General features: G+C 32.1%; 18 protein-coding genes, 2 long non-coding RNA genes and 2 other non-coding genes across 36 annotated transcripts; 9 read left to right on the forward strand and 13 right to left on the reverse strand.

Annotated features, from left to right (window-relative positions):
* Positions 1–11540: 11540 nt before the first annotated feature.
* Positions 11541–15167, reverse strand: LOC101246122 (uncharacterized). The gene is made up of 7 exons (XM_004235810.5): positions 15046–15167; positions 14842–14963; positions 14483–14743; positions 13267–14400; positions 13053–13162; positions 12470–12757; positions 11541–11919 (listed from the first exon to the last, which is right to left on the reverse strand). Exons 4-7 carry the CDS (start codon positions 13282–13284, stop codon positions 11874–11876), a joined length of 462 nt encoding a protein of 153 aa, XP_004235858.2. The 5' UTR covers positions 13285–14400; positions 14483–14743; positions 14842–14963; positions 15046–15167; the 3' UTR covers positions 11541–11873.
* Positions 15168–17465: 2298 nt separating this feature from the next.
* LOC101243974 (sucrose nonfermenting 4-like protein) lies at positions 17466–24972 on the forward strand. 3 transcript variants are annotated; one of them, XR_002027163.3, is made up of 14 exons: positions 17466–17875; positions 17979–18066; positions 20197–20379; positions 20530–20664; positions 20754–20813; positions 21566–21655; positions 22275–22409; positions 22661–22802; positions 22907–23083; positions 23601–23685; positions 23781–23850; positions 24287–24383; positions 24471–24586; positions 24724–24972. XR_002027163.3 is itself a non-coding variant. In NM_001328327.1 (14 exon segments), coding segments are annotated over 13 exon segments (1401 nt in total). In that variant the 5' UTR covers positions 17605–17807; the 3' UTR covers positions 24563–24586; positions 24724–24972.
* On the reverse strand, positions 24920–27083 carry LOC104646570 (pentatricopeptide repeat-containing protein At5g61800). The gene has a single exon (XM_010320378.4). It carries the CDS (start codon positions 26621–26623, stop codon positions 25028–25030), a length of 1596 nt encoding a protein of 531 aa, XP_010318680.1. The 5' UTR covers positions 26624–27083; the 3' UTR covers positions 24920–25027.
* Positions 26713–26794, reverse strand: TRNAS-AGA (transfer RNA serine (anticodon AGA)). Its single transcript has one exon. It is a non-coding gene; the product is annotated as a tRNA-Ser (tRNA).
* Positions 27084–30948: 3865 nt separating the features above from the next.
* LOC101244269 (calcium-dependent mitochondrial ATP-magnesium/phosphate carrier protein 2-like) lies at positions 30949–35295 on the reverse strand. Its single transcript, XM_004235804.5, has 5 exons — positions 35118–35295; positions 34279–34810; positions 31740–32525; positions 31562–31652; positions 30949–31461 (listed from the first exon to the last, which is right to left on the reverse strand). Exons 2-5 carry the CDS (start codon positions 34715–34717, stop codon positions 31269–31271), a joined length of 1509 nt encoding a protein of 502 aa, XP_004235852.1. The 5' UTR covers positions 34718–34810; positions 35118–35295; the 3' UTR covers positions 30949–31268.
* Positions 35296–41660: 6365 nt separating this feature from the next.
* On the reverse strand, positions 41661–43311 carry LOC101244566 (uncharacterized). Its single transcript, XM_004235805.5, has 4 exons — positions 43176–43311; positions 42762–43020; positions 42495–42689; positions 41661–42376 (listed from the first exon to the last, which is right to left on the reverse strand). Exons 1-4 carry the CDS (start codon positions 43265–43267, stop codon positions 41981–41983), a joined length of 942 nt encoding a protein of 313 aa, XP_004235853.1. The 5' UTR covers positions 43268–43311; the 3' UTR covers positions 41661–41980.
* An 82-nt stretch (positions 43312–43393) lies between these two features.
* On the forward strand, positions 43394–48740 carry LOC101244854 (succinate dehydrogenase assembly factor 2, mitochondrial). 2 transcript variants are annotated; one of them, XM_069295369.1, is made up of 6 exons: positions 43394–43534; positions 44229–44342; positions 44422–44526; positions 44640–44766; positions 48212–48280; positions 48363–48740. In XM_069295369.1, exons 2-6 carry the CDS (start codon positions 44236–44238, stop codon positions 48507–48509), a joined length of 555 nt encoding a protein of 184 aa, XP_069151470.1. In that variant the 5' UTR covers positions 43394–43534; positions 44229–44235; the 3' UTR covers positions 48510–48740. The 2 variants fall into 2 exon arrangements, with proteins under 2 accessions (XP_069151470.1, XP_004235854.1); XM_004235806.4 differs by lacking the exon at positions 43394–43534 and having other exon boundaries at positions 43898–44342.
* A 226-nt stretch (positions 48741–48966) lies between these two features.
* On the forward strand, positions 48967–50060 carry LOC101245631 (uncharacterized protein At4g14100). Its single transcript, XM_004235809.5, has 2 exons — positions 48967–49456; positions 49732–50060. Exons 1-2 carry the CDS (start codon positions 48967–48969, stop codon positions 49923–49925), a joined length of 684 nt encoding a protein of 227 aa, XP_004235857.2. The 3' UTR covers positions 49926–50060.
* A 1084-nt stretch (positions 50061–51144) lies between these two features.
* On the reverse strand, positions 51145–52982 carry LOC101245339 (uncharacterized). The gene is made up of 4 exons (XM_004235808.5): positions 52489–52982; positions 52030–52088; positions 51486–51603; positions 51145–51400 (listed from the first exon to the last, which is right to left on the reverse strand). Exons 1-4 carry the CDS (start codon positions 52707–52709, stop codon positions 51322–51324), a joined length of 477 nt encoding a protein of 158 aa, XP_004235856.1. The 5' UTR covers positions 52710–52982; the 3' UTR covers positions 51145–51321.
* A 13926-nt stretch (positions 52983–66908) lies between these two features.
* On the forward strand, positions 66909–69010 carry LOC101243690 (uncharacterized). 3 transcript variants are annotated; one of them, XM_026030173.2, is made up of 6 exons: positions 66909–67048; positions 67313–67359; positions 67699–67752; positions 67823–67929; positions 68173–68207; positions 68760–69010. In XM_026030173.2, exons 3-6 carry the CDS (start codon positions 67750–67752, stop codon positions 68825–68827), a joined length of 213 nt encoding a protein of 70 aa, XP_025885958.1. In that variant the 5' UTR covers positions 66909–67048; positions 67313–67359; positions 67699–67749; the 3' UTR covers positions 68828–69010. The 3 variants fall into 3 exon arrangements, with proteins under 3 accessions (XP_025885958.1, XP_004235850.1, XP_019068689.1); XM_004235802.5 differs by lacking the exon at positions 67313–67359; XM_019213144.3 differs by lacking the exons at positions 66909–67048; positions 67313–67359 and adding an exon at positions 67131–67247.
* Positions 69011–70958: 1948 nt separating this feature from the next.
* LOC101268667 (uncharacterized) lies at positions 70959–73379 on the forward strand. The gene is made up of 6 exons (XM_004235801.5): positions 70959–71384; positions 71839–72100; positions 72182–72218; positions 72521–72626; positions 72918–73028; positions 73095–73379. Exons 1-6 carry the CDS (start codon positions 71202–71204, stop codon positions 73209–73211), a joined length of 816 nt encoding a protein of 271 aa, XP_004235849.2. The 5' UTR covers positions 70959–71201; the 3' UTR covers positions 73212–73379.
* Positions 73380–77226: 3847 nt separating this feature from the next.
* FALSIFLORA (FLORICAULA/LEAFY-like protein) lies at positions 77227–79369 on the forward strand. 2 transcript variants are annotated; one of them, XM_019212590.3, is made up of 3 exons: positions 77227–77767; positions 78072–78463; positions 78871–79369. In XM_019212590.3, exons 1-3 carry the CDS (start codon positions 77293–77295, stop codon positions 79243–79245), a joined length of 1242 nt encoding a protein of 413 aa, XP_019068135.2. In that variant the 5' UTR covers positions 77227–77292; the 3' UTR covers positions 79246–79369.
* An 82-nt stretch (positions 79370–79451) lies between these two features.
* Positions 79452–85837, reverse strand: LOC101268375 (glycine--tRNA ligase, mitochondrial 1). The gene is made up of 9 exons (XM_004235800.5): positions 84192–85837; positions 83334–83716; positions 83124–83241; positions 82484–82678; positions 82148–82372; positions 81731–81790; positions 81553–81633; positions 81060–81465; positions 79452–79796 (listed from the first exon to the last, which is right to left on the reverse strand). The coding sequence occupies exons 1-9, from the start codon at positions 84369–84371 to the stop codon at positions 79579–79581; spliced, it is 1866 nt and encodes a 621-aa protein (XP_004235848.2). The 5' UTR covers positions 84372–85837; the 3' UTR covers positions 79452–79578.
* A 1692-nt stretch (positions 85838–87529) lies between these two features.
* LOC109119755 (uncharacterized) lies at positions 87530–96115 on the forward strand. Of its 8 annotated transcripts, none has more exons than XR_011220165.1 (8): positions 87530–87835; positions 89347–89435; positions 89543–89810; positions 91035–91245; positions 91862–92053; positions 92417–92600; positions 95248–95428; positions 95521–96115. It is a non-coding gene; the product is annotated as an uncharacterized lncRNA (long non-coding RNA). The 8 variants fall into 8 exon arrangements; XR_011220166.1 differs by having other exon boundaries at positions 95248–95421; XR_011220169.1 differs by having other exon boundaries at positions 89569–89898; positions 95248–95421.
* A 2814-nt stretch (positions 96116–98929) lies between these two features.
* Positions 98930–102281, forward strand: LOC104646568 (uncharacterized). The gene is made up of 2 exons (XR_002027450.3): positions 98930–99126; positions 101496–102281. It is a non-coding gene; the product is annotated as an uncharacterized lncRNA (long non-coding RNA).
* ERF-D7 (ethylene response factor D.7) lies at positions 100870–102060 on the reverse strand. Its single transcript, XM_004235799.4, has 2 exons — positions 101829–102060; positions 100870–101717 (listed from the first exon to the last, which is right to left on the reverse strand). The coding sequence occupies exons 1-2, from the start codon at positions 102058–102060 to the stop codon at positions 101218–101220; spliced, it is 732 nt and encodes a 243-aa protein (XP_004235847.2). The 3' UTR covers positions 100870–101217.
* A 601-nt stretch (positions 102282–102882) lies between the features above and the next one.
* LOC101267596 (protein BONZAI 1-like) lies at positions 102883–112488 on the reverse strand. 2 transcript variants are annotated; one of them, XR_011220162.1, is made up of 16 exons: positions 112193–112433; positions 109636–109683; positions 108967–109115; positions 108844–108892; positions 107097–107153; positions 106342–106530; positions 106116–106250; positions 105408–105469; positions 105231–105333; positions 105038–105152; positions 104437–104513; positions 104224–104361; positions 103960–104124; positions 103516–103641; positions 103329–103425; positions 102883–103237 (listed from the first exon to the last, which is right to left on the reverse strand). XR_011220162.1 is itself a non-coding variant. In XM_004235798.5 (16 exons), exons 1-16 carry the CDS (start codon positions 112340–112342, stop codon positions 103143–103145), a joined length of 1743 nt encoding a protein of 580 aa, XP_004235846.2. In that variant the 5' UTR covers positions 112343–112488; the 3' UTR covers positions 102883–103142. The 2 variants fall into 2 exon arrangements, 1 of the variants encoding a protein (XP_004235846.2); XM_004235798.5 differs by having other exon boundaries at positions 103516–103629; positions 112193–112488.
* A 2888-nt stretch (positions 112489–115376) lies between these two features.
* LOC101247512 (uncharacterized) lies at positions 115377–120871 on the reverse strand. The gene is made up of 7 exons (XM_010320371.4): positions 120672–120871; positions 119363–119885; positions 119069–119225; positions 118726–118770; positions 118445–118601; positions 116685–117052; positions 115377–115860 (listed from the first exon to the last, which is right to left on the reverse strand). Exons 1-7 carry the CDS (start codon positions 120792–120794, stop codon positions 115533–115535), a joined length of 1701 nt encoding a protein of 566 aa, XP_010318673.2. The 5' UTR covers positions 120795–120871; the 3' UTR covers positions 115377–115532.
* Positions 120872–127865: 6994 nt separating this feature from the next.
* Positions 127866–128019, reverse strand: LOC112941243 (U1 spliceosomal RNA). Its single transcript, XR_011220384.1, has one exon. It is a non-coding gene; the product is annotated as a U1 spliceosomal RNA (small nuclear RNA).
* A 592-nt stretch (positions 128020–128611) lies between these two features.
* LOC101247204 (trihelix transcription factor ASR3-like) lies at positions 128612–129941 on the forward strand. The gene is made up of 2 exons (XM_019213146.3): positions 128612–129392; positions 129544–129941. Exons 1-2 carry the CDS (start codon positions 128678–128680, stop codon positions 129828–129830), a joined length of 1002 nt encoding a protein of 333 aa, XP_019068691.1. The 5' UTR covers positions 128612–128677; the 3' UTR covers positions 129831–129941.
* Positions 129942–130554: 613 nt separating this feature from the next.
* Positions 130555–132511, reverse strand: LOC101267302 (magnesium protoporphyrin IX methyltransferase, chloroplastic). Its single transcript, XM_004235797.5, has 2 exons — positions 131862–132511; positions 130555–131171 (listed from the first exon to the last, which is right to left on the reverse strand). Exons 1-2 carry the CDS (start codon positions 132435–132437, stop codon positions 130764–130766), a joined length of 984 nt encoding a protein of 327 aa, XP_004235845.2. The 5' UTR covers positions 132438–132511; the 3' UTR covers positions 130555–130763.
* Positions 132512–133216: 705 nt separating this feature from the next.
* Positions 133217–139249, reverse strand: LOC101267011 (mRNA cap guanine-N7 methyltransferase 1-like). The gene is made up of 14 exons (XM_004235796.5): positions 139125–139249; positions 138802–138945; positions 137932–138071; positions 137791–137859; positions 137615–137686; positions 136818–136919; positions 136508–136564; positions 135719–135857; positions 135268–135332; positions 135113–135163; positions 134917–134979; positions 134350–134473; positions 134161–134222; positions 133217–133678 (listed from the first exon to the last, which is right to left on the reverse strand). Exons 2-14 carry the CDS (start codon positions 138878–138880, stop codon positions 133580–133582), a joined length of 1122 nt encoding a protein of 373 aa, XP_004235844.1. The 5' UTR covers positions 138881–138945; positions 139125–139249; the 3' UTR covers positions 133217–133579.
* Between the last annotated feature and the right edge of the window lie 1090 nt (positions 139250–140339).

Genomic DNA, 140339 nt, shown 5'->3' on the forward strand with positions numbered 1-140339 from the left:
CAGAACTTAACATTGCTTAACTAGGAAAGCAAGAGTTTTCTGGACTCAAACCCCCAAAGCTGTTATTTAATTAAGCTGCAAAGTAGCAGCATATATTATATGAACAGCCATTGAGGGAGAGAGTTCAGAAAACTCTGGGTTTCCATTAATATCATCTCTTCCATAAATATAATGTGCAGGCTACTCGATATTTATAGGCAAAATTTCTGACCAATTTACTTAAAATAATTAAACAAATATATAATATATGTTTCTAAATCAAGTATACAGTTCTACTGTTCTAGGCATTGTATTTTTGCTGCTTCTTTTTGTTCTTTAGTAAATAAAGTGTTATTGCTTATGAACTTCGAATTAATTACCTAAAAGAAATTACCTCTAATTAATTAAGAAATTTCATGTTAGGTTCCTTCGAAGAACCTATTGCGAAAATTCTACCAAATTAATTATCTCTAAATTAATTAATAAAATGTAATTCCAGGCTTACATTACGTGTCACTGATATGGATTACAATAGACCATACTTTCCCATTCTTCTTGTTTTTTTCTGTTTTTACGTATTGATAGTTTACAAATTACCTTCGTCCTTTTTAAGTAACTTAAATGTGTTTTTATGTAAATGTTATGGTATATTTATATAAAAAAAAATTCCTCAAACATTTCGGTAAATCAAATTCTAATACACAAATTGAAACAAAACCGAACAAAGAAAGCATACTCCTCAGTCCTCTGTCTCACTTTATATGACTTATATATTTTTTTAATCGATCAAAAAAGAATGATATATTTCGATATTTATAATAATATAATTTTATTCTAAATGAAATATTTTTTATCACAAAATATCTATGACTCATTTTAAACTATAAGTTTAAAAAAAAAAATTCTTCGTTAAACTTTGTGTGAAGTCAAAATCACGCGTATAAATTAGGACGGAAAGATATTGTTTGTGGCCAACGACTTTAGCACTTTGCTGGTGAAACTGGGCTGGGCTGGAATTTTGATGTTATGTGGGCTTTCAGTGGAAATTAGGTCAGCCCATATAATGTCAAATCTCAAATGGGAATTATTGTCGGCATTCACTTTCTTTACCCACTGAACCATCCTTACGTTGCCATAAAAATAGAATATGGTATTGTTATGTGCAAATTCGTACAAGAATAACAGTTAATTAAAAGAGAATTAAACTAATTGTTTTTCTAGTACGAATTTGAACACAAAATATTCTATTTATCAAAAATATTATATTAAAATATTCTATTTATCAGCAAATTATTACTATAAAAAATTTCTGTCACTATTGTTGATAAGTTACTTTGATGAGAATCAAAGGCCAAACAGTTCAAAAAAGAAACTGTGGCAGCTATTGGGAGATGTGGTCAGTATAAGCACTGGCGAATCAAAGTTATTTTTTTAAGGGGGTTCGAGAAAAAAGAAAATAGTGCTTAAGATTTGAGATTTGAACCCTTCAACCACTAAGTTAATCTCTAATCTTACATTCAGGAGGTTCATAATCAATATATAAATATTAAAAATTATTTAAAATATATTAAATATACAACGAACTTTTTTGCTTAGGGGATTCGGATGAATTCCTTGATAGACTCTAGATCCACCCCTGAATACAGGTAAGCAGAGATAGCTGGACTTTTTTTAATTAAAAAGGTGTCATTAAATGATGTAAATGAAATATTATGTATTTTTAAAATTTTAATTTTGAACAAAAAAAATTATGTCAACAAATTTTATTTTAATAATTAATTAAATTTGTTGAGTGACTTGGATTATAGTTTGAGTGACTTTAATGAAAATAATTCATATTTAATTGATCAAGTGATATATTTGGGGAGCTGATATATATATATATATATATATATATATATATATATATATATATATATATATATATATACCTACCTACCTACCTTGTTGGGGGCTAAATATTTCAAGCATGCACCCTAGATAGAAGATGGCTACGATATGTAGGTTCTCCTTAAGTGTATTGTTGATTTGTTGGTCATGAATATGTTCACAATAGTTGTTAAGAATATATAAAATGAAATAGAGAATGGCGATAATGGTTTAATGAAAAAGAAAATAAAACGTAAAACATTCTCAAAGATAATAGTAGATTATATACAAATATATAAAGTTCGCTTGTTAATTTTCAAGAGCATGGTTCTGAATTAGAAAATACCATCGGATGAGATAAAGTCAATTAACAAGAAAAATTCTTAGCTTCGTATATTACCAAAAATTATTATTTACTTCATACTTTAATTATTTCATACACGACTGAAATTATGAAGAGATAATGAAAGCTTCAAATTACTAGGATATTTGATTTAAATACTAAAAATATGTCTTATTTTTATTGAACATGAACAGATTTTAATAAAAAAGTTTCAATTGAACACTTCTACTTTAAAATTTTGAATTCTTTTTATGTGTTTTGGTTCGTTTGTATTAAAATTATTCACTAATTAATCTGACCACCTAAAATATGTATTATTTTTCTTTAATTATACGTATTTTGTTTTAATAAAAAAAGGAATGACATCCTTTTCATAAAGTCCAGGGCTCGTCCGTTAATTAATATTTTAACTGGTAGGGTTAATTAAAAGACTACCTAATTGGTTTATTTTTATAAAAAAATCTCTTTATATTGATCAGAAAATGACAAAAAGAAAGGAGGAGATCAGTCTGTTATTTAATTTCTTTGGGCTCTTGCAAGGATCACGTGCTCACGATTATGTCAAATATAATTCACCAATAAGAATTAATTTAGGATTATTGAAGGAGTTTAGTTAACTGGTTAACTGACTTATAAATAATTTGGAGATAAAAGTATAATAAAAAACCATCATAATGTTATCATGAATAAATCGAACTAGAAGAACCATGTGTGAGGAAAACTCAAAAAATTGAGAAATTTTGAATTAAAGTAAAAAAATATGAAATAAAAAGATTCGAATAACTCCAATATAACAATAAAGATAATTGTAAAATATTTCAGATCGATTACAAAATAAGTGACAAATACATAGTAATAATAATAACAAATATAAAAATAAATTGAGAGAAATCACTCAAAATAGCTTGAATTATAAAAAATATTTAGCCCAATCCAATATATTGAACTAATCGGCAAACGTGATTTAGAAGCTTTCTTTTTTCCTCTTGATGTGGAAGCTCTCTGATCAAAGCCACTTTACTTGTATACTAAAGAAATTTTTAAGATAATACAAATAAACATAAAACATTTCTAAATGTATAATGATAAGTGCTGTTTTTTCTTAAAGCCAAAATCAACTTCAAATAAAAAGAAAATTTTAAAAAATCATATTTCAAATATGATTTTTGTAAAAAAAATAAAATGCCGTAGACCATTGGACATTTGTCTACATGACCTTGTTTTTTTTCTTTCTTTTCCCCTTCTCAATTAATTATCAGAAAGCATTTGGCTTGCATGGTTATTAAGAAAATGCGGATATATATAAAAATATATATGAATAAAAATGATAGAAATAAAATAAGAAAATAATGATATCAAGTATTTTACTAAAAATTCTTTTGAATGAGAGAAAAACTACGGATAAAGAGGAGCAATTGATATCACTATAGTAAGAAATTTTACATTGTATAGTCATGAATAGAATACTCAAAGTGACTATATAGACTCAAAAGGAACAACTTTCTTTTGATTTAAAAAATGTCGCTCACACTTTATTTTTCTTCACAAACTATTTTTCTTGTATATTCTATGGAATACCTCACTTTGCTCTCAAAATGATTTTATTCTCTAACTTGATGTATTCTACAAATGAGCAAGAATGCTCTATTTATTGAAGGAGAAAATCATGTCTATGTCACTAATGACATAGATAAATATAGCAAAGTCAAAAAAAAAAAGTTACAAATCTTATCAATTTATTAATTACCGAATCTTTATTTTCAAATTTTATCACTATTCCTTTTTAAAAATTACTTGTATCAATTGAATAACAAAAGTTAATTAAAAAAGGGAATGGACTCAACACTAATCACAATTCAAAGTATGGAGTAAAGCTTCAAAATAATTTCAGTTACTATAACTCTTAGTAATTAGGTTGGACAAGTTTGATCAGAAATATTATACTTACATACAAGACTATTGTTAGGGTCGAAAATAAGCAGATATAAATACGAAAGTTAGCAAAGCAAACCTTGAAAGATTACGAGTAAGAAGACAACAAGAAATATATCAAAAGACACAAAGATTTATCGTGGTTCGGTCAATCGACCTACGTCCACAAAGAAGATGAGCAATTTACTATTAATATGAGAGTACAAAATACAGTGAGAAACAACTTCAACCAATTTACTCGGAATACATGGAAGGTTCACACAAGTGATAACATATCAAGTTTGTGACCCACTAATTTTCCCCCTAACCAAAACTCTCAAAGCCTTTAACACTACATTGTGAATGCTGATTAAGTTAAAAGGAATATTTCTTTATTTATAGAGTCCTAAATCTTTTCCTACCAAATAAAAAAGGACTAATCAATCCAAAATTTTTTCCTAAAAAAAAAATCTATTTATAATAAGAAATTAGAGCAAATAAAACTCAACAAATATCTCTTTTCAAAAGCTTCGCAAAGACTAATTTGAAATTAGGGGGTTTATTGCAGCGGCTGTCAAGTAGCTGCATGATAAGAAGAAGATTAATATAAAAAGCGGTAACACACACACACAAAAAAAAAAAGAAAAATGTATAAGGAACTGTAGCTTCTAGTGGATTGATGTGAAAAAACTAGGAAAGCCATAGTTTTCTGAACTCAATCTCTCATGGCTGCTCTTTTAAATTAATTTATATATTGGAGAAGCCATTGAGGGAGAGAGTTCAGAAAACACTGGATTTCCATTAATGTCTGCAGGACAATCTTCTCATAAAACTGTATATATATATATGTTTTGTTGAATATATTAGGAAGAACTGGACTGAGGAAGAATAAATTAGCTTGAGAGTTATTGGTTTAACTATTTATAAGGTTACATTTTGTTTACTAATACCACTCAATATATTTTATTATTCTTTCAAAATCAAGATAGAGCTTCATATATTTTAATATTAAAACGTATAGCTGTAAGTTGTAACCCTTGCTCTTTCCAACCCCTCCATTAATATTTTATTTTACAAAAATATGTAGTAATTGCTGATCAACTCCATAAGTCTGGTCCTATTATATTTACTTAGAAATTTCACATTAATTTAAATTCCGTTCTACTAAACTTATACCTAATTATGAAAACTTAATTCCAAACAAGCATTACGTGTCATTGATATGGATTTCAATGGACCACACCTTTTTTTTCTCCTTCTTATTGTTTCTGTATCTAGTTGCTTGTGTATATGATGTTATGTTCATTTCATTTTATCTGTTATGATTTAACTAATTATTAAAAATTTATTGTATTTAATTATTAAAACTTATAACACTAAACATTGTATATAATTTTAAATCAAAATATCATTTAATCTTATGAAAAAAATATTTGAAAGTCAATATAAAATTAAAAGGGGCGGCGGGGGGGGGGGGGTTCCAAGTTCAAAGGATCATAGTACAAGAAATTAAACATAATTACGAGAGGAGATGCTATCATAGGAAAAATCGCCAACTCTTTGAATTAATTAATTAATTTAATGTGAGTAATTCTTTGTGATAAGTGTGGTTAAGACGCGTGACAAATATTTCATCACATATGCCCTAGTTATAAGCTGACATATCTAACATCGAAACCTAATAGACGAGACTTCCCACATACTTCCTTTATAAAAATAATATCATGACTTATATATGTATAGATATAAAATTATATTATTAGTATTTTATAATATCTAGTAAATTAAACCTCATTATAATAACTTTTCACTATAATAATTTGATTTTCTCTATGATCAAGTTTTTATATTATATTTTTTCTATTACATTCTATTGGAATGGTACACTTTTTATAAAATTACTCCTCTAATCGTAGTTATACTCAAATATCGTACTATTATCAGTTATGATCATAGTTTCAAAAAAAAAAAAGTCACTGTGTATTTTAACATTTATACTTTTCTTATATGTAAATTGGATAACAAATACATTAATCCTTCCTTTTTAATTAATACACAAAAACATTGAACTAATTTTTTAATAGTAATTAGCTAGTTCCACTTATTATGCATTGTTACTTATATATAGCTATAAAATATAAATTTCCTTATGAAATTTTATTATGTACAACTGATATATAATATTAAAATTATACTCTTTTGAAAAAAGAAAAATTGGAAAATACTAATTATATAATTTTAATTTGTTTGTGTTAATTTTTTTAGTCCGTTTAAAAGTGAGCATTTCTTTTTCTTTTTAATACCTCTTTGAGAATAACATACCACATCATGATTAATTTTTATATATTTCACATATATTTTTAGTTTAACGTCATATATATTACTATTATTTTAAATCTGCAATAAATTAAAATAAGACAGACTGATTAAAACGGAGAGAGTGAGATACTCAAGGGGGATGCTTGGCCTTCATCGACTGGTCCTGTCTTTAACAATGAAGCTATTACTAGTACTCCTGTAGCAGACTAACATTGTAAGAAACAAATAATTTTACTGAAATTTGGAACTATATAAGTTGTCCAAATTCCATGATTAAATCCCACTTAAGTAATTTTTTTTGAGAACCCTAATAAAACTCTTTTTGTTACCCTATGTTTTTTTATTAATTATTTTCAAACAAATATACAAATAACCTTGGAATTCTTGTTATGGTTCCGCAAAGCACTAATTGTCTTGTTATGTGAAATATATGTACGTAGGCGTCTAAAATTATGCATATGTCATTGCTTTTTTCCCTTTTAATTTGTCCATTTATAAATTTGTTATCATTTAATTTGCAATATAATTACATACTCTTTCTGTCCGGAAATATTTGACATATTGCATTTATCAAAAGTTAACTTGATTAATTTTTAAAGGTAAATTAGATCACATTAATTCGATATTTTAAATAAAAAAATTAAATGTTTTAAACTATACGAAAAGTACTGCATATTAATATGATAAAAAAAATGCATCTTAAAATATTAATCAAAATTTTTATATTTGACTCTAAAAATAAAAACCATAACAAATAATAACGAACTAAGGAAATAGTAACTTATGCAATATGCAAAGAGGTGCAATAATTACAACGATTATAAGCATCACAGATAGTCTCAATACAGGGGATTAGTTAATAACAGAATGTTGATGGATGGCAAATTAGATTTTTGTAAGATTTTAGTATCAAATAGTTTATAAGATAATGAAATATCAGAAGAAAACAGAAAAGCTTTACCTGACCAATAGTATAAATAAACCAATTAGTACTAACTAACCTGAATTACAATATAATATTATGCTTCTTTCTTAGAAATATTACAAAAGGAAGAAACCAATAAAGTTCAAAAGGAACCTTTTCTTTTGGACTATTACATAATATTTTGTAGAGTCCGTTTGTATTGATTTAAAAAATATAATTATTAAATTAAAAAATAAAATATTAATTTGAAACAACTTAAGTTAAAAAATAAAATGTAGGGGAGATCTAATTTTGACTTTTAAATCATTTTCAACTTATTTTAAGTTATTATTGATTTATTTAACGTTATTTTTATTTTTGCCAAATTCTTTTCAGAAGTTAAATTCTGACTTGAAAAGTAGATTTAGTTCCGTTCGGATTGACTTATTTTGAATTTTTTTTGAGCTAAAATAACCGTTAAGCAGTTTTGAAGTGCTTGGATAAAATTAAAAAAGTGTTTATTAACACTTATTCTAAAATCAAAATAACAAAAAAAGTCAAAAACTATAAGTTAAAAATTCTAATTATAAGTTATAGGCTAAAAATCAATCTAAACATTATCCTCAACCAATTTTTAAACCAAACCAAATACTCTATTAATTAGGTGAAAATAAGAGACAGGCCAGAGAGCCATGCATAAACGCCACAAGAAAGGAGATTTTTTCTTATTCAGAGAAATGGAAAATAAAATAAGAGAAGATAGATAGATACTACAATTCTAATTAACCAAATAAACTATCCAATAATTAATGTTTAAATGAATTCGAACTCTATATATGACACGTGTATGATAAACAAGAGTAACTCATAAATTTGAGTAATTGACTAATCGATTGGTACTCTCTGCGACAACAACAATAAGTAACATATGGGGTCTCGAAATTCGAAAAAGCTCGAAAAATAGAGATAATATTTCTAACAGATATTCGATTTAATGTTAATAAAAATTTTCTCTTTATTTTAATTTATGTGATGATGTTCAAATTGTTAGAGATATTTTAAATTTAAATTTTTTGAACTAATAATAATAATACTTTTAAGTAACAGTCAAATATGTAAAATTTTAGTTTTTTTAAAAAATCAGAATTGAGTTCACAATAAATTTTAAAAAAATATTTTTTGCATTGCTAAGCATATATGTAACTTAATTGCCATTTAAATGTTGGTCCTCTTTCATTCATCCCATGGCCATGCAATATGCATGCATGTTTTTTCTATTTCCATTTTGGATACACTGTAAAATTATCAAAGGGAAAGGAGTAAAGGCTTCAAGAGCCTCGCAAGCTTCCAACATTTCAACGCCGCAGTAAAGGCGCACGATATATTAATAATTACGTTAACACAAAATGTTTTGTGCATCGAAATTACTTTTTATTATAACTATTATATAGTAATGAGCTGGAAGCTGAAATATTGGAAGCTTTTGAGGGCAATTGAAAACTTCTCCAATTGAAAAGAAGAAAAGAATATCTGTTTTTGTTCTCACTGCTTGGCTCTTTAGAACAACCAGCCAAGAAAATAGCAGGATTTATATAAGCTATTGAACCCAACAAAAAAAAAATAAAATTATAGCTAGGTCCTAGGCCTATAGCAATAATTAGACTTTGTATAATTAATAAATATTCGTTTATCTAATCTTAATTTTAACCTGACATCATATGAGTACTGGATTATTACTTTATCTAATCACTACTTTAATTTAAATGACCATGTAAAACAAGCTAGCCCTACGTGTCCCCATTTGTCATTTCTATATATTTTTAGAAAAAAAAGCTTAATTAAAGCTATGTGCCCCAACTCATAGGGGGGAAAACGTGAAGCAAATATCAGAAAGGTTGCTCATTCATCAGCTGAAGAGTCAAGCATATGCTTTTTCAATTGTATTATTTTTTCCCATTGTATATAGTACTTGCCTAATTATCTTTTTCTTCTCTACTCTAGATCTATAAGTGATAAATACTCTGCATCGAGGAATCTTAGTATAGCATAATTAATTGACAGAATTTTAACTCTATTATTAAAGATTCGATTCATCATCTTATAATTCACTCTTGTACATCTAATTTTGAAATAACAACAATAATAAATAAACACTAAATAAATAAGAAGAAGATATTCTGGATTTAAGAAGATGGCTACTAGGTACCTTGTGTACAGTACAAGTCAGTGTCTATGGGCAGGGGCGGATCCACCTTAATATAATGGTTCATTCGAATTTTCTTCGACGGAAAATTATACTATTTATATATGGTTAAAATAATATTTTATATATATATATAGTAGATGTCTAACCTCCTTCGACTACTTCGTATGTCTATTACTATGAATTTTAAACCCCCTTATTTTAAATTCTGATTTCGCCACTTTCTATGGGCCTGTAATCCAATGATTTACATTTGTAAAGTTTTCCTACAGTAGGTATTTGCCACCATCACATACTTTTTACACCACTCTTGATCCTTCTCAATTATGGATTACATTTGTATTTTTAAGCAGCCTCGGGTACACATACTATTTTTTTTTTCTTCTCTAGAGTCGATTAACTGGTAGTGAATAGTGCAAATCTCCTATAGAAAGAATGAATAATTGAAGTATTATTATAAGGTGAATAGTGCACATCTCCAATAGAAAATAATTGAAGTATTATTATGTATGTATTACATTTGATTGTTGATAAGAAGATAAATTATTATATATAAAATTAATAATATGATTAACTATCCGATACGGTCAAATAATATTTAATGATCTTATAAATTGATGTCATGTGTACTATATAATAACTTATGGTTGAAATTTATTTAAATTATATACTTATTATAATAATAAAAACAACAAAATCATCAATTATTTTTATTTTTTGAAATATCAAATAAAACAATTTAGTGTATCCTAACCTAATATTTTCAAGAAGAAAAATAAGACTAGCGGAAATATGCGGATTTCCCTAATTTTTTACCTGCCAAACTTGTACTTGTACTGGATTTTTTAAATTAATGCTAATTTTAAGAATTCAAAACTTTTGAAGAATCTAAAAAATATATTTTTATAATTATTTGAAAACCTCCAAGTATGTTTTTTTTAAAGAAAAAAAAGTATTATCATATTCTTTAGTTGAATTTTTATTTATAACTCAATGGTATTTTTAGATTTGATCTATTTTTGAAGATTACTTCAAAATTTTGAGAAAGCATTTGTGAAATTACTCCCAAAGAAGTTCAGCGAATAAAAAATCAGGAAGTTTGCTTATTTCCGTTGATCTTAAATTTTTTTCTTAAAAATATCAGTTTGGTATCATATTTAATAGTTTTGAAAAATAAAAAAATTGACAACTTCATTGTTTTTATTATAATAATAAATATATAATTTAAATAAATCTCAACCATAAATTATTGTATAGCACATATGTCATGAATGAATAAGGCCATTAGATATATCTTTTATCTAGTAAATAAAGATTTATCAGTGTATAGCCCTATGCACCAATAATGGCATTGCATGAAGTGAGTACCTTCAAGTCTGGTTTGAATCGCTGCTAGTTTCACAAAACAAGGAAAACTCAAGAGCCAGCCAACTACGAGAAGTATATGCTCCCAAAATAAAATTAAGAAAAAACAATTTTCTATTAATATATCAATTAATAATTGTTGGCGACAATTTTAATAATTGAAAGTTAAATTATAATTACAAACATGGTGTAGTTACATTTCTCGAACTAACATAATTAGAATTTAGAATTTCATAATTCAAGGTCATTAATAGCGTATTTTCCAACATGAACTAAAATGTAGTGTTGAGTAGCCTATAAAAATTATAATTTGAAATCGAACATAACTGTAGGACCAACTTGAATAGCCTCTGAAAAATATAATTTGAAATCCAACATAACTGGTAAGCTACCAACTTGTATTGAACAGGTGAACTCCCACAATACTTAAATTTTTTCAACAATAATTCTCAATAATAATAAAATAAAGTTTGTCAACCAAATTCGTAAGTGCAAATAAAATGAACTAGAAGAAAATAACTAGAGAAGAACAAATATTACATGATTATCAAAACATTGATGACAAACTCATTCGAAAATGAGGATGCTTAAAAGTATGTTGTTCAGGTAGTGATATTAATTCACATAATATGAGTGGAAACTAGAAATAGATGTAAGGATCCATTTTATTGGAAGCAAGTTCAAATAGTGAAAGATCTATTTTTCTTTTAGTACTTGCAAATTCAATCCAAAACTTGCCAGCATTTCAAAGCTAACAAAAGATCTCATAAAACATACAACCACTGCTTGTTCCAACTCTGTAACATAATTAGCTGGAAAATATATGTTTACATACATGCCTATCGGCGTTTTGTAATTTATTTAATGCTGCGACGATAGATATATACATCTCTTGAAAAATTATAAGAACGTCGCTACAACGCCTTCAAAGTACTACTCCAATTGCAAATCTTGGATCCAAAATGCGTCAAGTGTTTCAATTACTGATCCACTCCCACAGATTTCAATGTTACAGCGTGAGGTTCCCTACAATGACACCAAGAAAATCACAAAATCAAACCACATTTTTTTAAACATACATACGTTACAATAAAATAAAGACCATATATAATTTAAAACAGCAAAAATGGAGACTGACATTCAAACTTCCAGTGTGCATCTTTTTGTAAATAGGATGGATCATGAATTTCGTTATTTAGTAGAATATGTATATCCTTTCGGCTATTTCAATAAATAACTGATCATTTTATACCAAAGATATGATCACCACTCCCAACAGGAACAATTGTTGGGTCAAATCGGACCATAAATGTCAAACTTGGCCTGCAGAGACCAGTTAGAAGGGGCAAACTCAAGGGCCATTGCTTGTGACAGATGGTGCCAGAGCTGAAGCTCAAGGGCAAAATCTCATCAGACTTGGCTATACATGTGATGAGTCTGGTTCCGGGCCTTCCGACAAATATGGTATCAAAGCGCCTCATTTTCGAAGGGCAAATCTCAACAGTACAACACACATTATGAACTTAGCCTGGACAATGCAAGTTACAAATATGATACTAGAGATGAACGCAAGTACCTTGCAAGAGCATCCCCACGGATAGGATCATGCATGACTGATTGATTATCGAAATCCTGAACATGAGCCACCTTTCGGAAGAAGGATTTCTTTATAAACTTATCTGCCTCATCCACAACCTCTTCCGGTTCGGTGACTTCGGGTATAGTTTCCCTCCTTGATTTCTTCACAGATACATTGGGTGCCCGCTTAAGCTGATGCATCGCAGTCTGTAACCCAAAACCCACTGACATCGCTATTAGTCCCAGCGCCACATACACTGGAACAAAATCTCCTTTCATGAATCCCCTGTTTTCAAGTTAAACATAAACACATTGCTTCTATATTAGAAACAAAACAACTAAATAACAGCTTAGATATTGTCCAAGTGATCGATTCACCACAGCGGAGATAATATCTCTCTTAATCTATTGTTTACTACTATTAGATTTCAAATGCTCACATAGCAATATTACCAGCACACCCAAAAAATAACCGAAAAGTACCAAAATTGCAATCACCCCTTCCTAATTGTAAAATTAGGTTTTTCATTCTATAACACTAGTTACTTTTTGTAATACAAGTGCTATAAACCAAAAGTCACCTGTGCTTAGCATCTGGATGCTCAGCAGTACTAGCAAATGACCTGGTAACATTTGATTTTGCAAAAGCAGAATTCGCACTAGATCGAGTAGCCATAGGTTTCCACAAACTCTACATCAAGGTAAAACAAAAAGTTCCAATGAATGTATAACACAAAACACATTTGAACAATCAAAACTGTGAACTCTAGAAACTAATAAACTAACTTGACTTACCGAAGACCTGAATGCCATTGATGCAAAATTTGAGTGTATAATCTGAACAAAGGTAAATTTAACTTTTGTTGCGATATCTGGTTCTTCTTATATATATAATGGTGGAGACATGGATAAGTGACACGAAGTAATAGGGTTAAGGACACTCGTCGATAGCTAACAAGTCCACTTTGCGCTAGCGGTGACTCATGTCTTATGCTAACTAAATAAGCATAACTCACAAGTTCATTTGGGTATAATTAGGTAAATTTCCCACTTGTTAGTAAATCATTTCCAAGTATTGTAACTACCAAATCCGTTTTATTAACCACAAAAAATTGTATATACGGTTAAAAAAATATTACAATTGTATAAGGAGCATTTTCATTCTTTTATTTCTTTATCAAATGTTCCGTATTTATATTAAAATTTTAATGTAATTATTTATTATGATTTCACTATATCTAAATTCTTATAAACAAAACTCACATAGTAAATATACATGTCTGTTAGGAATAACTTTTTTTATTTAATATTTATATTAAAGTTTAACTAAATTTAAATTCAAATTTATAAAAAAACATATTTTATCTTATTTTATATACTTGCTTCCATGAATCAACTTAAATCAAATCTTGACATCTTCTATAAACTTAGTTAGAAAAATTATATATATTGTCTCTTTGCATTGTAAAAGTAGGTATCTAATATTCTTTTTCTAACGTAATAATCAACAGAGTACTCGAAAGTCCTCCAATCCATTTAGAAAAGGCAAAGAAAGATCAAACGGCATTGGAAAGTAGCCCAATTTGCATCAGACTTGCTGTACTATTCACGAAGTTGTACCACATGTTTTATATGTGACACATATACTCATTGACATGCACAACATCAAGGATATCACCAACACGTATACTTAAAAACATCAACTAAGATAGAAAAAATTACATAAATTAATATATTTCAAAAAAATAATTATTGATTTTATTATAATATATTTATGTAAGTTTTCCTATTAGATATGTGATTTAAACACAGACGTTTCACCATCTTTTACGGATTAGAAATTGAAGTCCAAAATGCAACGTAACCAAGCCTTTCATTTACATCATTGGATCTACTCCTATAGTTTTCAACGTCTCCACACCCGGCTTCCTGCAAACACATACATAAAAAGTATAAATTGAAAAGCAATTACGAATTAGTACTTACTTATCATAACTAATTAAATACTAACTTGGTATAAATGTGTCCACGAGTACTGCTAGTGCTAGCATGAGCCACTTTTCGAAACAGAGATTTATTAACAAACTTTTCAGCCTCTTCAGCTACATGCTCTGGTTCCACTATTTCTGGCAGAGTCTCCCTTCTTGATTTCTTCACATGTACATTAGGGGCTCGCCTCAGCTGCTGCATCGCCGTGTGTATACCGAAACTCGTTGACAGTCCGATCATCCCTACCGCCATACATACTGGCACCAAATCTCCCTTCCGTGACCTGACATACACCTATCGATTAAATTTCATTTCCTACGAGTACCGTTGCGATAAATTATTAAAAATATTATATTAGTTACGAGTAATTAAATGAAGTACTTGGGAACAATCTCTTTGAGATGGAGGGGTGACGCTCCCTTAAGTTTTGACGTGGCTGATGTTGCATAATTTAGTGACGAACACCTTCTGTTCAAGTGATTAACTGTGGATTTTAGACTAGACTGCAACATTCGGAAAAAAAAATAAATACTTATTTTCAGTTTGATCTAAGATAATTAATTAAATTACAATTTTTATACTTACCACTGATCTGAAAGCCATAAAAATTTATGTGTATCGAAGTAATTAGATTGAATTGTAAAATGGATTGCTAACTGTGTGATCGATCGATACAATTGCAAGCGTTTGCAATTGGTCATTTAATAGTTGAAGAATAGATGGTTCGAGAGACACCTAGGATATAATAGGACAAGGGCCCTGTGATTTTACCAAATGGAAGTTGGCCACGTGTTAACTACAAAAGGAGTTCGCGTTATTGCTATTGGGCATGGAAGTCTCTTGAAGCTACTAATTAACTGAAATTTATCATATTAATTTAATATAACTAATCAATTAATTAAGCCATAGTGTCCTATTGAATTAATGGGCTTGAATGAATACTTGGGTCGACCCAATAGGGATTAATGGGCTTGAAGTCTAAACCATGGCATATTGGGTTGAAACAAAACCCAAATTACATTTTTTTTAAAAAAAAAATAAAGAAAAAGACTCAAATATGCTATTGAACTTTTAGAAAAGACTCATTTATATTATCAGTTAAAAGTTTGGCTCATTCACGCCATTACCGTTAAACTAAAGACTCATTCATGCCATTATTTTTTAACGGTGGTTTTGCAAAACCATTTTTGATGCGTGGTCAATTTTTTTTATTAAAAAAATTGATGACGTGACCGAATTATAATTGGTCACGTGTCAAAAATGAATTTGCAAAATAATTGTTAAAAAATAATGGCATGAATGAGTCTTTACTTTGACAGTATTGACATAAATGAACCAAACTTTTAACTGATTGCATAAATGACTAAATGAGCCTAATCTGAAAGTTCAATGACATATTTAAGTCTTTTCAAAAAAAAAATAGTATAATACATATATATTGCATACATAGTTCACTTTTTAATGCATATTCCAAATTTGACATAATATTCTTAAATATTTCTTAGTAAAAAGTATTAGTAAAATAAATAACTATTTATTAAAAGGTACATATCAAAATTATTTTTCTTTTAATTTTTTTTATGTTAAATCCTTTTTTTTTTTTCGTTTTATCATTTCACTCTTAATAATTGTATTTGACAAAGATGAAATTTTTTCACTTTTGACAAACTTAAAAAAGTTAATAACTTACCCAAATTCGATCGAATATTAAAAGGGTTCACTTTTGATATTTAGCTTTAGAGTATCTCAAATGCATCTAAGAGATCCCTGGCCAAACACAAGAGATTTATTTTCTCTCTTTAAAAATAAATAACTTTACCTGTAATCTTATTTCAAGTGATGTATATTATGTAAATGTTTTAAATATTATTAGCGCAATCATGATAATAATATATTCTATATGATTTCATGAGTAATTACTACAAGATAAAGAGTTGTTTCCATAGATTTTTGACCTAAAAAAACTTATGATATATGATTCGTAGGATTTTAACTCTCAAATTATTAGTAATTATATAATGTATAACATAACTGTCTTTTGTGAGGTCAAGAAAGGAAAATAAATCACCCAATAAAAACAAAGTATTTGATACGTAAAAAAATTTTACTTTATGAAAACGAAATATTTGATGCGTGGAAAAAGTAATGAAACATAGTTCTATATAGGAACAAGACGTCTATGTTACTCCAATGTAATTTTCAAACGTTAACTTACAATTTAATTTCCTTATAATAATCATGCACCTATAAACATCAAAAGAGGCCAAACACATAGGACATATGAAACAGAAACTAATTTTTTTGCTATGTAAAGCCAAACAATTTTACCGGAAAAAAGCCCTAACAATGGGTATTTCTTTTGTCACAAATTATCTACCGTTACTTTTTTTAAAAAATATTTTAAAAATTTAAGACAAAATTAATTATTCCTTCCATTTTATTACATGGTAGTAATTGTTCTTAAAATTTATAAATACCCCAATAATAAAGTAAATATACAATGAAGAAAAATGTACATTAGTAGTTGAAAATTCTACTCAATTAATTTCCTGTTAGTTTATTTTTACTTATTCAATATATTTAAAATACGTTTTAACTTTTATTTGTCACTTTTAAATATCAAGAAAAATATATTTATGATTTTTTTCTTTCATATAATACCTTCGAAATTAGGTTTTTGTTTTTCTAAATAATTTTTTGTAATGTAGGATCATACATCAAAATAATAGCGAGGCATATGTATAGAGTTATGTTAGCTGTGGATAATGTTTCATCTCTTTTTTATTCATTTTAATTTTTATATAAATAATCTAATTAAATACTAAAAGTATATGAAATTTAAAGTAGACAAATAACGATAAAGACATAAAATGATGTGGATAAAAAAAAAAAGAGTCGAGTTTTTCTCTTTAGCCTCTTCCAAAGTTTTTACTTTTGCTCCTTGATCGACACAAACTCAAAATTTTAAATATATAATATTTAAATTTTTTATCATATTTACTATCCGAATAACTCCTCTTCAAATGAGACACAAGTGAGTATTAATGACAAAAGAAAAAAACTTTGGGAAAGGAAAGTGAACCAATGGAGAATTTGTTGAAACTATTTCAACATTAAACTACACAAACATCATATTATCATGTCGTATCCATGCCTATATTTTTTTGTTTAAATACAATTTCCCCTCTTTGCTGGCTTCTGCTCATACGGAGATACCGATGCTCATTTACTCCACCATTTTCCTCTGCTATTTCTATTGATTTTTTTCTTTTTTTACTATTAGTTGCCCAAAACCATGTATTTATACAAAATCACACAAAGGAACAAGTTCTGTATCTGAAGTGGAAATGGTACTAGTTACCTTTACATGGAGCCATGGTGGTATTCATGTTTTTCTCTGCGGTTCCTTTGATGGGTATTTTTCATTTTTTTCAATTACTTGATGATTTTCCAAAGTGCACTCTACATGTTTGATGTTATGTGCCTACTAACAGCTGAGAGATTATTGGGTGGTGCAGATGGAGTGAGCAGATACCGATGAATTTGGTGGAGGGTTCGGCTGCCGTTTTTCAGAGGACTGTTGATGTTCCACCAGGATATCATAAGGTATTACCTAAAGCTCTGTGCGATGATTGTGTGTATTGAGCTATAATTCCGTGCCAATTAGACCTAAAAAATTGAAATAAAGGGTTGTATGATGATATTCTTGTCTCAAGTAGTGTACGCGAAGAATGGACTCGTCTTTGACATAGAGTATAGCTGCAGGGGCTAATCAAGTTCATAGAGCTAGAATTGTGGTATTTGTAAAGAAAAGGATGAACAGGAAGAGTGTTTCAAGAATCATGGTTAGCTTCATAATTGTAGTATAGTGGTGAGTATCCCCTCCTGTTACTTGGGTGACCCGGGTTGTGACCCGGGTTTGATCCCTGCAAGGGCGTGTTTGTTATCTTTTGAGCTGAGGGTCTATAGGAAACAATCTTTTTACCTCACAAAAACAGGGATATAAAGTCTACGTACATCCTACCGTAGGTCTTGTGGAATTACACAGAGTATATTGTTGTTTTCTGTGTTAAGTTCCAGGCGAGTTAACTTATATGAATGCTTTCCCCCCCTTCCAGTTAATGTTTTGTTACTCCTTCGCAAAAGCTATATGTGGGTTTGTTTTCTGTCATTTCGACTTGAAATCCTGTGGAGGTTGCGAAGCAGATTGTAACTTCTTCATTTGCTGCAAAATCTTACTTATACAAGTAGGTAAAAGCTGCATATGGTTTCTGAAAGCCAATAATGAGGAAAGCTAAAGCTTAAATGTGTAACTGCCTATGTCGGAAAGATCAACCGCATTTTATTCTTCCGTCTCTTACCTTTTGACTAAGTTAAGTGAACAATGCAACCTGTTTTGAGGGATTTCATCTCCGGGCTTTAGCCGTGTACTTTTGAAGGTTGTAATTGCATATTTCTCCCAATTACGGTGTAATGGCATAAGAAGGTTAATTTACTTCCTCCTTACGCTTTCTAGTTTCTGTCTTCTCTGGAACAGTGGGGTGTGTCGTCGCAATTCAGGAACAACAAAAGAATTACTCTGAGTCAAAATTAAACTTGGGCTGCTGGTTTTATCGTCTGAGGTTTCTGCTTTCATGTTTTAAGCTTGTTTCTGGCATAATAATCTTTTCTCATTCACGATATGATAGTTCTGCATGTTTCGGTATCCGTCTTTAGGTTTTGAAAAGTGATGAAATCATAGCTAGTCAGTAATCAGTAGCATATCCAAGCAACAACAATGATTATTAGGTGCTTTTTTTTAAAAAAAATAAAAATTAACGACGAAGGTGGTTTTTTTCAATTGCAATCAGGTCTAAGTGCCTTAAGCCTTTATAAAGTGGTTAAATGAGAACCAATTCTCACCTACATTCTTTAAGGGATCATAATGTGGATGATTGATACCCATTTGTCACCTACATTGCTTACTCCCCCCTTCACAGCTAAGCTGATTTCAATAGATAATAGCACCATTAGGAAAGTAAATTGAATTGTTTAGCTTTAATTGGGTGGGTGATGATATTTCAAATAATAGCTAAATGTGTAATAGATGGAAGGTTAGTGGATTGGATAGTAGGTCAAGGCTGGAAAAACACAGGTAGTGTTACTTCTCATTAATTTGAGTTCTGGAGATGGGGAACTTGGTATTTTGGAAATGGTCAAATGAATCGGATGAATTATAACCAAAAGTGAGTTAACTTAATTGAGACCAAGTGAGTACTCCAGGAGACCATTACTTGCTGTGATCCACCTTATCTTACCCTGTACATTTTAACTGCCTCTAAGAAGAAGAATCGATGTGCTTATTAGCATCCATGTATCAGCAAATAGCTAGCATGCAGATTTAGTATTACTATACTGGCATTGGCTTTTCTCTTGATAATGATTTTTCATATCTAAAATTCCCAAGGATTGGTGGGTATTCTTTGATTTTGATGCTTTGGCTGCTGTGTTACTGATCCAAATTTGTATCTAATATGTTTATTCTGGTAAATAGTTTGATTTTCAGGACCATCCTTGTTTCCTTAGCAAACTAAGCATTTAGCAAATTTACCTCTTCATAAGAGAGTATCATAAAGCTTTAGATTATTGTAGCTGTTACTGATCGTATTATACATGCACAGCCACACCTGCTTAAAATAAAGGAATGTGCTCATTTTGTAAGGAGTTGAATTTACTGGCTCCAAATGAACTATGCAGTACAAATTCTTAGTTGATGGCATCTGGCAAGTGGACCAGGACCAGCTTTGTGTTCAGGATGAGTATGGTGCTATCAACAACTTAGTATTTGTTGAAGATTCGGTTTCCATGCCTTCTGCCTTAATAAGAGAGGATGCTCAGTCAAACTTGGTCTCTGGTTTTACTAGCAGCACACATCTAGAGGTTAGTGCAATCCGAAAGAGTTTGTTACTTGATATGGTTCATGACCCAGTTTCCTTTTCCATCCTTCATTCTGACAACTACTCATAGTGACTTCATCCGACCATTTTCCTTCACATTTTAATTAAGCATAATTTCTGTCATACCAACCAGGCTTCATCTTCAAGCGAGTCACCACTTGAACCAGTCATGCAGTTGTTAAACAATGAAATAGATGTTTCCCGCCATCGTCTATTCATGTTTTTGTCATCTTCCCAAGCATATGAGCTGATTCCAAATTCAGGAAAGGTTTGGAAGTCTTTATGTATGCTTTCCCTTAGATTGTGCCTTTGCTTAATATATTTACTGACTACCTAATTGGTGATTCTTTGTTGTAGGTCTTTGCGTTAGATACTAAAGTGGCTGTGAAGCAGGCTTTTCATATCATGTATGAACAGGTATGGTTTTCTATGCACACTTTTGATTCTCTTCTCGGCTCCTTTTGCATGTCAGAGACACCTTTGTCCTCAAGGTAAAGGTTGTTAGCTAACTATAAGTACTTGTTCAAGCAAATTCTGGAAGAAGTAAGTTGTCTTGGAGAAAAGCATATCAGTTAAATTCAAATTATACATTTCAAATTTGGACTTGATTAGTTAATCGACACAAGCAAATATTTTCTGCACTTTATGAAGACTATTTCAATATATTGGATAAAATGTGTGAAGGTTATCTGCAATGGTTTTACCATGCCCTACTACTAGACCTTCAAATGCACCGGTTCTTACATGTTTCACTATGACGATTGAAGGTATTTGATAAATAAAAAAATTTAATTTACAAGATACTATCTCTACGAGCTAGTTGGTAAGGTCTGAGTACATTTTACCCTCCCCAGACCCCACTTGTGAGATCCCACTAGGTATGTTGTTGTTATGTTCCTATATGGAGGTTTTGAAAGTGTCTAATATTCATTTGTCGATTTTTCTCTCTGTCATGGCCTATGGGGATATGAGTGTCAGGGCATTTATGCAATTGTGTCAGTTGAAAAATTCTAATATTCAGTTGGAGTTTGTGCTATCCTACTAGCACTAAGAATTATATTTCCTTGTCTTTAGTGATTTATTTTGTACTTTTTTACTCCATTCAAGTTCCATTTTGATTTTGTTTTATGCTTGGAATTTTTTAGTTAACTAGCTGAATATATGTTCAGCGACTTGCAGTGATGCCTCTTTGGGATGGACAGAATGCGATGATTTCAGGAATGCTTACTGCATCTGATTTCATTTTGATCTTGTTGAAGGTACTTTTAAATTGCTAAACAGTGGTAGCAACAAGTTTAAAATTCTTTATCTATGTGTGGGAAGTGCTCAAAATTGAACCAAAGTTGATTCTTATTTTGGTTTGCCTCTGATTATCTTAGCATCAGAATCCATGTTTTAGTAAAACCTCAGAAACTCGCTTTCTATATGGCTAATAAGTTGCTTGTCCACGGAGGAACCTAATATCCCTTCCCCCTCCTTTCCTCGTCAAGCATTTGGTCATTCAAGTGCATCAAATAATGGAGAGTGAATCATATCAATCAGACTCAGGCTTATATTTTCAAATTAAAATTTTTAAACAAAGTGACTGCCTATGTTCATTGAGGATTATAAACCTGCTGATGAATGTTCCTTGCATTGTATTTATGGGGAAAATCAATATAGTAAGGTTTAAAATCACAAGAAAATATTGCCTTCTTAATTCCATCTACTATGTATAACTTTGTGTAGTTGAATCCTCCAATCATACGCCTTTGACCTTGCAATTGTAACGTTTATTGGTCCTTAGAATTGTTCTTTATTACATTAGTGCATTATCTATTAACCACACATCTATGCTTCTTTCTTATATATCACACCTCAGGTTTACTATTTTTGCAGCTCCAGGAAAGTCATCCAATGCTGACCCATGATGAGCTTGAAATGCACACGATTTCAGCTTGGAAATACGGGAAGTCCCAATTGCAAGCAGAAGTATCAGGAACTATGATACCTCCAAACAGAAGAGTACTGCAAGTATGTAATCGTTCGTTTTGCTGGAGTTCTAGTTAACTATCTTCCTTTTCTAATTGCTACGTGGAATATTGATATTTTTTTGTTTTTCACGACTCTCCCTGAAGTCTTGGTGGTTTACTTTTTGGGGGGTGGGGGGTGCGTGGTCATATCTTCAGGGAAGCTTACCATAAGAAAATTTCTTCTCTCTCAGCAGCTTTGATCTAGAATCTTATTCTGTCCATTAATTCCTCCTATTTTCTCTGCAATCACAGGCTGGTCCTGATGAGTCGCTGAAAGACGTGACCCTAACATTATTACAAAATAAGATATCTGCAGTTCCAGTTTTACATTCACCAGAAGACGGGTCGTCTTTGCAGTTGTTGCATACTGCATGCCTTGCAGGAATATTAAAGCGTGTGTTTGCCTATAGCTTGCTTTCACTTATGCAGCTTTGTTTCCTCAGAAAGTTTTTGCAAGGACTTATGTTGGGTTTATTTATCTTCCTTGGAAAATCTTAGACATATACAGGCATTTTAGGCACTCTCTAGAGTATCTGCCTATTGTACAGCAACCAGTGGGTAATCTTCCATTTGGCACCTGGACAAGAGAAGTTGGTGGAAGAGGAAGCAGCCGTGTATTGTTGACATTACACAGTGGAGACCTCCTTAGTTCTGCTCTTAAATTACTAATAGAAGGTACACAATCATATTTTTAGAGTAGTACAAAATTGTCCAGCGTAACTTGCTCGCAGATAAACAGAATTTGCAAGTGCCATATTGTGAGCCTGTGGTTTTGAGTTTTCTTTCTGATTGGTCTTTAGTGGAAGGTCTAACTAAGCAGTGGCTAATTAATTTCAATTTGAGGATATCAATGAGCTCCTAGCCAATAAGTTCATAGCTAGCAATTCTCAGACTCATGGTTTAGTGATAATGCACTAATTGCAAACTAGGTTCCTGGGAAAAACAAGGTGTAACTTTCTGATTTTCCATCCTTCCTCGTCCCCTCTGTGTCTTATTCCTAGTCTATATGCTAGTGGGGTTGATATTTACTATTAAACATGTGATACAGACCTGATCCTTCCACTTCCACATCTCAATATAGGAATTGTTAGTTGAATTAGACCCTTTCTATTGTTATTGGGATTTTACCCTCTCTAGAAGTCGGTGATTGCTGAACTTTGAACATGCGTACTAAGTTCTCTTGCTCTAACAGGTGAGATAAGTTCAATACCTATCGTTGATGATAATGGAGCCCTTATAAATGTGTATTCTCGGAGGTAATTCATGCGCTTCCAATGGTAAATTCTTGAATTTTTTTATTTTCACGCATAATTGAAGTTGCTTGATTTAATTAAAACCTTACATATTTGTAATTTTGATTGTCTTTATATAGTGATATAACCTCTTTGGCAAGAGGCAGTGTGTATGCTCACTTTCGGCTTGACCAGATGATAATGACTCAAGTAAGTGCCTTTCAATCCACCAATCTTTTGTTTTCTCAAGATTATCATGCTTGCCTAGTATAAGTGAGGTGCTAGTATGCAATAGAATTCTATGGAGTACAAAAGTCAGTGATTTTTCTTAAAACATTTCAAAGTTTGTTCTCTGGCATACAAAATTATTCTATGAAGACTTAAATGGTAGTCATACTTGTATGGTATATGAAGCTTCTTAAACTATTAATTACCTACCATTTGGTTTTCTCTCTTTGCTTGGAACTCTTTCATCTTTGATTTATTCCAGATTTTATGGGTAAAAGAGTCATTTTGGTAAAAACTCTTGGCCACTGTTGATGTCCGTTATAGGGCATGAAGACATTCTATCACTTCATTTGAAAATCATCGGAGGAGAGAATTTTCGGAAGTTGTAATGATGCAGTGATTTGAAATTGGATTACAGGTCCTGCAGGTCTTAGATGAAGCATCCCGTGATCGTTGTAGGACATGCACACGCTTTGATCCACTGTACAGGATAATGGAGGTCCTTTCAGATCCAAGTTTGTACCACTTCTTTTTACCTTTCTGACATTTTTCTTGTGAGCATCATAATCTTGTAGTTTGAATGCGTCTTCTTTTTGTTTCAGCTGTGCGGCGTGTTGTGGTCATCGATCCCAATAGCCGGCATGTAGAAGGCATAATAACTTTGAGAGATGTGTTTAATCTTCTTTTAGGCTGAAATTTCTCTTAATCTATTTCACAGGTATTTAGATTATGCTCTATCGTATGAAGTATTGACTTATCAAAAGCACATAAAAGTTACTTTGTAGAAAAAGTAGTGAACTGGATCCAATTATCTTTTTGGTCATAAAAGTGACAATTCATTTTTTTATTTGGCAGGTGGGAAGTAAGCTAGGACGATGTCTTTCTAGTGGCTGCTCAATTGGTCAAAGAGAAAAGTTGTCACTATATCATTTAGCTGAGTGGAAAAGATTTTTATATATCATCATCAATAAAAACTGTAAAATTGTAGCATCATAAATGAAGTTTGTGTAGTCAAGGAAAAGAAGAGAATACAGAAACCTGGACCAAGATGTAACTCAAGAATTTTCTTAAAAGTATATAAAAATATAGTATGTTGGGTTATGTTATATGAATTTTCACTTCTCATAGCACAGTACAAACAAGTGAAAAGAAAATGTTGTTAGTAATATTGCTTCAAATTGAGTTGCAGACAATTCAAGATTATATATATGTCGTTGCTTTGAGGGTGCAAGTCATCCCATGAAATGAACTCATGTGTTACTCCATTCAATTGAATCAAACTACAACCAGCACTCTTCTTGATCTTTACGCGGTCTCTTTTTCTCCTTATATCGACCAAGTCATCCCAACGGCCAGCATCTGCAAAGACATTTGCCAAGATTGAATAAACACCGCCATCTCCAGGTTTCACCTCCATCACATTTTCAGCAGCTTTCACTGCTAGCTCGACGTGCCCATGTGTCCTACACCCACCAAGTAAACCACCCCAGACAAACACATCACCAGCCATTGGCATTGCCTCTATCATCTCCATAGCTTCTTTAATCAACCCTGCACGTGCCAGCAGATCCGCCATGCACCCATAATGTTTTAGTTCTCGAGGAACACCATAAACCCCTTCCATTTCTTCGAAGAACCTTCTAGCTTCATGAATAAGACCCCCATGGTTACACCCCACCAACAACGCCAAAAAAGTCACCCCATCAGGCTGAACACCAGTCTCCACCATTCTTGAGAAGTAATCAAATAGCAACTGGCCATAGCCATGCATCGCCAATCCAACTAGCATAGCATTCCAACTAAACACTTTTTTGTCCTTGCTCATCTCAAATAACTCTCTAGCAATGTCAATGCAGCCACATTTGGCATATAGATCAACCAAGCCAGTACACAAATACGAATCTATAGCAATCCTTTTCCTTTTAATATAATCATGTATTGTCTTCCCCTTCTCGAGTTCCCCCATCTGTGCACAAGCCGAGAGAGCAGAAACCAACGCAACGTTATCAACTTTCACATTCAACATAACCATTTGATCAAATAGCTCAATGGCATTTCTACACTGGTTCATTTTTGCATACCCAGCCAAAAGTGTGCCATAAGAAACTGCATCTCTCACAGGCATTTCATCAAACACTTCCCTGGCTTCCCCAATCTCACCAGCCTTAACATACCCATCAATAATCAAATTATAAGAAACAACATCTCTGTCACAACTTTCATCAAACACTTTACGTGCATCACCAATACTACCACTAACGGTATACACATGAACAAGATTGTTACACACAAACGCGTCAACTAAAAACCCAAACTTCAACGCTTGTGAATGAAGGGTCTTACCTAGAAACAGAGAATTCAGTAACCCACAAGCTTTAAGAACAAAAGGGAAAGTGTGGGAATCTGGCGGAACTGAATTTCTCCGCATTTTGATGAAGTAAAAGAAGGAAGTATTAGGAGAAGCGAGAAGGGTGTGTGCTCGAATGATGGTGTTGTAACAGAAAGTTGATGGGCTGTGAATAAGATTGAAAATGGCGGATGGATAGCGAGTGGTGGGTTGTGAAGGAAGAGAAGAGAGAAGGGAAGTGAAGGAATGAAGGATTTGAGTGAGTATAAAAGTGGAATTGAAAGAGAAGAGGAAGCCATTGGTAACAGATTGAGCATGAACTTGATGAATTTGTGAAATCGTCTTGCATTGATGCTTCAGCGTAAAAATCAAGAAGGATATTGATTGCTTGCAACTTATTTGAACCATAGAAGAAGTTGTTGTTCATTGTGGTTCATCAAAACCACCATTAACAAGCCTAGTTGTGACAGTGAAGAGGGAAAACGATAACAAAAACTCGTGGACGGCAGGATTCGAACCTGCGCGGGCAAAGCCCACATGATTTCTAGTCATGCCCGATAACCACTCCGGCACGTCCACCTACGTGGTCTATCGATTATAAAGTTCTTCTATATTATCATTGATATAATAGTTAATACAAAAGAAAAGTAATTAGGTTTTTCAGTTTTTGGTTTTTTTGATTTTTAGATTAACAATATATCGTATATTATAGGAAAAAATTTAGATGAGGATAATATATCAAAGATAAAAGTGTAAGTATGGTAACTCTTAATGAATTAAGGATTTATCTGATAAGGAGATTGAATAATTTGCTCCTACATCAATAAATCGTTAGTTATAAAATTCTAATCAATTTACCGGCTATTTATTTCAATAACTCAATACCAATAAATAATTTTTAAAAAAAAGTTATGCTCTTAAAACAAGTTTAAGTCGATAACAATTTGTAAGTGTTTGTCCAAAGGCAATAATCAAAGTAATTGCATGAAAAAACATTTTCAAACAAAGGCTAACGATAGCCCTTGGTCCTATTCTTAGCCGCCAGCTCCAAATTCCAAGGAGCAAACATTTTAATAATCCCAAAACGATTAGGGCAGATCTAGAGTGTTATTGCGAGTTAGATTCAGATGAATCAGTAATTTTTATTCAAATCATACATATATGTGTTAAGGAAATAATTTAATATTTATTTATAAATTCAATTACTATTATAAATTCGCCTCGAGAAAAAGCTCGATCAACCAACTCAAGACAGCTACATAATCCCTTTTTAGGTGCATTTGTTTATGAATAATTTCACTATCAAAAGGAACATTATGATGGAAAATGACAAGTATTATACACTTTCCACATTTAGGTCCTTTTTTACTGGGATAATTGTCTCCTTCCCCATCCCCACTTAATAATGCTTTCAATCTCCACAAAGATTCCTTAGAACCATTTGTAATTTAATAATGTTTGGATACTAAAAGTGGACGGTTCAAAATAATTATACTCTATCAAGGGAAAGCCAATCTGCATCATATTCTACTTTTAGTAGCTAAACTGAGTCCTCTGTTTTCTTCTTTCAGCTTCCTTATAATAATTAGTACTATTTCTTTTTTTTCGACACGGAATAACTCGCAGTTATTATAATCTCTGTCAAAGCTTTGTAGTGAGCATTGAGTAAACTCTTCACTATAAATCACATAGGAGATGTAAAAGACATGCCCTATACGACATGTTCGACTCAAAGATATTTGAAAAAAAACTCAAAATTATCGATATGTGATAACCGTCTTTCAAACCGACTGAAAGAATAATATTTATATTTTTTAATGTTTGTGGACCTCTGTTAAAATGATTTTTTAAGTTTTACCCCATCACTTTCCACTTGCATTCCACTTGTCAAGCTAACTTTAGTTCTTCTTCATTCCACTAGAATGATACCCCCACCCCCCGGTTCCTTTCTCCACATGGAGGGTGAATAGATTTTCTTGTATTTATTGATCTAATTCTGATTTTAGTTAAACTTAGCGGTGGAATTGAGATTTTTATTAGTACTTTGTTGGGACAGTTGTTATCAATTTTCTTGTATTGCATTGTTAGTTTAAATAGTATATTTATTTTGATAGTTATTTAAAATTTATCGTATCATATCATTGAATTTATCATTATATAATAATAAAAAATCTCATTTTATGTAATATTAATTTAGTGTAATTGCATCGTTACTTTATCTTTTTCTCTTTCATTTGACTTTTGCTTTTATCTAGTAATTATGTTTTATCTTATACTTTATCTTTTTATAATAGCTTCATCTTGATCTCTGTCTTATTGAATAAATTATTAAAGTGTAATATGTAATGACAGAGAATAATCGTACAATTTATCCAAATGTTATATTCACTAATGTAATACTGTACAATACAATACTGCATTATGAAAAAATATGTACAATAATCCAAACAAGAAATTCAAAGATAAATTTAACGGAAAAGGGCCTAAAATACCCTTGAAGTATTGAAAATGGTATAAAATTACCCTTCATCCACCTATTGGCTCCAAAATGTCATTTTCATCCACCTATTGTCTCCAAAATACCCTTGTCATCCACCTTTTTGGATTCAAAATTGACCACTTTTTTTATAATTTTAAAATTAAACTCTTTAAATATTTTTTAAAATACTTGACGTTCAACTATTGGTTATAATTTAATTTATTAATATAATTTATAAACCAACCCACTACCCACTAATTACTAACTAAACCTCACCCAATTAATAATCCAATTATATTATCAAAATCATCATAAACACCACTAAAACACGATGAAATTATAGATTCTTGAAAATAACATTCAAAATTATTCGAATTCGAATAGAAGCCCCAATTAAATTTAGGTTGAGCCGCTTATTTAGGAGGACACTCTCTTTCAAGATTGAATGAGAAATTTATGATTTAAGGTAAAGAAGTAATACATCCCGAATTAATTCATGCATTTTTAAAAAATATAATTTTATAAATATTTATTATTTGTTTTAAAACCTTTAATATATTATTTTTAAAAAAAGTTACCTATGAAGTAACATCACATAATTGAGATGTAAGAATAATTAAGATAAACATAGTCAGACTTTTAAGTTTATCGGTAATTTTATTTAGACACTTGAATGTATGATAATTTACTTCTATAGATATTTTCGCCTCAAATTTTTAAAAACACTCAGTTGGTAGTAGCTAATCTGTTGTTGCATTAATAATGTGACGGATTTATTAATTTAGAGGGGTTTAATTAGTAATGGGTGGGTAGTGGATTGATTTATAAATTATATTAATAAGTTAAATTATAACAAATAGTTGAGCGTCACGTATTTAAAAAAAATATTTAAATATAAAACCGTTAAATAAGTGGTCAATTTTGAACCAAAAGGTGGATGACACGGGTAGTTTGGACCCAATAGGTGGGTGTGAAGGGTATTTTGGAGCCAATAGGTGGATGGATGGTAATTTTGTACCATTTCCAATACTTTAAGGATATTTTAGGCCCTTTTCCGAAAATTTAAAGAAACAAAACGAATTTAACAATTAACTTATAATATATGTATCCTAATAAATAATTTTAACCTAGTAGGATTTTTTCGATTATGGGGTTCGAATGCCCTAGCTCCCCTCTTGAGCAACTTTAACATTAAAGATTTATATAGCTAATATCAACTTATCTGGGATTGATACATAATTGTTGTGGTTATCTAAATGTTATGAAAGAGGGAATTATAAATATCCTTAGTGGTGGATAAGCAGGAGGGCCTAATACAAAAAGAATATTATTAGGATGGGGGACCATAAAGATTTGTTCTTTCTCTCTAATTTTTTTTTAAAGACCTAGGCTAGTACAGATAATATAGTGGACAAATCCTAGGCCTTCAAGATTGTTATATATAACAGGACTTGCATGAAACAAGATAAAACAGCAACTTAGTTGTGAAGCACAAGAAGATGTGGAGAAAGAAAAAAAAGAAGAAGGATGTTGATGTACTACTCGAGGAAATGGCGATCACTAGGTCACACCCTTTGGTGCATCTGATGTGAGTCGATACTAAGGCGCGATCCGCCAGAAAACAGGCAAGTCATATAGGCAAAGGGAAGGCAACGCCTTTCTTCCAGATTTTAATTCCTCTTTTTTTTTTTCTTTTCATGTATTTTCATATTGTATTACTTTCCATCATGGATAAGTTGGGGTTTTCAAGTTTCACATGTATAATGATGTTTTAAGTCTTTTAGCTTTGGATTGAACTACTGTTCAAACAAATACCTTGTATTGTGTTTCTTTTCAAGTAATATTGCCCTATTCTTACTTTCCTATTTTATCCGATGTGTTCCGTGATCAGCCATGATTTTCACTAAGAGGATATTGTTCAAACGATTATACAAAATAAATATTCATCTGGGATTCAAAATATGTGATATATGTCATGTAATTTTAAAACGAAGAAGTACCTCGACTCTCTTTGGACAGGATACGTCAACGTGCTTTTGATGATAAATGATTCATGACGATGAAACAAGCCAGACTTGGAAAGAAGTTAAACAACTCATCCACAAATATTAAATGAACATATAGGAGTATGTGTCACGCATGACGCATTGATGAATAATAACATATTTATTATTGTAATGATTCGAGAAATCTAATATAAAATTGAAGAAGTTGCCAAAAATATAAGTATTTAGTCGAAGTTAAAACAATGAAATGGTGCAAAATGAGATTGAATATTCATTTAGTAAAAAAAATGGTAAGGTGTGTGTATGCAAATTAGCATTAATTTACAGAGGATATTCCTGTAACTGGGACAGAAATCTCCAAATGAAGATGACTGTTGAAGAAAACTCTCCTAAAAATTTCTTCAACATCCAATGGGGGGCAACAAATCATGCAATGGGGGGTAAGAATCTGAGTATATGATTTTGAAAATCATATCACAAATAAGACTAATAACCTAATTCATTTTCATTGTTATCGTTCCCTTAGCATCAGCTGATTAACCTCAAATGTGGAGCAACCTTCCAAGATCTATTTGAGATCTAGATTCTTTTTCATGTATTCATAAACGATATAAGTAATGCTTGCTGCTGGCACTACTTTTAGAAGATTCGGAAAGAGTCCTTTGTAGAAGCCCCTGGGACCTTCATGCTGAAGTGTTCTTCGGAACACATCAGACATTCCACTGTAAGCAGCCTCCGTATTTGTAGGTTGAGCTTGCATTCTAGCAGGAATTGAGATCGAGTGTGAAAAGAAAGACAAGTTGCATTGTAACGGTTTATCCAAATCCAGAAAACCAAATCGAGTCAAACATGAAGATTTACCTTGTTCTTATAACCTGCAAAGGATAAACACACGTTGCTCCAAGTGCTCCGGAAATTGTTCCACAACCAAGTTGCACAAGAGCACCAGGTTCTGCATATTAACACAACTGTTAGAAAAATGCTAATTTCACTTCATCAGAGATGAGTTGGTTAGCAGTTGAAGAGTTACAAGCTGTACCTCTATCCTGAAGAATATAAGTCCTAGACAAATCCTTCAGCGTTTCATAAACAGCCAAATCAATGCCTGAATAAGGTATAATTCCAAGAAGAGATGGTATCAGCCCTTTATAGAACGCCCGAGGCCCCTCCTGAATCCATATATCTTTTGATAGTTTTCCCAGGTTGGGGACCTTTCCACCTTCACTTGCATGCGTTTGTAACCGAGTCTTGACAAGATCCATGGGATAGATGGCAGTCTGTGCTACTGCACCAGCCATGCCCCCGGCCACAAAACGTCCAGAAGCTCCAAGGTCACCCTGTTCCTCACCCTGCGTATGAGCAATCACATTTTTTAAGATCTCATAAGCGTAAAACCTAATTGCACTTTCAGGTGCAACCTTCATCACATTTAACCCATTGCCCCTAAAAAAGCTCAAGAAACCACCGTCCTTCCATATTTCTCTGATAGTGGACCCAATAGAAGCACGATTAGTCTGAACTTGTAAAACCACCTTTAGCCTATCAAGGGGAGCTGTAAAGGTACGAGAAGTAGCTCCTGCAACTCCCCCAGCAAGGAAATATTTAACTGTATGAACATGCTTATTGATGCCTTCGGGTATGACAGCTTGTTCACCAATATCTACAAGACATACCCTCTCCCAGTATTTGTAAATATTTTCCAAGGTGGCCTCATGTGGATAAAGTAGAAGAAAATTTCTCCATTCTTCAAAAGTGATAATACCATTATTATCCTTATCAACATGTTCCACAAACCGTGCAAGTTCATCATCATCTATTTGTATCCCTGCAATAAAAAAAAAACAGTCCTCATTTATAAGAGGAAGACGAACTATAATGAAATGAATGAGGCTAGGGAACACAAAATGAATGGCCTGGAAACATACATCCAGAAGAGATGAATATTCGCAATAGCAACATATTTAAGGAGTAATGATGAACTTTTGGTTATAGATTCAAAAGGCTTTTCAAATGATCACCCCAAACCTGTCCCTGCTCACATGCATCATTTGCATGTGCATACGTACATATACTCTTCTGTTTTGTTAGATTAAGCAAAACAATCATTATACATCTCCACATGCTTTCTAGCCATGTCTAAATATAGGAAATAATGAATTAACTTATAGAGAAAGGCAATAGGAGCTTAAATAAGGACAAAATCTAAATGCAAAAGAAAGATTCATAATAGCATCGATCAACTACTACTGCAAACTGTCACAAAGCCACCAATCAACATTGTATAGAAAGGTTATCAACCATTAAATTCAGCAACAATTCCTATGTTTTCTTACAAATTAGTGTTATTTTTTACAACAAGAAGAATGAAGATAAACAAATCTGTAAAGATGCAAGGCCATCAGAATATGTAATATCATCCAAGACAAGATAACATCACACCTACTTGATACACACAAGGGACTATTAAATTTCTCACATTGCACCCACCCACTCTTTTTTCTTTCTTGTATCTGTCTACCAAATGGAAATCTAAAATTAACTACTCATCCCCGAGGTGTAAAGGATATAAGTTTGGTCTAGTACACAACGAAATGGATTCCAAGAAACAGAAAATCAGGGCTTCCAGTCAAACAAAAATTAGCAACTGAAGATGAAGCTCGTGCCATTTTAGCTATTGAATTGAAGTTAAATTATCACTTCATAGCTAATAAACTGAAGCTCCTGCATAAACTATCCTTGTTCCCAGGCTCAATAAGGTTCCTAAGTGGCTGATCTAAAAACACCACAAAAATGTGACTTTTTAGCATCGAAGAATCATGTAACCAACAAACTAGAGCATATCATATTCTAGGTAATTAGTATCAGAAAAAATGAGGAGCAGGACATCCTTTTGAAAAGAAGGCAGTGGAAAGAACAATGAGGAACTGTCCAGAATAAGGCACCGGGGGCAGATGACTCACTACAGCATTCTTCCAGCATGGTTAAAAAGTGGTTGGGGCTGGGAAGTGATGTCACGGAATGCGTAAACCATTTCCACTAATATAACTAAGTTGGTATTGACTAAGAAGCATGAAGAGGATTTGAATTATTTCCTAATAGAATGTAGTTCCGCTGAAGCACAGTTACGATCCATAATATACCATATAAATGGCGGAAGGATTGCATATATGGAAAGCAAGTTGGATGCTAGGAAGAACAGCTTATAGAAGACAACTAATTGTATAATGTGGTAGTAAGAGAGGACTGATCAAACTTTCGAGGGAGTCGAAAATCCTAGAGTTAAAAGTCTCTTTTGTTTCTTCTGTAAAGACAATACACCTTCTTTGTATAGGTAGCTGGCTAGATTTTGGGATACTTAACTATTGATCCAACGATTACATCATCCTGGCGTACTTTTTTTTCTTTACAAGTCAAGACACACACATACACACATCACATCATACCATCTTGGCAATAGCAATGAAAGACAATTGAACTCACAAGACAAAAGTACAAGGATGGAAATTCTTAACTAAAGACAAAGCAGCAATATTATCATCCATTAGGATTAAAGTTCAAGTCAGCGAAATAGTAAATACCAGCTTTTATAAGGGCATCCCAGAGCTCCTCAGGCAAGATACACCCATTGTGCTCCACATCAATAGCCTGAAAAATCCTATACAGCTCCAGCTCCTTATCATCCATATACTTTCTGAATTCCGGATAATCCACCCTCCCATCCTTATTCTTATCACATTCGGTCAACAATTCCCTAGCAAACTTATAATCCGCCGGAATTTGCATAGCAAACAACCCCTTCCCAATTTTCACAGAATCCAAGTAACCCACATTGTCGGAATCAAAGAAACTGAATAGACCTCTCATTCTAAGGTCCCTCTCTTCCTTAGTCTCCCTTAGTGCTGATAAAACATGGTCCACTGAAACCGGACCCGGCTTTTTCACCGGATTACAACAACCAGACGGGTCTTTAGCCGCCATTACCGGATGATTCACATGCTCCGCTACAGCTCCAGACATACCGAATAAAAAAAAATTTATGGGTTCTTCACAGCATGAATTTTAATCAACTTCAGATCTAATAGAACAAACGCAACAGTGCTTTTGATTTTCCTGTTAGTGGGTCAATAAAGAAGCGAATTAGTTCCTCTGATAGAAAAAGAATGATAACTATTACAAGAGAATATTTCTAAAGGATCAAAGAAGATCCGAAGAATAGACCCGTATAATACGCGGGCTTACTTCATTTCTTCTTCTTCACGGGTCAAGAAAAAGGAAGAAAGAGAACAGTTGAAGTTTTACCAAAGTTGAGAAAAAGAAAAAAGAAAACTGATTAATTTATTACAAACCACTTTTAAAGAAAACGACAATGGCCGGTGTCAAACACACAAACGGACAAAAACAACTCAAATTCCTATACCAGTTTAAGAGGTCCAATGGGGTTGAAGATGAACTTTGAACGCGGTTCTGGTGGTGAGTCGGTGAAGATGAATGCGCAGCAGCTACTACTCTGTGTGTGTGTGTGAGAGAGAGAAAATTTTTGCCAAAACATGTGGAAGAAGGGCTTGAGGAGTGGTCAATTTATATGAAATGGGAATATGATTCATGCACATGTTCATTTGTTTTTATTCCTAAAGAGGCGGGAATAAATTTATCGGTAAATTTTATTTAGATGAATAAGATAAAAGATTTTTCTTGTTTGAGTAAAAAGTTTTCATGATAAAATGAAGATTTAAATTGACTTATTTTTAATGTTTTTAATTCTTAATTTTTTTAAAGAAAGATATTTAAACAGCAGAATAAGAGGTCGTTTGGTAAAATATATTAGAAAAAATAATATATGCATTATTACTAGTACCTTATTTTGATACTCTTTTCTAATTTTCAATTAGCTATACACTCTATTGTGTGTTGGATATGTATTACATTACGATAAATTTCCAGATATTAGCAATGAAATGATTTTAATACATGCATTAACATGATTGTCGCTCAAAATATTTTTTATATCTTTTCTTATCATAATAATAGAGACTGTAGAGTACCTTTATAAATAATTTATTTTATGCAATACATGTTATTTTTAATGCATTAAATTAAATAATAAATAAAAATATTTTTATATAATTAAATATAAGCATGACTAATATATATTATCAATACAATTTTATCACTAATACATTTTATTTAGCATTATTTTTATCAACCAATTTTTTACTAGTTAGAAGTAGTACATAAAAAAAAAGGTCAAAAGTCAAAATACACCACTTTTGAATTTTGTGTTTTAACTGATAAATTGTTTTACTAAAGGCAATCCAAACACCACAAAAATATTTTATAAGATATTTTAGGTCTTGAATTTTAGAAAAGCTTTTATGTGTATTTTAAAGTGTTCATTGCATATATAGATTAATCATTAATTTTTTTAATACATTTCAAAATTAATGTTTGAGTTTTACAATTTATTTAAGTTAATTTATCTGATATATATTACGTTAAAAGCATAATGGTTCTTTAAAATATTTATCAAATATTTATTTTTTCTTTCGTTAAAAATGATAAAATTGTTATTTGATTTTTTTTAATTATTATCTATTATTATTATTCTTAAATAATTATCATTTATTATTTTTTCAAATAAGTATTTTTTGTATTTTTTTCTCGAATAATTATCATTTATTAATTTTCTCAAATAAAAGTCATTTATTTTTTTCCTCAAATAGTTATATCTAATTATTACCCTCGAATATTAATTGAACTTTGTATTTTATAAGATAACAAAACTATCATTTACTCTTTTCCTTAAATAACTTTTATTAATTATTTTTCTTAAATAACTATCATTTATTATTTTTCGTCAATATTTATCATTTACTATTTTACCTCAAATAGTTCATCTAATTATTATCCTCAAATATTGATTGAACTTTTTGTTTTTCATAAGATGACAAAATTATCATTTACTCTTTTACCAAATAACTTTTATTAATTATTTTTCTAAATAATTAGCATTTGTTTTTTTTCTAAAATAACTATTATTTATTATTTTCCTCAAATAGTTTTCGTTTAATTATTATTCTCAAATGTTGATTGAATTTTTTTCCCATTAAAAGATGATAAGATTATCAATTATTATTTTCCTTAAATAATTCTAATTTCATTATTTTCCTCTAATAATTTTTATTTATTATTTTCCTCTAATAATTGTCATTTATTATTTTTCTCAAATAGTTCTCCTTAATTTTTAAGTTCCTAATTATTTGTTCATTTTTCCTTTTTAGTTGTTCCTAATTATTTGTCCAGTTTTTCTTTTTTTAGTTATCCCTAATTACTTATCTACTTTGACAAATGAAGAAGAGATTTTTTTTTAACCTATTACACCATCAATTAATTACTTTGAAAAAGGTAAAATTTAAAAATCTTAAATTTTTAATTTATTCACTTCATAATTAATAGAGATAAAATGATAGACTCACTATATCAATAATTATTTTTTCAATAGGTGTATTAATTAAAAAATGCATAATTATTAGGGATATAAGGAGTATTATTTATCTTAAATAATTATCATTTAAATTTTATCATATATCGCATATTTGAAATCAATTAAAAGTATAACTATTAATTTTTATGTATTTATAACAGGTAAGAACTCCTAATATTTTAATAATTTAAAATTAACTAAAAAAATCTCTATATATTTTCTTATTTGAACTATATTTAAAGTTTTAACATTCTAAGACTTCAAAATTAGTTTTTTACCTTATATAATACACAACAAAATGAGTAAATAATTTTTGAAAAATGAAATAAAGAGGTTTAAGTTTAGTTAAATAATTTTTTCTAACTTTCTTTTACGAAAACTTTATCATTTAGATATATATAATATTTATCTTATTATCAAATGCTATTCTAAAATAATTTTTGTCCATTTATACATACAGAGTTTTATAAATTAATAAATTAATGCGAAATACACGTGCAGAATGCATATACTAAATTAATAGTTTTAAATTACAAAATTATTTTGCAATATATTGTTCTAGAACTAATTAATTGTTAGTATAGCTTTTAAATAGATAGTAAAAAGGGAATTCATAAATATTTTTCATTTATATATATTTTTAGACGTAAAATTTATCCGTATTGATGTAGGTAAAAAAATTTCTTCTTCTAGTACTCCTACCAGTTTTGTTTTCGAATTTTATTAGGTTTAAATTAATGTTGCATGTAGTATAACAATATAGTTTTCTTAAAATATACCTTACTTCTTATTGTTTTATATTAAGTAATGCACATGCACAAAGTATGTATACTAAACTAGTCTATATAACTAGAGAATACTAAAATATTGATTAATTTGTCTATATAATGGGTGTTAAAGACTATAAGCATGGAAGTTTTTTCAAAATTTGAATTAAAATATGAAAGAAACACTATTATAAGTTTATAATAGATCGTAGTTTGAGTGTTTAAATAAAATAGATATTAATTCTTCAACTTAATTTAATGTTTGTAAAAATGTACTCTAGCCAGTTTTAACTTATATCTAGGGGGATTCATGGAGTTCGATTTGAATTGGTTAAAATAAATATTAAATTAATTTAACTAATTAATATTAGAGTTATAATTACACAATAATAGTAATTTAGCTAAGTTATACTACAGTCATTAAACACCAAAGATCAAAAGATCAAGTCTTTATAGCAAAAAATGGTAAAGTTAAAGATTTAGATTCATTAAGTTTAGCAAAAAATATTATATTTATTCATGAATAATAATTATAAAATTTGTATATATAATTTGTCGGTTGGTTCGATTATTTTTGTGATTCTTTTAGTAAAATCAAAATCAATCTAAATAGTATCGATTTTTGAAATAGAACTACCTTTTAATCCAATACCAAATATTGATTTTATTCGTATTTTAATTTTTAACTATAATCATGAATAACCTTACTTACCACTTAAAAAAAGGAAGAAGGATCAAATATGCCCCTAAACTATTTAAAAAGGTTTAGATATATCCTCCGTTTAAAGATTGGTTCATTTATACCCTCGCCGTCCAACTTTTGGTCTACATATGCCCTTTTGAGCGTTAGTTGGCCAACTCGGAATATCCAACTCATTTTACTTTTATTTAAATGCCAAATGGATTTTCCACGTCATTTTTATTATAATCACTTGACATTTATATTCAAGAGAAAATGGTCAAATATGCCCCTAAACTATTCAAAAGGTCTAGATATACCCCCGTTTAAAGTTTGGTCAATTTATACCCTCGCGTCCAAACTTTTGATCTACATATGCCCTTATGGTTGTTAGTTGGCCAATTCGAGATATCCAACTCATTTTACTTTTATTTAAATCTCAAATGGATTTTCCACATCATTTTTATATATTATTACTTGACATTTATATTAAAAGAGAAAGGGGCCTTTTATGCCCCTAACTATCCCACCTAATTTTAAAACACATATATGACCCGTCTTTTAATTAATCTATACAACCTGACCCTTTTTTTTAAATACCCTATATGGGTCGGATTAGGGCATAATTGAACCATTTAAATGGCGAACACTATCGTGCTCCGATTAGAACTGCCGAGGAATCAATGGCACGACAACTAAAGGAAAAGGAAGTCGAAGTTTGAAAAGCGTTTAGGCGCAACGCAGAGCTGGAGGCGCAAATCTGGCAAGCAAGGGCTAGAGCAGAGGAATTCACTGCAACAATGTTGGAATTCCGCAACAACGTTACAGACACAACTGCAAGCTGCAGCAGGCGATGATGATGTAAATAACAAAATAATTCACACATATATGAGTCGGATTAGGGGCATAATTGAACCATTTAAAAGATGGTCGTATATGTGTTTTAAAATTGGGTCGGATAGTTAGGGCATAAGTGACCCCTTTCTTTTTTAATATAAATGTCAAGTGATAATATATATAAATGATGTGAAATCCCATTTGGCATTTAAAGAAAAGTAAATTGAGTTGGATATTTTGAGTTGACCAACTAACACCCATAAGGGCATATGTAGACCAAAAGTTGGACGCGAGGGTATAAATGGACCAAACTTTAAACGGGGGTATATCTAGACCTTTCGAATAGTTTAGGGGCATATTTGACCCTTTTCCCTTGAATATAAATGTCAAGGGATAATACATAAAAATGACGTGGAATATCCATTTGGCATTTAAATAAAAGTAAAATGAGTTGGATATTCCGAGTTGGCCAACTAACACCCAAAAGGACATATGTAGACCAAAAGTTGGACGGCGAGGGTATAAATGGACCAAACTTTAAACGGAGGGTATATCTAAACCTTTTCAAATAGTTTAGGGGCATATTTGACCCTTTTCCCTTTAAAAAAAAGAGAATACCTAAAATTAACTATGACGTAAAACCACAAATCAACCTCAGGAGGCTAATTTTTTTTATATCTAATATTCATATTGATGTATGATTAAATTTATATTGATGTATGATTAAATTTAAAATTACGTTAAAAAAATTCATATTTAATGTAAAATATTCTCTAACTAAATAATTTTATATTAGAAAAACTCAAATTCAAAATTATTAATTAAAAATATAAAACTACAGTTGCTCCCACATCTATTTATGATGAGAAAATTACCAAAAACTATGTTTCGAAGTTCGTGCCATGCAGGCATGGGGAGTTGGTTAATCCGAATTCCATACCGCCAACCCAAAATACATTTTCTAGAGAGATCATTCCCAAATTCAAGGATTTTTAAAATAAAAATTAATGAAAATAATATCTTATAAAATTGATCTTATTTTAATAAGAATACTTTCAAATTTACTACTTACTACTTTATATAGTATTTTAAATCTAATAATAACAAGCAAATTATTTATATGTCTATTAGGCAAAATTTTTAGAAAGTTGAAAGTGTTCATTTTAAAAAATAAATATTCATTGCATGGATTTGCGTCTGATCAAGCTTTAATAAGTAGGAAAAAGGAATATACTTTTAAGTAGTAACAAAAGCTGAAAAAAGTAGTTTTTCTCTTTAAAAGCATTTTTGGAGTGCTTCTCAAGCACATAATGTTCTTTGTTAGGTCAGTTTAAAATCGAAAAATTAAACTGACTTAGGATAGAATTTCATATCTTATTGCTGATAGTCTCAAACTTTTGATTATTCTATAATGTTTTAGTGTTTTTTTTGAGCAAAATGCAATCAATCGACTCATGTGCATGATTTATTTAGTTTATCTCCATGTTTCTAATTTCTAAGTGATTTTTAATCATTTATTTTTTTGTATTAAATTTTAACAATTAACCCAATAACGATCAATAACTGATAAAACGATAACTGATAAGTCAATATCTTGATGATTCATAACGATATATCATGTTTACTCGATAAATCGAACCGAACCGACTTATATATAACCCTACTTCTAATATTGATAAAAAGAAATTAATTAATTATTCAAACACAAATGATTACTCTTCAAAAGTTTTTAAAAATAATCTTACAGAACTTCCTGTATAAAGATTTTGGAAGTTTGACCAAGTGGCGTAAGTAAAATAATTTTTATATCAAAATAACAAAAATAAACTAAAAAAAACTAATCTAAATATGCCCATAATTACTTTAATATATCAAAAAGCAAAAACATTGACCAATTCAAATTGGGGCTTATTTTCCAAAAAGAGGAGGATGAGAAATAGCTTACACGACCTAGACTCGATGCGGGTAAGTATTATATAGACCAATTCTTAGGCTAAGTTTTACCCCTTCAATCGTCTGGTTATTTTATTTTTTTTCCTTTTCCGTTTGACACGCAAATTTAGACTCTTTGGACTACAATCAACATTGAATTTCCATATTCTACTTGATGCCTTGTGATGCATTAAGTGCTTCTAACCCTTTTACGATTTATAGATCACACGAAAATAACTTTATAATTTATAGGTTCATATAAAATTGAAACGTAACAAGAACATATAAGTAATGTTTATTAAATCCATTACAGAGGTTAAAAAAACAAGATTGCCTGCAATCTGCTTAAATAATAAAAACTACAAGTACAAATAAATTTGCTCTTCATCAATATCAATATCTGCCACTGTTACTTGTCAAGACACCTCGATCAAAAAAATACCACTATCTATTTCTACTTATATATCAATTGGGTGCATTTCACTTAACAAAATGCAGATTATCTCGAATCTGAACTCCATCAATGACAATCTCGTTTTAAAAAACCAAAAAAAAAAAAAAACAATTCGTTATACACTGATAGTTTAAAAGTTAATTTCGCGCCTCTCAGCGAAGAACTTACCACTCACAAATTGATCAGGGAGCAAAGCAAGCCATACAGCAGTATCAGCAGCTTCTTCAATAGTAACATGCCCTGCCCAGCCAGTCATAGCAGTTTTCACCCATCCCGGACAATAACAATTTATGTATATTTTTTCACCTTCTGGTCGTTCCTCGAATATCCTTGCCATTAACCTTGTGTAGGCATTAACTGCTAGCTTTGACAATGAGTAGTCTGTGAACACATGAGGCCATCCTGCTGATTCCCAAGTTCCATCTTTTACTTGCTCCAAAAATGTGTGCATAGTTTTATCGATAACTTCCTCAGATAGCGTATCCACGTTTTCTAATTGTTCTCTCACTGCTACATTTGAAATTCCCTGGTAGAAGCATCAACCAAAAAACAGAGTCAGGCCCTAAACGGGAGGGTATGTAAAAAAAGATATGAGTTGATCACACGCTGCAATGTTATAATGAAATAGCGGAGGTGTTACTTACATTTCGTTTGCTATTAAGTCTACCCAATCGCGAGGTGACACTAACAATACGAGAGCCAGCAGGGGAAGGCCTCATCAACGGAGTAAGTGCTTTGATCATGTTTTTGGTGCCAAAATAGTTAACTTGGATTACCATTTCAGAAAATTCAACAGAATTATCTTTTCCGCAATTGAAATTGACTCCTGCATTGTTGATCTACATACATATCATCATTAGCTTTATTTATGAAAGTAAATTAAATTTCTAAAAACGAACAAAATTAATTACCAGTATATCTAGGCCACCATATGTTTCTTTAATCCAATCACAAAATGTTTGAATTGATACAGGATCCACAATATCCAATTGATGAAATGCCACATTTAGACCTCCTTCCTGAAAGACTTTCACTGCTTCTTCTCCAACAGCTGTCTCTCGCGACGTGAGAACAACAGTAACGCCATGTGATGCAAGCTGATGAGCAATTTCAAATCCAATGCCTCTATTTGCGCCCGTAACAACCGCAATTGTTTCAGATGACCACCATCTATAAAATCACGCAAAAACACGATCAGCATTATGCTCAAAATAAAAAAATATATCAGATCAAACATATTTGAACTCACTAACTTTAAATCTTAGATTCGCCTCTGCTCGAGAAGCTAAGATTGAATTTTTATTTAAAAAAAAGAAAGAAGAGACCTTTGGTGATCAGAATAGGGAATAGTACGTAGAAGGGAGATCTCCTGGCGTCTTTTCTCCTTTTTTTCCTTTGCCCTTTCCTTTTTATCCATTATTATTACTAGTATTATTTTCAATTTTGATTCTGATTCCGATAAATTAAATTGTATTTGTCATCTATCTATCTATCTATTCTGCAGCTGCATTAATTCATTCACTAATTTGTTAGAGAGAAAGAAAGGTAGCTAGGAGAAGAGATGTAACAGAAACACCGAAATTCTTCCGATATATTTGGAGCAATCCTACAGCGTTCGTTTCAACAATATTCATTGGTTCTAAACGAAACAAAAATAAATTTCAAGGCGATTTTTTAAACACAGGTAAACATTTAAGAAAGGTAACCTCAAAAAATAAATATTTACAGTCTTTAGTGTATATCAATTATTTTTCTTATTATAAAATGAAATTTGTATCGCATATTGTTGAATTTTATCATATTTACTTCGAGAATTTTTGCTTGAGTTGTAAAGGGATTTAAGGCCGTACTTGTTTTAACAAATTAATAATTTTCTTTAATATGTTATCTATTGTTTCAAATTTTTTATTTACTTAAAGGTAAAAGTAATGATTCGCAATGTTATGTCACATATTTATAGCCATGCTTACTTTTGACGCCTTACGTTATAGTTATATGATGGTGTTTAATTTTAATTATAAATAACTTTTTTATAGAACATAAATTTATATTTTCATATCATATTATTTCACGTGGCGTTGTATAAAATTTGTGTCCTTGTAGATGAATATATGATAATTAAAAATAAAAATTTAAGACAAATTAAAAATCAATATATTTATAAACCAAAAATCGTCTATTTTTACTTTTTTCGTTCTGTTTAATTTGGGATCAACTTCGGGTTGAATTATACCCGAATAAAGAAGTGTTCACGGACGGGTATAGTGGATGTTACAACGCCACGCCATTAGGCAAAAACCACCTGTTAAACCCCAATCGAGATCAAATTTGAAGTTCCCATTGATTCTCAATAGAGCTTAACTAGTTGCTCGCTGCAGAGAAGAAATGGCGAATTTGCGAAGGGCACTTCTCTTCACCATTCCTCGAATCATCAATTCCTCTAAAACAGCATCTGTTGCAACCTCCACACTCCAGTCTCACAATCTCTACAGGTACAGAAATCTACCTTGTCTTACCCACTGTATGTTTGTTATGTGTTGAAAAATATCTTTTTTTTGTATGCTCAATTAGGCCTTTAGCTGGAACATTTTCGCGTTTTATTTCTTCTAATGAGACTTCATCGCCGATGAATATCGATCTTTCCGACGAAGAGAGCAAAAGACGTTTGTTTAACAGGTGAATTTGAGTTTTTTATTTTTCGATATGTGAGACTCTGGGTTATATGATCCTCTGGGCGGCGGACTGGTTCATGATATCTTAATGGTGTTTTTATTTTGTTATGTAAATAGGCTTATTTATCGTAGTAAACAGAGAGGTTACCTGGAGCTAGACCTTGTTCTTGGAAAATGGGTGGAGGAACATATACAATCCATGGATGAAAATGGAATTAAGTCCCTTGTTCATGTCCTTGACCTGGTAATTCTTTTTATATTTTTTTCATTATAATTATTTTTATGTTTTCGCGTTCTCATATGGATTTATCATGGTGTATGTCAATAATTAGATATCATAACTTTTGATGCTCTAGCTTGTAGTAGGAGTTCTATGATCTTGATTTGAAGTGAATAATCTAGAAATTTTCTGCTATGTTATTGTTAGCCTGACATCTTCTATTGAACCTTAACCCTAAAGTTTGATAAAGATGTAGAATTGTCAGCAATGGCTCTCGTCTCCAGCAAAGAAGAACATAATAGATCGAAAATCCTCCATCAGTAGATCCTCAATGTCATCAATCTGCCATTGCTGACTTCTTTAGATTTAAATATGTTGTGCCTCAATTTAAGATCAAATAAACCACATTCTGCAGCTCAGTTTTTTTTTTGAGAAAATTCTGCAGCTCAGTTTCACACATGCTCAAACTGGTGGTCGAGTTTTCAAGCTTGATCTTCATAAGACTAGATGATTAAATCTGAATACAATAAACAAAAAATGGCATTTTCTCCGAATTGAACCTTGTATATGTCATGTATATTGCCTCTTAAAGGGAAATCAGGCAAGCTTCTGCGAACAATAAGAATCAACCCGATGTTAATCAAGACTTATAATAGCCTATTTGTACTGGTTGGAGTCTGCCACAACAGGTGTCTGCAGTTCTCTCCGTCTTTTTCCCTTTCCTAGTCCCGTCGCATCAGAGACTAAGACTCCTGCAAATAAATTGGCCCTTTCTTACTCTCTGTATTGAACCCCGTGGTTATAACTTCTTCATGTACAACTTTGGATCAAATGATATGACTTCCATCGATTTTTTTGTTGCTTGCTAGCAGTTCTTTGGTCATTGATGAATTACATTCTTGTTCTGAAGAGTAGACATTTATTTGTTGGTTCGTTGTTGAAAAATTAAGCTTTGCAAACTTCTGAGGAAGTAGCAGCAGAACAGAGTAAAGCACCAAGGTCAAATTATATGGGTTTAAAACTGATTTAACAGCTTATCTAAACATGTTCATTATGAGATCATTACTTTTTTTTTAACGAAACTAACTGGAGGATGTAACCTACTACTTTTTAGGATTGTTTGGGATGTTTTTTGTTTAACATGAATATAGAATGATGTGGGTTGGGAGTTTGGGATATAGTTAAGGGATACTTTTGGCCATTTACTCTCATTTGACTAAGCTTGGGTTCAGGCTTTAGGAAGAGCAAGCATAATTTTGGGGAGGTGGATCCTTGACTATTTGAGTTAATGCCTTGGGTGTCTTGCTTCTTGGTGTTTTAGTTTTAGCAAACGATAGTCGGCCTTCCCTGCATAAACTTTTACTTGTACTTTTAACTGCTTAGTCAGCATTGGGCTTAATCTTTCTTATTACAATTACTTACGAAGGGAAGTACTGTACCATGTGAGTATTTGCTTCTTTTTGTGTTCCTACTTTGCCCATCCCCCCACTCACCCCATATTAAGAGAGTAAAATATTATGTTATGCATATCCCTTATAGCGTGTAAGAATTGGGTAGTTTTATGTATGAGTTCCTACTTATTTTTTGTGGCCGAATTTGGACTCAAAATCCTCCCCCTTCACCCCAGGGAACTCAGAAACATGTTGGGTAAAGGAAAACCAAGAAGTTAAGGAATGTAAGATTAAGACATACAAAAAGGAGGCAGGAGAAAAAGGATTAGATTAAGAGGTGGGAAGGTTGGTTGAGGATTAGAATGTGACCAGTCCAGTCCAATATATTCAGCAATCATAGAATATATGCACCACATTGACTTGATATTAACAATCATCAAAATATATAAAGCTTATTTAGAATATATTTGCGTACATTAAGAATCAACCCGATGTTAACCAAGACTTGTAATAGCCTAGTGTACTGGTTGGAGTCTGCCACAATAGGTGTCTGCAGTTCTCACTGTCTTTTCCCTTTCCTACTCCCGTCAGATCATCCTGCAAATAAATTGGCACTATCTTACCCTCTATATTGAACCCAGTGGTTATAACTTCTTCATGTTCGACTTGGGATCAAATGATTGACTTTCATCGATTTTTTTGTTGTTTGCTAGCAGTTCCTTGGTCATTGATAAAATTACATTCTTGCCTGAAGAGTAGGCATTTTTTTGTTGGTTCGTGGTTGAAAAATTAAGCTTTGCAAACTTCTAAGAAAGTAGCAGCTGAACAGAGTAAAGCACCAAGGTCAAATTATATGGGTTTATAACTGATTTAACAGCTTATCTAAACATGCACATTATGAGATCTTTACTTTTTTTTACCAAAACTAACTGGAGGATGTAACTTACTACTTTTTAGGATTGTTTGGGATGTTTTTTGTTTAACGTGAATATAGAATGATGTGGGTTGGGTTTGGGGTATAGTGAAGGTATACTTTTGGCCATTTACTCTCATTTTTACTGTGCTCATAGGATGTATATTGATTAGGAAGTTTCAATTTTTCTTTTCTACTTGAGTAGACTGTGAACGAAATTGTGCAGTAATTTCATAAAGTTCAGTATTGACGATTTTACTGTTTTGTGCATCTATTTTATTTTATAGGATAACATGTCCACCTTTATTTCTTATTATTACTTTTTTTCCTGAACATGAGGGCGGTGGATCCATGACTATTTGAGCTAATGCCTTGGGCTAACATGAGTGTCTTGCTTCTTGGTGTTTTTAGTTTTTAGTAAACGATTGCATAAACTTTTACTGGTACTTTTAACTGCTTAGTCAGCATTGGGCTTCATCTTTCTTAGAAAGTACTGTACCATGTCAGTATTTGCTTCTTTTTGTGTTCCTACTCTGCCTACCCCACTCACCCCTAATTAAGAGAGTAAATATTATGTTATGCATATCCCTTGTAGCATGTAATAATTGGGTAGTTGGATGTATTAGTTCCTACTTATTTTTTGTGGCTGAATTTGGTCTCAAAATCCTCCCCCTTCACGCCAGGGAACTCGGAAACATGTTGGGTAAAGGAAAACCAATAAGTTAAAGGAGTGTAAGATTAAGGCATACAAAAAGTGAGGCAGGAGAAAAAAAATTAGATTAAGAGGTGAGAAGGTTGGTTGGGGATTAGAATGTGACCAGTCCAGTCTGATATATTCAGCAATCATAGAATATATGCACCACACTGACTTGATATTAACAATCATCAGAATATATAAGTTCAATTTTTGTTCAAATGCCATAATTTGAAATGCAATTGTATTCTCTCTGACTCTTCCGATGATGGTTTTCTCATCCTTTTCCATCAGTTAATATCTTTCTCAACCCTCTTTGCTTTGCCCCACTCCCTCCTCCAACAAAATAATGAAGAAAAACAAACACAAATAATCTGTTTAGATGCAGTAGAATGGTCGTAACTGGTCAAATCTCCTTTGTGAAGATTAACCAGAGCCGTGTTATTCAGTTTATTCTATTTATATCTGTAGGAGAATCCAGATTTGTGGAAGTGGCTGACTGGTCAGGAGCAACCCCCAGATGCAATAAGCACAAATCCTGTGAGCCTTGAACCTTGTAGAATGAATACTTCGATTGTTTTATTTTAACATATAATTCATCTGATGTGTACTTGTGGTGTAGGTGTTTTCTGCTGTGCATGAAAAGGTTATGAACAACCTTAACAATCATACTTCTCCCGAGACTCGTGCTGTTCCAGGAAAACCTTGGGTGAGAGGGTGGGATGATATCAAGAGAGGCCGTGATGCACCTATAGCTGGGAACCAGTAGTTATTTTTCTGCTTGAAGGTGTCAAAGAAGAACTGATTTGTAGTCTTGTATAGGGACTCGTTATTACTATGTATGCGTTTTACTCAACAAATAATAGGATGTCAGTTCTGTTTGAATAAGACCTCAGTAATGTGATGTTAGATGCTGAGTGCTAGCCTTACCTGCACCCATATTCTTATAATAGCTTGATTGCTACATAACTATTATTCTTATATTATAATAGCTTGATTTCCTGTGGTGTTTGCTGATTCGTATAAGTAGTTAAAAAGGGGCAATTTTAGGTTATTAAGTGTTGGGATCTATTGTATGCTGTCTAATGTTTTTTTTTTTTTTTATATCACCCAAATTATTGCTACCTTATCTACTTTTTTTTTTTTTAATATGAGCCAACAAAAGGTAAAGTCGAAACTAACAGGGATATCCTCTATCTCCGCCTTTGTAGTAAGAGAAATAAAAAATGTTGATTTCAGAGGAATCCATTACAATTTCCGCTCTACTTCTCATCCTCCTCGCGGCGTCTTCCCTGTGCTTCACCGTCAGCATTGCTTCAGAATCCGGCGACCCAATACCTACTATATGGCCGGAGCAATTTCATTCGATTCTCTTCATGAACAACAGCAAGGGGAATCTTCAAATCGTTGATTTGTGGTACGATTACCCTAACGGCCGGAACTTCAACATTATCCAAAATCAATTGGGTAAACTCCTTTACGATTTGGAATGGAATAACCACACTTCGTTCTACTACACTTTGGACGGTAGCAAAGAGTGCAGGGTCATGCATTTTCCGGTGGGACTCCTTAGACCCACTTGGCTACAAGACGGAAATTATCTGGGACAGAGATATATGGATGGATTTCTCTGCAATGTCTGGGAAAAAGTTGATTTCATTACCTACTACGAAGATGTTGTTACTAAGAGACCTGTTTACTGGGCTTTTTACACAGGTAATGACTTAAACTAGAAGTGTTTGAACTTTAGCATATTTTTTTAGAGTACATTGTGAAATTTTCTTTTTAAACAATTTGGCAAAACAGAAAAAATAATTTTCGTGTCATAAACTGTGTGAATGAAATTCTCTCATATGAACATTGTAAATTTCAATGATTTGGGTAGAGTTTGCTCGTACTGTGTCAGCGTATATAACTTTTTTTTCAAATGTATTTCACCTTTTGTGAGACAGAACAGAAGCTCTTAACCAAAGAAATTTGGGTTAGTGCAGGTATGATTGCACATGTAATGACATTTGAAGTAGGAAAAGTGCTAGAGGATCCAAATTGGCAAGCCCCTGTTTACTGTTTCAAAGAGGCAAAAGAAGAAGAAGAGATATCATCTCCTGTTAGGTTGGTTACTGATAATGATGTTTCCATTGGTAGACTCATGGGAGCAGCTATGGATGTTTCTTTACTGCTCTAATTCTTGTTGCATTTCCATGTTTGTTCTTCATGATGTTGTACCTTTGAACCATAGCACGAACCGGTAACAACTTATTTGTATTCATGTTTATACCAAGCCAATAAATGAACGATATATATCTGCACAAAAAAAAAAGAATTAGCAATCAACTTAGAACCATGATTAATTAGTAAATTTACATAATCTAAGGATAAAGCTTGCGACATTTGCGCGAACTATTGATGCTCAATACTCACTTATTGCAGCAACTAGTGTAGCTGTTAGTGGTGACTAAGGTTGCTGCTAATACATAGTATTAATAGTAATATTAGGAGCACAAAAGTAACTATGAAAACATATTTATTGGCAACTAATACTAATATTTGCGGCAGACAAAGTTGCCACTAATACAAACTTAGGCAACAAATATGTGTATTCGGGCGACTAAGTCATCACAAATGAGTTTTTTTTTTTAAAAAAATATAAATATGCATGTTGATTTTCGTGAACTTCTGTTTGACCTGAAATTTTGTGAGTCTATACGTCTTACCAGGTTCATAATTTGTCTTACCAGGTTCATAATTTATTTTTGACGTGTCAATATTTATTCATGGATTATCTTATACATATTAAGTTTTTAAAATTCATTTGTAAATTTCAATTCATCCTTCGGTGGCACATTTCTTTTCTTTTATTACTAGTGATGTTGCTTTGGCCACACTTAAAGACTTCTACAAGTGCTTTCATTTTTTGTCGTCTCAACTCTTATGAGAATTCGACTTTCTTCTATTATGACATTGAGTTTTTTTCTTTTCTTAGCACAGTAGTAATGATGTGATGAAAGTCAATTAGTATAGTGACATCTTTTTTCTTTTTAATAAACAGACGATTCAACATCATAATTCATAAATACCATTGCCCCCACTTGCGTTACCAAAAGAGTACAGTTGAAATTGAAAGGTCTTTTGAAGACGTGATGGAATTGATGTTCTGAGAATAACAAAGAGTAATTGGCCATTCCATTTAGCATTTGAGGAATTCATATGCATGAGATTTGAATTATTTGACGCAAAGTTCTATAGAAAACAACCTGTCTACCTCATATTAGACAAGCGTAGAGCTTGCGTTCACACTATCCTCCCATGAGATCATACTGGTATTCTAATCATACCACGATATCTGTATATTTAAAGACTGATTCAGACTCTATACTTTTCAGGTCTTATTTTGCATACAACAGTTTGTTTAAACAAAGACAAATTAGCAATTTCATATTTCCATCACTATAGAAGTGGAATATATAGAATGAATGGATAGAATAAACAATTATACATAGAAGAACTCCAATACAAAATTTAACAATCTCCTTGATGTGTTAAACAGAAGATGATGACATTGTTATTGTGTCCACTTGAATCTAGGAAGTGTTGTTGACATAGAAGTATAAAGCAGCAAGTGCAACAACTCCAACTCCAATAGCAATAGGCAGTATGTTCCTACACCAACGGAGAATCATCGTTGATTTGAATTCAAATTAATTAACTGATAGAGAGAAGAGTAAGTATGAAAGTTAGAAGTTACCCAACAGCCTCATCTCTCTTTAACTGTTCTTTCCGGGCCTTACGAACATCAGTGGAATTAGCATCTTTGGTTACTTTAGGTTCATACGCCCTGAATCTTCTTTTTGGAGCTCCACATACTGAATTCACAAATCAAATTGAAGTCTAAGAAATCTAAATCGCAACTTGCAATCTCAAGATCATAGCTAACAGGTAACATCAAGGAATGTGGTGGGATAATGGGATCTCTCTCCTTAACTAGAGGTCTCGGGTTTGAGACCTGGAAATGGAGAAACCTCTGGTAGGGAGAGGTTTCTACACGAAGTGGATTCGGATTAGTTAGGCTGACACCATATGGCTATACCGAGAACAGAAAAATTGAAGCAAAAAATAGTGAACCTCCGGATAAGGGATTAACGGTCACAAAGCTAGTTGACAGGATATTGGTAACTAATTGCGACGGCATGCTTCACTATTTTGAACAAATACAATCAAGATAATGTCAGATACTGAATTACTGAACTTCACATTCGATTATAACGTCGATTATTATAAAAATAACATACCTGGGCAGAAGTATTTGTCAGGTAATTTCTCAAAAGGAGTTTTGTCATTGTAAATATACCTGCACGCATCACATTCATCACAAACCTATCAGATTATGTAAGCAACACATAAAGAAAGAAAAAGAGTCCTGACTACTACAAATCCAGAAAGTAGCAATCAGCCAATTTAGACTAATTTTGTTAGTTCAATTCATCAATTGAAGTGTAGTATATACATCTTATAATAATATAAAATACAGTCAGACCTCTCTATAACCGTCATTCTATAATAACATTTCACTAAAACTGTCTAGTTTTCACCTTGTGTTCTCAATAATAACACTGCATTGTAACAACCACAAGTAGTAGTACTAGAGATAGCTTGATGGTATATATTGAACTTACTGATTCTAGATCTTGAATTCACATAACAAAAGGAAGTAGAAAGAACTCAGGGATTCTTAGTAAAAGAAGATTTACCCGCAATCCCGGCAAATATAGGCTTGCTTGGAGGTAACGCGCATGGAGATTTTCGGGGCAGTAGCAGGAGCTGCTCTAGAGAATGATGGAGGAGGGAGCAAGAGATGAATTGATGGAGAAAAAAATGAAGATTTTAGGGCTAAACCATTTGGTGCCTGTCTGAGGCCACCATTGGGGGCTAAATTAGCTGGAATTCTAGTGGGTACTTGCAGGGCGGCCATTGCTTATACAAATTGCCCTTTCTTCTAGCTCGACTCCCTTTGCAGTTTCTGTTGCTCGCTATCTGTTTGATAAAATGCCCAAACGAAGAAACAAGTAGTAGAAGAAGATTGAAAATAAGTGGGTGATGATGTTTCAGTGGTAAAATTTGCGTTTCCCTCGTACATAATCCCTACAACTATCTACAAAACTGTACGTGGAACGCGTGGCTGTCGTTGTTTATTTTAGGGAAAAAAAGGGCTCAAATATAAAATTAAACTTTCAGAAAATTATCATTTTAAGAAAAAAATTATAATTGATCACGTGTTAAAAATAATTTTATAATTATTAAAAAAATAAATTAAATTTTTAACTAATAATATAAATGAGACTTTTCTAAAAATTAATTCTAAGCCTTTTCTTTTATTTTATGATTTTGATGTTTCAATCAGTTTATACTGAATCTCAATTAATTTTACATTATATTTGTTATTTTTATACAAAAGCATATATATAAAGACTCGCGTAATATTTTTATTTCTGCTAAAATTAAATTATTAACCTTATATTCACTTTATTTACAAGTAAGCCCAACACGCTTGTGGTGCGAACGCGTGGCTGTCATGCTCCCCACTCAATACCTTTTTTTGGACCCTTTTTCTTATCTTCTCGTCCCTTCTTTTTTATCGAAAGTGGTCGATCAATAAAATGTTGTTATTTTCGATGACGAAAAATTTAATTATTAATATTTAAAATATAAATTAAAAAATAACTTGTCATAACATGGACATTGCAATGAGTCATGTTCTGTTACTTACATGAAATTATGCAGAAATTTGCTAGCAATAATATATGTGAAGATTTGGATGAATTTGTGATGCAAAAGGTTTTATTAGATGAAGAGGATGTTTTGGTTTGTGAATGTGAGATACCAGCAGATTTATGTCCAGGAAAAAAAAATTCAATTTTTTTTTAAATAACTTGAATTATTATAATAAAAAAATAAAGGTGTTTTTATTTAATTATTGTTGTTTTTTCTTCTTTTATTATGTATTTATGTAAAATTTGTGTTTAATTCAATTTACAAATCTATGTTTGAGCGAGTTTACAAACAAGGATTTACTATAATAGTATTGCTTTTCAGTATGAATAATTAGTATGGAACCTAATCAAAAAAATGATTTACCAATTGACATTTAATTGTTTTTAGAATATTTAGGATTTTAAATTAAAAATGAATTCTCTTTTCAAAAAAATCTAATTTACTTTCAATTTAAAATAGAATTTTACGTAATGAAAAGTTTTATCTAATGTTTTGATATTTGAACTATTTTACAATATTACACTTCAATTAATGCTTCTTTTGTTACTTTACTACTCCCTCCGTCTACTTTTATTTGTCATGTTATATTTTTTGAAAGTCAATTTGACTAATTTTTAAGGTTAAATTAGATTACATTAATTCGATGTTTTAAACCAAAAAATTATATATTCAAAAACTATATGAAAAATAATATAAATTACAATTTTTTGCATATCAAATATGGAAAAAAATATATCTTAAAATATTAATCAAAGTTCTTGTAGTTTGACTCTAAAAATAGAAACCATGACAATTAAAACTTTGAAATCGCTTACAAATTATATACCAAGCATATTCCCTCCGTCACAATTGTTTTGCAAGTATACTAAAAATAGATGTCCAAGATTAATTGTCAAATTAAATAAAATTAGTCACTTTTTTTTCAAATTTGTCCTTAATAATAGTGTAGTTTAATTAAAAAGTTATTTAGACTTTTGATATTCTTGATATAGAAGAGTCATATTAGTCAATTACACTTTGTATTATTAAATTTTCTTGAGAACGGAGGGAGTAATTGTAACAGCCCGCTAGGTCGTTTGGAGAACTCAAACTATCTTGACTCTTTCCGTAGAATTTAAAATAAAAAAAATTGAAATATTCGGTAACCACGATTATTTAGTTGTCAGATATGTGTTAAATATTTAATATAGCTGCATACTTAATGGGTCAGATCAACACCTAATTTAATTAAAACCTTTTTTTTTCACTTAGCCCATTTAGTAAATTAAGATAAATGAGTGATTAGCATAACCCCATTAATATATTCTGGCAAAACATGTAGGGGAAAAGAAACCGTCGACTTCAGGTGAACGATTTATTCTCAAACTTTTCAATTCTTCATTTGAGTATATTGTCAAGTGAATTAAATTGTTATTTTAAATTATTTGTTGGTGTGTATATGAGAAAATAGATTATTTTTGGATCTGTTACGATCCCTTGTGAAGGAACGGAAAAGAACCATTTTTTTTTAATTTATGTGATAACTTTATCAACCTAAGGGGGGAGCATTGAATGCCCATTAATGAGACTCATTATGGAAGTGACAGATGACATGACCAATTCTTGGGGAATTAAGCAATTGAACCGATTAAAATTAAAGAAAAGAATGAAGGATCTCACATTTAAAGTGCATTTTCTTGTTTGTTAACTAGTGAAAATGGGTATTAATTTATTTATTTACAGAATTTAGTCACTAGTATTAGTATGTTATCTTTAGAGAATTAAGTTTTTTTTTATTGCATTGGATTATATAAATCTTCATATTGACGATGAAGGATATTATTAATAGTAGGTATTGCTGGAAATTTTTTTGGGTTGTACAACTTGTTAATTTAATTTATTCCTAATGACTAGCAGGTAAATTAAGTGAGTTACCGTAAGTATTAAGGGTGTTGGATTAGAGTAGAGGAGAATGTTTATATTAATTATTATCATGTGTAATTATTTAATAAGAATTAGGCATAACCATTGGGAAAAAGAAAAAGGGGGAATCTTTGGCAAACAAAAGCTTGATTTCATATATGAAACCTGCGGAAAAATTCCATAGACATTATTTATTTAAGTAAGTTACATCAAACTACTTATTGGCTTTAAACTTTTATTTCATTTTTAATTTTCATATAGTAATACTCCATAAAGTATATGGATATAGCTAACAAAATTTTGGTGGTATTGTGTTACATGAGTATTATTAGAATCATAATATTTTGAGGAGTTGAGGCTTGACACTAGGCTTGAAATTTAGTAAGTACAATCTTGACATATAAAATATATCAAGAGTAGGAGCTTGATTGGATACATGAGTGAGTTTGGAGTTTAGGTTAGACATATAACCTATGAACTCGCTTACTTACGAATATTGCACAATGGATAGATTGGGAACGTTCCGAAGCTTTGCGAAAGGGAAAGGAAAAATCTTGAAGATTGGTGACACGAGTTCGGCATTTAAGGTATGTTAAGACTTTTTTCTTAGACTTGTTGAAGGACGTTTTCCTAATTAAAAATTAAAAATGAAAATAGACAAAGGGGTAAGGGGGAAAGATGGTGGTCTCGTATCAATGGTGTGACGGGCATTGGTACGAGTACCGGTGTTATAAAAAGGAAAACACTATTATAGAATGTGGATTGAAATTTGAGAATGCCAAAGCATATGGGCATTAGCTGATATATTATTGACTTGAATTCCTTGTGTGATTGTGTTTTATTTATTTCACCCGTATAGTTGAGATAATTGAGGTGGTTATGTATTATATTCATATTGATTGATTGAGATGCATCATCATTCCCTCTATTGAAACAATATTGTGCACATGCATCGAGATGAGACTGAGTATAAGTTGGGCACGTGGAGATCGTCCGTGCTGGGGATGGTGAGATGTTAAGATTGTAATTTGGGCACGTGGAGATCGTCCATGCGAAAATTGTTTGATATTATGATAGTGCGTTGAGATCGTCCGCACAGACACGTGGAGATCGTCCGTGTCGGTATATGGACCTCGCGAGTCCCCCATGGGTCATGAACTCTCGATGTATTTCCGAGGAGTATCATGTATATACGGTTGAGTGAGTACTGGGTATTCTGAGACATATCATTACATGGCATCATATTGCATTGCATTTCATCCCATCATTCATTCTTGATGACTATATGTTTCGTTTGGTGTTTGGAAAATATTAAATGTTGATTTCCTTTATTGATGAAACTTAAATAGTGAGTGTAATATATATATATATACTTGTATAATTTAAGAACTTATTTTCTTATATAAACTCCCGTCACTACTTTTTCGTTGTCGGTCAATGAGACATACTGGGTACACGTGGTTTCGTACTCATACTACGCTTGTTGCACTCTTTGTGGTGCAGATTCGATTCCGAGTAGGAGCACATCTCGTGGAGCAAATTGAGTCCGGCTTGAAGTTCTTGGAGTTGTGGTGAGCTGCTTGGCTGTTCCGTGGCCCACACCTCCCTCTATCTTTTACTTATTCTGTTATTCAGTATTCAGACAGGATATCCCTTATGTTAGATTTGCCTTTTAGTATCAGACTTGCATCGTATTTTAGAAGCTCTTGTACTCATGACACCATTTCTTGGGTAGTACTTTTTTTCAGTTTTCCGCATTCGTACTTATAAGAACTCAGTGTTGGAGATTTGGAAATTGTTGTCTTTTCACTTCTTTGTTAGTTAAGTTTGTTAAAAATATGTTGGTTGGCTTACTTATTGGTTGGGAATATAGGTGCCATCACGACTCGTGATTTTGGGTCGTGACAGTAATTAACTCACTGCTCCCCCTTCACTATTATTTATCAACATATAATCAAGTAATCAAATATTTATAAGGTGCAATTTGACTAATATAACCCTAATATCAATCATTAGTAAAATAATTTATACTTTTTGAAAATGGTAAAAGCAACTTTTTTCACATTAAAATAGTCTAATGACTACTTGCTTATAAATCGGTAGTTATATGATTATTAAGGACAAAATTGAAAAAAATGACTATTATTTCTTAATTGTTTGAATTAACAATTAATTTTGGATAACTATTTTTAGTATATTTGATAAATAATAATGGCGGAGGGAATAGTTAAATAGAAACGTGACTTTGGTTTTTAAAATATCAAATATTTGAATCAATCATTACTTTATAGTGAATAATATTTTTGACGATTAATTAACATTTTTTTTAAAAAAAACTACTTAACTTTATAAGTATAATCCAAAAGTTTATCAAATTAAAATATTTTTAAAATTTTTTTTTAGTAAAATTCTATTTTATGACTCATAAATAACTCAACGATTGATTTTACCTGCATTTGTAATACCATGCCGGAAACACACCTATTGACAAAATACAAATGGACAAATCAACTAATTAATTTGATTCTATTTAATGAGTATTTGATTTTATCACTCAGTCATTAATTGACATATTTGACTATTGATATTGTATCTTTGAATATGTATTTTTTAAAAGAAAAAAAAACTAGTCTAACATAAGGTCCAAACACTTGTTGAATATTTATTTGCGTAAAAAAGAAATTACATTAACAATTAATTATATTTGAAATTGTGATGTTATTTAAGCTCTGTAAAAGATTTGCCTATTAATATTGTGTCAAGTCTTTAATGAAATGTCCAAATGAAGAATTTAATAGAGATGCTTATCATTAATTGGCCTAACTTGTATATAAACCTGAAGAGTGTACACACAAAATTCATAAATTGCTCTCTACTTTTTTTATAAGTGATAGAAAGATGGCAATTTTCTCAAAAGTTTTGTTGATCTTCCTTGTCAGTTTTACCATTGCATCAGCTAACTTTTTTTTCCCTACTAATGTCATAGCCGAATAATTAATTTAAGATTTAAATTTTATGACCTTCAATTATGTTCAATTTGTGTGTATTTTTGAATATTTTTTTTAAAAAAATTTATTTAGTGAAAATTCTAACCGTATCGAAAACAGTTTGTGTTTGTGTAGAATATGAATGTCCATCGTCGTGTCACAATTATAACGGGGGCGTATGCAAAGATCTTCAAGACAAGAAAGCATGCCAAATATTTTGCACTAACGAATTTGGAGAAATTTGTGATGCATATTGTATAAATCACGACGACTACGACAACAAGGTTGCTTGTGACTGTAACCTACCCAATACATCTAGAAGATGTTCTCTCAAAAATAAGAATTAGTTATTTATTTCCTAAAATTTTAAATTAACAATTTGAAATATTATAATGAAAATTAAAAGTGTTTTTCTTCATTATCTGCCTTTTATTTCATTTATTTGAATTATTTTACAAGATTATACTACTAATTGCTTTTATGTTACCTTGATTGCTATTTACGACTTTGAATCACTTACAAATTATACACCAAGCATAATCACTCACTAGTTGGTTAAGTAAATAAAACCATGATTTCGTTTTAAAATAAAAATTAAAAAAACAATAATAATTCAACGAAATTTAGTTTTATTTTTATAATTCGAAAGTGAATTCGATAAAGATAGTTTTCTTAGTAAAACGCTATCTTTTTATTTTATAAATCAAAAAATATATTTTTCTATTAGTTTCACCTAGACCTATAATATCCCTGGAACACATAGGATTGAAGCTACATTTCTTGTTAGGTGTCTCTACTTCATCAAAAAATTGTATCGTATTTGTAAGTAAAATGATAAACAATTTGGTTAAGTAATATATTCTAGACATCCTTAATACAACAACATGTAAACTTTTTCTGAAAGTTCTTTTCATGAAATTTCTGACTTTAACATGAAAATACATCGATAAAGTATAAAATAGACAACTCAACATGAGACACATGCAATTCTTTTTCTATAGATATATAAATTAAAGAATAAAGCTTTGATAGTTAGATTTTTGTAAAACCAATAAAATAAAATAAAAAAGAAACAAAACTATATTATCATCTTCTTCTAATTATTGGAGGTTCGAATCTGAGATCTTAAGGATGAAACAGATTCGCCATTACATCACAATTCATATATTAGAATAGAAAGATTATTTAACTACTTTAACTCTAATAGATAATACTTTAATTAATGTTTGTCATAAAATAATTAATTTAAATAAGAAAGAAAAGCCAAGAAAATAAAAAAAAAGAAGATAAATACATGTAGAGATCATAGAGGTGCCACATCACCTTGTCTATGATTCTCTTTTATATTATTTTAAAATTATTATTAAGATCTTACTCAATCTTTGATTGGCATTTTAATGAATTTAGAATATGTGTATATATGTATATAAATTCAATATAATGGATACATCTTTTTTACGTATATAAAATTGAACATTTTTCAGTATATGATTGATTAACCTAAAAAAAGTGATAATCGAATTTGACTATTGATATTTATGTTAACTCTTTAATGAAAAATGTTCAAATTAAGATATTACTAGAGTTAATACCTCAAATGGTCACTCAACTATGTACTCTTCTCTCAGAATGTCACTCAATTTTCAATTTTCAATCAAAAGTCACTCAACTATGCATTTCTTTCTCAAAAAGTCACTCAACTTTGAATTTTAACTCAAAAGTCACTCAACTATCCACTCTTTCCTCAAAAAGTTACTCAATCTATTAAATTATTTTTTAATTAAAATTTATTGATATTAATTATTTATATAACAAACCAAAATTTTAAAAAAATAAAAATACAATTTAAACCATTTAGTGATCCACTCACCTAACCCGGCCCATTAAAAAATATGATATGACCCATTATATTTTGTCTTTAATCATAATTCAAGGTTTAAAGAGACGGATTAATTTAGGATTAAAGACAAAATAAAATGGGTCATATCATATATTTTAATGGGTCATATCAAAATATCATTCTCACTCACCTATTGACTTCAAAATACTCTTTTCATCCACCTATGGGTTCAAAATTGACCACTTATTTAACGTTTTGAATTTAAACTATTTAAATATTTTTTTAAATACGTGGTGCTCAACTATTTATTATAATTTAACTTGTTAATATAATTTATAAATCAAATCACTACCCACTCATTACTAATTAAACCCCACCCAATTAATAAATCCGCCCCATAACTAATGTAATAACAAAAAAGTTAATAGGGCTGTTCAAAATCAAATCGAAATCGATAAGTCGAACCGATAAAAAAGTTATTGGTTTATAGTATTGGGTTATTGGTTTAGTGATTTTGATAACGGTCTTGATTTTTTTTGTTATCAGGTTATCGGTTTTAACGGTTTGAAGTTTTTACTTAATGGGTTAACCGATAACCCGTTAGTAAATTAAATAATTATATTTATACCATTTTGTATATAAAGTCCTTGACTTAGAATTTAATTTCTTACTTTTATTTTGTTTGTCTCAAACACTTGGTTATTTTACAATGTAAAAGTGTTTGCTTTTGAACAAGAAGTAACTTGTGAACTCAAGTGCATGAGTTATTTGGTTTGTCACCTTGTTTCTAAGTGATATTTAATATTTTTTTGTGTCAAATCTTAACGGTTAAATCGATAACCGACCCCATAACAATCAAAAACTGATAAACCAATAACCGATAAGTCAATATCTTAATGGTTCTATAAAGGTTTAGCATCTCTACAAACCGACAACCAATAAGCCAATTCAATAAACTTCAAAATCGAACCGAATCGGCCGATACACAGCCCTAACTGCCAATGAGTGTTTCTAAAAATTTGAGGCGAAAATGTCTATAGAAATACATTATCATACATTCAAGTCCTCAATCAAAACATATTATAAATCAAGTGTCTAAATAAAAATTATCAATAAACTTAAAAGTATGTTCATCTTAATTATTCCTTCGTCTCAATCATGTAATGTTACTTAATAGAATAACTTTTTTAATAATAATATATATTATAGTTTTAATATTTAAAATAAATCATAAATGTTTATAACATTATATTAAAAAAGTACATGAAGTAATTCAAAATGTAATACTTCTTTACTTTTAATCATAAATTTTGAATTCAAGTTTGAAAGAGAATTCTATTCAAAAGTGTCCTCCTAAATAAGCGAATTAACCTAACTTTAATTAGGGGTTCGATTCGGACTAGAATAATTTTGAATGTTATTTTCATGAATCTGTAATTTCTTCGTGTTTTAGTAGTGTTTATGACGATTTTGATATTAGAATTGGTTTGTTAATTGTGTGGATTCAATTAGTAATTAGTGGATAGTGGGTTGGTTTATAAATGATATTAATAAATTAAATTATAACCAATAGTTGAGTGCCAAGTATTTAAACAAAATATTTAAAAAAAATCATTAAATAGTGGTCAATTTTGAACTCAAAGGTGAATGAGAAGGTTATTTTGAAGCCAATAAGTGAATGAAGGATAGTTTATACAATTTCCAATATTTTGAGGATATTTTAGGTCTTTTTCGTATAAAATATTATAATATAAAATAAATGTGTTTTTTCTTCTTTATCAGCTATTCTTTTTAATGTATAGATTAAATTAGTGTCCAATTCCATTAACGAAATTTTTATTTAAGCGTGTTTAAGAAATAAGAACAAAGATTTTTTATAATACTATTGCATTTAACCACAAATAATGCACTTCACTTTCTTTCATGGAAAATTGTATACAATAGCAACTAATAATTCAAATTAAATAATTGTAGTCGAACTTACAAATTTATTATAGTCGAACTTACTAATTTAAAAGTGAAACTTTAGTGGTTCAATTATTTAGTTCTTAGTTTCAAAATTATATTTTTATAATTTTGTATTTCAACATACTCTTTAAGGAAAAGAACAAATATACCCTCAAACTATTGTAAATAGTATGCATATATCTTCTGTCATATTTTTGGGATAAATTTGCCCTCAGACGTCCAAAAAGTAAAGCATATATGTCCTTTACTGTAACGGAGACTAAATAAGGGCACGTGACGCAAATTAAAAATAAATTCTCTTTTTCAGAAAATAATCTAATTTAATTTCAACTATGTAAGAAATCCTAAAATAGAATTTTAATTAAAAGTTTATAATATTTCTGATGATTAATTGACAATTTTTTTGAAAAAAAAAATCCAGTTTATTATATTTTAATTATCCAAAAAATTTTCAAATAAAAATACTTTTTAGAAAAAAATTAGTAAATTTCTATTTTATAACTAACAAATTGTTCGAGAATTAGTTTTATTTACATATGTAACACCATGTGTGAAACACGCTTATTGGTAAAAAAAATAAAATACAAAGTGGACAAATTAACAACTACTAACACATGTGAAAGCTATTTGATAATTAATTTTTTTGGTAAAACAAATTAATACTAACAAAATTGTTTTTATTCTTTCAAAAATAATAATTGTCGTGTTCACATAAGGTGATCATTTAATCAATTTGATTGTATTTAATGAATATTTGGAATATCGCATTACTAAATTTAAGTGAAATTTGCTTAATTTATCATGTCAATATAAAGATGTTAATAAAAAAAACTCATTTTTATCTGATAAAAATATGTATATTAATTTGATTACTAGTTCATTTGAAGTGACAACTTATAAAGTACTCTTCTCTGTTCATTCTTTATTTTTTTACTTTTAAATTGACATATTTATTAAGAAAATAATTAATGTCGTAGTGACTTTATCATTTTACCCTTTTAACCATTTAATTGTGGATATAATAGGTAAAAAAAATTATCATTTCTTAATTATCAAATGAACAAGTAATTAGGGATAACTATAAAAAGAAAAGTAGACAAGTAATTAGGGAGAGATAATATCAAAATAAGAAATTGTTTAAATTTTTTACCATATATTTTATCAGTCAATCATTAATTGAACATATTGGATTTATGGAATATGTCCATGTTTATAAATGTAATGTTTTTCATAGATATTTTTTGTTGTTCAGACATCTTTAGTAAAATAATTATCAGATTTGACTATTGATATTCCGTCAAGTCAAGTCTTTGAATCCGTATTTTTAAAAGAAAAAAAAACAGTCAACATAAGGTCCAAACATTTTTTGAATATTTATTTGTCTAAAGAAGAAATTACATTAACAATTATATTGGAATAAATATAAGGTTTGCCTTTTATTAATATGTCAAAATAATAATGTCCAAATGAAGAATTAATAGAGATACTTAATATGTCAAGCCTAGTTTGTATATAAACATGAAGATTGTACACACAAAATTCACACATTATAGTAGACATTTTAATATTTAATTTAGTAATAGAAAGATGGCAATTTCCTCAAAAGTTATGTTGATCTTCCTTGTCATTTTTACCATTGCATCAGGTACCTTTTTTACCCTACTAATGTTATAGCCGCAAAATTGATGTATGATTTAAATTTTATGAATTTTATTAATATATATTTTTATTTTAAATAAGTGATTTTATACGTAACAAAAGAAGTTATACTATATGTCAAAAATACTTTGCCTAGATGAATTTTGTGCTACAACAAAAAAAAAATTGTTTAACACACTAAACTTCAACTATGTACGATTTGTGCAAATCTCGAAGTATTATAGTTATATTTTTACAACGTAACTATTAACTCTCTTAGTAAAGCTACCAAAAATATATAAATCACCAACAAAATTTTAATACTATATTAAAAAAATTTATTTAGTGAAAATTCTGACCGTGTCGATAACAGTTTGTGTAGCACAAAGTTGTCAAGGGACATGTAGCTCTTATTACAAGGGGATATGCAGACAACATCGTGGCGATAATACATGCAAATCATTTTGCACTGAGAGATTTGGAAAAGTTTGTGAAGCAAAATGTACAACAGATGACAATGAGGTTGTTTGTGAATGTGTCCTACCAGCAGATAAATGTCCCAAAAATAAGAATTAGTTATTTATTACATCAATTTTAATTTAAGAATTTGAAATATTATAATGAAAATTGAAAATGTTTTTTTCTTTGTTATCTGCCTTTTCAATTTTATTTTATTTATTATATCTGAATTATTTTACAAATTGTAGTATAATTGCTTTTATGTTACTTTGATTGCTATTTACTACTTATGAAATCACTTACAAATTATACGCCACATGCAATCACACTAGTTGGTTAAGTAAAGAAAAACATGATTTGGGTTTTAAAAGACTAATATTTAAGTCATATCATTATTTTATAGGATATAATAATATTTCACATGATTACTCAATTAAGAATATTTTTTTTAAGAAATCACTTACCATTGTTTTTATATTTTGAATTATTATAATTGTGTTATAAAATGTTGACAATATATTAGAAACAATATAGATGGAGAGTTGAAGGTAAAGATCATCTTATTCAATTGTGTTCAAGTCTTATATATCTCTTTATAATAGTGAAAGAACAATCCAATTTATAGATTAAAAAATCATCTTATGAAGTATCATAATAAATAAATATATTCTTATCTAGAAAAAAAATATGATTGTTTAATGTAAAAAAAACTATAAAATAAAACTTTTTTGCCCATAAATAAAAAAAGAGGCACTTAATTGCAAATTTATATGTTGTTATGTTGTGCCAATTTCTTGTTCTGAAGTCCTCACAAATTATAGTAGACTTATTTAGGTCAGAATTGAAAACTTAGTACAGCCATATCAAATTATGGGTTAGATCAGGTCGACTCAATGAATCTCACATATATTTATAACTCTAATTTTAAGTGACTTAAGTTGTAAAATAAAGAGTAAGTTTTAGGTTTAACACATATAAAAATCATATTTATATGCTATAGTTATAGTTTGTATAATTGCTCAGCATAACAAATTTTATGTTTGTTATGGCTATCGATATGTATATTTTGTTATACATATACAAAAGAAACAATTGTATAATTTGTGTTTGTATTAAATGAGAAAGAGGAAACATAAAAGAAAATTGGGCATGAGAAAGATATGAATTTGTATAATCATAAGTATATAGGACAAAAATATATGTATTTGTATTTGTATTTGTGTATACAATTTTTCTCTCACTTTATACAAACATAAACACGATTTATACATTTGTGTTTATTTAAAATGAGAGAGGTGACTGAGAGTGACGAACGAGACCTGGGAGAGGGGAGAAAGACGAATGAAAAGATATGTATACATACAATTTTCTCTATATACACAAAAATAAACATAGTTTATACATTTGTGTTTGTATAAAGTGAGAGAGATGAGGGATTGCTCAGCGAGAAACGAGAGTGGCGAGGGAGAAATTCAGAGAGATTGGTGATATGGCAATAATTTGCTACGGGATACAATTAAATCAAACTGTGCTTATAACATTTAATTTGAATCAATAGTTTGATATTTTATATTCCCTCCGTTTAAAAAAGAATGAACCTATTTCCTTTTTAGTTTGTTTAAAAAAGAATGACCCCTTTCCTTTTTTGGTAACACTTTAACTTTAACTTTCCATGCATATATAAGACCACAAGATTAAAGGGCATTTGGTAAATTTGATATAACTTTAATTTAGAACTACAAGTTAAAGGACATTTTGGTAATTTTGTTTAAAAGAAACAAATATGGATGGTTCAATGATTCAATAGGAAAATATCATGTTTAAGGTATCTGAGGGGGAAAACCCAACAAGTATTTAACCAATTTTTTTTTTTAATTATAACATCTTCAATATGCACATAATTGTTTAACCTTCTAAAAGAAGTCATGAATCAAATTAATTAATTATTACTAATTTGTAATTGAAAGATGGCAATTTCTTCAAAAATGTTGTTGATCTTCCTTATTCTTATTGTCGTTGCATCAGGTACATTCTTTTTTCTACGAATAAATTAAATAAAAAAATAATTTCCTATGTTTTAATAAATTGATTTATAGATGAATTTATGTTTGAACATATTTAAGAATCAAGATTTTACTATAATAATAAATAATAATTTGTACGAAGTATAAAGTTGCAATGTGCTATGTGAAATATTGATAGATTATTTTATTTATTTTTTCTTTCATAATTTAGAACATTATTATTTAACTATTATTATAGTATTTAAAATTTTAAAACGAAATAATATATCTCACTCTTTTTAAAAAAAAAATATCATTAAATATTTATCTACTTCATCACGTAAGAAATTCTAACAATTTAAATTTTATTTTATGTATCCCAAAATAATAAATATTTCACTTTTGTTAACTTTAAGAATCGAAATTGTACATTTTAAATAATTAAAGGTTATATGTGTATAATTAAATAACACAGAGATAAACACAGTAATTATGCAATCATATAAGAATTAAAATGGCTATTTCCCCTATAAAAAAAAAAAGTTCTTTATTTGAAATTAATAAAAATAAAAATACTACTTACTAATAAATACCTAAATTTAATTTTGGCCAATTTTCCTTCCACTTGTCTTGTATCAAAACCAAAAAATTAATTTTCAAATTCATCAATGCTTGCGATCTGAAACTTCCGCATCACAATCATTATCATCGTTACAATTTCTGCTATTGCCCTGTCATTTAGGTAATCCCTCTTTTCAATTTTAATACTGATCATAGCGGTAGAATCAAAGATTTTTATTAAAAAAATTTATGATTCAATTAAATTCCTTTAATGGATCTAAAGGAGAGATTGAGAATATGAACTTGATCTTAGATGGGAGGATATGGAGGTCGAAGATTATGATGGAGGCAATTGAGTGTTGTTTAGCTTTTTCTTATTTGTATGAATATTATTATTATTACTTTTCCATTTATCTTTGAATCTTTTATTATCTGATATCCTTAGATAGATAGGAGGGTATGGAGGTCAAGGATTATGAACAAGGTTAGCAGGTAGTTGAGTGTTGTTTATTTTTTTATTATTATTTGTAATGAATATTATTATTATTACTTTTTCATTTATCTTATTCTTTAAATCTTTTAGTATCCGCTATTTCCTTTGCTTTGATTTTCATATCCCATTATTTTCAATATTGATTCTTTGTTTGTAAATTTTTTATTTAAATTAGTAGGGGTTAGGTTTGCGTACAACCTCTCTACCGATTACTTTCACACGATAGGAATAAAGTCTGCGTACACACCACCCTTTATAGACCCCACACGTGAGATTTCACTGGGTATGTTGTCGTTGTTGTGCGAGAGGAAACTAAGTTATGCTTCTTTACTTTGTAGATTTGGTGACTTGGTTGAAGCAAAAATTGTTCAAGACAGGAAAGTTCAGATATGGTGAGTGTGAGAATTTAATGTGTGTTGATTATATAAATAGATGCTAATACTTCTGTTTTGGTATTTTCAGTCAGCGCTATTTAATTTCCATTCCTTCTTGACAGTAGTGCTGTTATGGATTTGTACCTGCACTTATGTAAAGATGCATTTTCCAGCACTTCTTGAACAAAGAACTGGGTAAGTCAACCAGATTTATCGTGTTTAAACGTCGTCATCTCTCTCTTTTATCGTCATTGTTGCCATTCAATTGTATGCATATAGACAGCAACAATCACTTTAGCCACTTTCTCTCTGTGACTCGCCCCAATCTCCATCGTTAGATGGGTAATGAGGAGGTTGGTAAAGGATGGAAGGAATTTACAATGAACTGAAGAAGATATTTTACGTCCTAATTAGATACTGTACTACTACTTATGGCAGGTTTCGAGGCTTCTTCTGGAAGGCTGCTAGAATAGGTAAAACTTATTTCCTACCATGCTGGTAATGTTGCTACTTAGAAACTGTATGCATTGATTTAATTTGTTTCTTCTCGTGTAATTGGAGTTCTGTTACTTTGGTTAAATAATAACAGTGTACGTAATTCTCTTTGACCAAATTGCTTGCAAGTTATCCCATTAATAATGCAACCGAAGAACAAGCTGTGGATTTAATGCTAAATTGCTTGCTGCTGTTACACATTATATGAGTGGATGTTATTGCACTAGCGCGGTTAAGTATTGTTTATGTGTATGCATAGTTTCTTTTTCTGCTCCTACTCTATGGTAGGAACTTTTCATAACATCTCTGAATAATCCATTTATCGATAAGTCAGGAGGCACATGGAAGTGCTGCTTATATGTAGCTAGAGAAAAGTGAACGAACTTGTGAACTCTGGTGTCCATCCTAGGATGTGTAAATGGGGGAAATAACATTAGAAAACAGGGAAATCATTTCTCTGTTGTAGCATATTGAATATAATGTCTTCTCTCAAGGTGTGGTTAACTAACTGGTGTGCTTCAACGTTGCAGGTGAGCGGCTGAGTCCTTGGATGGCTGTAGGCTGCTTGACAATGGGTGTTTCAATAATCTTCTTCTAAACTCGAAGAGTTGCTTATAACAAAAACTTAGACCTAGGAGCTAATTCTTCTGCACTTGTTTTTGCCTCCTCATTTTGATCAAACTTGAGCACTGAATCATTGTGACACTACTTTGATTTGGAACTAAGCTTTTGCTTGTAAGATGGTCTTTGTTATGAGGAGGGTTGAGGTTATTGATTCTGACTTTTGTGAAACACACTCCACTTGATACCTTTTTGTTTAGATACAAAAAGTGGTGTCTGAATCAGTTTTTACGCATCTCGACTAATTTCACTGATGTCTGCTACCTCCCATCGATAACTTGATACCTTTATCTGCCAAAAATTTGATGCTGCATTATATCTTGTTACTGATTATGTCATGTATATTATCTATCAGTTATAACAAAATTGACGTAGCTGGTACTAGAGCTTGCTTGTGAGTTGTGATACCAAAACCCTCTCAAAAAAGGGAAAGAAAATGATTTACTTTTTGTAACAAGCAAAAAGTAGGCGTTTGGCCTTCTAATTTGGGGCTCAATATTGAAATTTTGATTTGAGATCACAATACCAAATCACAAAATTTCTTAAAAGTATGATTTCAATTTCAATTTGTTGTTTTCTTTTTGAAAAAGAAAATAACTTAATCATTAGAAATTTTATAAAAAATAATCAATGTTTATTATGTGAAAAGATTATATTAAAGAATAGCGAGTTATTACTATTGTTAATTTATTGAACGAGTAATTTTTATAAAATTTTATATATATATTTGAAAATGAAAATTATATATATATATTTGAAAATGAAAATATGTATTTTATCTAATAGAACTTGCTTGTGATATCATTGTCCTTGCATTGATTGTTTTCCTCTACTGACCAAAGTGTAAGGAAACTGTCACTAACTTCATTATTGTCCTTGTTTTCTAACTTTTGCTTCTTCTTTTTTTCTGGTAATTTGGGTCTTGTAATAGAAAGTTAAAAGCTTAATGCCTCTAATATGACAAAAAAGAAGTGGCCACATTATCCATAAGCATTAAGCAATGAGTTTTCTCCAACTTCATTCTTTTTACTTCACCAAATTGGTGAAACTTATGCTTCACATTTGGTTAATTTGCCCCAACATGCAAGTCAGTAGTTGCTCACATTTTTTCGTAGAGAAGATAGTTTGGTACTTTTCGTTATAATTATTTTAGTTAAATTCAAGTAACTTTTGAACAAATCAATAAACCGTTACTCTTTGAATATCCAAAATGCACAAGAAAGGGGATTCAACCAAGTGTTCTCAACTTCTCATCTCAACTAATATAAGTTAGTAAGGCAATTAGGTGAACTGCCACTTCACCAAACTAACCCCTATACTCATTTTTTTAGAAAAAATAATTCAACTAGCCCCTATTTTCATATTTTTTTAAAAATAAAAAATTCTCCAAATATTTGTTTTTTTCACAATCTTTTTATTACACTTCAAAAATATAAATTGTGATATAGAGCTCATGTTGAAAAGCTATCCATGAACGTGTCATCTACACATCCTCAATTTCAAGTTGGGTGGGATGATTTTGTTATTTTAAAAAGAAACTGATTTCATTCGATCTTTAATTTAAAGAATTGTGCTCAACCTCCGCCCATATACATATATCTTGAAACATTATAAGAAATGCTCTCACGCTCTTTCAACTATTTTTTTATTATAACCATTTGTTATAAACAAAGGCTTAAAATATAATAGATAAGAAAGTTAAGGGGTTTTCGGATAATTCATTAAACATATAGAGTACATTATTATTTCTTCTTTTCCAAGAAGAATGATCTAATTTGACATAGAACGGAAAAGAAAAAAAAATTAACTTTGTGATTCTAAATTAAAGTCATGTCAAATATACCAAAATGCCCTTCAATCTTGTGATCTTAAACATATCACGTGAAAAGTTAAAATTAAATATTGCCAAAAAAAAAAAATCATTCTTTTTAAAAAAAACTAAAAAGAAAATAAAATCATTCATTTTTAAACAGAAAAATTACTATTAATCTTCGAAAAAACGAACGGTATTCTATTTAACTCATAAGCTAAATTATTTAGCCCCCTAATTTCATTTCACGTGATCCAATAAAAAAACAAAAAATAAATACTTTCTAAAAGTTTATTTTATTATTCGAAGCAAAATAAATTTCATCTATCTCACCGGTATATAAATGCTTCCACTCAACTTCATCAATGGTGGTCCCATTTGATTTTTGTGTTAATTTCTCCAACTCCCTCTTTTTAATTTCCTCTTCCAACTTAATTGGCCATAAATTGAAGTAGAAGAAAATCATATATTAAATTTTAAAAGCAAAGTTAGGTTCTTCCTTTTGTATTTTTCTGTGCTCTGCTAGTAATAGTAGAAAGTAATGGAGGGAAAAATTGAGGCAGCAGAAAAGGAACTACACAATAATAATGGGCTAATAAAATTGCAGCAACAAGGACAAGAGATCCAATCAGTTCATTGCGATGATGCCACAATCAATGAACAAGAGATGAACAAGATTTCTGCTGTAAGAGCTGTAGTTGAAAAACAAGATCCGTCTTCTAAGGTAATTGTGTTTTTATTTTAATATTTGTGTTTGTTGATTTTGTCCATGTTAAAAAGTGAAAAAAAAATTGAATTTTGTTTATAGACAGAGATCTCCACTAATTTCAAGTGTATTGAGTTAATCCCAAATTATGTTGAGACCCAACATTATGTAGTGCTCGACATGTGTCCAACGCTAATTTTAGATGAGATGGTCACACACTTCATTCTAGTATCAAAGCGTCTACCTCATAGACTTCAGCCTAGTATCAGAGCAGACAGAGATTCTGGATGGAATCTTATTCCTCGTGCCCATTATTAAAAAGAAATTTCACGTACTTGACCATGAGTGTATCACATTGATTAAGGAAATGGATAGTTGCCACTTCATATGGTTTTGATGTCATCCTATATGTTTGAGGTTTGAGTTAGGTTCAAGGTTCATTTTTCGTTTACACCTCAAAATTGTTTTGAAGGAAGTTGATGATTTTGCGATAAGAAGGTTTCTTCGAGCGAGGGATCTGGATGTAGACAAAGCTTCAGCAATGTTGTTGAAATACCTAAAATGGAAGAAAAGCCTTGTGCCAAATGGGTACATTTCACCTACTGAGATACCAAATGAGATAGCACACAACAAAATGTTCTTACAAGGCGTGGACAAATTAGGACGACCCATTGCTGTCGTTTTTGGGGGCAGACATATGCCGAATAAACAAGGAGGTCTTGAAGAGTTCAAACGTATGTGTTTTGTTTTGTTTGTATGTTTGATATCATACTTGGCCTGCTGTTCTTTGTTAAAGTCATTGTCTTGATCTACAGGATTCGTTGTCTTGGCTTTAGACAAACTCTGTTCAAGGTACACTATTGACTATCTAATACTCCTTGTTCTGTCACTAAAAAATATACGTCTATTTTTACTTGTTCAGTTTAGAAATCCAGAGAGAGTTTATCACGTAGTTCTTAACTTACCCTCCGTACTAACTCATGTCATTCATGTCATTTCCCAAGACCGTAAAATTGTCATTTTGTTTATTGTTCCTAAACGAGGTAGCAAGTCATTACTCGACAAGTAGAAATGGACGGACGGAGGGAGTGATTGGCAAGTTTACCCTATAATTTTTGAAATTATTAAGTAAATCGCATATCTTGATTAATCAGGACTTCACCAGGAAGAGAAAAGTTTGTGGTAATTGGGGATCTACAAGGTTTTGGCTATTCCAACAGCGATGTTCGCGCATATCTTGGGGCTCTATCCATTTTACAGGTCTACTTACCTGTTTTCATTTGAATTCTACCTTCTATACATACGATTGTACAATCTTAGTTCATAGATTCAAATCCTAAATGACAGTTTTAGTATTTTTTTGAATGCCTGTATGAATTTCTGGTTCGACCACTGTGCTTACCGAGTGAAACAAGTTAAGACTGTAAAAACTCTTGACACTACCCGTATATGTAAAGTGAAATCCTTTTCATATTTCGTTTTGTAATTGTCATACGTAAAGTCTCACCATATTATATCGTTCATAATCTTGAAATTTATTATTAATCGCAGGATTGCTACCCTGAAAGACTCGGAAAACTGATTGTGGTTCATGTTCCTTACATATTCTGGACAATGTGGAAGCTTGTGTACCCTTTTATTGATAACAACACCAAGAAGAAGGTGAGGCTCTAAATAGACTCTTTAAGTTGTTATTTGAACCATGTATTAAATCATCTTTTCTCTCAGATTACATTCGTGGAAAACAAACGACTCACAGAAACTCTACTTGAAGACATTGATGAAAGCCAGCTACCAGATATTTATGGAGGCAAAATGCCATTAGTTCCTATTCATGAAGCCTAAGCAAGTAGTTACAGATCATTATTATTCAGAGCTAGTTTACGAGGTGTTTCAGGTAATGCTCTCGATAAGAAGACATCAACATTTGTACTACGATCATACATTTTATATACATTATGCATTCGTAAACATCTAGCCATTATATAGAAGAGAATTGAAACATTCAACTCAGGCTTATAGCTCTGTTATTTGCTCTAACTGGCACAGCACGTAAGAGTCGAGTACTCCTAAATTTAACTACAGGCATCACTTGCAAAATGAAGTAGTCAATCGTTTCTGGATCATATAAACAACATCGGTAGCTTAGAGCCTTTTTTTTTTATAGCAATTGAGTTGCCCTCTTTGTGGATTCACTTTGGTTTTCTCGTTTTTGATTGAGTTTTGGTTATTGTTATTTGATCGGATTCAATTGAGAGGTGAAGATATAAAGTCCTTTGTTGCTAATAAATTCAATTAGATTTCGATATTTCCATCGTATGTTTGCTAACTTCTTTTCAATTGCCCTTTTGATTCTTATTACAATTGCTTCAATAGTATGATTGATGTTGGTTAATGGTGTCTTGTTTTCAATCTATTGAAGAGAAAAACTTGCTTGGAAAGTTTTTTTTTTTTAATGATCGTGGTGTTCGGACTAGCTTTTGCGCACCTCCACTAATTTCGAGGGATACCTAAAAGCCATAATTATGTACTCAACTTTTATGAAAAGCCTCCCGTTGTCCATCCATTAACTTATTCGTAGTGAAATTATTACCTCCTTAAATGATTGAGATATTCGTAGTGAAATTATTACCTCCTTAAATGATTGAGATGATGAGAAACATAAGTGGAAGGAAACAAACACTTGGAAAAATTACAACCCAATATATTTGGGTAGCTTATACTAAATATACATGAAAAAAAAATATGCAATATACACAACATATACCATCGAAGTGTAAGTTTCTCAAAATATTTGCCTAGTTATGCTTAGTTTAGAGAATTGATTAAACAACATTCAATTAATTATATAACCAATATATACAAGTGACTTTTGCTAACTATCTTTTCACTAACCTGACATTTGCAATTAAATCAAGACTCTGAGATTTAGGACATGCCATCATTAAAACTTTGAAACGTTTTTCAGCCTCTTAACAACTATTATTTTATCAATTTTTATTTTTTTTGTGTGTTGGTGGGATGGTCGAGGAACACCAAAAAAATTAAATATTTCGGAGATTCAAATTCTTTTTTCTTTTCAAACTTAATAAAATAACATTCACAATATAGTAATTAAGAAGGGATATATTTTCTCTCGATAGCTTTTTATGTCATATGCGGACCAATTAACCAAATATATCTTTTTAGTAAAATATTATAACTCTATCTAATTTATCATCATCGTAATTTGCAATTAAATATATTAAAACTTTTAGTCAAAGGAATTGTGGTGAATTTTTTCTTTTTATTTATTATTATGAGAAGAGACAAAAGCAAAGAAATTAAAGCTGGATATTCAATTCGGCGAATCTAATGCAATGACTCTCTGCAACACAGCGACAAAATTTTATAAAAAATTCGTACACTGCTCTAACAGTACGTGTCATCATTTCATTGGTCCAAATGTTTAGTCCTAAGGTTGACCACATCTTTCTTATTCAGTACGAATATTTTATGTATAAAATACTCTGTTATAAAATATATTTATTTTATTTTTTTGGTAAAAGGATATCATTTCCAAATTAATATAGTTAGTTACTCCATATAGAATTGTACTTTTAAAAGTGTTAAAATATTTACTCTAGTCCTGATATAGAAATAAGCATATAAATTCACAACAGAGAAGTAGTTGAGAGATTAATTTAAATTATTAATGGTTCATGTATACAATAAGATAAATAAAAAAATATATGAATACCATACATATGTATTTTTATTCACTTCTCTTTGTTTGTGTTATTCCTTCTATTATCATTGTTAAATTTTGTACAATTAAATAGGCAGTGGAGGATGTAATATATAGTCAATAAATTCAACTAATCATTCCAAATACTTTTCGAGATAAAGGCATTTCTCGATCAAAATATTAATTGCACCACCATTTTTGAACTAAAGTGCATATTGTAAAGATATTTTTGTGTCAAATCATTAACGGATGACGTTTTGATTCATTTTACCTAATTTAAGGGTACTTTGATTCGTGTTTTACTCCCTTCGCCTCATTTTATGTGACAACATTTGACCTGACATGGAGTTTAAGAAATAATGAAGACCTTTAAAATGTTTATCAAATTGAACTCAAAAAAAGTAAGCTCACTTTTTTATTTCCTCATAAATGCTTATTAGAGTATATCTTTAAATTTAGTTGAATCAACAAGGGAAAAAGGAATTGTATCTTTAATACTTATCATATAAGAAAATGTGACATTATTTTTGAGACTGATCAAAAAAAAAATAATGTCACATAAAATGGTACGGAGAAAATAATAATTTTGGAGCAATGAGTTCATGCAGTCAAATATAAATCCTATATCCATTTCTTGGTCAATGTCAATCGTTACGATATACTCGTCTTGTTAAAATCCTGAATACGTCTACAAGAATATATCATACGAATGAGAATATATGAAAATCGTAAATCCATATTTTTGTGTTTGGAAAGTACAAAAGGAAACAGCCTTATTAGATTACATAAAGATTATTAGGGTTAACCCCTTAGCTCTGTTGTGTCTGATACTTTTTTTCTGTAAATACGTACTTCCTCCTGCATATATATATATAGCATACTTTAAACTTGCCAAGTAATTCTTAACTTTGGTCCCCTTCAACTTCAACTGAATCCTTTATAAATTTACTTCACGTACAAGTACCCCCCACTTGAGCAAAATGTTCATAATATTTTTTTAAAAATAAAAAATGCATAAATTAATCTTCAATATTTTCGATAATGATTGTTAGTAAACTTTGCACGTTTCTTAGAAAATAATATTTGGTAAGAACATTAGTATAATGTTATTCATGATATGCTTATATATAACAAGAATTAATTAAATATATATATATATATATATGTTTTTGGAATAATGGACAGATAACGTTGAGAATGCCGAGATCTCAGATTCAAATCACTATTTATAAAAAAAAAATCACTAAATAATTTTTTCTCATCTATCTTAATTTTGGCGGACACGGTTACCTGCTATCCATTATTGTTGAAAGGTTACAAGTCGAAGAAGCTAGTTAGAAAAAGTTTCTAAAATAAGAAAAATACAAAAAAGTGGAGAAAAGGGTGTGGAAGTAGAGAGTGGTGAATTGGAACTAGTCTCATTTGAACTAAGTCTATTCAAAAAAAGTAAAATTATTTCAACTGTTGTATCCGTACCTTTTTTTCTCTGTATGCAAATGCAGAAAAGCACATTGCTATTCACGTATCTCTGATCCTATCCCAGAAATTTTGTATATTTTCAAACTTAAGATAATTTTAAAACAAAATTTTATTTTATCTTGGTGTAAAACGTAATTCACTTATCTTTTAATAAATATAAAATTACAAATTGATAACTTTTAGTTAGTACTAAGGTGATAGATAGCATACGTTTCTTTTATATGATGCTGGAAAAGCTTAGTAAATTTTAAGATCAATTCTAGAGCACTATATTTTTTCAAATTATCCAGTAATAATTATCAAGTGATTTATCGAAAATGAATTTAAGTAATCATTACCATGTCATCTAAATCACATCTACATATACATATTTAATTTCCTTTAAACGTTGTGTTTGTAATTTTTTAATATAACAAATTACTACATAAGTTAATAATAATCTGATGATGAAAAATTTAATTTATTGATAGTGTATTAAACTCACTTTTAATTATATAATACTCTTTGATTTATACGAATTAATTTTTTTCTTTCTTAAATTTATATCACTGGAGTAAATAATTGGCTAATTACGTAGAATGATTTTGGAAAAAATAAAGTATACGCAGGCAGTTGTAAGTTTGTAAATATTTATTTTTACAGTCGAAGTTAAACTCTTATAAAAAGCAACAGTTTTTCACCTTCCATTCCATAGTAACCCAAGTGTGTGCTTCTAACAACATGGACCCAGATGCTTTCTCGGCGAGTTTGTTCAAGTGGGACCCAAGAGGTGCAATGCCACCACCAAGCCGGTTATTAGAACCGGTGGCGCCACCACAACCTCCTCCATCTCTACCACCACCACCACCTCCTCAGCCGCTCCCAACATCATCCTACTCCATACGGAGTACGAGGGAGCTCGGAGGACTAGAGGAGTTATTTCAAGCGTACGGCATACGCTACTACACCGCCGCTAAGATAGCGGAGTTAGGGTTCACTGTGAACACGTTATTGGACATGAAAGATGAAGAACTTGATGATATGATGAATAGCCTCTCGCAGATATTTCGGTGGGACCTACTCGTCGGAGAGAGGTACGGTATCAAAGCGGCGATTAGAGCTGAATGGCGGAGGCTGGAGGAGGAGGAAGCACGGCGCCGCGGACACATTTTGTCCGACGGTGGAACGAATGTCCTTGACGCTCTATCACAAGAAGGTACCAAAATTTCAACTTCTCAATTACATGCACTGAATTGTGCTAATAATTTTGTTTCATGCACTGTTATATTGATTTTTAAATTTTCCTGCTTGCATGCAATTCATTGTTTTTTCAAATTTGATTTTATTTTAGTATCACTCACTTTTATAATTCACTTTCATACCCCACCAAAATCATTGCACATAAAATGAAAGAGATCGATCAAGTAAACTAGTAAATTGATTCGTGTTAATGATGTACCAGTGACAATTGTTTATTATACGTTTAAAATGATCTTATACATATGGTGAAAATGGTAAAGTAGGATTATCGGAGGAACCAGTGCAGCAGCAGCAGGAGAGAGAAGCGGCAGGAAGTGGTGGTGGAGGTACATGGGAAGTGGCTGCCGGTGGTGGTGGTAGGATGAAACAAAGGAGGAGGAAGAAGGCGGGGAGGGAGAGAAGAGGGGAAGAGGATGAGGAAACGGAGGAATTAGGAGAAGATGATGAAGAAAATATGAACCAAGGAGGTGGAGGTGGAGGAATAAGCGAGAGACAAAGGGAGCATCCGTTTATCGTGACGGAGCCTGGTGAAGTAGCACGTGGCAAAAAGAACGGCTTGGATTATCTGTTCCATCTCTACGAACAATGCCGTGATTTCTTGATCCAAGTTCAGACTATTGCTAAGGAACGAGGTGAAAAATGCCCTACGAAGGTCACCTTCCTTTTCTCTCTTTCTCATTTTTTTAAAATTATAAATATCGAATACGAAATAATAGTCGAGCTAGGAAAGGTCGTGTATAAAAATGAATGTGGTAACAGAGGACCTCGTTAATTGGGTCTAAGAGTAACCATTAGCTGTCCACAAAGTAAACTCGACAGCTACTGATGGGCTCAACCATAAAGCTTGAATTTCAGCTCTTGCCCCATTACTCCATTTGTACTTCCACTCAAGTACCTCCACCTGTAACTTGTCCTTACCATATACATAGTCTACACATTGACCATCTCGTTTTGATGAAAGCTAGCATGTATCCAAAAAAAAAATAGTTAGGTAGACGTAATTTAAGACAATTACGTAAATTTATCGCATATTGATTCACGAGTGTGTTGAATATGTAGGTGACGAATCAGGTGTTCAGGTACGCGAAGAAGGCAGGGGCAAGCTACATAAACAAGCCCAAAATGAGACATTATGTGCATTGCTATGCACTTCACTGCCTTGATGAGGATGCTTCCAATGCTCTGAGAAGAGCTTTCAAGGAGCGGGGAGAGAATGTTGGGGCATGGAGACAGGCGTGTTACAAGCCATTGGTGGCTATAGCGGCTCGACAAGGCTGGGATATCGATGCAATCTTCAATGCACATCCTCGACTAGCCATTTGGTATGTCCCCACCAAGCTCCGACAGCTGTGCCATTCTGAAAGAAGCAACGCGGCTGCAGCTGCTTCTAGCTCCGTCTCTGGTGGTGTTGCTGATCACCTGCCACATTTCTAATTGTGCTTCTGAGGATGACTGCAGTTTACAAAGTATATCTACTGTGTTAAATCTCTCCGACTTCCCTACTTTTTTCTACTCTTGATGTAATCTTTCAGCTTAAAGATCAAAATTTTCTGCATAACATGGAGGTCCCTCATTTCACTTCTGCAAATTCTGTAACTGCTTAAAGTTTAAGATCTCTAACAGATAATGGTTCAACATAATGGAGAAAAACAACAGAATAGATCTCTCATTGCACAAGTATTTACTGTCACTTTGATGTACGATCGTCAAACAAATTGTCGATGAGTAACAAACCAATGCGCTAATAAAAATTCTCAATTCAAGGGATCAAGAAGAATGAGTAGGGTATTTCCATAACACATCACCCCAGGTGCTCTGCCCATCAGTTACCTCCTTAATAACAGATGCTACTTCATCAACATTCACACGAATCTGCTGCTTGCTGTCTCTTTCACGGATCGTCACAGAGGATGCTGAATCCACTGTAATGGCAAAGGGAACTCCAAGTTCATCTGTTCTTGCATACCTTTTCCCTATTGACGTACCTATAGCACAGAATCACATGGTCAGTGAAGAATTATATAGTCGGTCGACCCAACTTGTATAGCACTTGAGGCATAGTTATTGTATTAGCAGTTCATCAACCTAAAAGCATATAAACATATTTTACTGCTACAATAAAACCAGGTTATCATAATTTGATTCTGCTGTTGCTGACATCTCATATATTAGTCAATATAACTTCTTTAGTAAATAAGGGAAACTTAAGCATATATATGAGTATTGTATAATAACAGTCTCCGGTGCACACATCTTCAGATATGACCAGATTTATATATCACAAGGAGATCAGCAACATAATGGATAGCGCACAAGGATAAATTGGAATCCCATGAAGTCAAAAGAAGAAGTCAAACTCAAATTTCTGCATTTAGACGATGCATACACAGAACTTCTTTGGCGTGTAAGCACCAACTTTAGCCAGACTTTGAAGTTACTACCTATCCTACTTAGAGGGTCAGCAAACAAAGTTGATAGACGGAAAATATTGGCCGGGACAGGTGGACCTTAATGAACATCGACAATACATTATGTCAATTACTCAACGTGAATCTAAATATTGTTTCAAATTTTATTTAGTTAACTTACAAATTTCCCGGTGAATGTAGTTCTACCTTTAATTATACTAGTAGTGTTCCGGCCAGCTTTATAAACCTAGACTTTTGCACCAGTTACCAGCTGGAATGAACATCATAAAGACTAGTTCGAATACCACTAGAGGCAAAAGAAAGTAAGGTTATTTCTTCCCTTTTGCCTAAGCATTAGTGAACAGAGTTGGATAACACTATTAGGTGCAATTCCCAGGGAATATCAATCCAATATTGCAATCAATGTTGGAATTTGCTTAAAACTATCTTAGTTCAAAAACAACGTAGAAAACATATCTTAATAAGAGTCTAAAGTAATGTCCACATATTGATTTCTTATCGCTGTCCTAAGAGAAAAGGACAAACAAATAATTTGTAAGCAACTGATAGCTCAAATTAGTCAATCTCAGAAATGGCAAAATGAGTATACATGTGACATGTAAATGAACGGGTGGAGAGTAAATCTCCAACACCCTAGATTCAGAAAGCTTTTCATGGAAAATCAATAGAAAATTAGTGATGAATTTTGAAATTAGCATTCATATCAATTGAAAGAATAGAAACTCATTATACTTGTCAAAGGAAAGAAAACTGACACTCCTAAATCTGAAGTTGCTACAGCTTAGTGCTTAGAATAATTTTCGAGGACAACAAGGATACCTGTTATGTCAATCTTATACGAGATCCCATAGACAGTCAGTGACCTAGCAATTTGTCTAGCAACTTCCTCATATTGTTGATTCTGAACCAATGGAAACACCGTGCATTTGATAGGAGCTACGAGAGGAGGGAAACTGAAAAAGTTCATTTGTTCATCACCGTCTCTGTTAGGTCTGGTGTTGAAAGAATGCTCATAGAGGCAGTATATTATCCTCCCAATACCAAAAGATGGCTCAATGACTGATGGAGTAAAAACCCTCTGGTGCTCCTTCTTTATTTCCTTGGAGATGGACACCATATTCTTCTTTATAGTGACAACCTTCTCGAGCGTGCAAACATTAAATGCGGCCTCCCCCTTAGACTCCAATGTTTCTTTCATTTCCATTGCTTCTTTTTCACCCATAGCCTGCAACAGAAAAAAATAATTACACTTAATAATTAGCCCTCACATGAAAGGCATAAACGAGTAAACTAATGCAATACTATCAGGTACCTCCAGTGCTTCAACCACCATTTTTTGGTTACCCTTAAAAGCAAGACCCAGCTCCTTTTTGGCTGGAACTATAATAAGCTTCTGAAAATAGAGATAACAAATTATGCTAGTAAGAATGTTTATGTATTTTATTCAGGATTAGATTATCTTGTTCAGGGGTTGAGAGAAAGAGAAACACCTCTACTTCCCTGGGCTCTGGAAACTTTTCATGGGCCACAAGAGGCACACCACTTTTATCCTGCAATAGGTACTCAGTTCAGTATAGAATTGTTTAAAACAAATAACAACATACCCGGTCTGTTCCCACTAAGTGCGGAAGGGTCGAGTGTACGCAGACCTTACCTCTACCTCAAGTAGAGAGGCTGTTTCCTAAAAAAAAATACCCAGTATATAATTGTTTAATCAGAAAAAATACATTCATTTGCATGAAAACCTAGGCGAACCGTAAGTTACCGGATAGATCCTAAAAAGAAGAAAACAGTGAACTTGAAAATTCAAACGAGCAACTGATGAAGCACCATAAGAGAAGACTGGGAAGGGGGCTTTAAGAATAGAAAGAACTAACAGAATGTACCTATTTTATGTTAAACCTTACCGTGTGAGCGCGCAAGTCATAGGCAGATCTATCAGCTATACCAACACATTCAATCCATCCATAGGAACATTCAATTTCAGCATCCCAACAGTCTGCGGCATAATGTGCCATTTCATTTGCAAGATGTTGTCGAAACCGTAACCGATCTTTGTCAATACCAAGATGAGTAAGAAATAGATATACTCTTCCTATAAAATATCCAAGAGTTTCATTGTTGACAACTCCCTACAGCAGTAACAGTGTGACGAGTCATTTTTCAAACAGAATGAAAATCAGAGAGATCATCCAGGAGAGAGGAAGAAACGAAGGAGAAGTTAATTGTTGACATTAGCTAACCTGGGCGACTGCCTCACCAATATTTATTCTCCTTGCTGATCTTCCAGCCACCTGATCTTCCCTTGGGAACATCAAGAACTCCAAATTTGCAACATCAGGAAATTTTGGATGAGACTTATCCTCCGGGTCCACAAAGTGCTCAATCTCAGCCAGTGTAAATTCACGGACTCTCAGGAGGCCTTGACGTGGTGAAATCTGCATATCTTGTCTTCTTAAATTATTTACAAAAATGCAAACATGGTCCTTCTATGAGCTAGATAGAGATGTAAAATAAATCAAGAAAGCTTCATTAACAAATAGATCAAATAAAAATTAACCAAAAAAGGGGGGAAAAGGGTTGGGTAAAATATTAAAGCATATTTGCCTAACATTTCTACACAGCATGTATTAGCATAATGCTATTAGTTGCACACTTGAACCATCACTCATGTCTTCTTCGCCATACCCAAGGCAGCAGATTAAGATAGAACAGTCTACAGATTCTGATCATCAGCAATGTGGAGAAACTTTAGTGCCCAGACAACTACTTATTCACCCTTCACAAGTCCTCAAATTACACTTTTGCCAGATAGATAGTAGAAAAATACAAATATAATCAGGATACACGTCAGAAAAACATAGGAAGATATGGCCATTTTACCTCATTTCTAAAAGCTTGACCAATCTGTGCAGCCGCAAAAGGAAGCTTATTTCCATTGTAATAGTACAAGTCCTTGAAGTTGACGAAAATGCCTTGAGCAGTCTCTGGACGCATGTAACTGCACGCAAATGAAGACAGACAGGATATTCAAAAAAATATCTCTATCAAACTAAGGCAATGGGTTAGCACATCTCTAAATGATATACTTACCCAGGACTCACGCCCGATGGCCCAATTGAGGTTTGGAACATGAGGTTGAAAGGATAAGGGGCAGAAAGAGGGTTCTTGGTATCAGGAGCAGTAATGCCGTATTCCTTAATCTTAGCACCAAGCTCTTCAGAAGAAAGATCATCCAAAACAGCAAGCACATGCCTGAATTCCGCAGCCTTTTCAGCAGGAAGATTAGGATCTCTCTCAAGCTTGTCTTTGCAAAAGTCCTTGAGCAGATGATCAGCACGATAACAAGTGCCGGTCTTTTCGTCTTTCACCATAAGATCAGTGAACTTATCCACATGACCCGACGCCTTCAACACAGCCTCAGGTGTAACACATGGGCAATCAACCTCTAACATGTTCTCCTCAAGAACAAAATGCTGAATTACAAAAGCACAAGACACCAATTGAAGTTATCTTCACACACATCACATAAACATGGCAGAATCCATCTTGTCTAAAGAAAGAAAAAACATAATACAACATTCTCCATACCAACCCATGATCATGAACCTATCTAATTAAACCCATACCATTATGTAACATTTGGTAGCTGGTTAGAATTACTTACGTATTGGTTATTCTATCTTCTACCCCACCATAAGATAATACACCAATTACCTCCTAACTTATACAAGTAGTCACGCGGGTTTCTAAATTGCAAACCAACAGTGGTATTAATTGTATACGTGAACATTTTACTTGATAACTTGGCTATCAAATTAAGTTGCTTCTTTAGTAGCTACCAAACAAACCCTACCATCTGAGCAACAACCCCTTCTTGTCTCCAACTACAAACGACCCTAATTGAGTAAATAGCATATATATAACAAGAAAACAAGAAAAAGGGGAAACCTGGCGCCAGAAGGCGAGGACATTGGATTTAACGGCACATCCAGGAGGGCCATAGTCATAAAGGCCAGCAACCCCACGATAGATCTTGAAAGAGGGTATGTAAAAAAGACGGCGTTCAAGGGTATTCGTCACGGCTTGCCGGAAAGTTTCTCTGTTCTGAGCTTCTTGTGCAGGGTCCATTTTTTGACAAATTCACTCACAATTCAGATCGATTTATCCAAGAATATCAAGATATTTTCGTCTCCACTACAGATATTTTAAGGTAAATTCAATATTTCGGTCCCCCACACTATTTGCTGCTTAATCACGCTAGCTTCTTCTTCTTCGCTAATTACTCTATCATTTGTATGTTTTCAAGAATTTGACTACACCCACAGTCTAAATTGTACCACTGTTCTAAACACACTAACAAATGCTTGCTCCCCATATTAAAATAGGACATTAAGGGATCGTTTGGATCGCAGGCTATATTGCGTTTAATTACGGTACACTAAATTTTAGGAATAGCAAATTTAAATATCACAACTCATTTGTGTAAATTATTTAGACATATGAGTCACACGCATCTCATTTGTATAAAGTTGCAGCGATTTGTATAAATCGAGCATCTATATCTATGAAAATTGTATTTGTATATGTATATGCTTTTTGAATTAGGCTATAGTGACGAGTGAGATAAAGATAGAGAGGAGAAAGCTGAGCGAGAGAGGTCCATTATATTCATATATATTGATTAAATAATTGTATTATGTAACTACTATGAATATGAATCAAAAATTGGTTTTTGTATAGTTGCATAAAAGTTTAAATTTGTATACAATTGAATTGAGCTAAAGCATTCGCAATTGTATATCTAATCTTCCTTGCTTTATACAAGCACAAATGTACATTGTGTTTTTACAAAGAAAGAGAGAGAAAGACAAGAGATAAATGAGTTGGGGAAGATTCATATTAGTATAATTATAAGTGTATAAGACGGAGAGATATGTATTTGTATATACAGTCTCTTATACAAATACAAACACTTTTTTATACATTTATGTTTGTATAAAAGTGAGAGAGGTGAGTGAGAGAATTGACGGTAGTGAATGAGTTTCAGGGGAAAGAGGCGAGAATGACAATGTATTTGCTACGAATTAGAATTAAATAAAACGATAGCTATAACATTTATTATAAATTAATAGTTTGTTATATGTTACAATTTTTCTAAATTTATATTACCAATTAAACATTATTCGTTTTGTCCGCTGTATTATTTTGGGAAGTTTAATCATACTTGTTCAAATTTGTAAAATTAATGAATAATTTATCATGTAGTTTCTATTTTACTCTTGCAATTAAATATTACTAGTATTTAATTTTTAAATTTAAATGACTTATATTTAATGAGTGTGATTTGACAAAATTATCTCTGTTATTTATCGCTTCTTAATCCATGTATTACATTAATAATGAAACACTGTTAGTGGACAACAAAAAATGTACTACTATATATAACTAACATAGGGATAATGCTCAAGTACCCCCTCAACCTATACTCAAAATCCCAGAGACACTTATACTATACAATGTCCTATTAACCCCCTAAACTTATTTTATAAGTAATTTTCTACCCCTTTTCAGCCTACGTGACACTAGTTTGAAAAAAAAAATCAACCATCATTGGACCCACAAGATAGTGCCACGTAGATCGAAAAGAGACAGAAAATTATTTAACAAACAGAAACTTTATGAAGGCGTATTTGTAATTTATAAAAGTTATAGACTCAACATTTTTAATTTTTTAAGCATTAATTTGTCGTAGTAAAGTTAACAGTCATGTTTTATTATTTGTTAAAATTTAATTTTTTTTTGAGATCATCTAATTAAGTTCCTTGTTGGATATAAATTTTAATTTGTCATGATAAACAGTTAAATTTTTATCAAGAAATATCTTGATACCTTGGTTGCACCTTGTAAATACTATATTTTCTATGCTATGTCTATTAAAATCAAGTATAATTTTTTATTAACTATGTTAAATCACAAATTTTTTACTATGAACCTGAATTAAGAGTACCCATTAATCTTTCAAGCATGTTAATGTGAGTTGTGTTAATGATCTATTTTGTCTCACAATATTAGTAATTTTGATCCTATCACTTATAAATGAATTAGTCAAATATATAATATGATCAAGACGACTCATATTAGTTAGACAGATAAGTTTATTATCCGAATCCATTCAACATTTTTGAGAAGTTAAATGATACTTTTAATTTGAATTCATAGCACAGCGTTTTGTGATTAAGTAAAGTGAAATTTTTTCTTCAGATCTGTTTTAAATGGACACATAAAAAGTATAATATTTACCTGTTGCAATTGAAATTTCATTATTATTTTTGATGAAATCTTAATATTTTTTATCAATCACGAGCTACGATATATTAAAATTTACGTACAACGAGGAACTTGATTAGTACTCTAGCAAAAGGAGAAGCAAAAGTATTGAAAATATGCTTGCTTTCAAAGAAAAAATATGATAAAAATATGTTATAAGAATTTGAAATTCACTGAAGAAATATATTAATATTATAATAAATATAAAAAGAATCAATAACTTTTAAGAATATAATAGTTAGATGTAAAAAACATGTAAAAGGTGTTGAACCCACACTATAGGATATTGTGAATTTCATAGGAATTTTTTAGAATTTAGTATGAAAACTTGAAAAAAAATAAGTTTTTATTGAATTTTCATATTAATTTTCAAGAAAATTCTCATGTAACTCACAATTTTTTTTTATAGTGCCATTATATTTAAATTTCGAATATGCATCCATTAAAATTTTGTTATGAAAACGAAAAATTTAAAAGATTTTACATTCATACGTAAGTAAATAATGTTTTACTTATCAAAATTTTACCATAAGCAATAGCTATTGTGTTTCAAGATTCATTTTTCCCTTTTTGATTTACTTTCGCATAATTTTTTTAGGTCATTTTTCATTTTAAATTCGATAATAATAAAATGCTAATAATTTTTCAAATTGCTACCAACTTGTCATTATTATTTTTTCTTTAAATAACATTTTAATACAATATATTTTTAAGAATTTAAAGTTCACAAATTCTAATTTAATTATTAAGTGAATTTGATTTTGGCAAAGTATTAAATTATATAATAGTTAAAAATATTAAGGAAGATAAGAAACGTAATACTCGAATCATCTAAGTTTGATCAATTTAATTAGAAGTCGGGGATGCAACTCAAATGCTAGAGCTATGCACTTTGCATGGGGTTCAATCCCTCATATCTCCATATTCTTCAAATTCGTAATATTTTAAATCATAAGAAAAAAATCACTATGATTAAAATCCGACAGAGGTCTCTTAAATTGTCCCAAAAATAAATAAAAAAACTTTAAAAACAAAACGAAAACATTCTAATAAAGCCCAATCCAATCACCCAATTATGTCCATGGGCCGCTAAAAGATCCGGATCCAGTTATAAAATTGTCGGGTCGGTTCATATAAGTACGCCACCCTTCAACGCCCTTTCTTGCTGCAAATATTTGGGTTTTTAGGGTTCTTACAATTTCTTGATTTTGTATTCATTGATTGAAGAATCACGATGTTTTTATCCCATCGGCATCGAAGCCCAGGTACTTTGCCTCCTTCATTTTCATTTATTTAATTCTAATTTGTTCCAAGAACTTGCAGTTTGATGAGATTATATTGTTAAAAGTGTTATTCATTTTGATTTTTGATATCTCCCTTGTGTGTTTTTTTTCCTGATGAAAACTCTTACACGAACCGATCTAAGCTACGTTTGAATTTGATGAAATTCACTTTATTTTCCCTTTTGAACTGTAGTTGTAGTAATTTTGTTTTACAGGGACATTGTTGTAGTGGTAAGAGGGAGAGTGTGTGTTAGGAGAACAGACTAGATTGAATCCTGCTCTAGATAAAAACATGATTTAAGACCTTGGCTGTTTCTTGGTTATGGGAGTTGGACAATTTTAGTCTTTTCATATATGGAAAAATGATTCTTAATGTATGGAAAAATTGATCATCTAAGTTCTTCATATATACATGTAATTGATATAGTCCTTTTTGTACATATGAAGGACTAAAATGATGACCAACTTAGGGCTTTGGTTGATTTTGGATTATAAGCGCGTTTAATGTTTACCAAATGCTTAGATAAGGTAGAAAGTGCTTATAAGCCAGTTTGACCAGCTTATATGCTTAGCCAAACAATCTCTAATGTCTTCCACTTCACCATATCAACTACCACTATCTGTGATTCAGAAATGGTAAGTACATGTACAACCTTCTACCTATGTTTCTTTTGGGTCATGGTACTCTACTTATCTATTGTTTTCTATAGCTTAAGTGCATGAGAAGGAACATATTTATTTGTTAAGTTTTAGGTCTACACCAGTTAATAAATAGAAACTATTTTACTGTCACAAAAATGACATAGAGTGTGCCGTGGTAGCTGGTTGGGTAATGTTCATAACCTCTGAATGATCCATCAATACTGAAATGTCCCATTTGAAGCTTTCTCGCCTGGATTTATTACTTCATTTCCCGAGCGATTTAAAGAATGTATAACCTCTCTATCTCCACCAGTTAGGGGTAAGGGGAAGGTTTGTGTACACTCTACCCTTCCCTGACCCCAGTTTGTGGAATTTTATTGGTTATGTTGTTGTATTGGGTAGTTCAATATTCCGTTGGCTTCAGACTGTTTCAACTCCATAGCCTTGCAATCTACTTTTTTGTAGTTGCTTCCCGTGGCACTGGTTTTGTATCATGGTTTTGCAATAGTTCTATCTGGATAGTTGAAAATGAACAATGTGCTTGTTGAGACTTTGATTACAAAGGTGTTTGGAATAATAAATGTCTGTTTGTAACTGAACCTCTATTGAAATAATCAAAGGAAGAAGTAGAAGAAATTTCTGACAAAGAAAAGCTCTTTTAGGATCCTTATGCTAAAGGATAGGAAATTGCTTTATTGTTTAGGAGTAGTGCTACTTTCAGTTTCTGAAACCAATTAGATATCTCCTATGTAGTGTTCTTGCTATGCAGAACTATGTTTATTTGTGAGAAAGTTTGTATAACACGTGAAGCCGTTGGTTGCTTAACATCTGTTGTGTCTTCTTAATTGCAGGCTATGGGGGACTTCTTGGTCAGGTGATTGTTACAGGTTCTGCATAAGGACTTGGTTCTTCTCTCAGGCCTGTCATCAGTCACTTGCAAGTAGGTGTCTGTGAACATGTCTGCTTTGGAATAAAAGAAATAAAATTTGGGTTTTACTGACTCCTACTTGAGCAAATAACAAATACATCACTCTCTAAATACACCAGCTTTTGATGTTTTTTTGCATGGAAAGCAAGTGCAAATGGAAATCATCTGGAGAGCTAACTTTTGGACCTTCAGATTGCAGTACAAAAGTATATAGAATTTCCGTGTGATGACTCAATCATCCTGTGAAAATATGTGCTTGAGGTGGTGACATCTGGCGGTTAACGGCTCAACAATCAGTGGTTTTCAAGAAGCAATTCATCATACCTCGATCTAATCAGAGGCTAGAGAAATGCGTTGGTTTAGGGAGCATGGCAGGAAGTGTTGCAGGTGTGTCTCATTGCATCCTGCTTTTTTTTGGACTGCTATTGGAGTGCACTGCTAATGAATTCGTCTCTTTATCAATTATTTTGAAGAGGTATAGTAACTCATCTGAGAGAAATGCAGAGACGTGGAATTATTAGATTTTCATCTTCAAATGAAGGTTTATAGAACCAAAGTAACTTTAGAAGCACTTCTCCAGAGTAAAGCAGAGTCTCCAAATTAGATTTCCTTTTAGCTGTGCTTCTTCTAAGATTCTCCTAGTCGTTCTAGGTTACTATGTTGAGCAGAAAGACATTGTCCAAGTCACCATATTTTCCAGTAAAAGTTTACGTATGTATTTGTTTTCAATTTTTCCTGTGCATGCTGTACTGCACCTTAAGTAGAAGCATTGTAGTTGATGATTTGTGTAGTTTTCGTCACATTTGGCGTCCCTTAGCTCAAACCCTCATTCCATCATTGTTTCATGTGCATCTTGCTATAAACTAGTATTAGTGAGTTGTGTTGAAACAATGAATACTATTTTTTATCACATTAAAATAACTTAACTTTATCCGGATTGAGAGTGATCTACCATGGATGATCATTCCTGCAGGTTCTTCTGTTGGTGCCAGTGTTCTAAGACCCCCGTTGAATCTTATTCTTCATGCACAGCTGTCTCATCTAATGGAGAGTTCAGTTGTATCGTTCCTTGTAGGATTAGTACTCAAAAAACAGATAACAAAAAAAAAATGAATCAGTAATTAAGGGGCTCTTGAAAACAAGAAAGAGGAGAGGTGTAGTAGGCTCAATCATAGTCGTGTTACTTCTCTAATTTTATCTTCTCTGATCAACAAAGGTTTTTTTTATTTATAACAACAAAATAAATTTATTACTCTTTTCACTTTATTTTTTGCTTAGAGTTCTCTCTCTCCCGTAATGTTTCCATTCAAACCAACAATCTCTGGTGAAAAATAGTGATGATGGCAATTGGCTAGACATAGCAAGTAGCTCATACAACGAATTGAGACCAATCAATTAATGTTTCATCATTTTGTATACATAAAACAATAAAAGTCTGTTGCTAAATTAGCGATGAATTATCAAAAAATAAAGTTAGCTATGGGCTGTTAATGAAAAATTAACAAAAATCTTAACTAATTGATATCTTTTTTAGTAGCTAGATTGCAAAACTTCAATTGCTATTCATGTAAATTAAACAAATGACTGCTTTACCAATATTTGTTGTTGCAGCGTCCGTCGAAGATTAGCGAAAGGCTCTTGACAAGGTGGTTCCCGCCGTCGTTGTTCTCCAGACCAATGCTTGCCAAGCATTTGACACTGAGTCTGCTGGTGCATGTTATGTTACGGGCTTCGTCGATTTTCTCTATGATGCATATATAATATACGGAGGAAGAAGCATAGAGAAAGGAGGAACCCCGATGATATATATCTCAATATACAGGTACATGACTGCATTCACTAGCTTCGTATAATTAATTGGTACCACTTTTGGGAAGTACTAGAACTGGGGTTATGGGAATTTACTTTTAGCATTTCAATTTGATGAATTGGTTATTTATATCTTGATATAGAACGTGCCTAGAGTCTAAATATTTAAACTAAACCAGAAGTCATTATGTTCAAGGGTCATATTACATGTATATTGTGTAGAGTTCCAGTTTCTATGATCCCCATCGTCCTCATACTTGCTCTAGGACATGGTATATCATACAGTAATTCTGCATCAACATATCTTAGTATATAGGACAATCCAGCAATACTGGCACCACAGAGAAAATGTGCCCTTCGAGCAATGTGACCAGAATGATCTCTTCAGACATTTTAAAAAGGATTTTGTACTATAATTTGACAGTCTTTATGTTTTTTTTTCCGAAACCATGGCTCTTTTATAGCCATTATCAGTGCAAGTGTGATGAAACTGACTTACAAGTTTGTACCTCTGCAGCACCACGCGTGGTTCTATGTATGCATAAGTATTTGCATACGTCTATTATCTTTTAAGGTTTCTATACTCGTGAAACTTCTATATGCCTTGATTGATATTTTTATTCTTCCAGACATCCTGTAGCCATAACCTACGTTTGAAGTGCTTCCAAAAATGGATTGGACAAGGCATGGATACAAGAGTCAAATGGCGCAGTCAAATTAGTCGCCAAATGATTAATCAATCAACCACAAATAGACTCGGCATTGGTGACTGCATAAAAGTGATGCTCCTACAAGGCCTGGCTCAAGTAGCATGTCCTCAGGTAAGCACACACTTGTCTATGAGTTCAACCGAGCCCAATATCTTTAATGTAAAAATTAATTCTTGGATCAACCTGTGTATACTGGTGAATCAGAAAATCACCCTGACTACCCGTTTATTAGGGAAGGAGCAACTATATAAAAGAGATGGAATAGATATTGCATCAAGCGAGAGGATATTTGTGACACTGAGCCCAATATTTTAACAAAAAATTTAATTCTTGGATCCACCCTTGTATACTAGTGAATCAAGTAGATCACCCTGATAACCCGTTTATTAGGGAAGAAGGGGTATAAAAAGGAGTTAGAATGGTTAATGCATCAAGCGGGATGATATTGATGACCATCCCTTCGGATCATTTCAGGTCAATATTGGCGAAGAATGATCTGGAGAGAAATCAAGGTGTTTTTGTTGTAGAATTGTGGACAGGCAATGGGGTGTGCATTGGACCCATGTTGCTGGAATTGCAGGACAAGCAATCTATGGTGCTCTCAGGTGGTTATGAAGATGATGAGGATCATGGAGAATGGTTTCTCTACAGAGGGAAGGTATGTGTTAACTATCCCTTCATAGATGAATTTTCAATATTTCTGGTTAGTTTTGAAGGTACTACTTCATACTCTAGGCATGTATGTATAGGCTGATTGATAATATTTTGTACTTGAGAGTTGTTCATCATCAGATATCTACAGATATACATTCATAAAAAATAAGAACAATAACCTAGAAAAAAGTAGATTATTTGCAGCAACATATTAAAAACATCGAGTCAGTGTAAAAATTCTTTACCCTATAGTACATACACAAGTTATTTCCCTTTCGTAAGAATTAATGTTAATTAGCACTAGAATGGTTTCCTTCACAAGGTCTAATTCCGTGACAGTTAATTGTAAGATTTTTGGTAACTTCAGGAAGTTTACAATATTTATGGTTTTGATTTCTACATTAGAAGTTACCTAGTTTAATTATTAGGAATCTTTCTAGTGTTTACGTATATACACACCTTAGTTAATTACATTTGACGAAGTTAATTTCTATACCTTGACATCTTTTAGAGAGCTGTATATTATTCTACCTAGTTGACAAAACCAGCAGACACAATACAATGAAGGGTCAAATTTAAAAGGAGATGGGAAAAGAAGAGGTAAAGGTACCTGCAACCACTGTGAACTCCTAGCGCCTACCTCCATGAATTCCACTCACTAGTAGACAACATATTAGCTCCTAAGCGAGAACAAGAAAAAAATAAGTGGCAATAAATAAACAAATCTGACATAGAAGAGAAAAAAGAGAAATACCTCTCAATAGTGAATGCTCTCGTGTGAGTACTAATACGATGGAAACAAACCTAGATTAGGAATCAAAGTGCGAGATTTTGGTTGCTGTCGGAGGGAAGCATCTGAGAGGCTAAGCTGAAAAGTAAAGAGTGGAACAAGCGGAAGTTATTACTTTTCCTCTCTTAATATGGATAAGAGGGTTGGGCCGTATTTCTCCATCACAAACATTGTTGATATACGGCCCAACCCAAACCAAACCCTCTATCTATAATTAGGATAGTTAACTAAATAACTTCCTCCTCTTCCACTTTTCCCTTTTCAGCTCAGCTTTGGAGATGCTTCCCTTCGGCATTCATCAAAACCTCACACTTTGATTCCTCATTTGGGTTTGTTTCCATCTTTCTCCTTTCCGTCTCCGTATGTCGCAGCTCACACGAGAGCATTCGCTACTGAGATGTATTTTTTTTTTCTTCTACTTTATCTTACTTTTTTTTTCCATTTCTTGCCATTGGTAATTTCTTTATTCTTGCTTAGGAGGTAATGTGTTTTCCATCATTGTGTGGAGTTAGTGGAGGTAGCCGTCAGGAGTTGGCAGTGCGATCACATGTACTTCCTTGACCTCTTTATTTCTTCTCTTGTCTCCTTTTAGAGCTGATCCTTCTTTGTATTTTGTCAACTAGGTAGAATAATATACAGATCTTCAAGGTATAAAAATTAAATTCCATCAAATATAATTAACTAGGTGTATATATACATAACTACTGGAAAGTTTTCTACCTAGATAAGTTTCTCTCATGTAGAAATCAAAACTATAAATATTGCAAACTTATTGTAGTAACCAAATACTTACATTGAGGAAAAGAATATGTACCAATAAGAACCAATCCTTCATGTTGAACATGTCATTATTTGGCACCCCAAAAGCCATGGAATGCCAACTACACCACGGAGTGCACCATAAACCAAAATAAATATAGGCAAAAGGTTGTACATAAACTTAAGAGATGAATATATTTAGTTATTCTCCCATTTGGATTTCGATTTTCAACCCTTGTTGGTATTGGGGCCCAATCAAATTCGGATTCACGACATGAGAAGTCCCACGCCAAGGGTAAAGCTCTCCCTAACAAAGACAACTATGTATCCAGTAGGACTCTGACCCGAAACTCTAGTTAAGCATGAGTATATAGTAAGACATCAATGATCGAAACAATATCATTAGAGTATATTTGGTTAAACAAAAAACTTAAAAAGTTAAAATACAATTCATTTTGACTTGTTGTGTAGTTGTTTAAAAAACTCTTTTAGTTCCTCTCCTACATATTGCCCACCATATAGCTGCAGGTACAATTTTCCAGTTTTGGGAATTTACTTTTAGCATTTCAACTTTGATGAATTGCTAATTTATATCTTGTTATAGAACGTGCCTCGAGTCTGAAGTATGTAAACTAAACCAGAAGGCTCATAGTACATGTATATTGTGTAGAGTTCTAGTTTCTATGATCCCCATCATCCTCATACTTGTCCGAGGACACAATATTTAGTTCTGCATCAACATATCTTAGTATATAGGCCGGTCCAGCAATACTGGCAACACAGGAAAAATGCGCCGTTCAAGCAATGTGACCAAAATGATCTCCTCAGGGCTCAGACATTTTAACAGTAAATCAGTAACATTTCACAACATTCTCAATAATCTTTTTAAAAGGATTAGACAGTCTTGTGTTTTTTTGAAACCATGGCTCCTTTATAGCCATTCTCAGTGTAAGATTGATTGAATTGACTTACAAGTATGTACTGCCGCAGCTGCACCCGTGGTTCTATGTATGCATAAGTATTTGCATACGTCTATTATCTTTTAAGGTTTTTATACTCGTGAAACTTCTATATATCTTGATTGATATTTTTATTCTTCCAGACATCCTGTGGCCATAACTTACGTTTGAAGTGCTTCCAAAAATGGATCGGACAAGGCAAGGATACAAGAGTCGAATGCCGCAGTCAAATTAGTCGCCAAAATGATTAATCAATCAACCACAAATAGACTCTGCACTGGTGACTGCATAAATATGATGCTTCTACAAGGCCTCAAGTAGCATGTCCTCGGGTAAGCTCACACTTGTTTATGAGTTCAAGCGAGCCCATTATCTTTATCGTAAAAATTAATTCTTGGATCAACCTGTGTATACAGGTGAATCAAGAAGATCACCCTGACAACCCGTTTATTAGGAAAGGAGCAGCTATATAAAAGAGATGGAATGGATATTGCATCAAGCGGGAGGATATTTGTGACACTGAGCCCAATATTTTAAGAGAAAAAATTTGATTCTTGGATACACCTTGTATACTGGTGAATCAAGTAGATCACCTTGATAACTCGTTTATTAGGGAAGGAGGGGCTATATGAAAGAGCTGGAACGGTTAATGCATCAAACTGGAGGATATTCCTGACCACCTCTTCGGATCATTTCGGGTCAATATTGACGGAGAATGATCTGGAGAGAAATCAAGGTGTTTTTGTTGTAGAATTGTGGACAGGCAATGGGGTGTGCATTGGACCCATGTTGCTTGAGTTGCAGGACAAGCGATCTAGGGTGCTCTCAGGTGGTTATGAAGATGATGAGGATCATGGAGAATGGTTTCTCTACAGAGGAAAGTACATGTTAATTATCCCTTCATAGATGAATTTTCAATATTTCTGGTTAGTTTTGAAGGTACTACTTCATATTCGAGGCATGTACGTATAGGCTGATTGATAATATTTTATACTTGAGAGTTTTTCTTTATCAGATCTCTACAGATAGTCATTTATAAAAAATAAGAACAGTAAAGTAGATTATCTGCTACAACTTACATACAAAAAAACATGGATTTAGTGTAAAAGTTCTTTACCCTATAGTACATACACAAGTTAATTCCCTTTTGTAAGAATTAATGTTAATTAGCACTAGAATGGTTTGCTTCACAAGGTCTAATTTCGTGACGTTCAATTGTTAGATTTTTGGTAACATAAGGAAGTTTACAATATTTATGGTTTTGATTTCTACATCAGAACACTTGCCTAGTTTAACTCTTACGGATCTTTCTAGTGGTTACGTTATATACACCTAGTTCATTACATTTGACGAAGTTTAATTTCTATACCTTGACATCTTTTAAAGAGTTGTATATTATTCTACCTAGTTGACAAAGTCAGTGGACACAGTACAATGAAAGGGTCAGTGGCAATAAATGAACAAATCTGAGATAGAGAGAACAAAAAAGAAATACAGAGAAGGAGACAAACAAACCTAGATTAGGAATCAAAGTGTGAGGTTTCAGTGGCTGCCGGGGGGAAGCATCTGAAAGGCTAAGTTGAAAAAGGAAAGAGCGGAACAAGCGAAAGTTATTAGGTTTCCTCTGTTATAGATAGAGGGTTGGGGGGTTTGGGCCGTATTTTCTTCATCACAAACACCACCGTTGATATACGGCTTAACCCAAACCAAACGCTCTATCTATAACAAGGATAGGAAACCAAATCTTCCGCTCTTTCCCTTTTCAGCTTAGCCTTCCAGATGCTTCCCTTCGACATTCGTTGAAACCTCACACTTTGGTTCTTCAGCTTTCCTTCTTTCTCCGTATGTCACAACTCACACGGGAGCATTCACTACTGAGATGTTCTCTTTATCTTAGTTTTTTTTTTTTTTCATTTCTTGCCATTGATAATTTCATTTTTCTTGCTTAGGAGGTAATGTGTTGTCCACCAGTGTGTGGAGGTAGACGTTCGCAGTGCGACCACATGTACCTTTTCCTTTCTCCTTTTAGATGACCCTTCTTTGTATTATGTCAACTAGGTACAGGTCTTTAAGGTATAAAAATTAAATTCCGTCAAATATAATTAACTAGGTGTGTGTATGTACATAACTACTAGGAAGATTTCTAAGAGTTAAACTAGATAAGTTGTTTTGATGTAGAAGTCAAAAACCATAAACATTGCAAAATTATTTTAGTAACCAAAAATCTTACAATGAGTAAGAGAATATACACCAATAAGAACCAACCCTTCATGTTGAACATGTCCTTATTTTGCATCCCAAAAGCCATGGAATGCCAACTATATCACGGAGTGCACCAAAATAAATATAGGCAATAGTTCTATTTGGACAGTTGAAGATGAATAATGTGTCGTCCTGCAAACGCGCTTGGGAAACTGAGGTTAATGATTTATGTAATTTTCAGGCACATTTGGCTATTGAAACCTAGTGAGTTGTGTTGAAGCAGTGCCCCTGATATGGTGAAATGGATGATAACAGAGCAGTGAAGGGCGAGGGCACTGAGTAAAAAGTCATTGAAAGTCTCTTGTTCAAGTCCATCAGGAATGATGAGAGGACAGAGGGAGAAGCAGAGCTCGAGGAATAAGCCTACATCCGTGTAAGGCATGTAGTCGTAGTGTTTACACCAATTCAATAGATAAGTCTTACCGCGAAGCATTTTGTTGCACTTTAATCATTCTCGTGAAGAGGCATGTTTCCCAACGAGGATGATGAAAAAAGTAGTGGTTAGGTTTTTAGGTAGATAGATGTGTAGTGCAGTAAAGTTTGACAATATTGTATAGGATAAGGGATATGATTGACTGTCAAGTTTGAAATATTGAACCTTATATTTATCTTTAGAGGAAAGAAGAAGTCTACCCTCTAGAGTTGTCAATACACAGTATGATGATCTTATACATATATATACATAGAAAAAGATTAGGTGCGACGACATCTAGAGTTGTGAAGGTGAGTTAGAGCATGTTGATTTAGTGAGTTCGAAGTTGCATGTGGAAATACATGACATCTCAAAAGCAGTACTGATTGATAACCCTTCCCTGTGGTTTAGTTTGGGATTTTCACGTTGGAGGTCTCAAGTATGAAACCCCTTGCCTTTGAAAGCAAGAGGCTTGTGCTCAGCTCGGTGCAGGTTATCTATGTGATTTGTGAGTTATTGCATAGGAGTGGAGATTCTACCCTATGTGCACCCAAAGGCTAGTAACCGCAAGTTTACCTTGTCATAGAAAAAATATTGATTAACAAAATAGTATTCACACCTATTGATAAATCCGTATATTATTATAAGTAAAACATTGTCTCTGTCAAGGTTGTATATCGTTTTTCAACCGAAAGCTTAATTTTATGTGATTAAAAATAACGTCTAAAGATGCCAATTAGTAAACAAAATAATAATTAAATTTGATGTCCGCATTGGATATTCGACCAAATGCAGAACCTATTTATGAGGGGGAAGGTCACTCACTGAATTTATATTCGTAATTGTTAAATACAATTTTAAATTTTATTTGGATAATTCTAACATATTTATTTCGTATAGTATTATATTATATGATATCGTATAATTTTAGTGAAATAAATTAGGTAACATCCCACCCATAAGTGAAATAAAGTTATGAATAATGATGATTCATGAACATTGTGCGGCGGTCGGTTTGTGTGTTATATTCACTCACTATTATACATATGATGAAAGCCGAAATCTATGACTTCTCAATTGTTTTTTTTTTCCAACCTTTTCATATTTGTACTAATCTTTATATATAAAAACCTAATTAATTAGTATAAGATGCAGAGAATATGCACAACTACAATTATTCACTTAACTTTCACTCTAATCTAAGTTTAGCTTCTTTTTTTTTTTGAACTAAAATATAGACATTGTTTTTTTGAATGAAGCTTCATAATGACAATTCCATGCACGTTTTCATGCAAAAAAGGGAAGCTTACATAATTATCTTTCAACTTTTGGAAATTCATGTCAAAAGGTGAGTTTCATTTTGAACTATACTAGATTCACAATTTTTCTGTCTTTTATTTCAGGCCTGAAAGCATGTTCTTTTCCTCTTTTATTATATTGCGTTCGGAGTCAAAAGGACCACTTTTTTCTTTACCCACCAAATAGATTTGGACAACTTTTTCACAATTTAAACATCGATCACAGCATAGTTTCTCTATTTTAATTTATATGTCCCTTGGTACGGTGTTTGATGACTTTTTTTTACCCACCAAATCGATTTGCACAACTTTTTTCACAATTTGAACGTCGATCGCAACATAATTTCTCTATTTTAGTTTATATGTCCCTTGATACGGTGTTTGATGACTACTTTCTCTCTTTTAATTTATGTGTCCCTTGATACGTTGTTTGATGACTAGATACAAAGTTACAATAGTTTATTTTAGAATATGTGTAGTGTTGGATAATTACTTGGCTATTCTTGATGGCGTGAGGTTTTTCTATTTTTTAAAAAATGTGTGAATTTGGACTATAAATTAAATAATATCATACCATGTTTAGAGCATTTTTGAATTTGATCATTTAAAGATTGATAAAGAGAAAATTATTACTCTTAATTATTGAGTGTTTAAATTTAATTAAATTCAAGGAATTTTTAGTAATCACATACTATATGCATTCATATTAACACATTTTTAATTTTAGAAAAAATTCAAAAGTACGTAGCATTCACACTAGGAAAGTTCGTACAAGTAAAATTATGTAAAGTATTTACAAGTATTTTTTTTTAAATGTAAAAGGTACTTGAGCACAATTGATAATTTAATTTCAAAAAAAATGTTGCAATAGATTCCCTTCACTTAGCATTAATTTAACTAATAAATAAAATTTAAGTAAGTGCGGCGTTCCACATATTTAATACTATGCTTCTATAGTCTAAGTGAAAGGAATTAGGCAACATTATTTAATTAGTCCTCACTAATTACTTGTGTGGGCCCTACTTCTTAATTAATCACCTACCCTTGCCATGCAAAAGATGCAATTAATTAATTAATTAGTACTAGCCAACTTAGTTAAGCTAGCTAGCTACACATAATCAAAATTCTACTCGCTATGTATAGCTCCTTAATTAGGCATCATTATGTATATATATGCTCGGATTCTCTAATAATGTTATCGTAGCTTCAAGAGTATGAACAACATATATAGTATATATGTAGCTACGTACCATTTTAGTAAAATGAACAAAACGCTACGAGAAACTAATAGGGGGTAATGCTAAATGCAGAAATTTAAAGGTCTATAATATCCTTTTTTATTTTAAAATTAATTGATTATGTCCCCATTTTTAATCAAAAGATATTAAATTTAAAAAGGGTAAAAATGTCCAAAATGATAAAATAAATAGTGTGTGAAATATGTTATTTTACCATTCTGGCCAAATTCTGACTAAATTTTCTAGCCAAAATGATTTTTCCCTACCAATAATCCTTACGTCATAATCCCAATTATAATTTGTTTTCGAACTAAGCAATCCCTAGCTAGAGGCGAAGCAAGGATTAGGAGTTTGAGAGTTTTAAATTTTATTAATAATCGTCAATCAACTTTGTTAAGAATCCACAATTAATATGCATAAATATTTAATTAATTTTCTAGTACAAATTAGGAATTCGTCCGAACCCATAAAAACCCCGCCTAGCTCCGCCTCTATCCCTAGCTATACACATATTTCATAAATCGGGAGGAGTAAAGATCCAATTGAAGACTAACCTTAATCCTTAAAACACATAAAATCACATACCATTCATATTTTCCCATTACTTCACCACCATATACATATATAGTTCATAATGAATAATAAACTGAAAGATAAAATTAAGCCCCACAATATAATAAAACAACAAAATACGTAAAATACATCTCTATCCCTTGTAAAAGCTTATACAATTAGCTCATAGATTGAGACAAAACATATATATTTATTTCCTCATCATCACATGCAAGTGTGATTCTTTTTCAGTGAAAACAACGAGACTCGAATTCAGGACCTAGCTCTGATACCATCTGTCATTCATATTGAGAGTTACTTTCCATGCTTATACTCATCCCAATTACTTTCCTATTTAGTTCCACCACTTGAAGTAGAATTTCCAAAATGTGATCCACGATATTTCACAAAATCTTCTTCTTCTTCGTGCGTAGTTATAACTTGTTGCTGCTCCTCATGATAAACTGGAACTTCCATGGATGATTGTGAAATATCAAAAGAGTGATAAAAAGTATTTGGTGAAACATCGAAATTTAGATCGATATTATTGTCAGTGCGAAGTAATAAATCAGCATAGTGATGAACATTAGGGTAATTTTGTTCAGATGTGTTGTTTGATGACGTGGCAGGTTGATCATAGCATTGGAAAAACTGTCCTTGAACTCTTTCAGGGAAATTGAGTTTAGCTTTGTTTCCTTTGAATCTTAGAGCAGCTTCATCATAAGCAAGTGCTGCACCTTCCGCTGTTTCAAAAGTACCTAACCAAACCCTAGCTGCCTTTTTCGGGTCCCGAATTTCCGCTGCCCATTTACCCCATGGCCTTTGACGAACTCCTCTATATCGCCTTCTTTCTGAATTAAATAACACATGATACCCACGCTCACATCAAAGCTTCTAGGTGTGAGGGGCCAACCAATAAATTAGACGAGATAGTATTCAGATAGAAATAAGAGAATATATACCTTGATCTTGAATAGACGATTGAGATTGATGTTGCTGAATTAGGGTTAGTGGATTAACATGCACTGAGGAGGAATCACCACTAGCTGAAGAAGAAGAGTTACCAATGACTTGAGAGAGAGCAGAAACCATAGCAGACATGTCATGTTGAGATCGAGCTGATGAGTATATTGGGAATATGTTACTAGTGTCTTTTTCATCCCTCTGATCATTATTAGAGCTTGATCTTTTCATTTCTTTGATCCAAAAAAAGAAATCATTCAGACAAGAGCTTAACTAGAAGCTATATTACTAAAAATTAGTAAATGAGGTGAGAAAAAGGAGTGGAGCTAGGAAGGAGGAGTGAAGAAGATATTAGGGTTTACTACTCTAGCTTTTTTATGTACTTAATGTGAATACATACTAGTTATGTGGAAAAATAATATACTATTACTATATACGGTCCAAGACCACAATATTCAACTTTGTCTGCTTTCTTCTTTTGTTTTATTTCATATGGGACATCATAATATATATATATATATATATATATATATATATACACTCATTACATTTCGATTTAAATGGAACATTTTGACTAAATAAGCTGACTTTAATGAGCAAAAAAGGTTTTTTTTTCCCTGAAAAACTTGTGTGTATGACTTGGAGTTGGGTACTAATTTTGTAAGTGTTCAAACTAGGTTTTATATGGAGTACATCTTATGGTTTGAGTAAAATATTTTTTTTAAGTATTTGTTCATAAGGTAAGAAAATAAAAGATTTAACTTATGATTTTTGACTCTTAGGTTAAAATCTATATGAATATTCAAAGACACTAATAAAAAATTTTCTGAAGGGCAAAAGAATAAAAATTCATGTTGAGTTTTCTGAAATTTTAGAAGTATGCCATTTTTTATAATTAAAAAAGGCATCAGAGAGAAAAATCCAAAATTTTCAATTTGATTTAGTAGTGTATTAGTTAATGGTAGAAGAAAATATAAGAAAAAAAAAAACAATAGTTTAACCAAGAGAAGGTTATAGGAAATCAAAGTTTGAAATACAATACCTAATGTAAGATTATTTCACAAATTGCTTTCTTCAGGGATTTAAAATAGGAAAAAATTATAGTTACTGCTTACAGCCTTAAACATGACAGTTACAACGGACAACTGGAAGGTAACTGTAACAGAAAGGAGATTAGAATTTGCAAGTATAAAGGGCAACGGAGTTGAGTTTTTTTTTTTTTTATCAACAAAATCAATTACAAGACTATGCTGATGAAAGATATCAGCTTAATCTTCTGAAGCAAAATTTATGTACAAGTCTTGTATGATCGATCACAAAGTTGGCTGTATCTTTCTGGACCGCATGTATTCCAACAACTGAGAAGGTAATTCTGCTAAAAGTGATTGAACGACTGAGACATCTCCATCTGCGAATCGAAGAAAAGGCATCACATCATAACAGATGCATAATTTTCTGAAAACTCTTAAAGAATGCTTGAAATTTATCATATGACCTACTTTGTACATCACGGAGGGGAACAAATTGTACTATATCACGAACAGCAACACGTCCAGTTGTAGATTCTAGTCTCTCTCCTTTATCAGCATCCAGTATCTGCGAAAAGTAATCCACACCGGAAATGATCCAATACAGTTAATGTAAAATGGATGACATAAAAAGAACCAAGTTGTTGCACTTGCATACCTCCATTTCCTTAAAGTCTGCACCTCCAACCCCAACAATTAGAATTGACAATGGCAAATCCGCTGCTTGAACAAGAGCATCCTTCGTTTCTTGGAGATCTGTTATTACTCCATCCTACAAATTTTTCTATAATATAATCAGAACAGGAAGGAAGACATAGGACATTCAGTTATAAAAAGAAATGGTCCCAAATGAATTAACCCAAACACAAATTTAGATAGAGTTTGATTTCCAACAAAAGTTGAAGTTTCAAGTTTCTCTACATTTTATGCAATCCACTGAAATTTATTCATTGGAAAGCATAGGGGTATTATACATATGACTGTGAAGGGATCTATAAACTATAACTCTGACTGGTATAACTCAAGGTGATAACAGATGATGGTTAGCACTTCACTTGAAAGGTTAAAAAAAAGATACTCATCAGGAAAATGGAGGATGTACCGTGATAATTAGTAAAACGAAATACTTCCGCTCATTGTTCGTCAAAGACTGACTTGCTATATGTGCAGCAGAAGTAATAACGGGTCCAAATAAAGTTGGACCTGCAAGTGAAACATTATGAAGGGCACTAATGTATGCCATCATGATACCCTGGATTCCTTCCACCTAGAGTTAAAAAAAGGGCTGAAATTTATAAAATGAATAAGATACAGAAAGCTAAAGCAAGTCCATAAAATATGGAAGTACATAAGGTTCTTTAGGTACCTCACAGTAAGTACTGCTACCGTTTAAGTTGAAGCAATGAGAAACTGGGCCATCAATTGGCCGTGCTCCAAACCCCCAAGCAGGAAAACGTTTGTCTGAATCATAAAACTGCAATACCTCCCCAACATCCAGGATTGCCTGAAATTGGGATTCTGGTAAGTATCTTACTTCATATGAAGAGAAATATCATTACAACTGAGAATATTTTCTTACTCTCTGATAAGCATTTGGTCGTCCTGAAGGGTCAATATAATGTAATGAATCAGGGAGCCGTGGATTTCCATTGGAAGCTGGCAAACAACAATTCAGGCAAAAAAGAATACAGGCTCAGATACAAGTTAAGCAAGATTACAAACATTAACCTACAAATCTATTTTTTTAAGAAGGGTAACTGTGTAACAAAAGGTTCATCATCAAAAAAATGATGAGCATAGGTCACTTATTTTTTCTGAAAAATAATGTCTGTGTATACATACGATACAGAAAATTATTGAGAAAATGTAATGATTTTCCAGGGTCTTTTGCTAAGAGGGGTGGGGTGGGGGGTTATGGTAGATCAGGATGAGTTCACATCAATAACTCTCGTTATTATTTATGGTAATAATAATAAGTAAGAGTTGCCAATGGAGGCAATAACCCTTGGTGTCTCAATCCAGCCCCCCTGTGCATCCTAATAAGGAAGAGGTTCAAATTTGTCTAAATAAATTGTTCCATTGATGAAGACGACAAATATGAATTCCATGCTTAGCTATGGAAACAAAGACTTGCGAGAATCTGTTTATATATATGTACATATCAATGCACAACCACATACCAGTAAAGTCAATGGCCACCATGAAGTTGAGTTCATAGCCAAACGCCAAGTAATCAAGGAATGTATACTGTATTTTCTCAGAATAGCTTTCCACGAAAAGTTGGCTCTTTAGAACCTGGATAGAAATCCAGTGATTGTCATGATTAAATAAGCTTAGCTGGCAGTTGTGTTGTCTGATTAACGAGCTCTTTACCTTGTTTTCTTGTTTTGGTCCCATAGCAGTTGGTATAAAAAGATTTGCACCAGTACCCGCAGAATGCAACTTTTCTAAATCTAATAGTGACTTCTGAATCTTTCTGACAATCAGTAGAAATATGGTCAGCTTCCAGTCTGTAGAGGTCAGAAATGAAGAAGAGACTAAAACGCTTACCCAATTAAACTATGCTTGCCATTGCTATTGAAGTCATAACACTCGATAATTAGTGGGTTCTCCTGCATCAATTCAAATGTTTCTAAATGCAAAACCAAAGAACAAATATTGTGCAATGCGTCATACCATATAGAGTAAATAATTTCCTCAGGGGAAATATATTATCAATCACATCTTTTAAAATAAATAAAATCATAAAGTATAGCCCCTCAAAATCAAAACAATTAGATACTTCGATGAGTAGAGTTCGTTTCTATAGCACAGAAGGTAAGATCCCATACATCTGCAGAATCCCATCAACACAAGATTCTATTACTAATGCAATCATAAAGTCAAAAAAACACAGCTGATTTCAAGTTTTAGAGAATAGATGGGTGAAATATTTTCTGTAAGAAAACAAAAGATCTGCCAAAAGTGAGTTTGGAAGTTTCATCATTTGAAGTATAAATTTATTCTTCTGCAGAATTCATTTGGAAAAATACTAGCAATGTTTTCTGAACTTGCCGAAAGGCCTAGAAAAAGGTCAGCACATTGCCCTTATAGCTCATAAGATACCTTGTTTACTTGGAATATCATATAGTTCCTGACCAAGAAAAAAAATCTTTAAATGATTTTTACCCTCTTTTTCAGGGTTCTATTATCCCAGGAAACATAACACAATCTTATGAAAATAGAAAATTGATCACTCAAAAGAGCATTCTATTGTACCTTACTTCCAATTTGTTGAATTTTCAAGAACACCGGTTTCCAGGTGGGTGAATGATCATTTTTCATCACTTCTGTTTTGCAAATTGGAACGACAATTCCACTTTCAGTAGTTTTGGATACCACCAGAAATGGATCCTGTCAAACGCAGAAGAATTATGTATATCAGCAATTCAGCATCATATGATTCAAAATGACAATAGATAATACTATTCTGATGAGTTTGTACACTTTTTGAAAACAAATCTTTCGATTCCAATTCTGAACATCTTAATTTCAACTCGACTGTAGTTTTTGAGCTGATACTTTCTTCAGCAAAAATTGTAAGCTTGCCAAACTTCCGTGCATGTGCTTGACCAGAAAATTGTTCGCCACATACAAGGTCCATGGTCAGGGATCTGTCAGATTTTGTGACAATCTACAAAGAAATATGTTTAACACTCATTTAATTAATAGAAAAAATAACCTCACAATTACAATGACATAAACTAAAATGGCGACACCAGAACTTATTTGAATCCAAAGATAGTTGGAAAGAATAGTTTTAAGCAAGTTACACAGAGATGAAATATAAATAGGTTCAGTGCTTGTAACCTAATCCAACAAAAAATTCATAACCTCTTGAAAGATAAAGTAAATGGTGAGTATGAAAAGGCAGATAGACAACACTGTAGCTACCCACCAACAGGAAATTCATATCGAATAGTGGCAAAAATGTTATTGCACCCAAGTAGGTATTGGCAATTGGACTGTGAACAATCTATTCCAGGTCTCAACTAAATAGTGGAGCGCATATCCATAACCAAGTACAACACACTGTAATTACTAGAAAAGACTCAAGGTGAAATGTGTCTTCGCTTTACTGTTCAGTCAGCAAACCAATAACAGCCTCGGTAGTAAACCCGTTGTCTGCATTTCTAGCAGAAAACTATGGCAATAATACAATTTCAGGAACAGAAGTTGTGATGGAAAAAGATGGAACACCTGAGCCAATGTGCAACTGGCCTCACCAAGAAAGTCCTGCTCCTCCAGTTTAAGCATCTGCATTAATTATATAAACTTCCATGATTTGTAGGATCTTTTCTGTGAAAGCACTTGAATGAGCATTAAAAAGCAAATGATTTTATACCATGACTGTATCTTGTACTCTCTAGTAGCATTTGCAAAGACAATGCATTAGAAATTTTCTATAATAGGCAAACAACAGCAAATTCAAAGCGTGTGATGGGGTGCTCATATATACGATGTGAAACTATTTTCCCTAGCTTTAATTAGATAAGAATGTAACATAGAGCAAGAGAAAATGAAACCATAAATCTGGTTAGTTGTACAAATTATTCTTACTATTGATCTACTTTTTGTTTTAACTACTGATATTATCCACGGCGTACGTGAAGCAGTGACTCAATTTGAAAGATAAACATCACGGAGACAACTAGCTCCTAAGAAATGGCATATGTAGGACTTCTGAGACCAAGTAACTGCAAGGATCTCTAAAAGAAAAGCTCTCTTCAAATATTTAACTAGAGGGGATACTTTTCACGTCTCGACGGAGATGCCAAAAGAATGGGATTGTCCCATTAGAAGAAGACAACAAAAAAGTGGCATGCGTAAAAGTCAAGTGAGGTATGTCTAACTTAAAGTCAGGTGCATATGAAATAGTCAAGGTTCTGACTGTTACAGCAACATCAAGAGAATTGCTTGAAGGTTTGGAAACCTTCCGCAAAAAGCGAAAAACATGGCAAAGCTACAATGATCTGATTATTTTTTAGCATGCTACAAATATGAACTGTTGTTTTATGCATCATTTGTATAAGTTATTGAAGGTGCATGTACACATTATATATGCAGCTGTTTTACAACAGGGGTGACATGTCGATTTCAAAATCAAGCACATAAAGCAGCAGAGTAAACAACAAAAAAACATGGATTTGGACATTGTAAAGCACTCAGTATATAGCACATTAATCTGTTCAAAACACACTTCTTTCTATTCCGTTTTATATGACATACCTTTCTTTTTAGTTTGTCCCGAGAAGAAATATTTCTATATTTAACTCTGTAATTTTTAACTTCCTATTTTACTCTTAAAGGCATGCTCTTATAACCATAAAAATGGCATACATATTTAAGAGCATAAGTTCTAAGGATACTTTTGGCATGTGTGAAAAGTCTTTTTTTTTTCTTAAACTATCGGACACCAGAATATGAAATATAGAGGAAAGTCCAAATTTGCCTCTGAAAAATCTGAATATGCTTAATTTTGTCATCCAGTTCACATTGGTTCCTCCATACCCTTGCCATCAACAAATCATATTGTATTTTCTCTTAGCATTAAATAAGCTCCTATATAAATATCTTAAGACTCCATAAGTGAAAATTCGTCGAGAAAAAGGAACCAAATTTACTCTTCAACTTTTGTGTATGATTAATATCATCACCCTCAAGTTGGAGTGGTGTTAAGATCAAGGGCAAAAAAGTAGACTTTTCTCTAATGATGGGATGGGGGTGGGGGAGGTGGGAATATTACAACAAGATTCTAAGAGCAAAGTTGCTCAATTTCGGATGGACACAAATTAGATGTGTTCCCCTATAAAATAAAGCTGAGAGAGGATTAACTATTTCAAAATTACAGGTTCACCTGATATGATGACCACCGGTCAATTAATAACAAGACAAGGAAAAACTGTCATTATCATTAACAAAATTTTAGAGGGAGCAACATAAATACCTTGACACCTTGATTATGAAATTGAGTGTCAATATCATACACACGGAACCTGAAATAAAGGCAAGCTTGTCATATAAATGTATTTGCTTGACAGAAACTGGGAAATGGAGTATCAAGACTCACACCAAATTCTGCACCGTCTCAAAATAATAAGCCATAGTATATTTTGTAATCCACTTTGGGTTCAATGAGTTCAGAACTACTTCAGTACGGGTAAGCTCTTTCAATGAACCATCTTTTTCTTTTGAATAAAGAACTGCCATAGGGTCACTCTGTAACAAACAAATCCTCAGTTAACTTAGTAGCATGTTTATATTTTTAAAGGAAGTACGTAAAATTTTGTTCACAAATGCAGAACTAAGAAAGCAATGGAACTGCACAATATTGATGACTTAACCCCTAGAGTCTATAATGTCCAAAGCTAGTAAACATTTCTATATTAAAAAATTGGACTACGATGCTTGAAGATCAAGATGTCTCATATTGACAAGGGATAATTCAAACATCTTTAAAAATACCATTTATAAAAAACAAAGGTTAAAAGAGAATTCGTACTTTATAAAACTAAAGCATTTCCAAAGTCCAAAGAAATAGTTTCCAGAGAACTACGAGTGATGCTTAGCTGACTATACTTCTTATAGATAGGTGGACGTTAGTCCTTTTAAATATGAAAAAGTACTACACAATATCCAAACACAACTTAGCCAGTCAAACATCAGATAAGCTTAGAGCATACATGAAAGTCAGCACTATCATTTACATAATCTAATACAAGTCAAATAAGCGACAAACCTTGGAAAGCACATCACGATCACGTAAGCTGGTAGCAGATAGAGACAACTGCAAATGTACAAATAAAGAAATATATGGTTTTTTAGATCAATACTGAAAAATGAAGAGTAGATATTAATTATAGACAATGACCAAACCACTATAACGGTAAGCAGTTTGTACATAGTGATAAAATTGCAATATGATGCTGCACAATAAAACAGCAAATGAAGACCTGCATTATCAGTGTAAATATGGAGTGGATGAGGTAGCTTGCTTCACAAATAACTGCACCGCAATACTTATCTACTCATGAAAGTGTTAGGTAAAAGAATATATTGCCTTTCATACTTGGGTTGAATAGGTACAAAAGTACGTCCATCTTGTCAAGTGTTGTCATATAAATGGAACAAATTGTTGAGATATCCTATCTTGGTATCGGCTACGGCTATTGTTTAACTATAGCCATTAAATTGTACTTATTTTCTATCTTTTAATATCAAATTTGCGGGAGAATGTTGGAGATATTTTATGTTAATATTACAAATAATAATAATAAATTGCATGAAATTTTATTTTTAGTGGCTACAATGGTGAAGGTGGCCATAGTTTCGTGTGTATATCTTGAATCAACTATCTTATGATCAACCATTAATTAACCCAATAATAGGTCAAGTAATTAACCACTAACGGATGATCGCAAGTTCTTACAACTTCATTGCCCCACTAAACTCTTACTTATTCGATGTAAAAAGATTTTTTTTTATTTTTTTTTTTGATAACCTAGAAATATGCCTATGACCCGCCCCTTTGGACTAATCACAACCTTCTAAACTCGGTGGATAATGTTAGGACCGAAAATAAGCAGGTGTAAACGCGGAAGCTAGCAACGCAAACCTCAAAATACCACGAGTAAGACGACAACGAGAAATATACCAAAAGACACAAAGATTTAACGTGGTTCGGTCAATCGACCTACGTCCACAAAGGAGATGAGCAATCTACTATAAATATGAGAGTACAAAATACAGAGAGAAACAACCTCAACCAATTCACTCGGAATACATGGGAGGTTCACACAAGTGATAACGTATCAAGCTTGTGACCCACAAATTCTCCCTCTAACCAAAACTCTCAAAGCCCTTAAGACTACATTGTGAATGCTGATTAAGTTAGAAGGAATATGCCTCTATTTATAGAGTCCTAAACCTTTTCCTATAAGAAAAGGATTAGTCAATCCAAAACTTTTTCCTATAAGGGAAACCTATTTATGGTAAGAAATTTAGGGCAAATAAAATCCAATAGATAATAGGTCCGCCCCTCTATCCTTCTCCACTTAAATATTGGGCTTTGCTTTGCATGGTGTGGGGCTTGAACATGTGACCTAAGCCACAAATCCTCAATCCTTTGCCACTTGAGCTAGGCCTTGGGGACTTCTATGCTTATAAACAAGAGTTTTTCTGCCTCATGATGATAATTTAAAAGTACAGTATCATGCATCAAAAGTTGTGAGAAAGAAAAAGCCTAAGCTTAAGCCTCCAACATATATCCCATAAAAGAGAAGGTATTACTTGGGGGAGAATGTGTCTTTGTACAAGAGCTTTGGACTCAACTAGTCCAGAGTTTGTAGAGTCTAACAACATCGGACTAGTTGTTGTATCCTAGTTCCTAGAAGAGACAAGTTGAAGAATGAATGCTATACCAATGAAAATATAGTGCATTAGGTGGTGATCTTCAAAGAGAGCATGATATCCATGTCTCAACCTACAACATTTGTTCTTTTTCTACTTTTTTCCAATTGAACTAGTATTTAGTCAACATTGACAGGCATTCAGTTTCATTCAGAAATAATCTAGATGAAAGTTTCAACCGCTCACAATGAGTACCTAGTTATAGTACGAGTACGGATGTAAGGAGTCCATGTCCATTTCGATCACCAATTAAATTTATAGAGGGACAGCTAATCGAGCTAGTGACTCTGTAATCACAGAGTAAGTCAGTTTTCAAACGGTCAAATGCTAATTCAACTTGGAGTCCAATCTGGTCAATGGAATTTTCTTCCCAAATTATCTCAGTTCAGCCACAAACTGGTAATACAGTGACAAACATAGTGTAGTAGGCCTGAATGTGCTTAAAGAGAGCAAGAATATATGTCTCAGTCTCACCCTAACAAATTTGTTTGGTTTTTTTCTTCTTCTTTTCAATCGTACTTGTATTTTGCAACATATACAGGCATCTAAACTCCATATATAATCTCGCATAAAATCAGCCACTCACAACAATTACCTAGCTGAGTCCCTGCCTATTTTCAATCACCAAAGGGATATCTAATCAAGCCAGCGATTCAAAATCACTGAGTAAGTCAATTAACAGTCAATGCCTATTAACTTGTAGTCCAATATGCTCAAATGAATTTCCTCATCGAAATATATCATAATTCAACCATAAACCGAGAAACTAACTCCTCAAAATTAATTTTACACTGGTTAACAAAACATAGAGAAAATGAGATGTGTGTATAATTAAACAACATTGAAAGAAAACCAAAGTAAATAGAGAGAAAGAGAAAGCCAAGTGCCTCGATCTGAGAGTAGAGGCCTTGGTAACCACGAGACTTAAGGAAAGCATCGACGGCTTCGTTAGGGGCATTTGGTTGATTTCCTTGGTTAACTCCGGTACCGCCGACTGCCGTCTGTCCACCGGCAACATCAGAGCAGCAATTTCCCATGGCCGCCGCTTTCAAAGAGATACAATTTCTCTCTCCTTAGCTGTGTATATATATTTGTAACGGCTGTTCAACAATGGATTTTAGCAGAAGAGAGACAACTTTGTGGGCCACCCCCACTGACTCGGTTTTTCCGTTTAAACAAAAGCGCGTTTTTTCCATGTTAAAATATTAGTAATAAAAAGTATTGAAATGATAAATATTTTTTTATTTTTAATTTGATTTTTTTTTAATTATTGAGTCCCCTTATAGATTCACAGTATAATCTTTTAATCCTTGAGATTAATTCTTGTAAAGTTTTCTATTTAAGATAAGATATCTAAGTAATGTCCATTGGCATATGAAACCCAAAGACTCAAATTTCTTCTTTCTTGGTCAACAACCAAGTCTGCATTTACAACAAGTCTCTCTTTTTTTTACTTGGATAATGCTTGTTTTTACACGCATTTATCACTTTTTGATAAACCAAAAATCAGAAAAAATTAATTTGTATTCAAGTCGCTTACAATATATTTAAGGAAAGTATTTTCTATTAAAAAATTTTAATATTCAGAGTTTAAAATAAAAATATTTAATTAAAAAAAACGACTTCATTCACTGCATTCCATTTAACAGAGCTAATAATGAACTTTAGGTTTAAATTTTCTATCCAAAGATTTTCTTTAATTCTCCTCCAAAATTAATCTTTCTCAAAATATTTCCAGCTAGACGCTCGAATCAACTGACCTTATTCCGAATGAACTTCTCAGACTCCTAATAAAATATTGTTCCAACTAGACACTGGATCAAATTTTGAAGAAAAAAGAATTGTTTTCATTCGTTTATTATAAAATATATTATCTGCTTTGATTATATGCATCAAGTAAAAATGCCTAAGGTTTATGGTAAAAGCGAATGTGTATACCTTTTATATTTTTTTTTCAGTTACACACAAAATCTGAATTGAAAGTGTGTAACTGAAAAATTCAATTGAAACCTAACTTAATTGAGGTTTTTTATTTTTTGAATAACTAAATAACAGTTACATGCATAAATGAAAAATGTCCAGCGCTAAGTGACCCTACATGGTGATTAACAATTGTATTAGTTAAGAAATTAAAGAGCATGTGAATTGACATGTAAGCATTGCAAAGCTTTTTGGAAGCATCACTTTCTAATCTGCTCCACTTTGTTGCATCTAATTATAGAAATTGGACGACTTCTATGTCTCCATTGTTAACTTTCTCTTTGATGTTTAATAATCAAAAGTCTAAAAGGAACAACCCACGATAGTTCTAAAGAGTTCACCAAACACTATTTCTCTCCTTCTACTTGAATAAAAAAAATGAATATTCGCCTTGTTTTAGAAGATTTCTTAGTTGGAATTCAATAAAGTGTGAATGGAAAATAACTAAGAGAAAAATAGAAAATGAAAAGTTATTTCTCTCATATTGATTGAAAAAATGGAAAATATTGTCCTTGTATTAGGACACACTTCTTTTAATTAGGGTTAAGAAGTAGGCGTCCCCTCACGCCGATTTGAATTTGGCAAATGATGTTATTGATTGATAATAATTTTAGACCAAAATTTATTTAATTGATATTCTTTCTCTTATAAATCAATTCAGAATGTTATTACAGTATTAATTTCGCGTAACGGAATTTATTTGAAATTTGCGTGCAATAGTAAAGTCATTCTGAAGGGACTTGTTCCTTTCGAAAAGATACAACGTTCTGCAAAAACACATTTGTCCAAACAGACGCATTTCTTGCTGCAATTGACTATAAATAAGAGGGTTTTCCCTTTTTCATTCACTAAAAATTTTTCCTCTCTACATACATTTTCTTACAAAAATAAAAATTATCGATCGATTGAATTTGGGTGTGTTCTCGTTGCTGTTCTTGCGTTCGTTGAAATTAATGAAGTTTGAAGTATCGCTACTTCTCTAATAGTTAATCCATTTTATCTTGGGAGGAATTAATATATAACCTCGACTACTTGAGGGGATTAAATATCTCAAGGAAATACGGTGAGTTCTGCGAATTTAAATTTTATTTTCCTGACTTGTCATCTCCTTTTTTGACTAACCTGAACTCTTTGCATGTCTACGACAATTTCTTAGTAAAGAGAAGTCTTTTTCGATGTTGAGAGATATCCTTCCCTATTTAATAAATCATGGAAAGCACATAGTAGTTTACTAGACAAATTGAGTTGTTGGGCATGTACCCCACTATCAAATTTACATGCAAAGCTCACTATTTTTTTATTAATAAATAAATAAATAGACAACACAATCATCATCCAACTAATTAGTCTTTTCTTTAAAAGAAAGCAACCAAAAAGCCAACGTCTAAAAATTAATGAGTGATGTATACGTCTGGCAAGCCTTTTTTACTTTTTAGAGTATGATTGATTGGTGTAGACCTAGACCTCTTCATGGAAATTCATTCGTTTATTGAGAGCAAATGTAAAAGCATTTTGCCCACGCCACAACACTAAATATTTATAGTATTAATTTTTATCGAAATCTTAATAGCTCAGTTAGCTCTACAAAGCTTTCACCTTTGCTTGTAACGGTTCAATTGTAACCGCACAGCCCAATCCCAGCAAATTTACCCTTCCCGTACCTCAATTTTTCTTTTTTAAAGAAAAAGGTCTAGTTTCTGGTCAACTATCAAGGCCAACAGGTAAACCAATAGAGATGGGAGTTGCTGGTCATAGTGGAGCAGATATAGTTAGATAAGATGTGAATCTGACCTAATAAGACGAATGGCATCCTAATTTTCTCTGGAAGAATTCACACTTTTGGATAAAGGTTGTGTGTCCTGGACAATATCTTTTCCGTGCTGCCACAGATATCAGGTAACTCAATCCACAAAGACTAGATGGTAATAACTACTCTATTTAGTGTCTGGTTTCCCTTGGTGGTGCCTACAGCAGTCGACTAACTGACATACCTATGTGCTAAAAAAGGAGGTAAAATGTTTCTGAATGGTAGAGAGCCTTTATCAACAGCTTCTGCATTCATTCAGCCCGAATACAGAGTAAGGCATAAGAAAAGATGACACTGCTTAACTTTTCTTTTTTAATCACCGCAGTATCAGAGTCCACGCGGTGAATTTCTTTGGTCTAAGACCTCAATATTCTTCCCAGTGATGACTTTCAAAATGAATGGGAACAGTGAGTGCTAAGAAAGAAAGGGAAAACATCTCTTTAAGCACCAGAAGCAATATTATGAAATCCAATGTTCAAGTCAGATGATATAGAAATGAGGACTGGGAGGGTGTGGTGCCAAACAGCTCTGAACACTCGTCTATTATGAGCTCTTATGGACAGGCAAGGTTCATGAGAATTGTACCGTATATCAAATATGTGAATGGCAGGATCAACTGAGCCAGATGTAATGTACAAACCATCAGGTGACCAAGCCTGATTTATAAGAGCCGAGTGTGAGTCACTGCTCTCCTGTTTCCACCCAAAGGTGTGAATCTCTGCTTCCCTTGACCTAAAGTCAAACAAGCGAAGCTGCTTCTCTAAGGTCCTGCAGTGGATTAGAGAAAGAAAAACGAAAATATATCAGCTTATTTAACATTTTCCTGATCAAATCATATATGCTTTTAAGATAATAATTCAAGTCAGACTTGTGACATGGTGAGAAAATTGTTACAAAATATAAAACAGGTTTTTTCACTACGACAACTAAGCCTCAATTCCATACATTATTTCAGGTTCTCTGTGTGAATCCTCAATATCCATTTCACTCATTACCCCCTCTGTTAATGGCATAATTTATAAAGAGAAATTAGTGCTTTCTACATTTGCAATATAAAAGGTTCTTTACATTTTCTACTAGCAAACAATATTTAAACAAACTAAAGATTCTTGCCGAACACCAGCCCAAACATAAGTGTACCAATAAAACTAAACATTGATCCCAACTAGTTGATATCCCTGATAAGAGGATCTTTCACTTCCATCAGTTATATCCTTAGCTAAGTTCATGCAGAGTCTTGAGAGACTAGCTCTTTTCTGACATACTTCACCCACGTGATTTTAGGTCTACTTTATCATCTTTTTCTTAAAAGAACCAGTACACACAAAAAAATGTAGATGGTAACCTTGCACTAAGCCACTGCTATAGAATGAAGTTACAAGTTGTGCAATTCCCCATCATATCTGACATTGCACATACGCAAAAATACGACACATTGTGTGCTTTGGAGGACAAGTGAATGGGAAATAGCAAGAAAACCCATTACTATGTAAAAGAAATATCTACATAATGAAACATGCACATAATGGAAATAAAGGATATAATATGCACATAATGAACATGGTCATAGAATGACCATAATGATAACTTACCCTGTCTGAATCATAAATAGATTCAAGTCACATGGATTAGGAAGAACACTCATGCATTTACTTTCTACTTGGTGCTTGTAACCAATTCTCTGAGCTGGTAAATCAAATCCAAATATACGCTTATCGGCACCAGCAGACATCACAACTTTCTTATGCTGCAATCCGGCAACTCCCATTACAGCAGAAGAATGTTGGCTATGCAACTCTTTTGGCTTCCATGAATGTTCTCCATCTTTATTGGTCCACAAGATAACTGCATGATCACAACCACCAGTAACAAAACAGCCCTCCTTCCATGGCATGAACTCTATGTTGTTAATGCTCCCTTTGACATGGGGCTTATCCTCCAAGAAATTCACTTGCATATTCTGTTAATACACCAGGATATGAGAACAGAGGACAGATAAAATCTTAAAAGTCTTTTGACAAAATAGAGTATGCAAGAGATACAATCAAACGTGACATAACCAAGTGTAAGGCTTGAAAGCATGTAATTGTGAGAATGACAAAGACGAGAAAAACAATGCACCTATAGTTCATAGAGTTTAGGCTGGAGGAGCAGCATATAAGTATCGGTTTACCTGATGGGTTCCCACTTCCCATGGTATCTTATCTTCAGTAGAGGGAAGAGATCTGAGTTTTTCTATGTACTTGTTGTATACTTGACAGAGGACATATTACACCCCTCTTGAATGTTTACTTTTTGACTAAGGTATAAAAATCAAACATGCTGCTGACTCTGTAATTTTATACATTGTTTCCTTTTGAACAAAATTGTGCAATTGAGAAAGACATCAATCCCTGAACCTTACAGTAATCTCCACAGTCTTTCCTAAGATTTTAAATCATGATTTACGCATGTTTCTACCACAATAAACCTCGTCCTTAAGGCAAAACTCGTCAGTAAACATGGAAAAAAGAACTAATACTGCACTGAAACCACTCTCTAACTCTTTAGCCATTTATCTCCTTCCGAATTTCTTTTATTTCACTTTATGAGATTCCATAAAATATTAAAGTGTGCATCTAAAAATGTTTTAAGAGCTGTACACACTCATTGAGCATTCAATAATCAATAATATAGAATGTAGCAGAGAAACAAAAACAATGAACAAGTGTAGCCCAAGGATTTTATAGTTAGCACTGAAAATAAAATCAAATTATGGGTTTGGACATATAAGAAGGAGAATAGATAGATTTCTATGTTGTTGGCTTTATTGATCACAGATGAATGAGTAATCATCAATCAGCAAAAAAAAAAACTAGCCCCAATTAGCATGGATTACATAACCAAGAACATCATAAGTGACAAGCAACAAAACAATGCTCCTCCCTCCCCTAACCCCCCTCCATCTCTCTCTCTGTGTTGGTGCCTCTAGATAAAGAAATTGCTTTAATGAGGGAGGAAAGTATGAGGGTCCTCAATTTTTGATGTAGAACAGTCAAGTGAATACCACAAATTAGGCCAGTACCCTCAAAGATGAAAATTTTCAAAAACCATAAACGAAATTGGTGTTTATCCTACAAGCTCTCACTCAAAGAAATTTTTGTTCCGAGTCTTTTTTTATCCTTTCATCTATTAACCCGTTAGAAAATACATTCTCATGCACCACCCTATGCACACATAGATTAAGATTAGAAGTGAAACAGGATTGTATCATATGTCATGCCCATGCACACAGGCTTTTTCAATCATGCAGATTTTACAGTGATGATAATTGCCTTATAACTTCATAATTTCCTAGAAATACCTCTTTTACCTTGTTAAGATTCAATATTGAAATTTGTGAATCCCCCTCATCAGCGCGGTACACAGAAAAAAGACTTTTTCCTTCTGGATGCCAGGCTACGTCTTCTGGCCATCTTTTACACTTGTGGGTAAAGCATTGAGTGCTACTGAGAAGATTGGCACATGACCTGAATATCAATGCAACACAGCATCAAAATAGAAGCATTTAGTGATGCAAAGGGAAGAAAAAATAACATTTTTAAAGCTATTGCTTATTAAGTGGCAGAAAAAGATGCAGATGCAGATGCATACCCCCTGTCCTGCACCTGCCACAAGTTGACAACCCCATCCAGCGCACTGCATGTTAAGGAACTCTGAGTGAGCATTTCTAAACAACTAAGAATATATTAAAGACCAAATGGTTCCATTCGATGCTGAAAGTTGAAAATTATATGAGAAATACTAATAGGCTGTTCTATACATAAATATATACATGTATATATATACATAAGAGAGAGAGAGAGAGAGAGAAAAGGGATAAGCTCTGCTCTACAGTTGGTCCATCCATAATTCATTAAAGATCTAGAAGCAATAAACAAAATGCATCCACAATCACAATTGTCATCTACAAAGAGTGGATAAACTTCTAATCTACCTGCTCGCAAAAAGTTGATCATTAGTAGGGCACAAGACAATATTTCTCAGCTTTCGTGTGTGTTGACTAGGTATGATACTGGTTGTCTGACATAGTAGCTTGCTTGCTGAAGAGGATCTACCTATCAATGGAATCAGCTCTTTATGCTCTATTTGTTCTACATTCACAAAGCGAAGATGAGAAACAAGCTCGTCAGATGGTAATTTTATATGAAAAAGCATTTGCATAGTATGTCTGAGTGCATGTTAGCACATGCTAGTATCAGTAGATCAGATGTAACAAATATAGCATTACCAGACTTCCTTTTTGTTCCATTATGTTCAATGTCAGCAGCTCTGGTGTCAGGAGGGGTTTTCACGCTCTTATCTGCTTTTGACCTTACAATACGAGTGTTACGAAAAGAAAAAACTGAGCCTCCAGCACAAGAGTCAGAACAACATGGGGTGGGACTAGATTGTTCTATCTTCAAATGCAGAAAACCCTTTGCTTTCATGTCAGGAATGATAAGTAGTGGTTTTGCTTGGGGCGGCTTTCCGGAATCATCATTGTTTTTCTGAAAAGGTCTTGCCAATTTTTTATCAAGTGTTGAACATTTCTTAAGTGTCACAATGTTGTCTTTATCAGGTTGAGGTTCACACTCAGAGAGGCTTTCAGAAGAATCATCACTTATATGAATAGGACTCATGGATCTTCTTTCGACTTTCACTGCATTCAAGTTATTCCCATGATAGCTTGTGGATGTTGCCACAATGGCCTGGCCCCGGAGGCGAGCAAGTTGCTGTTGTGCCTCCTCTAAGTTCTTCTCTTTTTGTTCAAGCTGTAAGAATTGAAATATCAGTTATGGTTCCAAAGTAAGAGAAAGACCCCACTCTATTCCAATTTACATATTAAATTAGATATGAATCATCTGCCAGGTAACAGCATACATTCACCAGATATCCCCTCGTAAGAACGCAAGAAGATAAATAATAAACCCACTTATTTTCCAAGAAAACATTCCCCTACGTACCAAATACACCCTAAATCCACTTATCAAGAATAGTATAGTAGGGTAGACACTTCTGTACATGTACATTCATATACACACCACACTCCACACAAAACTGAAAGCCCCCAATAACACAGTCACATTGAAGTTCACTATTCTAAAAAAAAGCTCAAAGCAACAGAAATTTGAAGGCTTGTGAGATAAAGCACTGATTTTGGAGATTAAAACCCTTTTAGAGGTTCTGTAGAAACCAATAACTTTGGCTCAAATCCTCAATTTGTGTTTAATATGTCAATACCCAGTAACCAAAATGACCCATAAACTAAAACTCTGGTTCTTCCCATTTCAACTAAAACTTCATCACTAAATTATCAAAAAAAATCAACCTTTAAACATACCCACATACAAAACAGTAAAATTCATCATTCAAGCAAAAACAAAAAGAGGGGAAAATCCAAAAAGAATTAAAATGGAACAAACAGAGCAGTACCCTCTCTACATACTCCACCAAGTAAGAAACTTCAAAGCTTCAAACTTTCACCCATTATCAGAATCGAAAAACAATGGCATTAAATCATTCAAAAAAAAAAAACTTGGGTCTGAAAGAAGATAAACCTCGCAAGTATAATAAGCGATTGCTCTTCCAATTTTTTCAACATTCTTAGCTCGTTGCTCAATCAGATCCAACAGCGCTTCTTCCTCGTCCCTTCGTATACCCTTTGCTTCTTCTTCCCACATTTTTTCCCTCTCTTCTCAGTTGTACTGTTTGCAGTGCTTTCGCTTTCCACAAAGTTCAAAGCTTCGAAGATACCCGCGAAGTGTACTGGGGCTATTATATTATAATCGAAAATTTAAAATACATTATTAGTAATTAAATTAACTAGAGTTCTCACTCCATGTAAATTTACTTCTATCATATTATTTTAAGATATATCATAATATTTATCTAGTTTATAAAAGTAATGTATAATTAATCATTTGTTATAAATACATTGAATTAGTAGATAGTCCATAAAATTAATACATGAACAATCATTCATATTCATTATGATATACGAATCTTTTTGAATAAGAATGTATCTATTTATTATGATACTTAATATGGTGAGCTTTAGAGTGATTTCTCACTCTATAAATAAAATTATTTATTCACTATTGTAGTATATACGTATGAAACTTATATATATTTGAATAAGAAGAAAGTATTCTCTTAATCTACTTGTCTTGTCTTCTTCTTATAATCTTGATTTTATAACATCATTCTATATTTATTTATTTATTAATATTTAAAGAACTTAAATTTAATATGAGTTATTTGATAAAATTTATTATTTATGGATTTTTTAAAGCTTAATTCTTATGTCAAATCAACTAACGGAGGATTATTATTGGATAGATAAAATAATTTTAAAAACCATGTTATATGATTGATTTGGCATATTTTAATACTTTAAGAGTATAAAATAAAAAAATTGTTCTTAGATTGATCTTGAATATATAGAATTAATATGAATTTTTATTTGCTTTTTTGGTCTCTTGTAAGAAATTTTAGTAGGAGTATGTATCACGTGGTGTGATGAATTTATGTTTATAATTAGAGAAAAAGCCATAAAATTAATATTAAAATTGTCACGAATTTTAAAAAAAAACACGTTAACTTTTCAATCAATCTATTATCTTAATAAATAATTTTGAGCAGATATAATTATATTATTTTTAGTCCATCTTAAAGAATAGTGTGTACTCTTTCAAAGAGAGTGAACATTCTAAAATAACTAATATAATTTTATTTTTATAAATATTTCGTTATAAAATATATTTTTTTATTTTCATATTATTTTAATTTTTTTCCTTTTTATTTTTTCTCTTTCTTTATTCTTTCTTTTCAAAAATTCACTATCATCTCCTTTCATTGAAGCTCCTTACTTTCAATGTCATCATTTTTATCACAATTTCACATTCCTTTTTTATTATTATTACTATTAGTTTTACTCTTTTTAATTTTAAAATTTTATCTAAATATTCTATTACATTTCTAACAATTCGATAAACTCATTAGATTTCAGGATAATTAGGAAGTATCATATAGTTTTTTTATATTCGATTTCAATTAAGTTCTTTCAATTTTTGAGAAATTAATTGATTCTTTTAGAATTATCATTTTTAATTTTGAATTTATATGAAAATGAGTAATTAATGATACCTTCAAAATTTCAAATTTTCTTTAAAAATAATTAATTTTGTCATCAATAATTCAATAAAATCTTAATAATAGTATGAATTTTATAAAAGAAATTTGATCGGAGTAGGAGAAGAAAAAGAAAAGAAAAAAAAAATGAAAGTGGATTTCAATTTGACATGGGGGGGTGAGAGGTGAAGAAAAAAAAATGGAGGGATGAATCACTTGAAAGTGGGAGGTTGAAAATGAAATGAAATTTAAGATATGTCAAAATTAAAATTCAAAAAGTAAGAGACAGAGAGAGAAATAAATAAAGAAAAAGATAAAGGAAAATTTTAAAATGAAAAAGATATATATTTTTAATTAAATTAACACGTGTCATGTAATTATTGGTATGTGAATTCGCTTGCTTTTTAAAATTTGAAGCGAAAAATGATAAAAATAATATTTATTCAAAATTGTTTAATGGGTAATAAGACAGTCGTAAAGTTAATGTGTCTTTATAAAAATTCGAGACAACTTCAATGGTGATTTTATGTTTTTTCTCTTATAATTATCTATATTACCTTAAAAGCATAAACTCCAAATTTAAATGTTAAATTATTATAATATACTAACTTAGCTTGTGACTTTTTCAATGAGTTGTGACTTTTTTCAAAGGGTTGTAATTTTTTCTAATAAGTTGTGACTTTTTCAATAAGTTGTGATTTTTTCAAAAAGCTGCGTCTTTTTCAATAAGTTGTGACTTTTCCAAAGAGTTGTTTCTTTTTCATTAAGTTGTAACTTTTCTCAAGTGTTGTGATTTCTTGGAAAGGTCGTGATTTTCATATAAGACACAAAAAATATTTGTTCATAACTATCCTTTCTTACTATAAATATAGGGACTTTCTCTAATTTTCCAACCATAATTTTTTCTCTTCTTCTACTCTTCTTTTTCTTGTATTTTAAAATTTTTTGTGTAATTTATTGTCGTTGAGTGATTTCAACGTTTAGTGGAATATGAGGTACCATTATTCTAATGAATTAAATCGTTCTAACCTAAGATGTTATATTACATAACCTCGAGATTTGAGAAAAAATAATTTAATTTTAATGATATAATAATTATTTTTTTGCTTAATATATACATTCATGTAATGCTCCAATATATGAAGTTAGCATGATGTAGCCTAAATTCATTTGTTTTTGTTAACAATTCTTCTGTGATTTAGATATATGATTCTGAATAACTTTTTCCATAATTTAGAGAATTGTCAAAATTTGTTGTTGATGCTCAAGACGAAAAAATGACTTTATTTATCAATGTCACTTATGTGATTTAGACTTCCAAAAAGTTTGTTTCAAAGTATTACTACTATATAAACTTTCCCTATTGTTTTACTTATTTACTATCAATATTTTAGTATTTTAGACGAAAAAAGTTCATGTAACTTGTAATATTTCACGTTGAAGTTAGTATTAGTTTAATTTTTATTGTTTATTAAATAGTTAATTTTATGAGATAAATAGTTTCATTAATGCAAATATACATTTATATTTAGGTATGTATTTTAATTTAAACTAAAGTATTATATATGTCACAAATGTATTATCAAATTCACGAGATCTTCTAAATTGAACATATATTATTCTAATATGTTCTGAGGTTTTTTTTAAACATAAAAATGTGAATATATAAAATGCAGTTGTTCCCTTCACATGTTCATATGACATCTAAACACCATTCGACAATACACATGCAAAGAACATCGAGTTAGATGACAATAAATATACAAAATAAATATTCTATATAAGGTAATATTAGTAAGATAAGACTAAACATGATTCAACCTCGTCAAATTGAAATAAATATATACATAATTGTATTTAATTAATACAAATTTTCATTGATAATGTACATAGTTTTGTGTGAATGAGAGATATATATATATGTCGATCCACATTGAACATTCACAAAAGAATTTGCAATATTATTTTTTCTCAATCTTATTATTCAAATATCCGCTTAAATAAATAATACTATTTACTACATCATATATTTTTGAAATTGATAATCACGTGCGACGCACGCGACAAATATATAGTAGACTCACGTGCAAATATATATTCTTGGGACTCACGTGCAATGCACGTGTAGAGAACTAGTTATTATATAAGAAGGAAGAGTTGTGATGAGTATAAAAGTTTTTCTTTTGATTAATTAGATTGAACCGATATGATAATTTTTATTTAATTTATTAATATTTGATTTAAATAGATGCGATATGTTGTTTCGACAGTTGTGTAATTATATTGATTTTTTTAACGTGTCACGTTATTTAACACGAAATATTAAGGAAGGCATTTCAAATATAATGATCAACTTACTTAGTTTTATTTTATTAAAGATTTTAAAAATAAATAATTAATGTTGATTTCTTTTTTATTATTAAGGTGACGAAGAATCAAATCACCACTATATATAGTAGACTAAACCTTGAGGGATTGTGGTTTATTTTCTACCAATGAGTCTGTCCCTTCACCGCTGACATGTGACCAACGCTTAGATTCAATTATACCTCAACATTTTTCACTGGTTCTCACTGTTGCTGAGCAACTTTTGGATATCAAATAAATCTTTTCATAAGGTAATTTTTATATGACCGAATTCCCTTTTTTGCTTTTTCACATTTTAAGTGTAATTTCTATTTTACGTATGATCGTCTCTAAGAAGATTGATTGAAGTAAACTTTTCTTTTGATCAATGGATTAAAGTTAGATTTTTCTTTAATTAATCGAGTAAAAGTAGATCCATTTTTTGATCAATCGAGTCGTTGTAGATTTTTTTAATCAATTGAGTTAAAGTAGATCCTTCTTTTGATAACCGAATTAAAAATAATTGTGTTTATAAACACATCGATATAAATAAAGATCAATCGAATTGAAGTAGATTTTCTATCAATCAATAAAAAAAACAACACACACACACACACATATATATATAAGAAGGAAGAGTTGTGATGAGTATAAAAGTTTTTCTTTTGATTAATTAGATTGAACTGATATGATAATTTTAATTTAATTTATTAATATTTGATTTAAATAGATGCGATATGTTATTTCGACAGTTGTGTAATTATATTAATTTCTTTTTAACGTGTCACGCTATTTAACACGTAAGATTAAGCTTGGCATTTCAAATATAATGATCAACTTACTTAGTTTTATTTTATTAAAGATTTTAAAAATAAATAATTAATGTTGATTTCTTTTTTATTATTAAGGTGACGAAGAATCAAATCACCACTATATATAGTAGACTAAACCTTGAGGGATTGTGGTTTATTTTCTACCATTGAGTCTCTCCCTTCACCGCTGACATGTGACCAACGCTTAGATTCAACTATACCTCAACATTTTTTACTGGTTTCGCTGTTGCTGAGCAACTTTTGGATATCAAATAAATCTTTTCATAAGGTAATTTTTATATGACCGAATTCCCTTTTTTGCTTTTTCACATTTTAAGTGTAATTTCTATTTTACGTATGATCGTCTCTAAGAAGATTGATTGAAGTAAAATTTTCTTTTGATCAATGGATTGAAGTTAGATTTTTCTTTAATTAATCGAGTAAAAATAGATTCATTTTTTGATCAATCGAGTCGAAGTAGTTTTTTTAATCAATTGAGTTAAAGTAGATTCTTCTTTTGATAACCGAATTAAAAATAATTGTGTTTAGAAACACATCGATATAAATAAAGATCAATCGAATTGAAGTAGATTTTCTTTTCTATCAATAAAAAAAAGCAGCATATATATATATATATATATATATATATATATATATATATATATATTCTTGGTCTCACGTGCAAAGCACGTGTCGATAACTAGTTATTATATAAGAAGGAAGAGTTGAGATGAGAATAAAAGTTTTTCTTTTGATTAATGACATTGAACTGATATGATAATTTTTAATAGATTTATTAATATTTAATTTATATAGACGCGATATGTTATTTTGATACGTGTAATTATATTGACTCATTTTCAACGTGTCATATTATTTAATATGTAATATTAAAGTATGCATTTAAAAAATAATCAACTTACTCAGTTTTATTTTATTAAAGATTTTTAAAATAGATATTTAATATTGAATTATTTTTTATTATTAAGGGACGAATAATCAAAGCATCACTATATATAGTAGGCTAAACCTTAAGGGATTGTGGTTTATTTTCTACCAATGAGTCTCTCCCTTCAGTGCCGCCATGTGACCAACACTTAGATCCAACTATACCTCAACATTTTTTACTGGTCCCGCTGTTGCTGAGTAACTTTTGGATATCAAACGAATCTTTTCATAAGGTAATTTTGATATGTCTGAATTTCCTTTTTTGCTTGTTCACATTTTAAGCGTAATTTCTATTTTATGTATGATTGTCTCTAAGAACATCAATTAAAGTAAATTTGTCTTTTGATCAATGGATTAAAGTTAGATTTTTCTTTAATTAATCGAGTTAAAATAGATCCGTTTTTTAATCAATCAAATCGAAGTACATTTTTTTAAATCAATCGAATTAAAGTAGATCCTTCTTTTGATAACCAAATTAAAAATAATTGTGTCTAAAAACACATCGATATAAATTAAGATCAATCGAATTGAAATAGATTTTTCTTTCTATCAGTTGAGTTTACGGAAAATTCATTTTTTATCAAAGATCAAATTGAAGTTTTTTTTAAAAAAAAAATCAATCAATTTAAAGTAAATCCTTTTTAAACACAGCTATAAAAATTAGGATCAATTGAATTAAAGTAGATTTTCTTTTCTATCAATCTAAATGCAAGTAGATATCAATCAAGTTTATGGTAAATTCATTTTTTTTTATCAAAGATCATATTGAAGTATATTTTTTTAATCAATAAATCCTTTTTAAACACATCGATAGAAATTAAGATCCATCGAATTGAAGTAGATTTTCTTTTTTATCAATTGAAATAAAAGTAGATATCGAGTTTGTAGTAATTCATTTTTGATCAAAGATGAAGTTAAAGTACATTTTTTCTTTTTTTTTAATCAGTCTAATTTTCCGTTTTAGATTTAATGCATTTCACATTTAAATGTTCATTTACAGTAATAATAATTTTATATTAAATGTGTCATTTTCAATTTTATATGGGATGCTATTTGATATCATTTGCGTCACTACCTATGATTAGTTTGGTTACATAAATTCTTAGTAATGAAACCATTTTTTCGTCATTCAATCTTATCAGTCCATTTTAGTCAGGGTTGGCCTAACAAAGTCCAATTAGTGGGCCCATTTTAAGGAATTGAGGCCCAATATAAGTAGGCCCAACAAAGTCCAATGAGTGGGCCCATTTTAAGGAATTGAGGCCCAACAAAGTCCAATGAATGGACCCATTTTAAAGAATTGAGGCCCAATATAAGTAGGCCCAACAAAGTCCAATGAGTAGGCCCATTTTAAGGAATTGAGGCCCAATATAAGTAGGCCCAACAAAATCCAATGAGTGGGCCCATTTTAATGAATTGAGGCTCAATATAAGTAGGCCGAACAAAGTCCAATGAGTGGGCCCATTATAAGGAATTGAGGCCCAAGTAAGCCCAAAAGTTTAATTTGAGGTTTGGTAGGGGCCGCGCGAACGCTGACCCCCTCCAAATAATACGACATAGGTTCGGCCACTTAAGGCCGACCTTAGGCGGGCACCCCTCCAAAGTGCAATGGAGGTCACCAAGGCCATGGGCCGGCCTTAATGATCGCCCATTGACCCCGGGCTAATATGCCTAACATTGTTCCTTTCCTTTATTTTTATATTACTCCATCGCTTTCCCTTTTCCTCAGCCGATGTGGGACAGTATTCACTTTACTCACTTTCATTTTTGCACTCTTTCTCAACACAATTTTATATATAGTAGCTAAGTAAAAACATCAAAATACTTGTCACGTTTGATTTCTCGAAGCTAAATTGAATTAGACTAATGTTGAGGTGGCAAGGATATTTGGACAGAGGGGGTAACATTTTGAATCTTTTTGAGAAATATTTTCAATCACACAAGGGAAGTGTCTTCAGTTATATCAATCCCACTTTATTAGGTAAACTTAATGTATTTAGTAGAGCATCAGTTACTTGTAAATTTTAATAGAGCACTAGTATTTGGTCACTCTCCCTTTACAGAAATGGCAATATCTTCAATGACAGAATCAAGCAAAGCTGTATAGTTAGGCATTTGCAATTAGACAGCATAAATGTACTTAAAGAAAAATCTGAAAAATTAAGAAAAGACTTTAAGATTCAATTGCCTAAAGAAAGAATACATGCCTCTCTTTGGAAGTCAATCACCAATCAACTTGGTAAAAAAAAGAACAAGTAATGTAAAGACTATCCACAAAGATCTTTATATTGTCTTCTTGATTGATTGGCCTTTGCAGAAAAACTTCAATGAGTACATTAGGCTCAACAGAGATGAATGAGAACGCTGCAACGTTAGCTGATGGACAGCAGCAGAAAATGACTGAAGAAGGCAAAAGTAAGACACCAAGACACTCGCGATGGACTAGGCAAGAGACACTTGTTCTCATACAAGGGAAAAAGATTGCTGAGGAAAGAGCTCATAGGGGGCGTAAATCCACTTCTGTTTTTGGATCAGACAAGCCGGAACCCAAATGGGACTCGGTATCTTCTTACTGCAGACAGCATGGAGCAGATAGAGGACCTGTTCAATGTAGAAAACGTTGGAGCAACATGATCAGTGATTTCAAGAAAATTAAAACATGGGAGACACAGGCATATGGAAGCAGTGAATCTTATTGGATTATCAGTAACGATCTCAGGCGAGAGAAAAGGCTACCAGGTTCTTTTGACAGAGAAGTCTACAATGTCTTGGATGGGAAGGAATTCACAGCAGAAGCGTACCAACTAGCTCTGGTAACCATAACCACAGATGAAAAACTTGACTATGGTGTAGAAACAGTTGAAGAAGAGGAAGCGGAAGAGGGAGAGGAAGAGAATGACAATGTTTCTCATACCGGGGAATATACTATGGAAGATGATGTTATGCATCCAGCAGCGGAGGAAGTTGGAAGCAGCCCACTGAAGGAACACATCGTCATAGACAAAAAAGCTAAGTCCATTCCCTCTCCAGTGCCGAGATCAGGTATACGTCCTTCAAAAACTTGCTGTTTTTTCAACCAAAACCTCAACACAGAAGTTAGCTAACTTTTATCATCAGAACATATCTGTGATTAGTTGAACGCTACACCGATAAGATTGAAACAGTAAAGTACATTCCTCTGTATTGTTCTCAGGTACAGCTGAAGGAGAACAGCCTGGACCGGATTTCTGGAATAGCCCCATGTACAAAGACAGATTGAAGAAAAGAAGACTATCACCAGATGGTTGTATTGATAGTAATCTGGGATATAAACTGCTGAAAACTCTGGAGAGAAACACCAACATTCTTCATTCACAACTTGATGCTCAAATGGAAAATCGTCAACGGGAGATGGAGCAGCAGAAGGAACAAACTAATAGCTTGATTGCTGTTCTCAATAAGGTAGCTGATGCAGTAGCAAGAGTTGCTGATAAGATGTAATGCAGTTACCTTGATTTATTTTTGTTTTAGATGAACTAAGAAGTAGATTTTGAATGTTTATCGACTATCATTGCTCTTGACAGTGATTATGATGTCTGGTTAGTTGGTGAAACTTGGTTCTGAAACTTCACATCTTTTTGACAACCATAAGATTTTATTTACATCTGCTTTCAACTATGAATGACAGTCTCTTCAGTGATGAATTTAACTAGCAGCAGTCTATCTGAAAAACTGATGATGATGACATGAAAAGCAAACACTTAGCAAGAGAATAGCGTATAATTCTTTGCTTTTTCTTCCTTTTAGGTTGTATTAGAAATAAACAAGATGAATGATATGCCATAAGAAAGGTTGAGTGGTCCTCAATTAAACCATTAGAAACTCACAGAAATGTATCCGTTTCTTTAAATTAAATCATAGGGGGAGAGGCTATGTTTGTAAAGCTTCACTAGAGAATTCACAGGTTCAACCTCATCTCTAAATTGGATTACTTGATAATGAATTCTACTCTGTTAACTCCAATTTATATGACATTATCTCCATTTTTATACCAAATGCTTAACGCCATTCCATTAATAACACTATCTTATAACTTTCATGACTTCAAGAAAATGAAGGAATGGATTTCACAACAATCAAGAATATTTTAGGAAAAAACATGGCGGAGCTGCTGGCAGGAAACCACAAAAGTTAAGGATGAAAATGAATGAATCAAAGCCACCCATGATGTTTAAATTTACATTTCATAATATATTAATAATATCGACAAAATTTTTCCAAGTCAGAAGCAGAATTCAGATACATTGTGAACTATTATACAAGTTAGAAACTGAGGAGTGAAAGAACGTATTCATAATAAACACTCAACGGACTTTCTAATATCTAACCAGCAGTGAAGAAACATTGCCAAACAAATGAGATTGCCTTTCAATCTTAAGCAGGGACAGCTTCAATAAGCTTTGCAAAGTAAAATTGTGTGGCGATCAAGCCTCTCTTCTTTATCTTCCATCCAGCTTTTTGCAGTGCCCTCTCCACATCAGCCTCTGCATGTAGATATGCTCGTGTAGCCTTTGAAGGTCCAGGGAACAACTCTCCAATCCTTTTTAACAAATCATAATAAAATGTTTTCGGTGCAAAGCTCAGGATCAAACGGTTCTCAGCCAATGATGCAAGATGAGCAATCATACCATCAGCCTTACTTTGTGGGTAATGTATCATAACATCTAAGCAAACCACAGTGTCATACTTCCCATCCAAACTCTCCAAGTCCTTCACTTCAAATTTCGGCATTACTGGTGCCAGGGATTGGTCATCTTTACTCTTGAACAACTCCTCTTGCGCCTTCATTAAGATTAAGAAGTATTGTTCAGTTCTCAACTCCAAAAAAGCCATAATCTTAGTACCAATTACATTCAAAAAACAAGTTTCTTTCATTAAGACAAATCAAGGGCTCGTTTTGAAATCTAAGATACACTCAAAAGCTGCCGATGAAAAGAAAAGGTACAGGCTAAGATATTGCATTTCCCACGCTGTAACAAATTTCTTATTCCACCACTACTCAAACTGTGATGCAGCAGCATAGGCAGGTCCAACTTTTTGAACCTTCGACTCAAACTACTTCCTATGTCCAAATTTACGTAGCACGATTTTCTTTCAGGCCTGTCCCAATTCACCTTTCTAGATTTAGAAGCAATTTAATTTTGAACTTTCTGTTTACTCTTTTACTCACAAGTTTAGTTTTTTTTCCTCTTAAACTTGATAACCAGTCAAAAAATGAGACGGAGGGAGTATTATTTTTAAATATATATGAAAACTTTCTAACATTATTGGAGTACTTATACTTGCTTGAGTCGGGGTCTATCGGAAACATCATCACTATCTTTGAGATATGGGTAAGTTCTACAGTACATTCTACCACCCCTACAACATTTTGGGGGACTATATCTACCCATCCACAAACATAAAATTTTGAATCTGCAACAATTATCTAACAAATAAGCTCGGGAAAAAAAAATATTGCACAAAGATCACCTGTTTTTGGGCTTCAGCTACCATGGAAGCTGAAATATCACTAGCTGATACAATGGCACCTTCTTTAGCTAATGGAATCGACAAACAACCGGTCCCACAACCGGCGTCACATACAGTAACTCCCTGTAGAGATCCCTCTTCCGTCAACATTTTCATCACATTCTCAACCGTTTTTGAATGTCCCAATCTTATATCCAACTGCACTTTATTCACATCATCCGTATCACCATATATCTTCTTCCACCTCTGGAACCCATTGTTATTGAAATACTCCCTCACCACCTCCTTATCACCGCCTCCGACCTCCTCCGCCTGAAGTTGCCGACGGCGCTCGGGGTCGGCGAGCGAGAGAATAGCAGCAAGTGCCGCCACTGAACTACCTCCAAGTACGGCGAGAGTCTTACCGTCCAACGAACCGGTGACGGCGGAGATGTCGGTAGCGGTGGAGAGCGGCGGAATGGCGCAGACGGTGAGGTTCCGGCGGTTGTTTGGCTTTGTGCTTTTTGGATGATTGAGTTGGGGATTAGGGTTTAAGGTGAAGTTGACCGGAGAAAACAACGGCGACGAGAAAGCCATAATAGTTGGAGTTGAGTTCGAGCTAAATTTGGTGGTGGCCGGAAGGTAGTTGATGATAGTGTGTAATCTCGCGGGATAAGGATATGATTCGTTGCCATTCGTTACCGTTGGGTCCCACCAACCTTCTAAAAATATTAATATTACCCGCACTTGGTGTCTACACCAATTTAATAGAAGTAAAATTTTATCAACACTTAATGTATACGTGTATATCAACGTATCTAAATTAATTGATTATCTAAACTTAATTTACTTCACCCCATTTTATAAACTAATCGATTTGAAATATATATTAATCGATTTCAAAACTAATGTGTCTTCAAATAAGGCTTTAAAAGTTAAAAAAAAAAAAGTTGTTTAGCTTTTAAACGATATATACTTTTGTTTAAGTTTAATCAAACACCTTAATTTTCTAAAATAAACTCCCTAAATAACTATTTTTGGCTTCTTTGCTCAACCAATCACACTACTAATAGAGTTCAAATTATATGTTGTTACTATCACTGCATAAACAAATTTTATACTATAAAAAAACAAGCCTTCTTAAAATATAAAATTTATAATTTTTTTTACTTCTATTTGTGAGAATTTGTTCTTAAAGAAATCTTCAAGTTACTTAATTAAACTACATAATTTAATAGAAAAAATTATTAAACTTGAGGATTAGATAATTTTTTAACGTATATAAATAAAAGATAGAGCGAGGGGGCGTTTAGTTCTCATAATTTGTGGGGATTATAATGTGGTAATTAATACTGTAATAAATAGATTGTTATATAGTGATTAATAATGAAGATATTGCTATTGTAACGATAATTGTTAAACAATAATTTACTTTAAGTGCAATTTTATCTTTAAAACAGAAACTTTTGCCTATTTTCATTCTCTTAATTTATAATGCTACATAAAATTTACAAGGTGCAAGTGGACACACATTGCACTGGCTTCTTTTAACTACTATATATGCTGGAGCTTTATAGCAAGTTGAAATTTGTAACAAATGGTTAAGGCCAAAACTATCTATAGTTTTTGTTCTGCAAAATTGATTAGCACCTCGATTTATCGACTCGAAAAAGGGCACACTATGTTGACTTGTTCCTCTTCATTTCAGATATTGCTTCATAAGCCATGGCAGGAAGACACTATACTGTACCATTAACATTCTCGATATCGTCTTTAGTCAAATGCATCTTGCCTTTGTCTCGTCTAGGATTTCTCTGGGTTTGATCTGGTTGCCCTCTCTGCAAAATGAACAAGATTTTAGCCAACATCACAATTACTATATTTGTCATTGTTAAGTTTGACAACATTTTGGTGCCTAACATTGAACCTAGACTATGACAGCAGAAGCAGAGCTAAGAGAACAATTTACGAGTTTGTTAGAACCCAGAAACATTGGTCTACACACTGTAGTTGTCTTAAATCCATTTAATATGTACGAATTATTAATTTAGAACTCAATCATTTGAAAGAGCTCGAATTCTAAACCCATAAGCTTCAAATGAGCAACCCGGTTGTGCCTTACATGTGGTCTACAAGCTACATGTAATCTTTCTTCCCAACGAGCTCTAGGACACCTCTGTGTGACTTGGTTAAAGGGATAAGGGTTCGTTTACCGGGACATGCTGTTATGGATGCGGGTCAAGGCCCCCTAGTTCCGTTCACGGATTATTGTTTAAGAAAACAATGGTAATATTAGAACATGAATTAGGTATGTGATTACCTTTCTCAGAACAAATGTCAAATAAAGGTAGGCTACCTCCCATTCATCTGGTGATAGAGTACCTGTTGTTAGCAACACAAGTCAGAACACAAGCTAGGGGAAACATATAAATAAGGCATCAAATATCACAACATTACTTCCAATGAAACATCAAAGCGTGAAATTCAGCAACCAGAGAACTAAGCTTACTTCGGTCTTGGTTCCCATCACCTAATGCACCGAGCCTCCTCATTAGTTCAATGAATTCTGGTTTCTTCATGTATTCATCTATAAATATGTGGTTATTCTTCACAAAAACTAGCTCAAAGTCATACTGCATTTAACAAAAGAGAAAAAAAAACTGTCAGAACAAACCTAAAAGGTGAGAGAGAGCTGCATGTCATGGTATTCCTGGATGCTAACAATGATATGTCTTCCTAAGTGGCAATCCATTAGATATCAATAACTATGCCTCATATAGCACACAAAATATATCTCCGACTTACTATAAGGATTTGTGTGATATGTAATATACTATCCTTAATTTGTGATTCATAACTAGCATCACTCATAATCAAGAAAAATCCACCAACTCAATATGACATACCATGGTCCGATTTAAAGAGAAAAATGTATTAGTTCCAAAAAGGAACTTATAAACCTATGGTTTCCCGTCTATGTTTAAGGAAAAGGGATCTACATAAAGTCAGAAAGCAAATGCTCTGTAGGGTCAGAATATATACAAACTATAAACAGGGGGCAAAGACACTTAAATACCTCTTCAGCCAATTCCTTGAAGATGTGGAAAGGGACGATCCATTCGGGGCAGTCAACGGCATCCTACAACCCAAATGGAAGCTAAAATTTATGATTTGCAACAAAAATGAACAAGAACACATGATCACTACAAATCATTAGCAATAAGCTTAAAAGATGCAGCAAAGATCTATAGGAAGGTACATGGTGTACACACCTCCAGATGGAATTTGTATTTGATGCCAAAAGGATTTGAAGATTTAAATTTCTGCAACAAAATAAGATCTTAGTAACAATAATACAAAGGCACATAATAGAGAATAATACATAAATTTCTGTACAAAATTATTAGAAAATGATGGCACAAGTTACCTTCTCTGAAAATTCTTCATCAAAGCGTATCCAGTAGACACTATTACCAAAGGTCAGCCCTTCAGCTGCAGTTTCACAGAGGAAAGGGACCATATATCAACAGATCTTTAAGACTGTACAAGAACACTGCATAACACATTTCAAAAAATTTGCAATGACACCATCACTCCACTAGTTTGAGCAATGGATACGAGATCATACAAGTTAACAATATTAGAGTAATTAACAAAGTGCTTGGAGGAATTTCAATGTGACTTATTCCATGATGTAAAAGGTATATACACTAGGTTCTAATCAAAGGGAAAATCCAGGAGATGTTACTGAACTTCAGCAACTTCTCTTTTAATTGAAAAGCTAGAGATGAGGGTGAACATACATCACAAAGACATCACAGTTTCATATTTATAGGTTCAACAGGGACAAGCAAATCAGAACTGAGCAAAAGTTAAACCTTCTCTTAGCTTCTTGATGATGACATTGGCATCTGGCATTGTTCCAATAAATATTCCTCCAGGTCGAAGTAAAGCTGAGACATTGGCCAGCGCACGGCGTGCACGTGCCTCAGTAGACCATGAATAATGCATAGCAAACTGCAAATTTTCAAGTTTCTTTGTTTACAAACTATGAGAGTCCAAAGTCCACCCAAGACAAGCATAATTGACAGGATAAAGTGCTGTCACCTCTCCAGCTACTATGCAGAGGCATCCAATTAGAAGAACACTGTACATTCAATATTTCCTCAACCTCTACGTTCCTAAGGTTTTTCCTTTTCAAATTCAAGAAAGATGTGGATTATACTAATAGGAAAAGCTTCTGAGTACACTTGTTAATTTTCAAGGATCATCGGAAAAATAACAAGGATGCAAGACAACCAAGATAGCACAAAGGAAGCATCTAATATAACCCGGAAGCAGAACATAAAAGCTTGAGAAGAGATATTTACAAGGGAAACAACATATCCAAAACACCTCAAATTTTCTTGTACCATGAGAAGTTGTCTTATATAGCGGTTCAACTCATAGAAGCATGTATTTCTATTGGCTAAGGGATATCAGAGAAGAAGTTTAATTAAGCCAGAAGACAGCTAGATGGTACAACAGATTTCTAAGGGAAAATAATATTTGTAGTCACTGAGAACGAAGTCCCAAACTATAGAACAGAGTCTAAAACAATGTATTTTATTTTACACCCTGAAGAACAAAGTTTGCTATATTATACGAAATGCAGGATACTGACATACCTGACAGCTACAAACATCAAAAGGTGCATCATCTGCTAAAATCCGGTCCAGACGAACCTGAAAATCACCACACAAAAGATATCAGTAGTGTCATTGCCCACGATTTTCCAATAAAAGCACAAAGCAATTTGGTATATCAGTAATTTAAGCAAATGCTGATAATCACTATACAGAAGGTCCTAGTACGTCTAGGAAATGATACATCCAACATTCCTGATGTTTACGAAAGGAAAGAAAGCAACAAAAGCTATGAAATTTCAGTTCAACCTGCAAAAGCGGGCTAATTTGATCATATGGTTAGCTGATTTACCTCATAACAATCTCCACACATAAGTCTGGCAGGAAATGAGAACTTTTTGCGGCGCTGGTGGTGATCTGCATCACCATTGTAGCGGGTTCGGCAGTCTTCTATCTTTACATGATTCAATGATAATATCAGAAGTTAGGCTAGCACTCAAAAGCCGTAGAAATAAATCGCAAGACCTAAAATACAAGAATTTAACAAAAAATATATAAAGAAATAACCTTCTAAACGATGAATTTTCGTTCCGTAAATAAAGGAAGAAACCTAACATGTAATCTACCAAATGGGAATCTCATTTCAGAAATGAAAGAATCTCATATGCCTGGGTAAAATTTAAGAAAAGTTCTGTGACCTTCAAGTAAATAAACCAGATTAACCTCCAACTAAAAGGCAAAAACTACAATTTGATCAATATTTAAGTTTTCCCATATTCAGCATTTATTAAAAATTCAATAAAAAATTAATCCATGAAGATAGTTCTGCCACAGACCAATGCTCAACCCCCGTCTTGCAAGAAAAATTATTTGCAGGGAAATATTCATTAGTCACGAGTCCATCTCATAGGATTATCTATAGGTAAGACATCTTTCCAGATTATAAGTGATCAAATAACAGATGGCATGTTTTCTAGGAAGTCTTATGAATAGTTCAAGAAAATATAAATAGCTCACTGAAAGAAATCTAACTTGCAGCATGTAAACATATGACACTTAAGACTAACTCAACCCAAAAGCTAATGAGGGAGAGTTTGCACAAACCCATATAAGCAGACCACTAGTTATATTCATCCAGGATGAACTTACCGAACCATCAGCAATATCAATGCCAACATAATATCCAACTTTTGCTTTATCCCATTTAATGAGATCACCTCCCTGGTGCAAGCAGAAAGATATTGAAAATTAGATGCATGTGTACTTGTTTCTTAACCTATAACTTTTATCAAGTAATACCAAATAATACAATATGCAAGAAATACCTTCCCGCAAGCAAGATCAAGAACTGCATCCCCTCTTTTAGCATAGAGTTGAATCAAGACACTCTTGATCTAAAACGCCAGAAAACCTCAGTAGCAATAAACTGTGGACAATAACCATGCCTATGGATAAAGAAGACATACCCAGTTGTTAAGTTTCTTTAAGTGGATGATAGGACTTGCTTCACGCTCTTCAAGAGTTTGGTTGGTCCTTGCACTGTAATGATCAGCCACCTTCCTAGCAAAGATTTTTGTGCTCTCATCTTCCAGAAAATGATTGTCACCTGACACCAGGTCAAACTTTAAATCAAACCCCACTAAAAAATCAGCTTTTTAACTTCTTTTATCCTAAAGGTAACAACTTCCTAAAGTTTTGCATCACAACTTTAGTCTTTAGGGCATAATACATTGTTCCTAGCAGTTAAAAACTACCCTACAAGGTAAAGAAAATTGTGGCATTCCACCAATTGTAGCAAAATACTTTGGCAGCTAAAATAACAGTAAAGATTATTACTACTAATGTAACAATGAAGAAAGACAACAAATTCATGTATATAGAACTAATAAAATCAAATGAGGTTTCTATTAAAAGAATTTTATGAGAACATTCTCTTCTAGGTTATGCATAAAAATAGTAAATTCACTAACTTTTTGGGTACTAATCAACAGTGAGTACACATATGATGTATCCATATCTACACAAATAAATGGAAATAATCAAAATTGAGATTTGTCCTACAAAGAAAATATGAGAAAACCACCTTCTGGGTTGTGCTGCAATAAAAGTAAAGTTTCTAACTTTGGATTGACTGTAGTGTTCGGACCAGCTTACGCACTTCTAAACTATTTCATCAGGTACTATTACTTTACACAGGCTGCCAGCACAGTGAATAACACCAAATACTCTAGCTTTATTAGGGATTAATTCAAGAATGTACAATTAATTATGTTGTATAAAAAAAAATAAGCATCAACTAAAATTGATTTGTGTTGAAATTAAAAGGAGAAAATTACCTTCAGGGTTGTGCTTAACTTTGGATTGAGGAGGTCCAACAGAACTTGAAGATGGAGACTCTGAGTAATCTCGCTTCATGATTGAAAATCAAGATTCAACAACACCTATCTGATGATTTTGACAAATCTGACAATTACAGCGGCCTAACAAAAAAAAATAATCCCAAATTAACCATCCATGAACAGTGAATTTTTTTTTGAGAAAAAAATAAAAGTTATTAGGGTTTATCTGAATTTTCTATCTTATTTTAATTCTATTAAAATAGTGTTTTAATTTTCAACTTTATCAAAATTTAAAAAAAGTTCACTCACAATTTACTCACAATTTGTTTTTTTCTTCTTCTTCTTCAATTTCTTTCGTCCCCAGTTTTACTAACAGCAGCGTTTCTTTAGCGTACTTTAATGATTTTTTGATTTATTGTATGTCCATTTAAGTATGAGTAAAAAAATAGTTACTCCTGAATAAATTATTAAAGAGAAATTTATAAATAATTTTTGTAATGTCATTCTTTCAAGTGTTGTTGTGACATTTTAATATTAATAAAAGTATATTATATGTCACATTATATATCATGTTATGTCTATTTGATGAACGTTACATCTGTACCTCTTTACTCTCATCGATTGTGGAAGAAAGTGGTTATTAGTTTTTGTAACTTATGTAACTACCGACTCTTCATTTAATTCATTATTCAATAATTTATGTTTTGTAACTTATGTAACATTTGAGTCATTCATTTGACAAATTTAGTACCCAGTATCTCTTATTCATTGCAAGGAATAATTCGTCAACTATAAATAGTGTAGTCTTCATTTGCGTTGAGATGGAAAGAAGAAACAAGAGAAGTACAAGAAAATATAGAGTGAAAAAGAAGAGTAATATTATATTGAGGATAGTGTCGTGAAAGAGAGAGTTGAGACATAGAAAATATTCTAAGTTATCAACTATATTCACTATGCAAAAGAGAGTATTATATATTGAAGGAAAATGTTCTTTTTGTGGAGCTTTGGACTATTCAACTAATCCAGAGTCGTTTGAGTTATACACTATTGTTGGGGCTGTTGTATCCTGGAGGGACAAGTCAAAAGCTATACTACTGGATCGGTGTAAATTATGTCACTGTGGGCTTGAATCTCCTTAAAGTGAGCGAGATATCCGTGTCTAAGCCTAAAGATTAATGTATTCATTTTTGTTTATTTTATTTCAACTGTAATATTTTTATATTTGTGGTATATTACATCGACATTAAGTAGTTATATAATTACTAGTAAGAGCAAAGTTTAATTTTTTAAGATATAATTAGTATAATAAACATCTAAAATAAATAATTTTTTGAGCGGAGATATACCGATTTGATTCAAGCTAATTTCAAGAAATCTGCCTCGATTTAGGACTCGACCCAAGTCTCGATCTTGACCGAGGATCTAATGCTCGACTTTCGCCATCTTAGGATCTAACATAGAAGCCTGACCTAACCCCAACCTTGAACCAACACAAGACCCAACCTTGAATGGACACATGACCAAAATTTATTCAT

The sequence above is a fragment of the Solanum lycopersicum genome, chromosome 3 (genome assembly GCF_036512215.1).
Source record: "Solanum lycopersicum chromosome 3, SLM_r2.1".
Taxonomy (NCBI): domain Eukaryota; kingdom Viridiplantae; phylum Streptophyta; class Magnoliopsida; order Solanales; family Solanaceae; genus Solanum; species Solanum lycopersicum.

What these genes read in the sequence shown, in the direction of transcription:
- LOC101268375 (XM_004235800.5), bottom strand. Translation starts at nt 84,371, where the DNA reads ATGGACCCTGCACAAGAAGCTCAGAACAGAGAAACTTTCCGGCAAGCC. An exon ending in TCCTCGCCTTCTGGCGCCAG is followed by an intron (nt 83,717 to 84,191) that starts GTTTCCCCTTTT and finishes TTTGTAATTCAG; the next exon opens with CATTTTGTTCTTGAGGAGAA. An exon ending in GTCAAGCTTTTAGAAATGAG is followed by an intron (nt 82,679 to 83,123) that starts GTAAAATGGCCA and finishes CAAGATATGCAG; the next exon opens with ATTTCACCACGTCAAGGCCT.
- LOC101243690 (XM_026030173.2), top strand. An exon ending in CTTCTTGAACAAAGAACTGG is followed by an intron (nt 67,930 to 68,172) that starts GTAAGTCAACCA and finishes TACTTATGGCAG; the next exon opens with GTTTCGAGGCTTCTTCTGGA. An exon ending in CTGGAAGGCTGCTAGAATAG is followed by an intron (nt 68,208 to 68,759) that starts GTAAAACTTATT and finishes TCAACGTTGCAG; the next exon opens with GTGAGCGGCTGAGTCCTTGG.
- LOC101268667 (XM_004235801.5), top strand. Translation starts at nt 71,202, where the DNA reads ATGGAGGGAAAAATTGAGGCAGCAGAAAAGGAACTACACAATAATAAT. An exon ending in AACAAGATCCGTCTTCTAAG is followed by an intron (nt 71,385 to 71,838) that starts GTAATTGTGTTT and finishes ATTGTTTTGAAG; the next exon opens with GAAGTTGATGATTTTGCGAT. An exon ending in GGGCTCTATCCATTTTACAG is followed by an intron (nt 72,627 to 72,917) that starts GTCTACTTACCT and finishes TATTAATCGCAG; the next exon opens with GATTGCTACCCTGAAAGACT.
- LOC101267596 (XM_004235798.5), bottom strand. Translation starts at nt 112,342, where the DNA reads ATGGGAAATTGCTGCTCTGATGTTGCCGGTGGACAGACGGCAGTCGGC. An exon ending in GGTGGCCATTGACTTTACTG is followed by an intron (nt 104,514 to 105,037) that starts GTATGTGGTTGT and finishes GTTGTTTGCCAG; the next exon opens with CTTCCAATGGAAATCCACGG. An exon ending in GTAGCAGTACTTACTGTGAG is followed by an intron (nt 104,125 to 104,223) that starts GTACCTAAAGAA and finishes TTTTAACTCTAG; the next exon opens with GTGGAAGGAATCCAGGGTAT.
- ERF-D7 (XM_004235799.4), bottom strand. Translation starts at nt 102,060, where the DNA reads ATGAAAAGATCAAGCTCTAATAATGATCAGAGGGATGAAAAAGACACT. An exon ending in ATCGTCTATTCAAGATCAAG is followed by an intron (nt 101,718 to 101,828) that starts GTATATATTCTC and finishes TATTTAATTCAG; the next exon opens with AAAGAAGGCGATATAGAGGA.
- LOC101267011 (XM_004235796.5), bottom strand. Translation starts at nt 138,880, where the DNA reads ATGAAGCGAGATTACTCAGAGTCTCCATCTTCAAGTTCTGTTGGACCT. An exon ending in TTGATATTGCTGATGGTTCG is followed by an intron (nt 136,920 to 137,614) that starts GTAAGTTCATCC and finishes AATCATGTAAAG; the next exon opens with ATAGAAGACTGCCGAACCCG. An exon ending in ATGAAGAATTTTCAGAGAAG is followed by an intron (nt 135,164 to 135,267) that starts GTAACTTGTGCC and finishes ATTTTGTTGCAG; the next exon opens with AAATTTAAATCTTCAAATCC.
- LOC101243974 (XM_010320377.4), top strand. Translation starts at nt 20,191, where the DNA reads ATGCAGTACAAATTCTTAGTTGATGGCATCTGGCAAGTGGACCAGGAC. An exon ending in CTAGCAGCACACATCTAGAG is followed by an intron (nt 20,380 to 20,529) that starts GTTAGTGCAATC and finishes CATACCAACCAG; the next exon opens with GCTTCATCTTCAAGCGAGTC. An exon ending in ACCAGATGATAATGACTCAA is followed by an intron (nt 23,851 to 24,286) that starts GTAAGTGCCTTT and finishes ATTGGATTACAG; the next exon opens with GTCCTGCAGGTCTTAGATGA.
- LOC101246122 (XM_004235810.5), bottom strand. An exon ending in CATCCAGATGCTAAGCACAG is followed by an intron (nt 12,758 to 13,052) that starts GTGACTTTTGGT and finishes ACTTGAAAACAG; the next exon opens with GGGATTCATGAAAGGAGATT. An exon ending in CGTGGGGATGCTCTTGCAAG is followed by an intron (nt 11,920 to 12,469) that starts GTACTTGCGTTC and finishes GTGTCATTGTAG; the next exon opens with GGAACCTCACGCTGTAACAT.
- LOC101245339 (XM_004235808.5), bottom strand. Translation starts at nt 52,709, where the DNA reads ATGGCCGCCCTGCAAGTACCCACTAGAATTCCAGCTAATTTAGCCCCC. An exon ending in TGACAAATACTTCTGCCCAG is followed by an intron (nt 51,604 to 52,029) that starts GTATGTTATTTT and finishes TTGTGAATTCAG; the next exon opens with TATGTGGAGCTCCAAAAAGA. An exon ending in AAGAGAGATGAGGCTGTTGG is followed by an intron (nt 51,401 to 51,485) that starts GTAACTTCTAAC and finishes CCGTTGGTGTAG; the next exon opens with GAACATACTGCCTATTGCTA.
- LOC104646570 (XM_010320378.4), bottom strand. Translation starts at nt 26,623, where the DNA reads ATGGTTCAAATAAGTTGCAAGCAATCAATATCCTTCTTGATTTTTACG.
- LOC101247204 (XM_019213146.3), top strand. Translation starts at nt 128,678, where the DNA reads ATGAGTACATTAGGCTCAACAGAGATGAATGAGAACGCTGCAACGTTA. An exon ending in CTCTCCAGTGCCGAGATCAG is followed by an intron (nt 129,393 to 129,543) that starts GTATACGTCCTT and finishes TATTGTTCTCAG; the next exon opens with GTACAGCTGAAGGAGAACAG.
- LOC101244269 (XM_004235804.5), bottom strand. Translation starts at nt 34,717, where the DNA reads ATGTCTGGAGCTGTAGCGGAGCATGTGAATCATCCGGTAATGGCGGCT. An exon ending in TTATATTCTTCAGGATAGAG is followed by an intron (nt 31,653 to 31,739) that starts GTACAGCTTGTA and finishes GTTAATATGCAG; the next exon opens with AACCTGGTGCTCTTGTGCAA. An exon ending in TTGCAGGTTATAAGAACAAG is followed by an intron (nt 31,462 to 31,561) that starts GTAAATCTTCAT and finishes AATTCCTGCTAG; the next exon opens with AATGCAAGCTCAACCTACAA.
- LOC101244854 (XM_069295369.1), top strand. Translation starts at nt 44,236, where the DNA reads ATGGCGAATTTGCGAAGGGCACTTCTCTTCACCATTCCTCGAATCATC. An exon ending in TTGTTCATGTCCTTGACCTG is followed by an intron (nt 44,767 to 48,211) that starts GTAATTCTTTTT and finishes TTATATCTGTAG; the next exon opens with GAGAATCCAGATTTGTGGAA. An exon ending in ATGCAATAAGCACAAATCCT is followed by an intron (nt 48,281 to 48,362) that starts GTGAGCCTTGAA and finishes CTTGTGGTGTAG; the next exon opens with GTGTTTTCTGCTGTGCATGA.
- LOC101267302 (XM_004235797.5), bottom strand. Translation starts at nt 132,437, where the DNA reads ATGGCTTTCTCGTCGCCGTTGTTTTCTCCGGTCAACTTCACCTTAAAC. An exon ending in TAGCTGAAGCCCAAAAACAG is followed by an intron (nt 131,172 to 131,861) that starts GTGATCTTTGTG and finishes ATCTTAATGAAG; the next exon opens with GCGCAAGAGGAGTTGTTCAA.
- FALSIFLORA (XM_019212590.3), top strand. Translation starts at nt 77,293, where the DNA reads ATGGACCCAGATGCTTTCTCGGCGAGTTTGTTCAAGTGGGACCCAAGA. An exon ending in TGACGCTCTATCACAAGAAG is followed by an intron (nt 77,768 to 78,071) that starts GTACCAAAATTT and finishes AAAATGGTAAAG; the next exon opens with TAGGATTATCGGAGGAACCA. An exon ending in GTGAAAAATGCCCTACGAAG is followed by an intron (nt 78,464 to 78,870) that starts GTCACCTTCCTT and finishes TTGAATATGTAG; the next exon opens with GTGACGAATCAGGTGTTCAG.
- LOC101244566 (XM_004235805.5), bottom strand. Translation starts at nt 43,267, where the DNA reads ATGGATAAAAAGGAAAGGGCAAAGGAAAAAAAGGAGAAAAGACGCCAG. An exon ending in CCCTATTCTGATCACCAAAG is followed by an intron (nt 43,021 to 43,175) that starts GTCTCTTCTTTC and finishes GTGATTTTATAG; the next exon opens with ATGGTGGTCATCTGAAACAA. An exon ending in ATGGTGGCCTAGATATACTG is followed by an intron (nt 42,690 to 42,761) that starts GTAATTAATTTT and finishes ATATGTATGTAG; the next exon opens with ATCAACAATGCAGGAGTCAA.
- LOC101247512 (XM_010320371.4), bottom strand. Translation starts at nt 120,794, where the DNA reads ATGTGGGAAGAAGAAGCAAAGGGTATACGAAGGGACGAGGAAGAAGCG. An exon ending in GATCAACTTTTTGCGAGCAG is followed by an intron (nt 118,771 to 119,068) that starts GTAGATTAGAAG and finishes CTTAACATGCAG; the next exon opens with TGCGCTGGATGGGGTTGTCA. An exon ending in TGGCAGGTGCAGGACAGGGG is followed by an intron (nt 118,602 to 118,725) that starts GTATGCATCTGC and finishes ATTGATATTCAG; the next exon opens with GTCATGTGCCAATCTTCTCA.
- LOC101245631 (XM_004235809.5), top strand. Translation starts at nt 48,967, where the DNA reads ATGTTGATTTCAGAGGAATCCATTACAATTTCCGCTCTACTTCTCATC. An exon ending in TTACTGGGCTTTTTACACAG is followed by an intron (nt 49,457 to 49,731) that starts GTAATGACTTAA and finishes GGGTTAGTGCAG; the next exon opens with GTATGATTGCACATGTAATG.